Source organism: Lithobates pipiens, unplaced genomic scaffold (genome assembly GCF_037356315.1).
Source record: "Lithobates pipiens isolate NorthernLeopardFrog02 unplaced genomic scaffold, aLitPip1_a1.2 Scaffold_28, whole genome shotgun sequence".
NCBI lineage: Eukaryota > Metazoa > Chordata > Amphibia > Anura > Ranidae > Lithobates > Lithobates pipiens.
In genome coordinates, this window is record NW_027507789.1 from 69100306 (window position 1) to 69222201 (window position 121896).

A 121896-nucleotide genomic window follows, 5' to 3' on the forward strand; every position below is an offset into this window, starting at 1 on the left:
GGCCGTCAGAAGGATCACCCAGTGGGCAGTAAAAGTGATATACCTTCCCTGCCCGTGTTTGCTAGACCACGTGTCTGTGGTCAGATGTATCTTGGCACCGACACTGTGTGCCAGAGATACATTCACTTGCCGCTGAACATGGCCATATAGCTCTGGGATGCCCTTCTGTGAGAAATACTTCCTTCCTGGGACCTTCCATTGTGGTGTTCCAATGGCCACAAATTTGCGAAAGGCCTCCGAGTCCACCAGTTTATATGGCAGTAGTTGGCGAGCTATAAGTTCTGACAAGCCAGCCGTCAACCATTGGGCGTCATCATTTTTTACGCTTGAACGTTAGGCCCACGGAAGCCTGCCTTTTTGCAGAAAAACGTGAGCTTGGCGTGATGGAAGGTGGAGTGGAGGACAATTGTGAGGAGAGAGGAGAAGGAGAAGTAGAAGACGAGGCTGGACGGTGAGAGCCTGGAGTGTGGCTTTGTGTGTTCCGTTGCTCCCACTGGGCTCGGTGATGGCTGCTCATGTGCCTTCTTAAGGCGGTCGTCCCTAGGTGAGTGTTGGGCATACCGTGACTAATGCGTTGACTGCAAAGATTGCAGATGGCAACGCTATTGTCAGCAGCGGACACGTTAAAAAAAGCCCACACTGCGGAGCCATGTGCCGGTGTCCTGGGAGCGCCAGATGTGACCGTACATGGTCGATGACTCGCTCCTGATACATTTGCAGTCTGCTTTGTCCCTCCTGCGCAATGTAAGTTATTCCTGCTTCTCCTCCCTATCTGCTGGTCCATATCTCCCTCCGAACTCCCCTCCTCTTCCTCTCTTGTGAGCACCCACGTGACATCACTAGACATGTCATCATCGACGTCACCTTCCCCACCGCTATAAGTAGAGATCTCGAAGTTAGCAGCAACACCGGGGACCAACCTCCTCCTTGGGCTGATCTGGGTACTGGCGTCAGACTGCTGAGTAGCAGTTGTTGCTACTTCCTCTTCCTGATCCAATACCAAGAGTGGCTGCGCATCAGAAATGTCTTGATATGGATCGGAAAATAATTCCTGTGACTCAAGCGGAAGGTATGTGGAGGTGGTGGTGTTGTTGGTGGTAGTGTCTTTGGGGGTGCACATAGCAGAGAGTGAAGAAGAGGGTGCAGATCGAGAGGATGAGGAGGGTGCAGAAGAGTAAGGCTGAGTGAGCCACTCAACCAAGTCTGGTGCGTCCTTTAAATGAATTGAACGCACCTTCTGCAACTTCCCACTTTGGATCAAGCCTGTTGCTCCTGCCCTACCCCTGCGGAAGGGCCTGCCTCTTCCTCTGCCTGTCATTTTTTAAATGACCCTGTGACAAAACTCTCAGTCCCTATACTGATGAAGGACTGCTGCAGTATAGGGCAGCGGTCAGCAGTAGTGCACCTCAACCCTATGTATTGTGGACCTATACCAGTCCTTACGGAATAGCAGACTGTACCTCACTCAACTCTATGTACTGTAGCACCCTAGACCAAGTTACCAGTCCTTATAAGGACCTTTGTGGAACAAGTAGGTTGTGTGTGACTGATTAGCAGGCTGTACGTCAGTCCCTATACTGATGAAGGACTGCTGCAGTATAGGGCAGCGGTCAGCAGTAGTGCACCTCAACCCTATGTATTGTGGACCTATACCAGTCCTTATAGAATAGCAGACTGTACCTCACTCAACCCTATGTACTCTAGCACCCTAGACCAAGTTACCAGTCCTTATAAGGACCTTTGTGGAACAAGTAGGTTGTGACTGATTAGCAGACTGCAGCAGAAGGGCAGCAGTCAAGTATAATATTCTTTCTATATTTGGAGGAAAGAATATTATACGTGTACAAGCCTATTACCATACCAGTCCTGAAAAGAACCTTTGTGGACCTAATATAGTAACAGCTACTGATTAAACTGACCCTCACTGCCTCACACACAGCTTCCTGCCTGTCCCTATATAAACTGACAAAACAGAGGCTGCTGGAACAATAACTTGAATAGTACTTTTGTGGACCTGATAGTAACAGCTAATGATTAAACTGACTGTCCCTGCAGCACACACCGTCCTGTCCCTTTCTCTAAACTGACAAAAGACACTCAGGCTGCTGCAACAATCAGTAGCACAGCAGTGCCTCAAACCTATATCCTGAACTACACCTAACACCTATACCAGTCCTGAAAAGAACTTTTGTGTACCAAATAGCTAGCGATTTGGGTCACTGCAATCTCTCCCTGCTCCACACAGCAACCTCCCCCTATAGTGACAGAAGAAAGAACTTAAAATGGCCGCCGGATCAGGTCTATTTATAAGTTAGGGGGAATGTCCAAGTGTCCATGTGCTGTAATGTCTCAATTGGCTGTCCTGTACCCAGGGCTGGACTGGGACAGAAATGTGGCCCTGGACTTCATCCAGACCGGCCCACTTACAGTTTGAGTGTCCCATCAGCACTCCCTTACATCAGAGTGTCCCATCACCAGCCCCCTTACATCAGAGTGTCCCATCACCAGCCCCCTTACATCAGAGTGTCCCATCAGCACCTCCTTACATCAGAGTGTCCCATCACCAGCCCCCTTACATCAGAGTGTCCCATCAGCACCCTCTTACATCAGAGTGTCCCATCACCACCTCCTTACATCAGAGTGTCCCATCAGCACCTCCTTACATCAGAGTGTCCCATAACCAGCCCCCTTACATCAGAGTGTCCAATCACAAGTCCCCTTACATCAGTGTCCCATCAGCACCTCCTTACATCAGAGTGTCCCATCATTAGCCCCCTTACATCAGAGTGTCCCATCATTAGCCCCCTTACATCAGAGTGTCCCATCATTAGCCCCCTTACATCAGAGTGTCCCATCACCAGTCCCCTTACATCAGAGTGTCCCATCACCAGTCCCCTTACATCAGAGTGTCCCATCACCAGTCCCCTTACATCAGAGTGTCCCATCACCAGCCCCCTTACATCAGAGTGTCCCATCACCAGCCCCCTTACATCAGAGTGTCCCATCAGCACCTCCTTACATCAGAGTGTCCCATCACCAGCCCCCTTACATCAGAGTGTCCCATCAGCACCCCCTTACATCAGAGTGTCCCATCACCACCTCCTTACATCAGAGTGTCCCATCAGCACCTCCTTACATCAGAGTGTCCCATAACCAGCCCCCTTACATCAGAGTGTCCAATCACAAGTCCCCTTACATCAGTGTCCCATCAGCACCTCCTTACATCAGAGTGTCCCATCATTAGCCCCCTTACATCAGAGTGTCCCATCATTAGCCCCCTTACATCAGAGTGTCCCATCATTAGCCCCCTTACATCAGAGTGTCCCATCACCAGTCCCCTTACATCAGAGTGTCCCATCACCAGTCCCCTTACATCAGAGTGTCCCATCACCAGTCCCCTTACATCAGAGTGTCCCATCACCAGCCCCCTTACATCAGAGTGTCCCATCACCAGCCCCCTTACATCAGAGTGTCCCATCAGCACCCCCTTACATCAGAGTGTCCCATCAGCACCCCCTTACATCAGAGTGTCCCATCAGCACCCCCTTACATCAGAGTGTCCCATCACCAGCCCCCTTACATCAGAGTGGCCCACTGAGCCATCGGCCCACAGGGAAACTCCCGGTAGTCCCGATGGCCAGTACATGCCTGCCTGTACCCCATGATGGATGTGTCATCATAGGTCAAAGTTCTTTTACACAGTAAACACGGAAGCCCGCCCGGCGAACGGCGGCAATAGTCCGGCGATCGGGCGGACCACGAACAGCCGAAATTCGCCACGAAACAACCTCCGGGCGAACCGTTTGGCCATCACTACAGAGGAGTGGTGTCGCCCCTGTATGAGACTTGATTGTCAGTGAACCCACATCTCTAGTACAATAGAAAAAGAATCCCTGAAAAAGAGTGTATATCCTCTGATGGGATTTTAAATAGTTTACTGGCAATAGGTAATAGTAGAAAGACTCTAATCTCTTCTACTCTTGTACTATTACCTATTGCCAGTAACCCTATTTAATTTCCAATAAGAGGATATACACTCTTTTTTAGTGATTCTTTTTGTATTATAAATACTGCCTGGAAACTGGAAATTGTCCATAGCAACCAAAAAGTGTGCCTTTATGTCAAAAGTGGTTTTAGACCAGCTAGAAAACGGCAATAGTAAATTAGAACACTTGCAAAATTGAGTGATAGTTAATTATGTGGAAATTAATTTTATTACTATCATATTATTATTTTTTAGAATTATTTATATTTATTATATTATAAGTTTGTGTTTCAAACTTCATCATACCTGGGATGTCTACTAGACTCTTGTTTGGACAGATTTAAGTGTGTTATTCCTAACACAAATCGCCAAATTTCTATGCAAAATAATTGTACTGCTTTGAGACGCAAAGATCTGACATAATCATACCGCCAGGGAGGCTACGGCTGGGTTCACACTATTGCAATTTGGATGCGGTAGCTGCAAAAATGTCAGTCCAGCGCATTCGTGCGGGAGCCTCAGCACAGAGCTCTGAAGGAATGGCACCAATGTTCAGTTTCTTCAAAGTACATGCGCTGGTGATGTCACTGGCTGCTGCTCACTGGAATATCTCCTAAACAGTGCACATTTATTATATATTCCTATTACCTACATGTAAGCTTTATTATAAACTTACCTATAGGTAAAAATGTCATAAAAGACTTTACTATCACTTTAATTCAGAGTGGATAATCCATCTCCATCTAGTGGTCAAGTTTTATAATGACACATCAATCTATACAATTCGTATTCGTCTTGAAAGGCAGCACCCTTTACAAAATCCATGATCACCTCCTAATCAATATCATCAACTAAAAATCAAACAAATAAAAAGAGACCGCAGGTGAAACGTGTTCCCCTCCCATGCAGGAAATGTGCACAGAACGCCCCTTTCCTGTGTGAACAGACCCTCAATGTCACCCCAAACCCGGGTAGCAGTCTTGTGACAAAATATGCTTGGCTCTCCGCTGAAAAAAAAGTACAGGAGCTACTTTGGCGCTGGCTGCCCTATGTTGTCACACAACAAATGCACCAAAACAAAACAATGTGTCGGCCAGGTGTGAAGGCGGCCTGATTGTTAATGGCAATTAAATATATGGCACATTGAACAATCTTTTCAGTCTTTTAATTGTATAGATCATTATTTTTCAAACTTTTATCAGTCAAGGCACCCTTTAAAAAATATGGACAGTCTGGGGGCTCCCCATTTCAAAAGGTAAAAACTATTCTAATAGTTTTGCATAACACAGCAGCATCCACACATGTAGGACCCCCAACATTAGGGGGGATTTATTCTTCCAAAGCAAATCATCTTTTATAAACTGGTATTGACTAGGATTCCAAGGTTTCTCTTTTCCCTCAAATTTTCTCCATCACTCAGCTAAAGTGCCCTCAAGAAGGTTGTAATGGTGCACAATGGAAACCTGTGGCTGAAAGGCAGCTTTATCCACATGCTGGCTTGTATACAATTTTGGGGCAATTTTCAGGCATTTTGCCAAGGCACCTCTGAAGAAACCTCACGGTGCCCCAGGGTGCCTGGACATCCTGGCTGATAAAAGCTGCTATAGATAATATGGTTATATATATAACATTGTTTTAAGTCCCTCTTATGCTGGGTTGTCTCTGCCCAGACAATCCAGTGTTGTCTTGCTGCGATCCGCTACTCAGTTGTCACATCCTGGGTCCCATGCTGCCATCCTGGTCATTGAGAGTTGGCTGCCTCTTCTGGGTTCAGGCACAAGCCCCGCCCCCACCCCTCCAGATGATGCACGCCACGTCTGCCTATCAGATGCTGCAGATCCCTTCTCCTGTAGCCTCCTAGGATACATGATGTGGTATCCCAGGAGAGTGGTATGAAAAAAGTTAACTGAAGAATAGCATTTTACTATACAGAGGGGGGTGGGGGCTGTGAGTGCACGTAGGGTGGGTCATTTTAGGATTGTAGGCTCCACTTTAAAGTGTATCCCCAGCCAACTTTCACAAGGTGGCCTTCCTTATTGCCATCATGTCTGCGAGGTGAGTGCTAGCAATATTGTCTTGTATAAAACTTGTATGGACAAGGTTGTCTTGAGACCTGGAGCCTCCTTTCATCGTAAAGTGGATGTAAACCTGATTCATGAACTTTTTTCATGTGCTCTGATTAAACCAAGAGTCCTTTGGTGAAATCGATTGGTCAGAAGTGACGATCTAGTGATCCTCTCTCCCATTCGCTAACATACTTTTGACCAATAGATTCCAAGCCTGCCCACCACGACAAGGTAGACTCTTCTAGGGCAGGACCTACACTAAACTACACTAAGCTACCCTACTGGATGCTAGTCATCGATTTTCTAATGTTGGATGTATGTTTGTAGTAGGCCTCGTCCTATAATCTGTGTGTGCGATCTGCTCTCTCCTAATCAGTCGTTTTCTTTCCTTCAACCTCTCCAAATCTTACAGTGTATGGCTATCTAAATGTGCTTCTAAAGCCCTAAGTTTTATCACCTTAATGCACTCTATGTACTAAGGAGAAGGACCTTCTCTGCTGAAGCCGCCCACCCAACCCCCCTTTTCCTTACCTGAGCCCATCCGATCCAGCTTCCACCTCTGTCTCTCTCCTCATTGGACAGACTGATAGCAGTGGGAGCGATTGGCTACAGCTGCTGTCAATCAAATCCGATGACATGGGGGTGCGCGGTGGCCAGAGTCCCGCTTTCTGTGTCAATAGATGCAGCAGCGAGTCTCGGGAGTGAGCACGCACAGGTGCCCCCAGGGAAAGCGGCTTTCCGTGGGGGCACCTGATGAAGAGGAGGGTCCTGGAGTGCCAGTGGGGGGGTACCCAGAGGGGCTGCTCTGTGCAAAACCATTGCATAGAGCAGGTAAGTATAGGCATGTTTAGTATTTTTTTAATTTTTTTTATAAAAATACCCAGTCTAAAAAGAAAATATCTGTTATTACTATACTTATACATTCATACAATTTTTTTTTTTGTTTTTTTTGTTTTTTTTCTCAAAACATCAATTACTATAAAACTGCTAGAAGTATGCTGTATAGAGGAAAGATGTTAAATATTTATACATTTACATGTATACATTTTCTATACATTTTTTTCAAACCCTTAACTATTAGGCCCCCTTCACACGGGACGAATCGGATGGATGGGCTCCGCTAGCTCAGTGGGGGATCGCTCCGTTGATCCTCGCTGAGCCGGCAGATGACAGGTCTGTCTCCGCTCCCTGTGCAGGGATGGACCTATCAGAGCCCCGCTGTTCTCTATGGGCAGATCGGATGAAAATGGACTGCATGACCGTTCTCATCTGATCCCATCTGATCCGCTGGACGGATGGCAAACGTATCGCCATCTGTCTGTTTTGAGCAGATCTTGTCGGATCGGATGGCAGGTGGGTGTCAGCGGACACATCCTCACTGACATCCGCCTGCCCATATGAGTCAATGAGTGGCCGGCTCAGATCTGACTGAAAATGGATCCAAGCGGGTCAGTCGTGTAAAAGGGGCCTTACAGTTGTCACCAAACTGCAGCCCTGGGGCCAAATGTGGCCCTTTGCTTGCTTTTATCCTGCCCTTGAAGCATTATTCCTCCCACCAACTCCAATGATGGGGCACTATTCCTCCCACTGACACCAATGATGGGGCAATATTCCCACCACTGACTCCAATAATGGGCCACTATTCCCCCCCACTGACACCAATGATGGGGCACTATTCCCCACTGACTCCAATGATGGATCACTTCCTCCCACTGACTCCAATGATTGGGCACTATTCCTCCCACTGACTCCAGTGATGGGGCACTATTCCTCCCACTGACTCCAGTGATGGGGCACTATTCCCTCCACTGACTCCAATCATGGGGCACTATTCCTCCCACTGACACCAATGATGGGACACTATTCCTCCCACTGACTCCAATGATGGGGCACTATTCCCCCACTGACTCCAATGATGGGGCACTATTCCCCACTGACTCCAGTAATGGGGCACTATTCCCCTCACTGACTCCAATAATGGGGCACTATTCCCCTCACTGACTCCAATAATGGGGCACTATTTCCCCCACTGACTCCAATAATGGGGCACTATTACTCCCACTGACTCCAATAATGGGGCACTATTCCCCCACTGACTCCAATAATTGGGCACTATTTCCCCCACTGACTCCAATGATGGGGCACTATTCCTGCCACTGACTCCAATAATGGGGCACTATTCCCCCCACTGACTCCAATGATGGGGCACTATTCCCCCCACTGACTCCAATAATGGAGCACTATTCCCCCACTGACTCCAATGATGGGGCACTATTCCCCCCACTGACTCCAATAATGGGGAACTATTCCTCCCACTGACTCCAATAATGGGGCACTATTCCCCCCACTGACTCCAATAATGGGGCACTATTCCCCCACTGACTCCAATGATAGGGCACTATTCCCCCACTGACTCCAATGACGGGGCAGTATTCTCCCACTGACTCCAATGACAGGGCACTATTCCTCCCACTGACTCCAATAATGGGGCCCTATTCCCCCCACTGACTTCAATAATGGGGCACTATTCCCCCCACTGACCCCAATAATGGGGCACTATTCCCCCCACTGACTCCAATGACGGGGCCCTATTCCCCCACTGACTCCAATAATTGGACATTATTTCCCCCACTGAATCCAATAATGGGGCACTATTCCTCCCACTGACTCCAATAATGGGGCACTATTCCCCTCCTGACTCCAATAATTGGGCACTATTTCCCCCACTGACTCCAATGATGGGGCACTATTCCTGCCACTGCCTCCAATAATGGGGTACCACTCCCCCCACTGACTCCAATAATGGGGCACTATTCCTCCCACTGACTCCAATAATGGGGCAGTATTTCCCCCACTGACTCCAATGATGGGGCACTATTCCTCCCCACTGACTCCAATAATTGGACACTATTTCCCCACTGACTCCAATAATGGGGCACTATTCCCCCCACTGACTCCAATAATTAGGCACTATTCCTCCCACAGACTCCAATAATGGGGCACTATTCCTCCCGCAGTAAACTGGTCCTTTCCTTAGAAGGTTTGGAGACCCCTGAACTAGTACTACACCACTTCATGTAATGTATATAAAAAGAAAATGTGTCACACAATGGGGATTAGAAACAGATATGGAACACCATTAGGATCAACACGAATGTCAAACCTGTAGTTGAGCATTTCTTCAAAGGTGATTGGGGCATCAGCGGGCAGTCTGCGGGGCAGTCGGGGAACAGCAGCCCGGCACAGAGGACAGGTCCTGCTCTGCTGCGCCCATCGCTGGATGCATTCCAGGTGGAATTGGTGACTGCAGGGCAGAGTCGTAATGTCTTCTCCATTTTGAAAATCTATTAAACAAATGGAACATGTCAGCTGGTCCTCACCACCCGGCTGGATGGGTGGCGGTGGTGATGGGGGTTGTTGAGGAGCTCTGCCACGGTCTCTAGGAGAACGGCTCCTATGGTCCTCCTGTCTCCTCCGACGGGCTCTAGACCTCGTCCGATGGGCGATGGGTGACTCTCCGCCGTCCTGACGAGAACGCCTCTGCCGGGATCCGGGACGAGAAGGACGACGCATCCCGATGGTATAGGGTGCCTTTTATACCTGAAAAAGGCTAAAAAATTATAATATTAATAATAATATTATAATTAGCAATAAGATGGTAGAAATAGCGATAACTATCAATTAAAATCGATAAAATCGCAGTCAGTCACAAGGAAAAGCAGTAAAACGCTGTGAGATCGCAGAGCAACAGCTCAGAGCAACCGCACTCAGCAACTCGTAATGAGAAGTGACCTGAGACAGGCTCAGCCTCATCCCCCTCTAGTAAGCGCCTGTCATTCATCTTATGGTGACCTCACAGCATCGTATTTGTTGCCCATATGTCATCATACAACACTGTACACATCTACATCTTATATCATTACATTCATTTCACATTTCATTACATTCTAATGGGTTTTTTAAGGGTTTAATTCTTTAAAATTGTCACTAGGTGGCAGTCTCCGTTTTCCCATAGCTAATTTGCATACCACTATGTCCCTGTCCAATCAGCTGAAGGCTGTGCAGTGAGGAGAGTGGGAGTTGGGCGCCATCTTGGCTAATGGTTGTGTATGAGAAATTGATATGAGTTTATATTTGCTGGGAAAGCTGAAGAAATCACCCAATCCGGGAATTTTGGTGAGTGAGGAGAGCAGAGCTTTACAGGTGAGGAGTACAGAGGGGAGGAGAGCCGGGGGTAGGTAGGAGAAGGCGGTGGGGGGGAGGTAAGTAGGTGGGGGGTAGGTCTGACAGAATGTACTGTGTGCGCTCTGTGGTGTGAGGTGAGCTCTGAGGTGTAATGGGGAGTATATAGCCGGCTGTAGAGGTGATAATATCCGGGGGAGGGGGGGCAGACATAGCTGCCCCTCATCTGCCCCCCCCAGTCTGTGCCTCCTAATCCCCCTCATCATTGCTGGATAAGAGGGGGTGTGGGGGAGGGGAGGGCGGACTTGAGGCCCCTATAATGTGTAAGCTGACCCCCCTCCCCCCTCTGATGATATAAAACAAATGTAATATATTGCAGAGTAGCAGCCCTCAGATCTGCATTATATTTCCTGGTCACCATGGTGATCATTCAGTAACACTTCCTGTCCTCCATCCCATATACATAGAGGGGGCTGCTATGACTAGAAATAGGAGGGGGAGGGGACTCCCTAATACAGGGATGGTCACATGACACTTCCATGACCACTAATGATGGGGGGGGGGGGGGTAAAGTGTTTGTAAACCTCAGACATGAAATATGAAGAATGCATATCCCTCTATAGCTGGGGTTGGCAACCCGTCGATCGCCACACAGTGACTGGTTGATCGACACCTCAGCTTGCCAAGCCGACTATCAGATGTGGGACTGTTTATTGGCAGCGGAAACGCCGGCCGCACAGAGAACAGCCGGCGCATCAGCCGATGCGGCTTCTATAGTGCGGCAGTGTCAGGCGGAGTGATATTACCGCCCCCTCTGTATTCCTGCCTTAGCAGAGAAGCGGAGTGCAATATACCAAACAAGTAGTGTGTGCCCGAGGTGCCCGGGGAGCTGTGGGCAGACCTACCACCCCCTGGGGAGTTTCCAGACAGACGGAGCTGCTTCGGCAGTCTGTGACTGTTCTGTCCCTGGATGCCCCCTCCTCACCCAATGGATGCTCGGGGGAATCGCACCCTTCACCCCAATTCTTCACTGCTCTCAGTTGTAGTCGGATCCAATGACCAATGGTAAAGGGCCAGTTCACACCACATGCAGTCCGGTGCATTTTTTTCTGCCTAAAAAACGCATGGATAGTAGGTTATATGCTTTTCAATGACATCGTTCACACCAGTGCTTGCATTTCCAGTGCGTTCCAGAAAAAAATAGAACATGCTGCATTTTTCCTTCATTGGACTGTGCTGCAATGCTGTAAAACGCATCAAAAATGCACTGGAACACACAGGTCCTTACGGCCAGTTCACACCATAGAAACACAGTCCGGATGCGTTCCAGATGCTTTTCTGCATGCACGTTTTTGGTGCATTTTTAATGCAGTCCAGTGCATTTCCCTCCCATTTTTTCTTAACCCTAAATAAGGACATGTGTGTTCCAGTGCGTTTTTGATGCTTTTTACAGCATTCCAATACAGATCAGTGCAGGAAAAATGCAGCGTGTTCTACTTTTTTTTTTCTGGAACTGGAAAGCCCTGAAACTGACCGCACTGGTGTGAACTATGCCATAGGAAACCATATAACCTACTTTCCTTTTTTGATGTAGGAAAAATCGCACAGGACTGCATGTGGTGTGAACTGGCCCTAAATAAGAACATATGTGTTTCAGTGCGTTTTTGGTCCATTTTACAGTGTTCCAGTTCCAGAAAAAACTTTTCCTGCACTTGACTATATTGGAACACTGTAAAACATGCCAAAAACGCACTGGAATGCAACTAAATGCACCAAAAACGCACTGAAACACACATTTAAGGTTAAGAAAAAATAGGTAGAAAAAATGACCTGGATTGCATCAAAAACACGCATGCCGAAAAGGATCTGGAACGCATCCGGACTGCGTTTCTATGATATGAACTGGCCCTAAATACGGATTTGTGTGTTTTAGTGCATTTAGGTGCATTCCAGTGTTTTTTTGTTTCTTTTTACAGTGTTCCAGTGCAGGAAAAATGCAGCGTGTTCTTCTTAACCCCTTCCCGCCGAGCGTACACAGATGTGCGTACTCGGCTTCCGGGGGTTATACCGGGATGATGCCCGCACCTGCAGGCATCATTCCGGTACCGTTTTGCAGAGCGGGCGATCGGCTATCCAACCATAACAAACGATGCGGCTAAAAGCCGCTCGGCTGTTATGCCGGAGGATTGGGACGTCCCCCCCCTCCCGCCGCTCTTACCGGTGCTCCCGTTCAATCAGGAGCACCGATCTCACATCCGCCGCTTCCAGCAGCTGGGGAGGGACTGGAATGAAGCAGTAAGCGGCTTCATTCCAGTCTCCTAATTGTAAACACGGAAGCGACATCATGACGTCACTTCCCGTTTACTCGGCTGCCAATGGCGCCGGTTTTAAAAAAAATATACAGTATTCAGAATCTTCGTTTTCGGCGATCTGAATACATTGACGTGTAAAGGAGCGATGGGGGGTCTTTTAGACCCTCCATCCCTCCATAAAGAGTACCTGTCACCACCTATTACTGTCACAAGGGATGTTTACATTCCTTGTGACAGCAATAAAAGTGATCAAAATTTTAATTTTTTTTAAAAAACAATTTATTAATTTTAAAATAAATAAAAAAATAAACATTTTTTTAAAGCGCCCTCCGTCCCCGCGATACGCATAGGTAAGTCGTGCCCACATATGTAAACGGTGTTCAAATCACACATGTGAGGTATCGCCGCGATCGTCAGAGCGAGAGCAATAATTCTAGCACTAGATCTCCTCTGTAAGTCTAACCTGGTAACCATAAAAAAATGTTTAAATTGTCGCCTATTGAGATTTTTTAGGTACCGTAGTTTGTCGTCATTCCACGAGTGCGTGCGATTATAAAGTGTGACATGTTTGGTGTCTATTTACTCGGCGTAACATTATCTTTCACATTGTGCAAAAAACTGGGCTAATTTTACTGTTTCTTTTTTTTTTTTTAATTCATGAAAGTGTTCCTTTTGCCAAAAAGTTGCGTTTAAAACACTGCTGCGCAAATACCATGTGACATAAAATATTGCAACAATCGCCGTTTTATTCTCTAGAGTCTCTGCTAAAAAATATATATAATGTTTGGGGGTTCCAAGTTATTTTCTAACAAAAAGTATGGATTTTAACTTGTAAACACCAGATGCCAAAAATAGACTTAGTCATGAAAGGGTTAAAAACTATATAACCTACTTTACATGCGTTTTTGATTCCAGAAAAAAAATGCACTGGACTGCATGTGGCCCTAAATAAGGACATGTAACATAAAACGCACGGATGTGAACTATAGCCATACTGTAGTGTGTTTCTGCAAAACTAAAAACGCACTAAAAAATGCACAGGTGTGAACCAGGCCTTACTCGTGGATTGAGATTCAGGCAGCTGGGTGGATCCCAACAATATGGTCGGGATCCTTCCAGATCCTATAGCTGCTCTGCCATGTCAGCTGACAACGGGCAATAGTGCTTGTCTCCCTTCCCAGGTACTGAGCGGCTGTACAATACAGGAGTCACTCATAGCTGGTTGTTCACACCACATGCAGTCCAGTGCATTTTTTTCTGCATCAAAAACGCATGGAAAGTAGTTTATATGGTTTTCTATGGCATATTTCACACCAGTGCGGTCAGTTCCGGGGCTTTCCAGTTCCAGAAAAAAAAATGTAAGTATTGCATTTTTCCTGTACTGGAACGCGGTAAAATGCATGAAAAATGCACTGTAGTGCATCAAAAACGCACCGGATCCCATTACACTGAAAAAAAGAAAAAAAAAGCATCTGGAATGTATCCAAAAATGCATTAAAGACACACATGCAGAAACACATCCGGAACAGATCTGGAATGTGTTTTTGTGGTGTGAACGGCCCTAATTGTCCTATCTGAGAACTGAAGCCGTATGAGCAGAATTATTATTGCATGTTTCTTCTGACATGTGCTGCACAATGCTCTATTCTCTCTAATTGTCTTCATTTGCACAGTAGGGTAATAGAATCGCATTATCACGGGTCGATTGTATAAAAGCTCAGATTCAGTTTTTCTGGTGGATTTTATTCTACTATAAATGGATTCTCTTATTAACAATAGAGAGAATAACAATAGACTCTCAAATGTTTAATATTAATAATAATTTTGAATAAAAAAATGCAATGATTGTATTACTGCTTGTGTTGTAGCCAAATGATTTCATACTTGGATGGGAAGGGGACTCTTAGGCCTCGTACACACGGGTGAATGTCGGGCTCGTTCGGCCCGTGTGTACTGCAGCCAATCCGACAAGCCGTTCTTTTAGCCAGCTTCTCTGGAAGGGTTATGACTGAAAGAGGTCTGCTGAGCGACTCCCATTCAGTGCTGACCGGAGTGTTCTGGTGGGTGGGCTGTTCCCCTGGCACAACAGAATCACACAGCAGGAGAGATCGCCGTACTAACATTGCATTGATAGTACAGCGGCTCCCCCTGAATTGTCAGTTTTCTTTTTTTCTTTGTTTAGCCCGCCGCGTAGAACAAAAAAAACGATTATTGTGTACGAGGCTTAGAAGTAGAGCTGGGCGATTAAAAAAAAAAAAACTCGATTCACGATTCAAATCAAGTTTGTTTTTTTTGTTTTTTTTTGATGGACAGTCCTGAGGAGCTGTGGGCAGGAGTTTTTAGGCGAGGCCGAGGCTCCGGCCTAGTCCTTGGCTTCCGGCCTTGTGGACTAGGCCGAAGCCATGGCCTCGCCTAAAAACTCCTGTCCGGAGCACCTCAGGACTGGCGGGTTGGTGAAAAAAAAATCTAAAACAATCAATTTGTTTTAAATTTTGAATCAATTTGACCTCTCAACTCGATTCAAGATTTAAATAGATTTTTTTCCCCAGTCCTACTTAGAAGTGACACTAAACTCTGATTTTAACACCATCTTTTCAAATATGTATTCTTAACTCAAAAAATATCCTCTGTGGCTCTCAGCCCCCTCCAAATTCTTTTCTTTTATTTTTTGCTCACACATGATTGCAACTAATATAATATGCACTGCTTGTTTAAAAGAAATGGGTGTGAGGGGGAAAGGAGAGGTTGAGGAGCTTAAGGAGGATGACGATGGTAAGGAGGCAGAGAAACACACAATGAGAAATAATTTCATGAAAAATTTCCCAGGACCATTAACTACTTAATGGCCCACCACACATTTACTGCCGCAGGGCGGCCCGGCTGCACAAAAACAACATACCTGTACTTTGTTTGCACTTCCTGGTCTGGGGCACGTGCGTGCAACCCGCTCCCACTGTGATTGGACACAGCAGGACTTAATCAGCGGGTCCGCGATCGTTCAGAGGAACAACAGAACGGTGGTTTGTAAACCAGGCAGTCCGTCGTTTTGTCACAGAAGAAGAGAGAGATGTGTGATTCCTACTAATCAGGAACACCGATCTCTCTCTATATCTAGTGTCAGCCCACACAGTAAGATATCACAACTAGGGAACACATTTAACCCTTTGATTGCCCCTTATGTTAACCCCTTCCCTGCCAGTGTCATTTATACAGTGACAATGCATTTTTTTAGCACTGATCACTGTATTGGTGTCGCTGGTTCCCAAAAAGTGTCACTTAGGCTGCTTTCACAGTGCAGCGGGAGCGGCGTCGGCGGTAAAGTGCCGCTATTTTTAGCAGCGCTTTACCGTCGTTTTAGCGGCGGTGTGCGGGCGCTAGCGGGGTGGTTTTAACCCCCGCTAGCGGCCGAAAAGGGGTTAAACCCGCCCGCAAAGCGCTGCTGCCGGCGGTATTGCCGCGGTGTCCCATTGATTTCAATGGGTAGGAGCGGTGTATTCACCGCTGCAAAGATGCGGCTAGCAGGACTTTTTTAACCGTCCTGCCAGCGCATCGCTCCAGTGTGAAAGCCCTCCGGCTTTCACACTGGAGTTAAAGGGGCCGGTTTTTTCAGGCATTACACAGGCGCTATTTTTAGCACTGAATACCGCCCCAGTGTGAAAGCAGCCTTAGTGTCAGATTTGTCCAGCGCAATGTCGTAATCCTGCTAAAAATCGCTGATCGCCGCCATTACTAGTAAAAAAGAAAAAAGTCCCTAAATCTATCCCCTAGTTTGTAGACGTGATAACTTTTGCGCAAACCATCAATATATACTAATTGGGATTGTTTTACCAAAAATATGTAACAGGATACATATTGGCCAAAATTGATGAATGTTGTTTTTTTGATTAGATATGTTTATAGCAGAAAGTAAAAAATATTTTTTTTTTCAAAATTGTTGGTCTTTTTTTGTTTCTAGAGAAAAAAATAAAAACCGCAGAGGTGATCAAATACCACCAAAAGAAAGCTCTATGTGTGGGGGAAAAAAGGGGCATACATTTTGTTTAGGTACAATGTCGCACAAGCGCACAATTGTTAGTTAAAATAACGCAGTGCCGTATCGCAAAAAGTGGGCTGGTCATTAAGGGGGTAAATCCTTCCGGGACTGAAGTGATTAAATGGGGGATATGTATGGATTCAATTTGTTGAATAAGGAGTATATTGTTGTGACTTTAAGCCCCCTTTCACACAGGCTGTGCGATCAGGTCGGCCTGTCTGTTATTCAGGTGGATCTGATCAGACCATCCATTCACCTCTATGGAATGGTGGATGTTAGTGGACACATGTCTGCTGACATCCTCCGATATCCAATCTGATCCTGTCCACCAAATCCAGGACCACCATCCATCTGGCGGAGAGGTGATCCGTTTTCATCCAATCTCCCCATAGAGGAGAGTGGGACTCTGAGGGGTCCGTCTCTGCACAGTGAGGTTGGTGGGTTTTGCCATTGTTTATGTCACATGGTTTTTGTACAGCGTTTTTTCAAACGCAGCTTTTTTTTTGGGGGGGGGGGGGTTAGAGACTACACCTTTTTACATTTTATTGTGAAAAAACACAATACATAACCCAATTTTTTTTTAAATATAAAAGATGATGTCACGCTGATTGGATAGATACCAAACATGTCACGTTTTAAAATTGCACACGCCCGCACAACGGCGACAAACAACATAAATTTTACTATTCATAGGCAATGCTTTAAAAGCCTTTACAGGTTACCACTTTAGATGTACAGAGGAGGTCTAGTGCTAGAATTCCTGCCCATGATCTGACGTTCGCAGCGATTCCTCACGTGTGGGATGATTGTTTTGTTTGTGTTCAGGACCAACGTACGCTTTTTTTTCTAATTATTTATACTATTTTATTTTGACACCGTCGCTTTAATTAAATTATTTTTTTAAATCACTTATGTTGCCGTCACAATGAATGTAAACATCCTTTATGACACCAATAGGCATGTGTCAGGTATTATTATGGGGGGATCTGGGGTCCTTCTTTGCACTTAAAAGCATTCCAAATGTCAACAACAGTGGTTTTAAATGCTTGTATTATTTTTATGTTTTATTTTTATTAGTAATAGCTGTGCTCTGCGATTTTTATTTATTTTTATTTTTTATGGGACTGCGACATTGCGGTGGGCAGATTGGACACTTTTGACACATTTATGGGACCGTTGGCATTTATACAGCGATCAATGTTATAAAAAAACACTGATTACTGTGTTCTTTGTGTGGGTTTCTAACTGTATGGGGGATGGGAATTACTAGAGGAGGAGACATATGGCTGTTCCGCCTTAGTAGGAACAGACGATCTGTCTCTCTTCTGACAAAATGGGGATTTGTGTGTTTACACACACAAATCCTTGTTCTGGCACTCGTACCTGTGATCGTGCGTGGGTGGCAGCGATTGTGCCCACCGGCCACGTGCATCGGGTCCCCAGTGGTGCAGCATGCGGCCTCTTAAAGGAGCCGACGTACGGGTACGGGATTTTGCGGTAACGAACCACTTTTCCGACATATATGTGCGTGAGTCAGTCGGCAAGTGGTTAAGACTCCAGTAAAGTGGAAGTAATGTCATGCCATCACTTCCATGTTACTAGATACGAGACCCGATCAAAGACGATTCCAGCTTTGTCCGGGTTGCCGGCAGACGTGGCGGCTGGTCGCTTGGGCCTCCTGGTGGGACGGGCGAGCTGCGGAAGGCGGGGGAGGGGGGAACGTTCTCTCCGCTGCTTAGCCGCATCGGTTGTTATTACAAGGAAGGGACGGTTGGCTCTAAAAAACGGTACCGGGGTGATGTCTGCAGTTGCATATCACCCCAATATAACCACTTGAAGCCAAATGATGTACAGGTACGGGATTTGGTGGAAAGTGATTGTAAACCCTTACAAACCACTTTTACCTACAGATAAGCCTAGATTAAGGCTTACCTGTAGGTGCAAGAAATATCTCCTAAACCGTGTGGAAAAGACAGTCACGCTGTCTACGGCGCACGCACTGTAGACAACGGCACGCAGGTATACTGAGTGTGCCATTTCTAGCGGCAATTGTGCCTTTAGTGGTGGCTCCCGCGATTCAACACACAATCAGCGCCGAAACCCTTTCTAGTGATTAGCGCCTGTCTTCTCTCTTTTTTTCCCCTAAAATTGCCAGTCAGACCTCTTCCCCTGCAGGATGGAATGTTGGAGGAGTTCAGTACACCATTCGAGTACAAAACATCCCCAGAAATTGAGTTTACTGTGTGTGACTTTACAGGGGAAATTGTCCTTAGCTTAGTGAATGTGGTGAAAATCTGTGCAAAGAAGATTGAAAAATCAGTATTTATACTTTCACATGATTGGATTATGGAGGTCAACAGAGCTTCACCACATTCAGTAAGCTAAGGAGTGACACAGTGATCAGACTATTTACCTTTAGTAAATCGACCCATAGTGTTTGCAAAAGTAAAAGGTCGTTTTTTTTTTTTTTTGTATGGAGTAGGAAAGGGTTAAGCCCCCGTTCACACACCGAATCCAACTTTGAAATAGATTTCAAAGCTGCAGGTCATCGCAACTTCAAGTGCAAAACTGAAATCGCAAAAAATAGTGCAGGAACTTCTATTTCAAATCGGCGAGGCACCTCAAAGTCGAAGACGCACCCATTTGATCAGTTCCATTGTCAACAAGGTGCGACTTGTCATGCGATTTTGGATCTGTCAAATTCGTATGACAAGTGACAACGATGTGAATGGGTACTTAACCCATATCTGGTATTTTTTCTAAAAGTTTGCTACTAAGAAAATGTTCCCTTCATATTTTGTCTGGGAGAGGCAACAGGAAATCTCACCAAAGTGAATTGATCTCCCATCACACCCCTTACATTGCTTTGTACGGCCCCTACATGCTTGTATGCATGCCTGATAACATTGGGGATGCTCCTAATGAGACGACAGATGGTGTCTTGGGGTGTCCTGGGGTATTTCCTTCCAGATCTGGAGCAGGGCATCACTGAGCTCCTGAACAGACTGAGGTGCAACCTGGCGGTGTTGGATGAATCGAAACATAATGTCCCAGAGGTGTTCTATTGGATTTAGGTAAGGCGATTGTGGGGGCCATTCAATGGTATCAATGCCTTCATCCTCCAGGAACTGGCTGCATACTCTTGTCACATGAGGCCGGGCATTGTCATACACCAGTAGGAACCCAGAACCCACTGCACCAGCGTAGGGTCTGATAATGATTTCTGATTTCATCCTGATACCAAATGGCAGTCAGGGTGCTTGCCTGATTCTTACCCTCTGCCACCCCTGCCTGTGTCTAACCCCTCTGCCACCCCTGCCTGTGTCTTAACACCTCTGCCACCCCTGCCTGTGTTTTAACCCCTCTGCCACCCCTGCCTGTGTCTTAACCCCTCTGCCACCTCTGCCTGTGTCTATCCCCTCTGCCACCTCTGCCTGTGTCTATCCCCTCTGCCACCTCTGCCTGTGTCTATCCCCTCTGCCACCTCTGCCTGTGTCTATCCCCTCTGCCACCCCTGCCTGTGTCTATCCCCTCTGCCACCCTTGCCTGTGTCTAAACCACCCCCCCCCCCACACCTGCCTGTGTCTAAACACCCCCCCCACACCTGCCTGTGTCTAACCTCCCCCCTGCCTGTGTCTAAACACCCCTGCCTGTGTCTAAACCCCCCGCCACCCCGCCTGTGTCTAAACCCCCCCGCCTGTGTCTAAACCCCCCCCCGCTACCCCTGCCTGTGTCTAAACCCCCCCCCCCGCTGCCCCTGCCTGTGTCTAAACCCCCCCCCGCTGCCCCTGCCTGTGCCTAAACCCCCCCGCCTCCCCTGCCTGTGTCTAAACCCCCCAACCACCATTGCATTTGATTGAACTCCCCCAGCACTGTTGCATGTAAATCTTACTTCCTGATAAATTACATTTTAATTTTCATTGCCATGATATAAAATAATGGTTGTGGGGGCTTTTGGTGGGTGTGATTTTTTTTTGGGGGGGGGGGTAGGTGGGCTGGGCAGCATTTCATTCCTGGACCCAGGCAGCACAATGTCTTGGGCCAGCCCATATATGTTTTCTTTTTTTTTAAGCTGTGTACTTACCTGAATTTGCCTTAGGCTGAGTTCACACTGGCATTAAGAGCAGGTGTTTGAGAGGCATTTTAAAAAGCCCCCCAAATGCCTAGGCACAAGATACAATAGATATATAGTGCTGTTCACACTAAGCGTTAGCATCCTGTTGCTTCAAAATTGAAGCCTCATGTCGAGTCAGGAGGTGTTTGAAGCCTTTTCAACGCCCCCCATTCAAGTCTATGGTAAATGCTCTGGTAGGCGGTTGCAGGGCATTAAGATTTGTTCATTTACTGTAATGGAATAGGCATTTGTGGAGCAGTTTTAACGTTCATCAAATGCTTCAAAACTGCCCATAGGGTGTTTGGGGAGCATTTTTAACTCCTCATTAATGCTTGTAAAATGCCTGTCAAATGCCCAGACTAAAGCTCATTGATGCCGGTCTGACGCCCACACTAATGCCATACAAACTCTATAGGAGTGTTTGTTGAGCATTAGATATTTATATCAGCATCTTGCAGTCCTTATACAGCAGGTCGTCCTTCACATTTTTGTTACCACTGTGACAATCATATTATTTTGTATTTATACATGCACTGTATACTTCCTTCATAATTGTTTTGCAAGAAGTTAATGTCCATATTTTATGTCTTTAGACAGTTCTACTTCATCAGTTTGTCTTCCTGAAGAAACAGACTCTGCCCTGCAAAACGTGTCGAGAACATATTCAAGACGCTATGAGTGAAATCTTTAAAAATGTATGACGGCATTTATATAACATTGTCACGTACCTAGTGGTTGAGCCTGGAATGCAGGGATCGGCCCCTCGTATCCCCCTGGCTAATGAACCCCTGGAGATGAGGACAGGTATTCAAAAGTTCAGGGGGCACAAGTGCCTGGCAGATGGAGACTGGTCCAGATGAACAGCTGGGCACCGACAGCGAGTAGGTAGAGCTGGTAGGACTGATCTGTAGCGGGCAGGCACCAGTGGATGGACTGCTGGGCAGGTGGTCGTCAGGAGGCTCCAGGAACCCAATGGGTAAGCAGAAACAGGAGTATCAGGTACAGGCCGGGTCAGCAGGAATCGGTCAGCAAGGTACAAGGGATGAGGCAGAGACGTGGTCAGACAAGCAGAGGTCGTAGGCAGGCAGCAATGGATCGGAGTCAAGGAACAGGCCGGATATCAGGAAACCAGGGTAACGGGTACAGATTCAGATAACAAGATCACGGACACGCTGTAGACTGGACAGCACGGGTGGAAGGGAGCCAGTGACTAAAGAAGGCCTTAGGGCGCCAAACAGACGCACGACGGGTCAGCGCGTCCTCGCAAGGGAACGTGCTCCCGTTCGTGACCCACGTGCGCGTTCGTTCGTGTTGACGCGAGTGCGTTCGTTGGCTTTAGTGCGCGTCAAGGGGAAACGACGGGCTCTCCACGACGGGACTCTACGGGTAAGTCTCTTGCATACGACCGGGGTGCCCGAGCGGTCGTGACAAACATGTTGTATAATTGTCCTCACCTTGATTTAAAGTGTACAGTTTTGTATTATGTGTTTAACTTGGTGCCTTATTTAGGATGTTTCTACTGAACATAGACAATAAAAGTTGTTTTTTACTTGGAGATTTTTTCTTGGTGTGGTACCATTAAAGTCCTATTGAACTTTGTGTCTTAGGGAATGCTCTCTTTATGCATGTGTAATATATTATGTATGCACTTCCTGCCCTGGAGTTGTTGGCTTCAAAACCCTGGAAATTGAGAGAGAGAGAGAGAAAGTCTCAGCCAAATGTCCCATCCATGCTACAAGCCAGAAGAGCATACTCGCCAACTGTCCTGGGAAATTCTCAGGATTTAGACCTTTGTCCCGGTCTTACAGTTTCCTGGGAAATGTCCCGGTCTAAATCTTTTTTCCCACTAGAGGCTGCGGCGGTGTCCTGTCAGATAGTGTCCGCATTCGCAGTACACATGACAAGCAGATTCTGAAAAGATCCGAAGATGAACGGCGCCTGCGTCGTGAGTCCAGGTTCTAGCCCCACCATCCAAGTGGACATAGTTAGAATAAAAAAGAGCCGAGCAAAGCGAGGCCGTGCCCGAAGCGTGGCGAGCGACACAAGCCCGCAAGGGTCCCTCTAACTATGTGCAGCCCTATGTCCACTTGGATGGTGGGGCTTACACCTGGACTCATGGCGCAGGAGCCGTTCATCCTTGGAAATTTTCCGAATCTCCTTGTGCTCCATACTGTGCAAGCGCTGCGCCTGCGCAGTACACAGCGGAGACTGTTCCATAGGTGGACATTTTTGGACAGAACACCGGCACTAATAAAATGTCTCTGCCGGCTGCCATTTTACTGAAGACCAGCTATCGTGAGGAAGAAAGAAGAGGCGGAACCCAGGCTCTGCCTTTTGGTTCTTCCCTTCAGCTGGTCATCTGTAATTGGGCGGAGGCCAAATCACCTGCGGCCCACACCTGAGGGGACACTTAATGTAAGGAGGGACTCCACTGGCTGGGGACACCTGATGTATAGGGGGACTCCGCTGGCTGGGGACAACTGATGTATAGGGACACTCCGCTGGCTGGGGACACCTGATGCAAAGGGGCACTCCGCTGGCTGGGGACAACTGATGTATAGGGACACTCCGCTGGCTGGGGACAACTGATGTATAGGGGCACTCCGCTGGCTGGGGACAACTGATGTATAGGGGCACTCCGCTGGCTGGGGAAATCCTATTTTTCTATCCTTCTGCAGAGCGGATCGGATGAACGCGGACAGACGGCCCATGTTCATCCGATCTCCCATAGAGGAGAGCGGAGATCTGACAGGGCACTCCCTGCACACTGTGCAGGGACCGCCCTGTCATCCGCCGGCTCAGCGGGGATAAACGGAGCGATCTCCGCTGAGCAAGCGGATGTTCACGGGGCGGATCATTACGGATCCGTCCCGTGTGAAAGGGGCCTTACAGGGTAGCCCACTATGAAGACATATAAGACATACAGGACAGCACAGTGGTTCATGGCTCTACCTTCATGGAGTTTGTATGTTCTCCCTATGCTTGTGTGAGCTTCAAGATCATATGGTAGGTTAACTGGCACAAGTATGTATACTTGTATATTCACTATATTACCAAAAGTATTGGGACACCTGCCTTTACACTCCCATGAACTTTAATGGCATCCCAGTCTTAGTCCGTAGGGTTCAATATTGAGCTGGCCCACCCTTTGTAGCTTCCACTCTTCTGGGAAGGCTGCCCACAAGGTTTAGGGGTGTCTATGGGAATCTTTGACCAGTCTTCCAGAAGCGCATTTGTGATGTCAGGCACTGATGTTGGATGGGAAGGCCTGCTCTAATTCACCCCAAAGGTGTTCTATCGGTTGAGGTCAGGACTCTGTGCAGGCCAGTCAAGTTCCTCCACCCCAAACTCACTCATCCATATCTTTATGGACCTTGCTTTGTACACTGGTGCGCAGTCATGTTGGAGCAGGAAGGGGTCATCCCCAAACTGTTCCCACAAAGTTGGGAGCATGAAATTGTACAAAATGTCTTGGTATGCTGACGCATTAAGAGTTCCCTTCACTGGAACTAAGGGACCAGGCCCAACCCCTGAAAAACAACCCTACACCCTAATATCCACTCCACCAAATGATTTGGACCAGTGCATAAAGCAAGGTCCATAAAGATACAGGTGAGTGAGTTTGGGGTGGAGGAACTTGACTGGCCTGCACAGAGTCCTTTCCTCAACCCGATAGAACTCCTTGGGGATGACTTAGAGCAAAGACTGCGAGCCAGGCCTTCTCGTCCACATCAGTGCCTGTGCTCACAAATGTGCTTCTGGAAGAGAGGTTCAACATTCCCATAGACACACTCCTAAACCTTGTGGACAGCCCACAGAAGAGTTGAAGCTGTTATAGCTGCAAAGGTGGGCCAACTCAATATTGAACCTTACAGACTAAGACAGTGATGCCATTGAAGTTCATTTGCATGTAAAGGCAGGCGTCCCAATACTTTTTGTAATATAGTGTACATCTGAGATATGAATCTTAGATTGTAAGCTCCTGAGGACAGGGGCTGATGTGAATGTACAAAAATATCCTAAGTGCTGCATTAATTGTTGGTGCATAAATACATACTTTTAGTAAATAAAAAACCCGGGTCAGGAATAAACTTTGCAAGTCTCTTCTACCAAAAACTTTCTACGCCCCGCGTACTTTTCATTATTATTACAGGGCTTTAGTTCCACTTTAATTTAAAATGTATATTCAGCAGGTTTTGTACCAGAAACAAAGTTTTGTGTCATCAAAATTAAACTGAAATAATTTTAAAATAACTAACATTTTTTAAATAAAATATAATTAAAATAAAAGGCAATAATGTACAAGGAACTCTCTACAAAACGGAAAGGGATTCTGGGCAATGCCAAAAAAAGCCTCTTGTCACATTCGGAGCCTCCAGTTTCCTCTCCTAGAAAGTCATAAAAAGATGACATTTTATTTGAATGGATGGGAAATCTGTTGGTAAAATATGACATTTAATGGAATTTGGGCTAAACTAAGAATTATGGTCTTACAAAGGTTCTCTGGAAAGAGACGACCTGTAAAGCAATGAGGGGCGGGTCCCACCGGTGCGATGTCCGAGATCGGTTGTGATTCGCACTGCAGTGCAAATCACATGCGATCTCTGTATGATGCGATTACAGCAACACAGATAGTATGGCTGAATTTGCATCGCATTTGGACCAAACTCGCACAGGACCGCCAATGCGATCCGATTCCTGTCCGAATTTGATTTGGGGGTATCATTAACTTTTAACTGACACTCCCAGCAGTTCACATAGGGCAGTGTGAACTGCCGCCGGGAGACATGCGATGTGGGAACCCGCAGTGGATTCGCAGGGTTCCCGTATCGCAGTAGAGTGAAACGAGCCGAAGTGCCGGTCCAGACTAGTGCGATGCGAGAACCCTGCGAATCAACTGCGGGTTCCCGCATCGCACTCGACACGCACGGCAGTTCACACTGCAATATGCGAACTGCTGGGGGGTGTCATTATATGTTAACGACACCCCCATTTCAGCTCGCATATCGCACTGCGAACTGACAGTTCGGACATGAATCGGATCGCATATGTGTGAACACATATGCGATCCGATTCTGGTCCGAACAGAAAAAAAGGTCCTGTGCGTGTTTGCACCGAAAGCAGTACGATATCAGCCACTATCTGTATGGCTGACATCGCACCCGCACAGACATCGCATGTAACATGAACAGCAGTGCGCTGCGAATTGCATGCAATGTCTGGCATTGCGGTAGTGTGAACCAGCACTTAACCACTTGCCGACCGCCGCACGACGATATACGTCGTCAGAATGGCACGGGCAGGCATATGGGCGTATATATAAGTCCCTGCCTTCCCGCGGGTGGGGGGCCCGATCGGGCCCCCCCCGGTGCCTGCGGCGGTCGGTATTCGTTCGGGAGCGATCCGGGATGAGGGGGCGGCCATTCATTCATGGCCACCACCTCGCGATCGCTCCCGACGAATGGAAATCCTTCGTGACATCACTTCCTCTCCTGTAATGTAAACACAGGCAGAGGAAGTGATGTAATCTCTCCTCGTGTCGGTATTTTTCGTTCCGGCACCGAGGAGAGAGGATCGGTGAGTTGCACCAACACGACACTTCACAGTAGAACATGCCAGGCACACTCACACCCCCCCTTTACCCTCCGATCACCCCCCCCCAATTACCCCTGCCCCCCCAGTCACAGTGACACCAATGCATTTTTTTTATTTTTTTTGCATTGGTGTCATTTGTGACTGTAATAACTGTTAGGGCAGTTAGGGTTAGCCCCCTTTAGTTCTAATGTACCCCCCTAACCCCCCCAATAAAGGTTTAACCCCGTGATCACCCCCCGTCGCCAGTGTCACTAAGGCTGGGTTCACATTGCAGCGGTTTATGAGAACGGATGTGATTCGCACCGCACTGCAGTGCAAATCACATCCGATCTCTGCGATTCGAGTTCAGCCATTCGCCGCACCCGCCGCAAATTCGCACGGGGCCCTTTTTTTGGTCCGCAGCAGAATCGGATCGCATGGGTGTTCACACCATGCGATCCGAGTTTGCAGATCGCACTGCGATATGCGAACTGATCTGGGGGTGTCATTAACATTTCACTGACACTCCCAGCAGTTCGCATAGGGCAGTGTGAACTGCCGCCGGGAGGCATGCGATGCGGGAACCCGCCGCGGATTTGTGGCGTTCCCGCATCGCTCCAGTGTGAACCCAGCCTAATAAGCGATCGTTTTTCTGATCGCTGTATTAGTGTCACAGGTGACGCTAGTTAGGCAGGTAGGTATTTAGGTTCGCCGCAGCTTTTTATAGCGCCAGGGACCCCCATATACTACCGCATAAAGCCCCCTGATTGCCCCCTAGTTAACCCTTTCACCAGTGATCACCATATAACTGTTACAGGTGACGCTGGTTGGTTAGTTATTTTTTATAGTTTCAGGGCACCCGCCATTTATTACCTAATAAAGGTTTAACCCCCTGATCACCCGGCGGGTGTCATTTGTGACTGTAATAACTGTTAGGGCAGTTAGGGTTAGCCCCCTTTAGTTCTAAGGTACCCCCCTAACCCCCCCAATAAAGGTTTAACCCCGTGATCACCCCCCGTCGCCAGTGTCACTAAGGCTGGGTTCACATTGCAGTGGTTTATGAGAACGGATGTGATTCGCACCGCAGTGCAGTGCAAATCACATCCGATCTCTGTGCGATTCGAGTTCAGCCATACAGATAGTATGGCTGAATTCGCGTTGCACCCGCCGCACTCGCCGCAAACTCGCACGGGACCCTTTTTTTGGTCCGCAGCAGAATCAGATCGCATGGGTGTTCACACCATGCGATCCAAGTTTGCAGATCGCACTGCGATATGCGAACTGATCTGGGGGTGTCATTAACATTTCACTGACACTCCCAGCAGTTCGCATAGGGCAGTGTGAACTGCCGCCGGGAGGCATGCGATGCGGGAACCCGCCGCGGATTCGTGGCGTTCCCGCATCGCTCCAGTGTGAACCCAGCCTAATAAGCGATCGTTTTTCTGATCGCTGTATTAGTGTCACAGGTGACACTAGTTAGGCAGGTAGGTATTTAGGTTCGCCGCAGCTTTTTATAGCGCCAGGGACCCCCATATACTACCGCATAAAGCCCCCTGATTGCCCCCTAGTTAACCCTTTCACCAGTGATCACCATATAACTGTTACAGGTGACGCTGGTTGGTTAGTTATTTTTTTATAGTTTCAGGGCACTTTATTACCTAGTCTCACTAGTGTACCCGTAAATTTAGGGGTGTCTACTTTCCAAAATGGGGTCATTTGGGGGGGTTTGTGCCATCTTGGCATTTTATGGCCTTCAAAACTGTAACGCCCTTAGAAAGCCTGAAGGCGGTGCTTGGTTTTCGGGGCCCCGTACGTGGCTAGGCTCCCAAAAAGTCCCACATATGTGGTATCCCCGTACTCAGGAGAAGCAGCAGAATTTATTTTGGGGTGTCATTTCACATATGCCCATAGCATGTGTGAGCAATATATCATTTAGTGACAACTTTGTGTAAAAAAAAAAAAAAAAAAAAGTTTGTAATTTTCCCGCAACTTGTGGCAAAATATAAAATATTCCATGGACTCAACATGCCTCTCAGCAAATAGCTTGGGGTGTCTACTTTCTAAAATGGGGTCATTTGTGGGGGTTTTGTGCCATCTTGGCATTTTATGGCCTTCAAAACTGTAATAGGTAGTGAGAAGTGAAATCAAAAATTTACGCCCTTAGAAAGCCTGATGGCGGTGCTTGGTTTTCGGGGCCCCGTACGCGGCTAGGCTCCCAAAAAGTCCCACATATGTGGTATCCCCGTACTCAGGAGAAGCAGCAGAATTTATTTTGGGGTGTCATTTCACATATGCCCATAGCATGTGTGAGCAATATATCATTTAGTGACAACTTTGTGTAAAAAAAAAAAAAAGTTTGTAATTTTCCCGCAACTTGTGGCAAAATATAAAATATTCCATGGACTCAACATGCCTCTCAGCAAATAGCTTGGGGTGTCTACTTTCTAAAATGGGGTCATTTGTCGGGGTTTTGTGCCATCTTGGCATTTTATGGCCTTCAAAACTGTAATAGGTAGTGAGAAGTGAAATCAAAAATTTACGCCCTTAGAAAGCCTGAAGGCGGTGCTTGGATTTTGGGGCCCCGTACGCGGCTAGGCTCCCAAAAAGTCCCACATATGTGGTATCCCCGTACTCAGGAGAAGCAGCAGAATTAAAAAAAAATATATATATATTTTTTGTCATTATTCAATCGCTTGAGGCAAAAAAATAAAATATTCAATGGGCTCAACATGCCACTTATCAATTTCCTTAGGGGGTCTACTTTCCAAAATGGGGTCATTTGGGGGGGTTTTGTACTGCCCTGCCATTTTAGCACCTCAAGAAATGAGATAGGCAGTCGTAAACTAAAAGCTGCGTAAATTCCAGAAAACGTACCTTAGTTTGTAGATGTGACAACTTTTGCGCAAACCAATAAATATACAGTTACTTTTTTTTACCAAAGACATGTGGCTGAATACATTTTGGCCTAAATGTATGACTAAAATTGAGTTTATTGGATTTTTCTAATAGCAAAAAGTAGAAAATATCATTTTTTTTCTAAATTTGCGGTCTTTTTACGTTTATATCGCAAAAAATAAAAATCGCAGAGTCAGTCAAATACCTTTAAAAGAAAGCTCTATTTGTGGGAAGAAAAGGACGCAAATTTCGTTTGGGTACAACATTGCATGACCGCGCAATTACCAGTTAAAGCAGCGCAGTGCCAAAGTGTAAAAAGACCTCTGGTCATTTACCAGCAAAATGGTCCGGTCTGAAAGTGGTTAAAGCGGAGGTCCACCCTAAAATGGACCTTTCGCTCATCGGAATCCTCCCCCCCTCCGGCGCCACAATTGGCACCTTTCAGGGGGGAGGGGTGTGCAGTTACCTGCATAATCCAGGTAACTGCACCCACTTCCGGGATAGCTCTCTGCGGAAAGGGGCATAGATTACGCCCCTTTCCGCAAGTGCCCGCCCCCTTCCGCAAGTGCCCCGCTGCCTGCTGGGAAACACACAGATCCCAGAGGCAGCGGGGACCATCCTTATTGCGCAGCGGAACTCGCGCATGCGCAGTAGGGAACCGGGAAATGAAGCCGAAAGGCTCCATTTCCTGATTCCCATACCCAAGATGGCGGCGGCAGCACCCGAGTGACGATCTAAAGATCCGCTTCGGGTGCCGACATCGCGGGCGCACTGGACAGGTAAGTGTCACTATTTTAAAAGTCAGCAGCTGCAGTATTTGTAGCTGCTGGCTTTTAAAAAAAAAAAAAACGCGGAGTCCCGGCGGACTCCCGCTTTAAACATTATTTTGTAATCTTGAGATCCTTTAACTTGCAATACTAACAGAGTAAAACTTATACAGCCCTGCCCTCTGCTGGTAGAATTGCAGACTGCAGTTCTGCTATGCAGTAGTGTAACTAAAGGCAACATTTATTTAGTAATTGATGGAGTGGAGAGCGATTAGAACATCTGTCAGGTTTTTACTGCTTCCTTTCCCCCTATTAGGGAGATTCACCTGTTGTATTTGTCATGTTTACAGTTATCACTGAAAATTTATTAAAATCTAAAATGTTGGGTTGTCATCAGAATAGTAATAGAGGGGAAATGTTTAAAGAGGAAGTAAACCCTGATGGGTTTACTTCCTCTTTGATTCCCTGCAAAGGTAAAGCATAATGGACTACTATGCATCGCATAGTAGTCCATTATGTGTCACTTACCTGACACAGGAGCCAGCGAAGTCACCGCTGTCCCCTGTAGTCCGGAGCCTCCATCTTCTTGGTGGGTCTCGCTGCTCCGGCGCTGTCATTCGTCGGAGCCGTGATGACGTCACTCTCACGCATGCGCACGGGAGCCGCCACTCGTGGCATATCGCCGTTAACTGCAGCACACTCAGTGTGCCTGCGCGCCGCTGTCTACGGCGCATGCTCTGTAGACAGCGGTGCCTGTCTTTCGGCAAATATCTCCTAAACCGTGTAGATTTAGGAGATATTTCTTGGACCTACAGGTAAGCCTTAACCACTACAGCCCCGGACCAATAAACACCTTAAGGACCAGTGGTCTTTTTACAATTTCGCACTGCGCTGCTTTAACTGGTAATTGCGCGGTCATGCAATATTGCACCCAAACGAAATTTGGGTCCTTTTCTTCCCACAAATAGAGCTTTCTTTTGATGGTATTTGATTGCCTCTGCGATTTTTATTTTTTGCGATATAAATGGAAAAAGAGCGAAAATTTTGAAAAAAAAAGATATTTTCTTCTTTTTGTTATAAGAAAAATCGAATAAACTAAATTTTAGTCATACATTGAGGGCAACATTTATTCAGCCACATGTCTTTAGTAAAAAAAATGTCAATAAGCGTATATTTTTTGGTTTGCGCAAAAGTTATAGCGTCTACAAACTAGAGTACATTTTCTGGAATTTACACAGCTTTTAATTTATGACTACCTATCTCATTTCTTGAGGTGCTAAAATGGCAGGGCAGTACAACCCCCCCAAATGACCCCATTTTGGAAAGTAGACACCCCAAGGAAATTGCTGATGGGTATGTTGAGCCCATTGAATATTTATTTATTTTGTCCTAAGGGATTGAATAATGACAAAAAAAATTAAAAATTTTACAAAAAGTTGTCACTAAATGATATATTGCTCACACATGCCATGGTAATATGTGGAATTGCACCCGAAAATATATTCCGCTACTTCTCCTGAGTATGGGGATACCACATGTGTGGGACTTTTTGGGAGTCTAGTCGCGCACGGCACCCCGAAAACCAATCACCACCTTCAGGATTTCTAAGGGTGCAAATTTTTGATTTCACTCCTCACTACCTATCACAGTTTCGAAGGCCATAAAATGCCAAAATAGCACAAAACCCCCCAAAATGACCCCATTTTGGAAAGTAGACACCCCAAGCTATTTACTGAGAGGCATGTTGAGTCCATGGAATATTTTATATTTTGCCACAAGTTGCGGGAATATTACAAACTTTTTTTTTTTGCACAAAGTTGTCACTAAATTATATATTGCTCACACATGCTATGGGCATATGTGAAATGACACCCCAAAATACATTGTGCTACTTCTCCTGAGTACAGGGATACCACATGTGTGGGACTTTTTGGGAGCCTAGCCGCGTACGGGACCCCGAAATCCAAGCACCGCCTTCAGGATTTCTAAGGGCATACATTTTTTATTTTACTCCTCACTACCTATCACTACCTATCACAGTTTTGAAGGCCATAAAATGCCAAGATGGCACAAACCCCCCCAAATGACCCCATTTTGGAAAGTAGACACCCCAAGCTATTTGCTGAGGGCCATGTTGAGACCATTGAATATTTTTTTTTTGTCCCAAGGGATTGAATAATGACAAAAAAAAAAAAAAAATTTTTTTACAAAAAGTTGTCACTAAATTATATATTGCTCACACATGCCATGGTTATATGTGGAATTGCACCCCAAAATATATTCCGCTACTTCTCCCGAGTATGGGGATACCACATGTGTGGGACTTTTTGGGAGTCTAGTCGCGCACGGCACACTGAAAACCAATCACCACCTTCAGGATTTCTAAGGGTGCAAATTTTTGATTTCACTCCTCACTACCTATCACAGTTTCGAAGGCCATAGAATGCCAAAATAGCACAAAACCCCCCAAAATGACCCCATTTTGGAAAGTAGACACCCCAAGCTATTTACTAAGAGGCATGTTGAGTCCATGGAATATTTTATATTTTGCCACAAGTTGCGGGAATATTACAAACTTTTTTTTTTTTTGCACAAAGTTGTCACTAAATGATATATTGCTCACACATGCTATGGGCATAAGTCAAATTACACCCCAAAATAAATTCTGCTGCTTCTCCCGAGTACGAGGATACCACATGTGGGGGACTTTTTGGGAGCCTAGCCACGTACGGGACCCCGAAAACCAAGCACTGCCTTCCGGATTTAAATATAAAATGCTACCAAAAAAACTGTTAGCGATCGCAGGGATCAGGCCTGACTCTGCGATCACTGCAGTTATGTGTTTAGTGTTTTGTAAGTGACAGTGATCGATCGATACTGCACTTGGGTGGGCTGGGCAGAGGGGCAAAACGCAGGTGCTAGCAGGTATCTGGGCTGATCCCGCTAACAATGCGTTTTTTTGGAACCCTGAACTGCTGGGGACGCTAGTATAGATCTGATCAGATCAGATATTGATCTGTTCAGATTCTATACCACTACAGGAGGTTTATGCTTTGCGTGTGGGTTTTGCCGGACTGGCACTAACCTAGCGCTGCCTGGGGCGATGCAGACCCTGACCCTAAAACCTAATTGATATCACCCACCGGGTGACCAGGGGGTTAAACCTTTATTGGGTAATAAATGGTGGGTGCCCCGATGCTATAAAAAGCAAACTAACCAGAGTCACCCGTAACACTTATACGGTGATCAGTGGTGAAAGGGTTAACTAGGGGCAATCAGGCGGTTCACATTTTTATTAGGTAGTATATGGGGGTCCCTGGCGCTATATAAAAACCTGACGGGGAACCTAAATAACTAACTGGCTAACCAGCGTCACCAGTGACACTTATACTGTGATCGCTGGTGAAAGGGTTAACTAGGGGCAATCAGGGGGTTAAAACCATTATTGGGTAGTATATGGGGGTACCTAACGCTATAAAAACCTGGCGGTGAACCTAAAAAAATAACTAGCTACCTAACGACACTAGTGACACTAATGCAGCGATCAGAAAAATGATCGCTTAGTGACACTGGCAAAAGGGGGTGAAAGGGTTAACTAGGGGCAATCAGGGGGTTAAAACCATTATTGGGTAGTATATCGGGGTACCTAGCGCTATAAAAACCTGGCGGTGAACCTAAAAAAAAACTAGCTACCTAGCAACACTAGCGACACTAATGAAGCGATCAGAAAAACGATCGCTTTAGTGACACTGGCAAAAGGGGGTGAAAGGGTTAACTAGGGGCAATCAGGGGGTTAAAACCATTATTGGGTAGTATATTGGGGTACCTAGCGCTATAAAAACCTGGCGGTGAACCTAAAACAATAACTAGCTACCTAGCGACACTTGCGACACTAATGCAGCGATCAGAAAAATGATCGCTTAGTGACACTGGCAAAAGGGGGTGAAAGGGTTAACTATAGGGGCAATCAGGGGGTTAAATCTTTATTGGGGGGTGATAGGGGTCTACCCTGGACCTAACACTAACTGCCCTGACAGTTTTAACTGTTACAACTGACACTGAATGCAGTGATCAGTAAATAAATGATCAATGCAATCAGTGACACTGTGACTGGGGGGGGGGGCGATCGGGGGGGGGGGGGGGTTTGTGTACCTATGTGTACCTATGTGTCAGTGTAGTGTTTTGGTGCACTTACTTTTAGTCTTCTCCTCGTAGTCCGGTCAAAAAGACCGCCCCGAGGAGAATGACATCACTTCCTCCTTCCTGTGTAAACAATACACAGTGGGAGGAAGCTTGTCATTGGCCAGGAGCGATCCAGAGGGGGTGGCCAGAAACCAACGGCCATCCCCTCATCACGGATCGCTCCTGGAGCAAACCGGACCGCCGTATCCAGCGGGAGGGGGTCCGATCGGACCCCCCACCCGCTGGAAGGCAGGCACGTACATCTACGTGCTTGTGCCTGCCTGTGCCATTGTGATGACGTACAATGGCAATACGGCGGTCCTTAAGTGGTTAATCTAGGTTTACCTGTAGGTCAAAGTGGTTTGTAAGGGTTTACAACCACTTTAAATGGAAACACTAGTTCTGACAACAACCAGGGATTGTATTTCTTTATATGCATTTTTACCAGTACAAGCCGCATGGGGAAGGATCAACCTCTTTTTCCATTAGGGGTCTGTCCCAGGGTATTTTTTCTTTGACAACCAGGGATTTCCTCTCACTTCCTGTTTTGGCTATTGGACAAGAAGTTAAGTGATATCTTCCCAGTGGGACACAGATTGCAAAACAATACCCAACGGGTTATAACCCTCCTTTACTCTATACAAAATGAAAAAAATGTTTTGCCTTTAGTTCTACATTAGGCTGGGTTCACACCATAGCGATGCAGGAACGCCGCGAATCCACAGCGTTTTCCCGCATCGCATGCCTCCCGCCGGCAGTTCACACTGCCCTATGCGGACTGCTGGGAGTGTCAATGAAATGTTAATGACACCCCCAGATCCGTCCGCATATCGCAGTGCGATCTGCACACTCGCACAGGAATCGGATCGCATGGTGTGAACACCCATGCGATACGATTCCGCTGCGGACCAAAAAAAGGGTCCCGTGCGAGTTTGCGGCGGGAGCGATGCGAATTCAGCCATACTATCTGTATGGCTGAACTCGCATCGCTACGGAGATCGGATGTGATTTGCACTGCAGTGCGGTGCGAATCACATCCGGATCTCTCACCCGCAGCGGTGTGAACCGGACCTTAAGCAGTCAGTGTAAATAAAGATCTAAAAATAATATATAGCACAAGCCACCGGCCACCATCATTTTCAGAATAAAATAAAAATATATTTTTGGCTCCAGGTCTACCAAGGGTGCTTTATTAAAGAGTACCCTATTATATTAAAGGTCCAATCTGCTCAAAACTGCTATTTTACTTTTGGGCAGAGTTTTTTTTTTGTTTTATTTTTAATCTTTCACTGGCTCCTTATGCTTCTCGGGGATTAAAGATACACAATCTGACTCCATTGCAGCCCTGCTGTAACTTTTGTTTATATTGTAAGATAAATAAAAAATCCAATAAGGAAAGGAACACCTACATATAGTGCATCCGTAAAGTATTCACATCGCTTCACTTTTCCCACATATTGTTATGTTATAGCCTTATTCCAAAATGAATTAAATTCAATACTTTCCTCAAAATTCTACAAACAATACCCCATAATGACAACGTGAAAAAAGTTTGTTCTAAATCTTTGCAAATTTTGTAAAAATAAAAAACGAAAAAAGAAATGCCATGTACATAAGTATTCATAGCCTTTGCTCAATACTTTGTTGAAGCACCTTTGGCACCAATTACAGCCTCAAGTATTTTTGAGTATGATGCTACAAGCTTGGCACACCTATTTTTGTGCAGTTTTTCCCATTCTTCTTTGCAAGACCTCTGAAGCTCCATCAGGTTGGCTGATGAGGCTGCCACCACCATGCTTCACTGTAGGGATGGTATTGGCCAGATGATGAGCGGTGCCTGGTTTTCTCTGGCATGACACTTGCCATTCAGGTCAAAGAGTTGAATCTTTGTTTTATCAGACCAGAGAGTTTTGTTTCTCATGGTCTGAGAGTCCTTCAGGTGCCTTTTGGCAAACTCCAGGTGGGCTGTCATGTGCCTTTTACTGAGGAGTGGCTTCTATCTGGCCACTCTACCATACAGGCCTGATTGGTGGAGTGCAGAGATGGGTGTTCTTCTGGAAGGTTCTCCTCTCTCCACAGAGGAATGCTTGGGCTCTGTCAGAGTGACCATCGGGTTCTTGGTCACCTCCCTGACTAAGGCCCTTCTTCCCCGACCTCTCAGTTTTGCCCGCTTTAGGAAGCATCCTGGTGGTTCCAAACTTCTTCCATTTACGGATGATGAAGGCCACTGTGCTCGTTGGGACCTTTAATGCTGCACACATTTTTCTGTACCCTTCCCCAGATCTGTGCCTCAATACAATCCTGTCTCGGAGGTCTACAGACAATTTCTTGCAGTTCATGGCTTGGTTTGTGCTCTGACATGCACTTTTACCTGTGGGACCTTCTATAGACAGGTGTGTGCCTTTCCAAATCATGTCCAATGAACTGAATTTACCACAGGTGGACTTCAATCACTTTGTAGAAACATCTCAAGGATGATCAGTGGAAACAGGATGCACCTGAACTCAATTTTGAGTGTCATGACAAAGCTATGAATCCATGGGATTTTTTTGTTTTTTATTTTTAATACATTTATAAACAAACTTCTTTCACATTCTCATTACGGGTTATTGTTTGTAGAATTTTGAGGGAAATACATAACAAAATGTGGAAAAAGCGAAGTGCTGTGAATACTTTCCAGATGTACTGTAAATCCTAAGCAGTGGTGAAACTTTCAGGGTCGCAGCAGTCACGCAGCAGGCCCTGCCGTTCTGCCACTGTGGGGGGCCCCAAGACCCGGCATCTCCCCTGCACCTCTGGCTGTCTGTTTTTAGTATGCAGTGGGGGGAGGTGAGAGGCGGCGATCAGAAGTTGTATGGTGCCCGCGGGATCTCCCTGGGGCTTGTAGTTCTCTCTTCGAATGTATACAGTGTTAGAGGGGAGGGGCCTCACTCTTCAGCGTGTCGATCTGCTTCTACACTCTTGCCGATACATGCCCAGGTCAGACGCCCCTCCCCTCTCTACTGTATACAATCGGAGAGAGAACTACAAGCTCCAGGGAGATCCCACCACCCGTGGACGCAATAGAGCTGCCGATCGCCACCTCCCCCCAGGTGGGAGGTACAGAGATGTGCTGGGGGTTGGAGGTGCACAAACAGTGGAGACCAGCTAGGGACAAGGGAACCTCTGCAAGGTGGAGGGGGGGTTGCGGCTGTCTGGGGACCCTGATGTAAGAGGGGGCCCTCTGGGTTCTCTGAAGGGAGCCCTCTGGGGACCCTGAAGTAAGGGGGCCCTCTGGGGAACCTGATGTAAGGAGGGGCTCTCTGGGGACCCTGATGTAAGGAGGAGCTCTCTGGGGACCCCGATCTAAGGGGGAGCTCTCTGGGAACCCCAATGTAAGGGGGGCTCTCTAGGGACCCTGATGTGATGAGGGGGGCTTTCTGGGGATCGTTATGTAAGGGGGGCTCTCTGTGGACCCTGATGTAAGGAAGGGGCTCTCTGGGGACCCGATATAAGGGGGAGACTCTCTGGGGACCCCGATGTAAGGGGGATGCTCTCTTGGGATTGTGAAGTAAGAGGGGGCTCTCTGGGGACCTTAATGTAAGGGGTAGGCTCTCTGGGGTCCCTGAAGTAAGGGGGCCCTCTGGGGACCCTGATGTAAGAGGGCCCTCTGGGGACCCCAATGTAAGGATGTCTGGGGGCCCTGATGTAAGGAAGGGCTCTCTGGGGACCCTGATGTAAGGAAGGGCTCTCTAGGGACCCTGAAGTAAGGGGTCTCTCTAGGGACCCTGATGTAAGGATGTCTGGGGGCCCTGATGTAAGGAAGGGCTCTCTAGGGACCCTTAAGTAAGGGGGGCCCTCTGGGCACCCCGATGTAAGGATGTCTGGGGGCCCTGATGTAAGGAAGGGCTCTCTAGGGACCCTGAAGTAAGGGGGGCTCTCTGGGGACCCTGATGTGAGGAAGGGATTGTCTGGGGACCCCAAAGTAAGGGGGAGGCTCTCTGGGTACCCTGAAGTAAGGGGGCCCCTCAGGGGACCCTGATGTAAGGAAGGGGCTTTTTGGGGACACTAAAGTAAAGGGGAGGCTCTCTGGGGACCTTGAAGTAAGGGGGGCCCTCTGGGAACCCTGATGTAAGGAGGGGCCCTCAGGGGACCCTTATGTAAGGAGGGGCTCTCTGGGGACCTTGATGTAAGCTCGGCTCTCTGGGGACCCTGATGTAAGGGGGGGCTCTCTGGGGACCCTGATGTAATGGGTATTTCCCCTTTTTCTTTATGGACTTTACAGTGCTTTGAAAAAGTATCCTTACCCCCTGAAATTTTTCACATTCGTCATGTTACAACCAAAAACATAAATGTATTTTAAAAATAAACAAATTATGTGCTATATCACTCACTCATGTGAAAAAATTGATATAATTGCCGTGGGCAATGCGTGAGTGAATGTTGGTGCAACTTCAACTGTCTCCCCCTGAGGAAGACACGTGATCGCCCTGTGTCGTCACGGAGAGGGGAGGGTCCAGGACAGTGGAGGAGACAGTCACTTGCTCTCTGAGCTAGCTGCTGATTCGCACAAGTCTGCAAACCAATTGGAGAGGATTTTAACATTGTATTTTTTCTATAGCCTGGTGCGCTGCAAGCACCTATAAAGTGTGAGTACCCTGATGTGTACCTACAATAAATTTCTATATTTAAACGATAATGTACTATCTGGCCTCTTTTGTATTTTAAATTGAGGATACCATCTTTGGATTACACCTGGGGAAGCCTGTAAATCCTGCTACTTAGAGCCCAGAGGTGGTTCAGCTGCTGTTGTGGACCAAATTTAATTGTGCGGTCACACAATTGGAGGTGAGCGCAGTCACATGGGGGGAGCACGTGTGTGAAGTCACAGTTAATATTATTTGGATCATCATCACAGAGTCACTTTACGGGACATTATATTATATATATATTTTTTCACTGGGAACTTGTTGAAAATAAGTTTTGAATAATATATATATATATATTTATTTTTTTCACTGTGGACTTGCTGAAATTAAGAATTTTTGATATCTTATTTTGACGTTTACTTTTCACTTTTACTGGGCACTGTTTGCTTCTAATATACATACATACACACATATATACATACATATATATATACATACACACACACATATATATATATATATATATATACACACACATTTTTTTATTTTTTTATTTTCTTCACTGTGGACTTGCTGAAATTAAGTTTTGAATATTTTTTTTTTCTCACTGTGGACTTACTGAAATGAAGAATGATATTTGGATGTTAACTTCAATTTCCTTTATTTCTTTCACTGTGTACTTGCTGGATGAGTATTTCCTTTATATATTTTTGCACCATTTACTGTATATTCTCCTGTTTTGTGCCTTCCTGGGGGGTCCCTGTGGGGGGTGGCAGCGGGATCGCCGGGCACAGAAAGCAGCCCAAGGTTTCATGCCTGTGCCGGTGTTTGAGGCCACTCATGATCCTTTGGATCTTTCCATCTCACTTGGCCTCCATCTTGCTACTCCAGTGGGAAGTTTGAGCCTGCTAGGTAGCGTTTCTGTGTCAGTGGGTTGGGGGAGGTCAGTCAGGAAGGGAACACCTGCTTCTTCCTCCCACAACCCTACATAGCTGCCGCCTATCAGGCTGTGGATTGGTGGGGGAGGGATGTTTAAGTGCACTGCATTGGAGATTAGTTTGTTTTCAGTGTTGCCAACCTTTGATTGAAATTTAATGACACAGCACTAAAAATTTACTGGCACAGCCAAGTTTTTACTGACATTTCCAAAAGTTACAAAATCACAGTTTTAAGTGCAAATGAGAGTATTTAGGCTACAAACAAGTACAAATTGCAATTATCAATATGATTTAAAGTAGATAAGGCAAAAAAACATATTTTTTATTTTATTTTTGATATAGTAAGTAAGTAGCTCAGGGACAGGACTCAGGAGGGCACGAAATTAGAATGGGCGCACACGCACATAAAATTCACTCTCACAGTGACACTGACAGCAGTGACCTCAGTGGGAGGAATAGTGCCCCATCATTGGTGTCAGTGGGAGGAATAGTGCCCCATCATTGGTGTCAGTGGGAGGAATAGTGCCCCATCATTGATGTCAGTGGGAGGAATAATACCCCATCATTGGTGTCAGTGGGAGGAATAGTGGCTCATTATTGGAGTCAGTGGAAGGAATAGTGCCCCATCATTGTAGTCAGTGGGGGAATACTGCCCCATCATTGGTGTCAGTGGGAGGAATAGTGCCCCATCATCGTAGTCAGTGGGGGAATAGTGCCCCATCATTGGAGTCAGTGGGAGGAATACTGCCCCATCATTGGTGTCAGTGGGAGGAATAGTACCCCATCATTGATGTCAGTGGGAGGAATAGTGCCCCATCATTGATGTCAGTGGGAGGAATAGTGCCCCATCATTGGTGTCACTGGGAGGAATAGTGCCCCTTTGTTGGTGTCAGTGGGAGTGCCTCAATGTTGTGTGTATCACTGGCAGGAGTTGTAGGCCATTGTTGGAGTCAATGGATGAAATAGTGCCCCAAGGGCCAGATAAAGGTAAGCAAATGGCCACATCTGGCCCTGTTGACATAGTTTAGAGACCACTGCTTTAGAGCTTATCAGTTTTTCCATTTCTTTTGTTACAAGTACAGGGAATAGCCGTTGATCTGTCAGAAGTGCTGTTGTATGTGTGAGTGTTATCAGCTACACTCATTATATTTTTCCTAAACTACTCAACCACTCCTCTCTCTGATCTCGACAGCATACAGGTTAATTCTTCTGTAGTCCAAGACAGGAAAGAGGAGGGCTCTATGAAATAACACAGGAAGACCACAGAGGACTCAGGACAGCTCTGAAATTCTGAAAAGATTTTTTTGCGCTTATCAAACAGATATAACAAAAGGCTTTTAATAGTATATTGAACAGACCAAAAGGGAGCTAATACTTATAGAATTGTGGTCTAGACTACCATGGAACACCAGAAAGATAGGCACCTCATCCCCTGTACATATTTGATCTATAAAAATGAAAAGAAAAAAGGGGGAATTTTGCGGTGCTGTAATACAGAATGAAATACATGAAAGGTACTATATTAATATATATTTTCCCCTTTTTTATTCTAGCCTTGACTTACCTTCGTCTATGCCCTCCTTCTATTGAGTGGCCATCTGTGGGCAGAGGGTTACACATATTTTCCACACTTAGTGGCTGGTTTTTAGTGCATCTGAGGGTTCAGTTAGTGGAGGGTAAGCGCTTCTTCTTGAATCTTCACATGGAAAGCTTCTCACACATTTTATAATTTCTTGTTTATGTCTTCCAAATCTTACATTGAATATTACTAATTTCTGTTTTTCTCAAACACTTGTTAGTTTGCACATCCCCTGATGAAGCCAATGCGAAACTTGTTGTGATAAAGTGCAGCAAGTACCACATGTCTTGTCTTCAGGACCCCTCCATTTGTTTATGTATATCTTCTTGTGATTGTACTATGTGCAATTTTTTAATTGTATCTTAATAAATGAATACATTTTATATAGTACCTTTCATGTATTTCATTCTGTATTACGGCACTGCAAAAATCCCCCTCTTTTCTTTTCATTTTTATAAACGGAGCTAATACTTGTTGGGGCTTACATGCATTGTAACAGCTTGTAGGCAATACACAAGGACACGTTCTAGTACAATGTATCACAGGATGCATTTGTCATACACAGCTGTGTGATCTTATACGACTGAAGTGTCTTAGCGATGTGCAGTGATGCATTGCCTTTCGGTGGGTTTGTATGAGCCCTTTACATAATATTGTATGTTTGTTCAGAGCTTTGTATGAATACTGCATCACTGAGCATTGTTCTGTGCTGGGGAGAGGGGGTCGGTGCCAGCAAAATAGTGCTGAGTGGTTCACAGTGTGACCTGGTGGTGTGAATCAGCTGCAACCACTCTCATTGTGACACTGTGACCTCAGCCCATGGGTTCTTCTCAGCTGTCCCTATCACTGTACCATCTCATAGGCATGGAGTTTGAGTAGCACACATCGGTCACCATGCAGGAATCTGCTAATTCCCTGGCGATGGACGGGTACTGCAGCAACGTGCCAGCCTTCCTCTCCAAGCTGTGGACACTTGTAGAAGATCCCGAAACCAACCACCTTATATGCTGGAGCGTGGTAAGTGTTTCATTGGTGAGGCCCAGCTAAAGAGGTTCAGAACTGTAGGGATTAGGGATGCTATAGGGATTTTGTAAGTCTTTTCTATATACAGTACATAGAGGTTAATATCATACCCAGAGATGAAAAGAGAGCGGAGCTAATATTTTAATTTCCTATTTGACCTTCATAAATACACCTGCAGCCAAGAACGATAGCTGGTTGGTTAATCAAGAAAATACATTGATTATGAACTAATATTTAATTTTATGATATATATTTTGTCTTGTAATTCTACCTGAACCTGGCTCTTTTTGTGTATTTTACATTTGCCTTTTGTTACCTACATTTAAATTATTTTCATTAGAAATTATCTTAGAAAAATGTTTATTAAAAAAAAGATTAAAGCATATTTAATCATGAAGGATGAGAAAATGTTGTAAGTTTGTAGTAATATCCTGTGGGTTAATTAGCATATAATTGTGAACCCTTTTTCTGTATTAATACATTATGAGCCATCTAGTCTTAATAATAAAAATCATATTTCACAAATACACATATTACAATCTTTATTGAAAACATGGTGTAAACATCAAAGGTTATTGATGCAAAGACTGTGAACCCATGTATTTAATACATAGTGGATCTACATTACTGGAAATAATCTTAATATTACCCAATCCTGTATTCAAAACAATTCCAGTGTGTGTAAATCCTTGGCGTGTCTAATCATGCCACAGCATTTCATTGGCACTGAGGTCGGTACTGTAGTCTTGAGCATGCTTTCTAATTGAGACACTCCGTTGTTGATACACTTCTGTGTTTTGTAATATTATCAGGCTGCATGACCCTTCTGTTTGGCTTTTCCGAGCCAAATGTCCTGGCATTCTGTTGTAAAATGTCTTCAAACAATTGGAACTCAATAGCGATTGCAAGACGTAACATACTGACTTTACCATGCTTCACAGTTGAGATATGGTTATAGTGGTGGTATTAAATGCATTGCTGCTTCTTGGCATAACACTTGGCATAACATATTGTTCTGCTTTTTTTTAAACTGTTCACTGATCATGCCTAGTAGACATCGGACGAAAAATACTGCTTTTGTAGCGATCGTTCCGATAATCGAATCATTAGTACACAGCTTTTGAGAGCTGATCACAGTTCAAGCACAAAACTTTTTCTCGTACGATTTCAGAACGACTGATTTTTTTTTTAATTAGTATAATATTTGTACAAAAAAAAAAAAAAACATGACCAAGACCACGCATGCTTGGAAATGAAAGACTACATTACAATACAATACATGACATCACTTCCGAAGTTGTATTCTGTTGTACGAGAATTTTCATAACTTTAGTAACCTATTGGTTTTCGATATGAGACTAGCATGCAAACAAAAAAGACAATCATTCATATTCTCATCGTGTGTACCGGGCTTAATGCTGCAAGATGCCAAAGTGGTCATTATCAGGGCAGTTTTTTTTTTGGGAGAGAGAACTAGTTTCTCTCTTTTGATAAACTAGCATAAATATAATTGTTGTTCAGTTGTTTCTTTTGATATACCCATAAATATGAGGTTATCAGGAGCAAGATATGTGGGCAGGCTCTTCATTGCAACCATAGGGTTCACTTTCACTTGTATGAGGGTTGTATGGCATGTGCTTGCATTGTTGATTGTAGGACACCATTTGTAGAGTAGTGATCCATTCTGACTGATTCCAAACTATCTGCTAGTCTGTGAATTGATGGAGGGTCCAAGTCCTTAGAATTTTTTTGTAACGTTTTACAGCCTTGGGAGCGCCAACAACATTTCTAATGGGATTGCTGCACTGAAATCTCTTTTGATCAAGCCATATTGCACTTAAATATTGATGTTTTTGCTATGGCAGGGCAGATCCTGAGTGGAATACTAGACTCATTAATCGAAAAAGGAATCGTTCAATTTTTATTTTATACAGCTGTTTTTATTTGTCATTATGACTTATGAACTATTCATGTAGAAAAAATACAATATATATATATATATATATATATATATATATATATATATATATATATATATATATATATATATATATATATATATATATATATATATATATATATATATATATATATATATTAGTTGAAGCATAAGGTTTAATTAACAAACTGTATCACATCATACCTTATTTCACTGGTCCATCCACTCTCAGTATCATTCCTTGCAAAATAAAAAAAATAGGTAATGATGCAAGCAGTGAAGCATGAGTTCTTCAATGTCCTTGACAGGTACATGGGGGGTTAATTTCCACAAGCTCCAAAACATTCAGTGCAGCGCCTCAGGAGATTGAAGAGATCTTTAGAGTAACAAACCAAACAGACAGCAGAGGGCGCAGTCTAAGCATAGTAAACATATGTTTATTGAATAAAAAGACATTTGGCAACTCACAAGCATCAGAAGAATAAGTGCCTGTCAACAATATCTCAATCTGGTGGTCTGCTGCTGGAACCACAGTATCACAGATGCAGAGAATCCAGTCCACAATGTGCAGCTAGCAGCACCGACCCAGGGACAACCAGGAAGCAGGGAAGCTTCTCTGACAGGCGTGGGAACCAAATCTGTGACATCAGACGCCAGGAGGTGTGAATAGAGTGCTACGCATTTCGAGGTGATCCTGCCTCTTTCTCGAACACTTTAGTGCACTGCTGGAGTGTTGACAGCTTACCATATCTGTGAAAGTATCTCCAAGTCCTCTCTGCAGCAACCTGAATTCCATGTAATATACTTCTGGTGTCCATAGATACTTCATAAATATAGAGTACTTTATGGCCTCATAATCATCATTCTTTCCAGTTGACCAGAGTTTTGCCTCTCAGCCCTGATGCCAGATACCAGGCCTACCATGTAGGCAAGTCCCAGACCCTATATCATTTGCAAATATATTAAAAAGTAGGGGTCCCTGCTGGTAACAGGTGTAAGGGGCATTCCTCCCAATAATCCACATTGTAATGGAATATTTTATAATTTCCCCACTGACCACCAATATAAGGGGCATTCTTCCTGCTTTCCATCACGGTAAGAGGCATGTTTCCCACTGACCCCAATGTAAAGGTGCATTCTTCCCACTGACCACCAATGTAACAGATCATTTTTCCCACTGACCATTTAGGCAGTGGGAAAATGCCTTGCTTTTGGTGGTATGTGTCAGAAAAAAAGCCTGGAATTTTTAATCACTAGGAGCAGTGGGCAGTTTGTGAAAAATGACTAATGCTGTTGGTCGGTGAGAGGAAATATAATAAGACCCTCTTAAGATTCAGATCTCAGTTCAGCTCCCCCTTAAACTCTATTTCAGGCTTCAGATCAGCCCTTCAAACTTATTATACTTCTCTTCTTATCTTAGATTAGCCACCTTTAAACGCCCCTTCGGGTCTCAGATAAGTTCTCTTCTGATCTCAGATCATCTTGGCTTAAAGCTTCCTTCAGACCCCTGCCCTGATCAGCACCCCCTTTAAACGTCTCTTCAGACCTCCCCACCTTTACCTTTACTTCAGACTCCCAGATCAGACCTTCTTTAGAACCCAGATCATCATCCTACCCTCCTCTGTCCATCCTCCACAACTCAGACCTTAGAGCAGCACAGAGGCTCAGAGCACTCTGAGTGTGTATGTTCCTAGCCTTTCCTAGCAACTCTGTGCCATATGCATGCTCCTGTACAAGACCCTGTACCTGTCGGTGGTCAGCAGTGCTGGCTGGGATGAGCATTCCAGCACTCGGCTCCAGGACATAAACTGGGTCTGGGGGACCCTCAGATTTCGTTCTCACCCCGGGACAATCTTGCAGAAAATGGGAAAGTTGGGAGGTATGACTACACTAAAAGCCACATATATGGGGTGCACCTTGTAAGGATTAAGGTATATGTTGAAACAAAATGGTTGACCTTATGTCTTACTAAATACATGTATTTTTCTATCCTTCTCTTTAAAATAAGGACTAGTCATCTATTGTCACGTACTCATCAAGAAGAGGCCGCATCAGCCCTAAAAAGCAGTCTACGCCCAGAAGATTGTCTTATCAGCTGATAACACCCGGAGAATTGTCTTTCCTTTGCAAAAATGTTGTTTTTTTACATTTGCTGATGTTTGCCCTTTTCTGTCTATAAAAGATGTAATAAAGAAGCCTCAGAGCCAGAGTCAGTCAGAGACAGTCAGAGTTAACGACGGACTTCTGAGCAGAAATACTGAATACCTCTGTGTCTCTTTGCTTGGATAAGAACTCTAACTAACAATTGGGAAACGGTAACATAACCTGACAAATAGGTGACTTGTTGAGGTCACACCTAACATTTCTGGCGCCGCGAACACGGACTCGCTGAAGAAACTACAAGAGGCGAACGAACATAAGGACGGAACGAAATGGTCGGGCACATCAAGAACCACAGACAAATCCTGCGCAGGTAAGAAAAGCTTTATTTTCTTATAAACTCTGTGCTTCTTAGATTTGTGCCCACCTGATCTGTCTGAATTGTTCTTCAGGTAAACACCAACCTCTGTAGTAAGCGGGTCTTGAACTTAATATTTTGGCTTATGTTACCGTTGTTTCTTGTCTGTCTACTTGTCATCTGTCTGTTGTGACTGAGATAAGCCCTGTTTGTATGGTGTGAATTGAAACATATATCATCCCAATGGGTAACGGAATGCGCCCTTAACTCGTAAGAGTACTTTGGGGGTCCGACACTTAAGTTTGATATACGCTTTTTGATTCATGAGCCTAAAAACGGGTTGAAAGTATAAGTCCTGACTGCCTCGATAAAGCAGGAATAAGAAACGAATGCTGAGAGATTCCATGGTAATGGGAAGGGAATAAAGGTCTCCACAAAGTCCCGGAGACCTAGTCATATGTGTTTGGCCACCAAAAGGGAATGCTTGTATATGTTGTAGCCGTCAGTCTGGTCATAATATTTGTCAGTTGGCTAGCATATAAGGTAATTCGATTTCAGAAATCTCATCCAGGAGAGGTTTTTAGTATTTTGGCACCCTAGGAGGAGAAGGCAACGAGACACTTAGTAAGTGATCCAAACGCCACCTAGGCAGGACTGTCAAAATGGGCCAGACACATGGTAAACCCCAGGAGGAACCTCAGAAATGTTATGCTGTTAAAGACATAATTACAATGTTGTATGGGAAGGATAAGGCACAGGGCACGAATAGGATTCTCAAGAAATTGGGGATGGATGGAGAAAATGGATTAAGTGTAGAAGGTTGGGAAGAAATAAAGAAAGACAGACAGGGAGAGATATTGCAGAACAGATGGGTATCACAAATACAATGTTTAATTAAGGTTTCCAACAGGGCTAAAGAGGAGGGATGGGAGTATTGTCAGGAAAAGGGTGGATGGGATATGAAGGTCCGACACAAAAGTCTTCCTTCTGCTCCCGGCGATAGGGTAAATACGGGAGGTACTCCACCTCCTTATAACACCACCACACCAGGTAATGAAAGACCAAAACTTTATCCTTCCTTAAGAGGAAGAGGATGGGTATGCCGAGTATGCGGTATCCAGAACCCAGACTGGGCACAGGAATGTGTGCATTGCGGCGCTCAAAGACCAGAGCCCGTAGCTCCAGTCCATAGTCGGACTAGGGTAATACAAGTAAATAATCCAAATGCGGGTCAAGCAGGACAGCCACCTACAGTGACCCGACAAGTCGTTCTGAGGACATGGACACCTTGGTCGGCTGACACTCTTATGGCATTAATACAGAATGCTCCTGATCCCGTAGCAAAACCTGTCGCATTCTGTAGATTCGTGACACAATTACTAGACACACATGAAGCAACTTGGCAAGATGGGGAAGATATATGTAGACATAAAATGACACTAACGATGTTTAATCAATTTATGAATGAAATTGCTCCACATAGACCGAATGGGGATCCTACCACAGATCCACCAGGAATACACCCTCGTCATATAGACTCTAGACCCCTGTTTATTGCTCAGTTACGAGAATTTTGCCAAGGGAAACAGCAGGAAAGGGGTTCGACAGCGCCCATAAAACAGGCCCCAGGTCAGACTGTTACAGAATTTTACCTCAACATGGAAAGCATGATGGCTGACGAAGGTCTAGATTTAGCCTTACCCGTCACCATTAGGGCTTTCAATCGACAGTTTATGGAAGGACTAGTACCCCAAATAGGTGACAAACTGAAGGCATGTACTCCCGAATGGAGAGCCATACGGGACAGAGGAACATTGTTGCAGAAAGCACAAGGCATAGAGGCTGATTTAGCAGAAACTAAACCCAGAAGGACACCGGGAGTTAACACTGTTGCCCGGGTCAATGAAGGAGGGAATTCCTCCCGTAAACCTCTTACCTGTTATTACTGCAACAAGGTGGGACATATAAAAAGAGACTGTAGGAAAAGGATAAAAGACGAACAGGAAGGAAACACGGACAGAGACACGAGGGACTACAGACAGAGGCGTACCAATGATAGGGACGATCCAACCGCATGACTTGCCCCAGTCCTAGCTGAATCAGAGAACAAAATGCTCCACATGTTGATGAAGGTGGAAGGTAAACATATTCCTTGTTTGGTTGACACAGGAGCGTCACGTAGTCTGTTGTCTGATTCAGTAGTCCCTCCACACATGACGTCCCGTGACACCATACCCATAAGTGGTTATGACGGACTCCTGTCCGATGCCCCACTGACTAAACCTTAAAAAGTAAAAATAGGGGGAATGGCTACCGCCTGACACTTGTGTATTGTTGCAATATGTAGATGACCTATTGTTATGTTGTCCGGATAACGATACTTGTTTAAAAGCCACTCTCTCATTGTTACAATTCCTGGCTGAAAAAGGGTGCAAGGTGAATAGAACTAAGTTACAGGTATGCCAGAAAAAGGTTGTCTTTTTGGGCCACTGTATATCCCAGGGTACTCGACACCTCACTGAAGACCGAGTCCAGGCCATAAGACAAATGAATATCCCACGCAACTTTAAGCAACTTCGTATGTTTCTGGGAATGGTATCATATTGTAGACAATGGATACCACATGCCAGTTCTCTGATGCAGCCATTATATGATTGCTTGAAAATAGTACCCTATGTACTCACAGAAGCAGGTCATGAATCTTTTAGCACCTTAAAAAGGTTACTAATTTCGGCACCTGCGATCGGGATCCCTGATTATACCAAAACATTTCATTTGTACATTGCTGAAATCACGGGACACGCAACAGGGGTGTTGACACAACAACACATCAAACAAAGGCCGGTAGCATACTTCTCGGCGGCTCTCGATCCTGTCTCTAGAGGATCACCGTCCTGTGTACGAGCAGTTGCAGCAGTGTCAATTATCATTGACAAATCCTCAGAAATTGTCTTAGACAATCCTGTAGTGGTACATACCACACATGACATACACGCCATCTTGTCACAGGTCCAGCCAAAAACACATATCAATGGCAAGGCAGCTGCGTCTACAATGCACCTTGCTCCTACCCCCCAATGTTACCTTTCAGCGATGCACTTCTTTTAACTTAGCACAGCTTTTACCATTACAGACAGATTTGACAGGGGGGAGTAATGATGATAATGGTGTAGATACAGCACAAGATACTCAGGATTCTGACACACTTTCATTTCAGGACATAACATCTGATGAACACGATTGTTTCCAACTTATGGAACAAGAAACCACGGGGTTCCCACATGTCACAGACATACCCATTGCAAATGCAGAACACACACTGTACATAGATGGTAGTAGATTTGCCGATGACAAAGGTAAATATCACACAGGTTATGCTGTGGTAACGGACACACAGGTAATTGAGGCAAAGTCACTACCAGCACACATGTCGGCACAAGAAGCGGAACTAACCGCTCTAGAGAAAGCCCTAGAACACTTGGAGGGACAAGAAGGGAACATTTACACTGATTCCGCATACGCCTACGGTGTGGCACATGATTATGGCCACATATGGAAAGCTAGAGGTTACCTTACAGCAGCAGGCACACCTGTTAAACATGGTGAAGGAATCAAAAGAGTCCTGAACAATCTTCAAAAGGTTATAAGAGTAGCCATCATGAAGATAGCGGCACACACGAGCGCAAAAACAACTGAGGCAAAAGGAAACGCATTTGCAGATTTAACTGCAAAGAAGGCAGCTCTAGGGGAAGTAAGCCCTGAGACCTTAGCCACAGTACAGGTGAGTATGCCCGAAACCACATGGCAGCAGCTAATGGAACTACAGGAACAAGCAGGGGCTATTGAGAAGGACCGTTGGGTTAAGGAGGGAGCTGCACCAGGCCTTGACAATGTATGGAGAGAAGGAGACAAAATATGTCTACCCGCTTCTCTATACCCCGCAATGGCAGCGGCTGTTCACTTACCCACTCATGTCAGCTCCAATTCTATGTATAGGATTGTAAGCCAAGGATGGCTAGCCCCTGGATTCAGTAGTACTGCAAGGAACTACTGTGCTGCATGCCAAATCTGTCTGATTAATAACCCAGGACAGAGAGTGAAAACCCCACGTAAACATCAGGTCCGGGCCCAATATCCCTTTCAGAGACTGCAGATTGACTACATACAAATGCCTAAGAGCGGCCCCTTTGAATTTGTTCTCGTGTGCATCTGCCTATTTTCAGGCTGGTCCGAAAGTTATCCTGTGAAATCAGCTACGGCAAAAGCCACCGCCAAGAAACTGATTACTGAGCTGATACCTAGGTTTGGTCTCCCAGAAACAATAGAATCAGATAGGGGGACACATTTCACGGGAGAAATAATGCAAAATGTGATGGCAATGTTAGGGGTTCAACAAAGTTTTCATACCCCTTACCACCCACAGAGTTCAGGATCAGTAGAAAGAGTAAATGGTACAATCAAGCTGAAAATACAAAAAGCTATGCAGGAGTTGAACAAACCATGGCCTGAGTGCCTACCCTTAGCTTTGTTCTCTATTAGGTACACCCCAACAGGAAAAACCGGGTTATCCCCATATGAAATACTGTTTGGAAGTGCACCTAGATTAGGTTTATATTTTCCTCAAAGTATGCAATTACAATGTGATAGTTTAACTACGTATGTAATACAGTTGCAACAGCGTCTGACTAAAATCCACAAGAGTGTGTATTCTTCTCTTCCAGACCCTAATTCTGTCACAGGTACACACGATCTACAACCAGGAGACTATGTGTATGTAAAGAAACATACCAGAAAGACACTGGAACCAAGGTTTGAAGGTCCTTTCCAGGTGCTATTGATTACAGCAACCTCAGTGAAATTGGAAGGGAAACCTACCTGGATCCACGCTTCTCATTGTAAAAAGGAGCCAGTTGGCAAATGACAACATGTATCTTTTTATTGTTTCAGTAATTCTGGCTAATAGTTTGGTTACCTCACAGAATAAAATACACAAGGATGAAGGATTTTCTAAAAAAATGTTATTACTGAAGTTTAAATATGCTTATGCCCAGAAGTCAGGATATGAGAAATGTTGGATTTGTAGCAAATTACACCCCAGCACAGCAAGTATACCACTGATGGCAGTTCCTATAAACTATACTGATCTTGCTAACAGTAGCATTAACATAATTAGAACAAATACCAGCGAGACAGTAATGTTTAAGTCAAATGGCCTCGCCTTTTCCCCTGATTGGTGTTTCAGCTTAGGGAACACAACGGGAGGAAATGGAGAATGCCAAGACAGCAAGTTTAATTTGTCCATTGTCGTATTAAATGGAAGCTTCTATCCCAGTAATTCCAGCACACACCAGACATTATCTGACTTCCTCACTAACATTGTGGATAATAATGTTAGGTGGTTAGTATCCAACTTATCCCTCTATGGATACACCTCTCGTTATAGAAATGATATCAGTTCAAGATCAGTAGCTCTAGGAAACAATATATACATCTGTTGTGAGGATAAATGTTATACTTGGATACCTAGAAGAGCTCAGGGATGGTGCTACCTCGCAAGTTTAGTACCAGTAATGGGAGTAGTAGGTGATGAACGAGGTGATCACCTATTAGAAGCTAGCATGCATCCTAGATATCCCCTCAGGTATCGTAGTAAAAGAGAAATATTCCTGAAGAAGGACATGGCATGGGCTTGGTTCCCGTCCTGGACAGGATGGGGTATAGACTTAATGAAACAACTAAATAACTATACAGGAATTATTAATGATGTTTTGGAGAAAAACTCTGATGATATTACTAAGTTAAATCTGGAGACCAGAGCCATCAGACAACAATTAGAATTACATGAATTAGCAATTGAAAGTATGAGTGCAGCACTGACAGGACTCTGTGAAACTACTGAGGACTATGAGTGCTGTACTTGGATACATAACACCAGCATTGAGGTACCTGACTATTATGACATCATTGCACAACACCGTATGGAAGTAAAGAATTTACAAGAGAAGGCCCGAAATATTGGTCGCGACTGGGATCCGTTTGGTGGAACTTTTAGTTTCTCAGGGTTATTCTCTTGGGTTAAGAAGGCAGCAATGACGATTATAGTGGTGCTCTTATTCGTATTTTTCTTTTATGCATGCTTTAAACTGCTCATGTGCTTTTGCAAGAAAGCCAAGGTAAATGATGCGGAAAAGATGGAACTTTTGTGAAGATAGGTAGATTTAGTTTCTTGACATCACCCATCTGTCAGAAAAGCCACTCTTCCTGAATTTTAGATGTTGGTACTGTCCAGGGGGATGGGTATATACCCCTCTGACAACTCGCGGTCAGGGAGAGTACTCTGGATATAGGCCGACTAGAACTTGTTCAGGTGGACCCAGGGCAAGAGGGAGGGGTGATGTCAAAGGGGGAAATGTAAGGATTAAGGTATATGTTGAAACAAAATGGTTGACCTTATGTCTTACTAAATACATGTATTTTTCTATCCTTCTCTTTAAAATAAGGACTAGTCATCTATTGTCACGTACTCATCAAGAAGAGGCCGCATCAGCCCTAAAAAGCAGTCTACGCCCAGAAGATTGTCTTATCAGCTGATAACACCCGGAGAATTGTCTTTCCTTTGCAAAAATGTTGTTTTTTTACATTTGCTGATGTTTGCCCTTTTCTGTCTATAAAAGATGTAATAAAGAAGCCTCAGAGCCAGAGTCAGTCAGAGACAGTCAGAGTTAACGACGGACTTCTGAGCAGAAATACTGAATACCTCTGTGTCTCTTTGCTTGGATAAGAACTCTAACTAACAATTGGGAAACGGTAACATAACCTGACAAATAGGTGACTTGTTGAGGTCACACCTAACAACCTACAGTACCACTTACAGGCATACCCCACTTTTAAGTACACAATGGGGTTTATTTACTAAAGCTGGAAAGTGCAAAATCAGGCTGACTTCTGCATAGAAACCAATGAGCTTCCAGGTTTTATTGCCAAAGCCGTAATTGAACAATCTGGGATTAGAAGCTCATTGGTTTTTGTGCAGAAGGGAGCCTGATTTTGCACTTTCCAGCTTTAGTAAATAAACCCCAATGTGTACTTAAAAGTGGGGTATGGCTGTACTACATTTCCACTCACCATCAATGTAAAAGGTCACTACACTAATCACCAATGTAAGGGGTCCTAATCCCACTGACCAAGAATGTTGACAATGGGCAGTACAGCTTGATGACTTAGTGGCTGTTAGCGTTTCTGCCTTTGGCCTTCAGTTTGAATCCTGACCAGGACATTACCTGCAAGGAGTTTGTATGTCATCCCTTGGCTTGTGCAGGTTACCCCCTGGGTACTCAGATTTCCTCCCAAACTCTAAAGACATGCTGGTAGGGTAAATAGCTCAACTGAGTGTGCTCAAGATGGCTACCCCACCTCCTAAGTGATTTGAGTCCCCAAGGAGAAAAGAGCTAAAGAAATGAAAATAAAAAAATAAAGATCGCTATACTGATCACCAATGTAAAGGGGACACAATTTAAAAAAAAATTCTGACGATTATTATTATTCATTTAATTTTTTTGATTATTACTGAAAGTAATGTTTTTGAATAGAGCAGAAGCGAGGTAAAAAATGCCAACTAGCAGTAAAAAAACAGAGCTTCTAATCCTTCTACACTCCAAGACTAATGCCGCGTACACACGATCAGAATTTTGGTCGGAAAAAGTTCTGATGGTTTTCCCGACCGAATTCCGACGGGATTCTGCTCAAGCTGTCTTGCATACACACGGTCACACCAAATTCCGACCGTCAAGAACGTGGTGACGTACATCACATACGACGGGACTAGAAGAAGAAAGTTCGATAGCCAGTAGCCAATAGCTTCCATCTTGTAGTTGAATCTGAGCATGCGTGAGCTTTTGCGCGTCAGAATTGCATACAGACGAACGCATTTTCGGATAGGAACTTTTTCCGACCGAAAAATTGAGAACATGCTCTCAATCTTTTGCTGCCCAAAATTCGGCCAGCAAAAGTCTGATGGAGCATACACACGATCGCATTTTCCGACCAAAAGCTCTCATCGGTCTTTTGCTGGCTGAATTTCCGAAAAAAGGTTTGGCTGGAGTTGGATATAAGTCGAGGAGGTTGTGTGTTATTTCAGTGATGTTTTGAATGGGTTGATTAACAAGCAATACCAGAATAAAAAGTGGGTTCATTATCTCTGAGGGAATTCGGTTTTATTACACAAGCTGCTATCTCAGTGTATTTAAATGGAGCGATGTGAGTCATGTTTTTAAGGTCAAAGTCAAGAAATGCTACTGTAGTTTTATCAGCCATTTTATCGCCCATGTCCTGTGTGCAAAGTTTTCGGTAAAGACATTCGTTTGTCTCTGATTGTCATCAGTCTCGTTATTGCTCGTTGAGTTGTACTGGCTTGTGACCAAGAATGTATCTTGGTCACAAGGTGAACTTAAATCAGTTATGAAATACTTTTATAAGCAAAACAAGGAAATAGTCAAAGAACACAATTCACTTTTTAGCCCCTAGCCAGAATCTTCAGTTATTTAAATTTCATCTTCTTTATAGATAATTCCAAGTGCATTTCTGATTCCGAGTACACATGACCGGACTTTTCGGAAGACTAGGCCCGATGGAATCATTCTGTCGGACAATCCGATCGTGTGTGGGCTAATCCAATCGTTTTTCGTTTAAATAAACTGACGGACCTAGAAATAGAACATGTTTCAAATCTGTCCGACTGACTCAATTCCTACCCGGAAAACCGTTCATCTGTATGCTGGTCCGACGGACCAAATACGAAGCAAGGAAAGCTATTGACTACTGGCTATTGAACTTTCTTAACTTTCTTTTTTAGTCCCGTCTTACGTCATCACGTACAAAACGAACGGGCTTTCGAATGGACTTAGTCCGTTCATGTGTGGCCAAGTCCGTTCATTCAGAAAGTCTGTCGAAAGTCCGTCGGGAAGACCGTCGGACCTAGTCTGCCAGAAAGTCCGGTCGTGTGTATGCGGCATTAAAGTGTACCTCTACTTTAAGTAGAACTAAAGGCCAAAAACATTTTTTCCCCCCATGCTCAGGAGGTCAGCACTACAATATTATGTTGTTTTTTGTTTTGTAAGAACATGTGCTTTCAAGAATAAGTTCACTTTTAAAAAATAAATAAAACATAAACATTTTTTGCAGTTAAAAAATGCATTTGCTTTTTGTTTTGTGTAGGAGCCTGAAAAGCATTGCAGCAGCAATCAGCAGGTCTCCTGCAGGCTGTCAGTGTAAGCTGCCCGTCTGTACATTGTACAGCATTGCACGCAGTTTCACATTGACAGGAAGAGTCAATGAACTACCACAGCGCTTAACAGCACCGTAATAGTTCACTGAGAACTACAAGTGACCAGTCACAAAGCATGTCCGTACTTGTAGTTCATTTATTCCCAGAACTCTGTGAATGGCTGACACGGTCATGTGGGCAGAGCCCTGCACAGCCACGCTCTTTTCAAAAAAATGACAACGTGTATGGGGAACTTCTACCCATACTGCTGTCATAGGGAAGGGGGTAATCAGGGAGTGGCTGAAGTAGTGGGAACATGTTACATGTTCCACCCTAAAAAATGGCTGGAAAAATGTAACATATTCCCAAAGGGAAATTTATCCTTTAACCACTTCAGCCCCAGAAGAATTTACCCCCTTCCTGACCAGAGCACTTTTTGCGATTCGGCACTGCGTCGCTTTAAGCAACAACATGGCTCCCAAACAAAATTGACGTCCTTTTTTTCCCACAAATAGAGCTTTCTTTTGATGGTATTTGATCACCCCTGCGGTTTTTATTTTTTGCGCTATAAACAAAAAAAAAAGCAACAATTTTGAAAAAAATGCATTATTTTTTACATTTTGCTATAATTAAAAAAAAAAATATATATATATATATATATATAAAAATTTTTCCCTCAGTATAGGCCTATATGTATTCTTCTACATTTTTTTGTGTTAAAAAAAAAACAATAAGCGTTTATTGATTGGTTTGTGCAAAAGTTATAGCGTTTACAAAATAGGGGATAATTTTATGGCATTTTTATTAATAATTTTTTACTAGTAATGGCAGCGATCAGCGATTTTTATCATGACTGCGACATTATGGTGGACACATCAGACATTTTTGACACATGTTTGGGACCATTGTCACTTATACAGCAATCCGTGCTATACAAATGCACTGATTCCTGTGTAAATGACACTGGCAGTAAAGAGGTTAACCACTAGGGGGCAGTGTAGGGGTTAAGTGTGTCCTGGGGAGTGATTCTAACTGTGGGGGGGGTGTGGCTATGTGTGACACATCACTGATCTATGTCCCAATCACAGGGAGCAGAGATCAGTGACACTGTCACTAGGCAGAACGGGGAGATGCTTGTTTACATTAGCATCTCCCTGTTCTTCCTCTTTGTGTGACAATCACGGGTATCCCCGCATACATCGAGTCTGCGGGACCCACGACCCAACTCACAGAGCTTGCCGTGGGCACCCGCTGGCCGCCTCTTAAAGGGCAACGTACAGGTACATTCGTTTTCCTGTACGAGCCCTTCTGCCGATATATATCGGCGTGAGGCGGTTGGCAAGCGGATAAGTCATGTAAAAGTGAAGTTATTTATTTTTTTCTTATATAATACTTACCTAGGTGGATGCAGCATCGGTCCCCAGTGCCTCTAAGGCTGAGAACCGAGCAATCTAACACCCCTGATCGCTTGTTTCCCAGTGCTCCGTGAGCAGAGAGCAGGAGACTGTCAGTCACCGGCTCTCTGCTCTGCCCCCTCTCCCCCACTCACTGGAGTGCTGGGCTGTGGAGGGGGATGGGAGAGGCTGGCTCAGGCTCTCAAGGGCTCACTATAAAGCAAAATATATTCATGTGTTTCCTGAAAAATTATTGTCTAAAAGTTTATGAAATTAAATAATGATTATCTAAAAGGTAAAGCAATTAAATGATATAATGACAATCAATCACCCTATACATTTATTAGGTATCACTAATAGCTGAGTGACAATTGATTAGAAAAATGAAAGGCTGAACCAGGCAACGGTCTAGGGTTCTGGGTGGATCCTGACCGTATGGTTGCGATTTTTCCTCAGCTTGGATCAGCTCTGTGCTGTCAGCCAACAGCGGGCTTCAGCATCTAACATAATATGTGGCACATAATTGTGAAGTGGAAGGAAAATGATAAATGTTTTTCAAATTTTACAAATAAATATCTGAAACGTGTGGTGTGCATTTGTATTCAGACCCCCCTCCCCCCCAGTCAATACTTTGTAGAACCACCTTTCGGTGCAATTACAGCTGCAAGTCTTTCTGTGGATGTCTCTACCAGCTTTTCACACCCGGAGTGATATTTTTGCCCATTCTTCTTTGCAAAATAGCTCAAGCTCTGTCAGATTGGATGGAGAGCGTCTGTGAACAGTAATTTTCAAATCTTGTCACAGATTCTCAATTGGATTTTAGCTCTGGACTTTGACTGGGCCATTCTAACACATGAATATGCTTTGATCTAAACTATTCCATTGTAGCTCTGGCTGTATGTTTAGGGTTGTTGTCCTGCTAGAAGGTGAACCTCTGCCCCGGTCTCAAGTGTTTTACAAACTCTTAACAGGTTTTTTTCTAAGATTGCCCTGTATTTGGCTCCATCCATCTTCCCATCAGCTCTGACCAGCTTATCTGTCCCAGCTGAAGAAAAGCGTCCCCATAACATGATGCTGCCACCACCATGTTTCACGGTGCGGATGGTGTGTTCAGAATGATGTGCAGTGTTAGTTTTCCGCCACACATAGCGTTTTGCTTTTAGGCCCAAAAGCTCAATTTTGTTCTCATCTGACCAGAGCACCTTCTTCCACATGTTTGCTGTGTCCCCCACATGGCTTCCCACAAACTGCAAGCAGGACTTCTTATGGCTTTCTTCTTGCCACTCTTCCATAAAGGTCAGATTTGGGGAATACACGACTATTAGTTATCCTGTGGACAGATTCTCCAACCTGAGCTGTGGATCTTTGCAGCTCCTCCAGAGATACCATAGGCCTCTTGGCTGCTTACCCGAATAAGTGCTCTGTGAGATGTTCAAAGCTTGGGATATTTTTTTATACTCTAACCCTGCTTTAAACTTCTCCACAACTTTATCCCTGACCTGTCTGGTGTGTTGCTTGGCCTTCATGATGCTGTTTGTTCTCTAAAGTTCTCTAACAAACCTCAGGGGGCTTCATAGAGCAGCTGTAATTAGGCTGGATCCACACCTATGCATTTTTTGTGCTTTTTGCATTTTGCAGATTTGCACTATAGAACATGTTCCATAGGAAACCATTTAAATGGACTGTAGTGCAAATCTGCAAAATGCAAAAAGCACAAAAAATGCATAGGTGTGAATCCAGCCTTATACTGAGATTAAATTACACACATGTGGACTCTATTTACTATTTAACTGACTTTTGAAGGTAATTTGTTCCTCTAGATTTCAGTAAGGGTTATCCGAGTAAAGGGGGCTGAATACAAATGCATGCCACACATTTCACATATTTATCTGTAAAAAATGTGGAAAACCATTTATCATTATCCTTCCGCTTCACAATTAGGTGCCACTTTGTGTTGGCCTATCACATAAAATCCCAATAAAATACATTTACGTTTTTGGTCGCAACATGACAAAATGTGGAGAATTTCAAGGGGTGTGAATACTTTTTCAAAGCATTGTAGTGCACAAATCTGGATTATGTAACATACAGAGTGCAGGGATTCAATCTATGAACTGCTACTCATCACAGCGCATCAATCTTACTACTGAACATGTGTAAAATGGAAATATCAAAGTACCTGGATTACAGAAATACATTTTATGTTGTTAGGTGTAGTTTACATTCTATCTTACACAGTTTTCATTTGGAGGAGATACCCTTTACATTGGTAGCTTTCCAACAAGAAAGCACATTCTGTTTTGTCTGTTGGCCCTTGTGCACACGGTCGGAAATTCTGACGGAAAATGTCTGATCGGACCATGTTGTCGGATAATCCGACTGTGTGTGGGCTCCATTGGACTGGAGAGCTGGGCTATAAAACTTTCTGACAACACGATCCGATCGGACTTTGTCTGATTGTGTGTAGAGAATTCCGATAGGACAAAGTGCCACGCATGCTCAGATCAAATTCCTAGACCAAAGCTATTGGCTACTAGCATGAACGTAGTCCCGTCCTAACGAAATAACGTCATCATGTTACGTACGATCGGATTTTCCGACAACTTTGTCCGACCGTGTGTATGCAACACAAGCTTCGGACAAAATCCGTCGGACAAAATCCAACGGATTTTGTTGTCAGAATGTCCGACCGTGTGTACAAGGGCTGAGTCATAGAGTACGCACACAGGTGCTTTTGCAAGACTTTTTTTATTTGAAGTTTATGAGCTGGCATAGATAGGTATTTAGCTAGTTGATGTGGGTTGGTCTGTAGTATCTGCCAGTTAGTACAAAATTTACTTTTATAAACCTGATGGCCTGTGTCGATGTGTTATAATAGGAAAAAATTAAAAATAAAGTAGATATGGCGCTGTTCATTTAATAGGTATAAAGCTAACTTGACTGAGAATTGGATAAAGTAGTAGTGATGCAATTCATTGATTCAAAATTGAATTACTATAATCAAATATGCTCACATATAACTACAAAAAATAAAATGACAACTAATGGTGGTATATAAATATAACATTTTTGAAGTGTTCCAAATAAACTTTTACTGCTAGGCAAGAGTGCTACCCACTACACCACTGTGCCACCTGGTGAACATAAAATACCAATGGAAAATATGAATAAAGTTAATTAAATAAAATATAAAAATCCCATTGCATTAAATAATTAGTGTCCAATAAAGTGCTTTGTGCTAGTGAAAAAATATTAAAATAACGCTGATCAAATTTCCTCTTCAAAAGGTGATCACAGCATACGTGACTTATCCGTGCTCCTATTGTGACTGCACTCACCAGAATTTTCTTACCCGCCTGGGGTATAAGGCATTCACAGTATTTGCCACTGTGTAGCACCCTGAGAACTGGCCCACCCAAGATATTTTGGTAATGTTCCACTCATGTACCATGTAAAGGAGAGAAGGATCCCAATAGAGTAATACTATTAAACCTTTTATTTCAGTAAAAAGATGTGGAAATGTACTCACATTTAGATACAAACAATAAAGCATGTATTGCTGACACTATCGCGACAACCGAAAGTGATGCAAGAACGTGTGTTTACTCCGCCCTACACGTTTCGTCACTCTGATGTCATCTGGAGTGTACCTTTTGTGTTTTAATAACTCGACTACCCACAGATGACTGATCCTAGCACAGGTCATTGTATTTGTATGCTGCAGATTTTGTCCAACAGACACTGTCTGCATTAAAATAATACATATAGTAATTATTTTAACTTTCATTGTATGTTAAAGCTAAACTACAGGAAAAATACTGAACACACAGATAAAATACATATAGGAGAGCTGTTATATCTGAAAAAGAAATGTATTTCCATAAATCCAATTCTGAGATCAACACATCTCTGCCACACAGCACAGACCTGCCTGGTAGGGCAGTAGACTTTATCTTTTTTCAGCTGCTCTTTCACTTAATTTACTAGTCTCCTCCTAATCCTGCAGAGTAGAGAAGTAGCAGACTAATGAGCTTATCGCTCGTCATTCTGCTAATTTTTCTATCAGCATCCTCCTTGCATTGAAACACAACTTGCTAGCTCCTTGTAGTTAGGATTGCCACCTGTCGGGGATTCACACGGATAGTCCATGTTTTGAATCATGTGTCTGGGTTTCAGGTGGACTGAAACCCGGACACATTATTCAGACCAGGCTGTGGCTCCCCAAGTAACCAAGATAGTTCCACACAAATCTGTTGCCACTGTTCTGGCCTATAGTGTCCTGCCATCATATACTGTCCGCCCCATACTGCGCATGCGCAGCGCTTGCGCAGTACGGAGCAGAAGAAGCTTCAAAAAATCTCCGAAGATGAACGTCGCCTGCGCCGTGAGTGGAGGTGGTAGCCCCACTATCCAAGGGGACATAGGGCTGGCAAAATTAGAGGGCCCTCGCCACGCTTCAGGATTGGCCTCGTTTCGCGCGGCTCTTTTTATTCTAACTCTATGTCCACTTGGATGGTGGGGCTAGAACCTCCACTTACGGCGCAGGCGACGTTCATCTTCAGAGATTTTCCAAAGCTTCTTCTGCTCCGTACTGTGCAGGCGCTGCGCAAATGCGCAGTATGGGGCGGACAGTATATGCCAGAACAGTGACAACAGATTTGTGTGCGACTATCTTAGTTACTTGGGGAGCCACAGCCTGGTCTGAATAATGTGTCCGGTATTTTCAGAATCTGTGTGTGCTGTGTACTGCGCATGCGCAGTACACAGCGTACACTATCCGATGGGGGACTGTATATGACAGGACACCACCCAGGAGCTGCGGGCGGCTGTTTTTGGGTAGTTTCGGCATCACCGGGGGGCAGGGTGATGATGTCAGCAAGAGCAATTTGACCCCACCCACTGTTTGCTGTGGTGCTCTATCTGCACCACGTTACTGCTCTCCTTGGGGCATTCAAAGGTGTCCCAGGCCGCTAAAGAGTTCGGGTTTGGCTTGAAGAAAAGGTGGCAACCCTACTTGTACTGCTTCTGATACCAACTGCTTGCATATAGAAATACATTTAATGATGTATTAATGATTACATAGCTGTATCAATCACCTCCTGTCAGGCCAATGCATATATTTGGCCGGAGGAGAGCAGTGCCAATTCCCATATGTTCTCCAGCATCGGCTGCTCATCTGCTCTGTCTAGAGCGTGCAGCAGCACAATTGGTGATTGCTGTGCCCAGAATAACAGATCGGGATACAACTGTTACTGACCAATCACAGGGATCGCACTACCAGTAGTAAACAACAGCTGTTATTCATTACGTCATTGTTTACTACTGTAGTCTCTGTGTTTGGTCACAGTGATCACATGGTACAGGGCCAATCACATCAGTTCTTTGCCATGGGATAGCTGTGGCCAATCGTATCTATTACATTAGTACTGAATGGATGCATGAATGCAGACAAACAGTGTCAAAATGCTTGCACACATCGCTTTTTGCTTTTTTTTTTATACTGTCACCAGAGCAGGTGCAATGTCACTATGGTGACATTGTACTGCTGTGGCACTGATCATGGACAATGGCTGGCTGCTCTGAAATCACTGTATGTCAGGGCCACCAGCAGTACAATGTCACCCAAAACAAAAACTACCCCAGTCACAGTGTCCCTAATAACATCACTCGAGTCACAGCGTCCCTGTTCACAGTGGCGTAACTAGAACCTTCAGGGCCCGATGCAAGAAACCATGAAGGGCCCCCCTGACAGGGCCCTTTACTCCGAGTTTGGTGGCGGAACAACAGGGCCCGGTTGCAATTGGGTGGCTGCATGTAAAGGAACCAATTTCTCCATTTGCCGCTGCTTCTCCACCTCTCCCTTCCACAGGCATTCAGCGGCTGCAGGAGGAAAATGGAGAGATGGGTTCCTCTATGTTGGTGTTTCTCAATCTTTTTCCAGTCAGGGCACCCTTTAAGTACATCCCTATGTGAATGGGGCTGCACTGCAACCTCCCTGCAACTGTGTGCATTGCATGCAGTTGCAGCATAGTGATGATGCATTTAAGGGGTTGTAAACCCTTGTGTTTTTTCACCTTAATCCATCCTATGCATTAAGGTGGAAAAACACCTGGCAGTCATCGGAAACCCAGCCCCCCCCCCCCCCCCCCGTTTTACTTACCTGAGCCCTGGAACTTCACCAGGTGGAGATGCTCTCTTCCTTTGCCCGGGGTTATCGGCTCCTGATTGGATAGATTGATAGCAGCTCAGCTATTGGCGCCCACTGCTGTTAATAAAATCCAATGACGCGGGCATCGGGGGCGCCTGCAAGGTAACCCCCTCGGGAGAGCACTTTTCCTAGGGGGTTGTCTGATAAGAGGAGGAGCCACGAGAGCCACGAGGGACCCCAGAATACAAGGTTCGGGGCCACTCTGTACAAAACGAGCTGCACAATGAAGGTAAGTATAACATGTTTGTTATTAAAAAAAAAAAAAAAGGTGGTCAGGAGGCAACATATTGCCCCTTTACCAGCTGTCAAATGCCTCGGAAAAGCGATCTGAGCACAGATCGCTTGTCAAAGGAATTAGCATTTTTTTGCTGGTACTTTGAACAAGCAAGAAAAAAAAACAGTTCTGATTGTACACATATGGGGTAAGGCTGGGGAAAAAAATCGATTTGAATCTTGAATTGAGTTGAGAGGTCAAATCGATTCAAATTTTCAGCAAATAATTTTTTTTAGATATTTCTTTTTTCACCAGGATCGGTGCTGACACCACACCAGTCATGAGGAGCTGCGGGCAGGAGTTTTTAGGTGAGGCCGCGGCTTTGGCCTAGTCCACGAGGCCGGACCTGCGGACTAGTGATGGCCGAACGGTTCGCCCGGCGGTCGTTTCGCGGCGAATTTCCGACATTCGCGGTCCGCACGTTCGAACGCCTTTTTCCGTCGTTCGCCGCGGCGGACTTACGTGTTTAATGTATACAAGAACTTTAACCTTTGGTGACACGTTTATCATGTGATACAGGACAGCCAATTGAGACATGACAGCACATGGACACTTGTACATTCCCCCTAACCTATAAATACACCCGATCCGGTGGCCATTTTACATTCTTTCTTCTGTTACGATAGGGACAGGTTCCTGTGTGGAGTAGGGAGAGATAAACCACTAGCTATTTGGTACACAAAAGTTCTTTTCAGGACTGGTATAGGTGTTAGGTGTTGATAGGTTTGCTGTGCTGCTGATTCTTGCAGCAGCCTGAGTGTCTTTTGTTAGTTTAGAGAAAGGGAAAGGACGGTGTATGCTACAGGGACAGCCAGATTAGTCTTTCATCATCATCATCATCATCATCATCATTAGCTGTTACTATCAAGGTCCACAAAAGAGCTGTTCCAGTAACCACTAATCGTTCTCTTTTTTTGCCAATTTGTATAGGGACAGGAAGGAAGCAGTGTTGTCAGGCAGTGAGGGTAATTTTAAAGACTTGCTGTTATTATTAGTTCCACAAAGGTTCTTTTCAGGACTGGTATCAGTGGTACAGTAATAGGCTTGTACATGTATAATATTCTTTCTTCCAAATATAGAAAGGATATTATACTTGACTGCTGCCCTTCTGCTGCAGTCTGCTAAACATTCACAACTCACTTGTTCCACAAAAGTTCTTATAAGGACTGGTAACTTGGTATAGGGTGCTACGGTACATAGGCTTGAGTGCGGTACAGTCTGCTGTTCTGTAAGGACCGCTATCGGTCCACAATAGATAGGGTTGACGTGCACCACTGCTGACCGCTGCCCTATACTGCAGCAGTCCTTCAGCGGTATAGGGACTGACGTACAGTCTGCTAAACACTAATACACAACCTGCTTGGTCCACAAAAGTTCTTATAAGGACTGGTAACTTGGTATAGGGTGCTACGGTACATAGGCTTGAGTGCGGTACAGTCTGCTGTTCTGTAAGGACCGCTATCGGTCCACAATAGATAGGGTTGACGTGCACCACTGCTGACCGCTCACCTATACTGCAGCAGTCCTTCAGCGGTATAGGGACTGACGTACAGTCTGCTAATCACTAACACACAACCTGCTTGTTCCACAAAAGTTCTTATAAGGACTGGTAACTTGGTATAGGGTGCTACGGTACATAGGCTTGAGTGCGGTACAGTCTGCTGTTCTGTAAGGACCGCTATCGGTCCACAATAGATAGGGTTGACGTGCACCACTGCTGACCGCTGCCCTATACTGCAGCAGTCCTTCAGCGGTATAGGGACTGACGTACAGTCTGCTAATCACTAACACACAACCTGCTTGTTCCACAAAAGTTCTTATAAGGACTGGTAACTTGGTATAGGGTGCTACGGTACATAGGCTTGAGTGCGGTACAGTCTGCTGTTCTGTAAGGACCGCTATCGGTCCACAATAGATAGGGTTGACGTGCACCACTGCTGACCGCTGCCCTATACTGCAGCAGTCCTTCAGCGGTATAGGGACTGACGTACAGTCTGCTAAACACTAATACACAACCTGCTTGGTCCACAAAAGTTCTTATAAGGACTGGTAACTTGGTATAGGGTGCTACGGTACATAGGCTTGAGTGCGGTACAGTCTGCTGTTCTGTAAGGACCGCTATCGGTCCACAATAGATAGGGTTGACGTGCACCACTGCTGACCGCTCACCTATACTGCAGCAGTCCTTCAGCGGTATAGGGACTGACGTACAGTCTGCTAATCACTAACACACAACCTGCTTGTTCCACAAAAGTTCTTATAAGGACTGGTAACTTGGTATAGGGTGCTACGGTACATAGGCTTGAGTGCGGTACAGTCTGCTGTTCTGTAAGGACCGCTATCGGTCCACAATAGATAGGGTTGACGTGCACCACTGCTGACCGCTGCCCTATACTGCAGCAGTCCTTCAGCGGTATAGGGACTGACGTACAGTCTGCTAAACACTAATACACAACCTGCTTGGTCCACAAAAGTTCTTATAAGGACTGGTAACTTGGTATAGGGTGCTACGGTACATAGGCTTGAGTGCGGTACAGTCTGCTGTTCTGTAAGGACCGCTATAGGTCCACAATAGATAGGGTTGACGTGCACCACTGCTGACCGCTCACCTATACTGCAGCAGTCCTTCAGCGGTATAGGGACTGACGTACAGTCTGCTAATCACTAACACACAACCTGCTTGTTCCACAAAAGTTCTTATAAGGACTGGTAACTTGGTATAGGGTGCTACGGTACATAGGCTTGAGTGCGGTACAGTCTGCTGTTCTGTAAGGACCGCTATCGGTCCACAATAGATAGGGTTGACGTGCACCACTGCTGACCGCTGCCCTATACTGCAGCAGTCCTTCAGCGGTATAGGGACTGACGTACAGTCTGCTAATCACTAACACACAACCTGCTTGTTCCACAAAAGTTCTTATAAGGACTGGTAACTTGGTATAGGGTGCTACGGTACATAGGCTTGAGTGCGGTACAGTCTGCTGTTCTGTAAGGACCGCTATCGGTCCACAATAGATAGGGTTGACGTGCACCACTGCTGACCGCTGCCCTATACTGCAGCAGTCCTTCAGCGGTATAGGGACTGACGTACAGTCTGCTAAACACTAATACACAACCTGCTTGGTCCACAAAAGTTCTTATAAGGACTGGTAACTTGGTATAGGGTGCTACGGTACATAGGCTTGAGTGCGGTACAGTCTGCTGTTCTGTAAGGACCGCTATAGGTCCACAATAGATAGGGTTGACGTGCACCACTGCTGACCGCTCACCTATACTGCAGCAGTCCTTCAGCGGTATAGGGACTGACGTACAGTCTGCTAATCACTAACACACAACCTGCTTGTTCCACAAAAGTTCTTATAAGGACTGGTAACTTGGTATAGGGTGCTACGGTACATAGGCTTGAGTGCGGTACAGTCTGCTGTTCTGTAAGGACCGCTATCGGTCCACAATAGATAGGGTTGACGTGCACCACTGCTGACCGCTGCCCTATACTGCAGCAGTCCTTCAGCGGTATAGGGACTGACGTACAGTCTGCTAAACACTAATACACAACCTGCTTGGTCCACAAAAGTTCTTATAAGGACTGGTAACTTGGTATAGGGTGCTACGGTACATAGGCTTGAGTGCGGTACAGTCTGCTGTTCTGTAAGGACCGCTATAGGTCCACAATAGATAGGGTTGACGTGCACCACTGCTGACCGCTCACCTATACTGCAGCAGTCCTTCAGCGGTATAGGGACTGACGTACAGTCTGCTAATCACTAACACACAACCTGCTTGTTCCACAAAAGTTCTTATAAGGACTGGTAACTTGGTATAGGGTGCTACGGTACATAGGCTTGAGTGCGGTACAGTCTGCTGTTCTGTAAGGACCGCTATCGGTCCACAATAGATAGGGTTGACGTGCACCACTGCTGACCGCTGCCCTATACTGCAGCAGTCCTTCAGCGGTATAGGGACTGACGTACAGTCTGCTAATCACTAACACACAACCTGCTTGTTCCACAAAAGTTCTTATAAGGACTGGTAACTTGGTATAGGGTGCTACGGTACATAGGCTTGAGTGCGGTACAGTCTGCTGTTCTGTAAGGACCGCTATCGGTCCACAATAGATAGGGTTGACGTGCACCACTGCTGACCGCTGCCCTATACTGCAGCAGTCCTTCAGCGGTATAGGGACTGACGTACAGTCTGCTAAACACTAATACACAACCTGCTTGGTCCACAAAAGTTCTTATAAGGACTGGTAACTTGGTATAGGGTGCTACGGTACATAGGCTTGAGTGCGGTACAGTCTGCTGTTCTGTAAGGACCGCTATAGGTCCACAATAGATAGGGTTGACGTGCACCACTGCTGACCGCTCACCTATACTGCAGCAGTCCTTCAGCGGTATAGGGACTGACGTACAGTCTGCTAATCACTAACACACAACCTGCTTGTTCCACAAAAGTTCTTATAAGGACTGGTAACTTGGTATAGGGTGCTACGGTACATAGGCTTGAGTGCGGTACAGTCTGCTGTTCTGTAAGGACCGCTATCGGTCCACAATAGATAGGGTTGACGTGCACCACTGCTGACCGCTGCCCTATACTGCAGCAGTCCTTCAGCGGTATAGGGACTGACGTACAGTCTGCTAATCACTAACACACAACCTGCTTGTTCCACAAAAGTTCTTATAAGGACTGGTAACTTGGTATAGGGTGCTACGGTACATAGGCTTGAGTGCGGTACAGTCTGCTGTTCTGTAAGGACCGCTATCGGTCCACAATAGATAGGGTTGACGTGCACCACTGCTGACCGCTGCCCTATACTGCAGCAGTCCTTCAGCGGTATAGGGACTGACGTACAGTCTGCTAAACACTAATACACAACCTGCTTGGTCCACAAAAGTTCTTATAAGGACTGGTAACTTGGTATAGGGTGCTACGGTACATAGGCTTGAGTGCGGTACAGTCTGCTGTTCTGTAAGGACCGCTATAGGTCCACAATAGATAGGGTTGACGTGCACCACTGCTGACCGCTCACCTATACTGCAGCAGTCCTTCAGCGGTATAGGGACTGACGTACAGTCTGCTAATCACTAACACACAACCTGCTTGTTCCACAAAAGTTCTTATAAGGACTGGTAACTTGGTATAGGGTGCTACGGTACATAGGCTTGAGTGCGGTACAGTCTGCTGTTCTGTAAGGACCGCTATCGGTCCACAATAGATAGGGTTGACGTGCACCACTGCTGACCGCTGCCCTATACTGCAGCAGTCCTTCATCGGTATAGGGACTAAGAGTTTTGTCACAGGGTCATTTAAAAAATGACAGGCAGAGGAAGAGGCAGGCCCTTCCGCAGGGGTGGTAGGGGTAGGGCAGGAGCAACAGGCTTGAGCCAAAGTGGGAAGTTGCAGAAGGTGCGTTCAATTACTTTAAAGGATGCACCAGACTTGGTTGAGTGGCTCGCTCAGCCTTACTCTTCTGCACCCTCCTCATCCTCTCGATCTGCACCCTCTTCTTCACTCTCTGCTATGTGCACCCCCAAAGACACTACCACCAACAACACGACCACCACCACCACCACCACATACCTTCCGCTTGAGTCACTGGAATTATTTTCCGATCCATATCAAGAGGACATTTCTGATGCGCAGCCACTCTTGGTATTGGATCAGGAAGAGGAGGTAGCAACAAGCGCTACTCAGCAGTCTGACGCCAGTACCCAGATCAGCCCAAGGAGGAGGTTGGTCCCCGGTGTTGCTGCCTACTCCGAGATCTCTACTTATAGCGGTGGGGAAGGTGACGTTGATGATGACGTGTCTAGTGATGTCACGTGGGTGCCCACAAGAGAGGAAGAGGAGGGGAGTTCAGAGGGAGATATGGACCAGCAGATAGGGAGGAGAAGCAGCAATGACTTACATTGCACAGCAGGGACAAAGCAGACTGCAAATGTATCAGGAGCGAGTCATCGACCATGTACGGTCACATCTGGCTCTCCCAGGACACCGGCACATGGCTCCGCAGTGTGGGCTTTTTTTAACGTGTCCGCTGCTGACAATAGCGTTGCCATCTGCAATCTTTGCAGTCAACGCGTTAGTCGCGGTAAGCCCAATACTCACCTAGGGACGACCGCCTTAAGAAGGCACATGAGCAGCCATCACCGAGCCCAGTGGGAGCAACGGAACACACAAAGCCACACTGCAGGCTCTCACCGTCCAGCCTCGTCTTCTACTTCTCCTTCTCCTCTCTCCTCACAATTGTCCTCCACTCCACCTTCCATCACGCCAAGCTCACATTTTTCTGCAAAAAGGCAGGCTTCCGTGGGCCTAATGTTTGAGCGTAAAAAAATGATGACGCCGGATAACCCTCTTGCCCAACGGTTGGCGGCTGGCTTGTCAGAACTCATAGCCCGCCAACTACTGCCATATAAACTGGTGGACTCGGAGGCCTTTCGCAAATTTGTGGCCATTGGAACACCACAATGGAAGGTCCCAGGAAGGAAGTATTTCTCAGAGAAGGGCATCCCAGAGCTATATGGCCATGTTCAGCGGCAAGTGAATGTATCTCTGGCACACAGTGTCGGTGCCAAGATACATCTGACCACAGACACGTGGTCTAGCAAACACGGGCAGGGAAGGTATATCAGTTTTACTGCCCACTGGGTGAACCTTCTGACGGCCGTCAAGCATGTAACCCGTGGCACCCGTGTAGATTTGGTTTTACCGCCACGGATTGCATGCAGGCCTGACTCTTCTTCTCCTCCTCCTACTCCATCCTCCTCCCTCTCCTCCTCAGCTGCCTCCTCCTTTTCCGCTGCTAGCGTCTCTTCCACTGCACCGCCCAAGCTCCCCAGAACCTATTCCACATGCCAGGTGAGACGTTGCCATGCCGTGCTGCGTCTGTTGTGCCTGGAAGCAAAGAGCCACACTGGCCCGGCACTCCTTTCAGCTTTGCGTTCACAGGCAGATGAGTGGCTAACACCGCTCAATTTGACAGTTGGTAAAGTGGTGTGTGACAACGGTGCCAATCTGCTTAGCGCATTGAAACAGGGCAAAATCACGCACGTGCCGTGCATGGCACACGTCTTAAACTTGGTCGTGCAGCGATTCCTTGTCAAATACCCTGGGGTCCAGGACATCTTGCGGCAGGCAAGGAAAATCTCGGCCCATTTCAGAAGATCTTACACGGCCATGGCTCGCCTTGCTGACATTCAGCGGCGACACCATCTGCCGGTCAGACGTCTTATTTGCGATTGCCCGACGCGATGGAACTCAACCTTCTATATGCTTGATAGGCTGCTCCAGCAGAAACGTGCAGTTAACGTCTACCTGTATGAACTCTGCGAAAGAAACGGTTCTGGGGAGCTGGGTTTTTTTTCACCGCGCCAGTGGCTGCTCATGCGCGACACATGCAGACTTCTGCGGCCATTTGAGGAGATCACCAAACTGGTCAGTCGCAGCCATGGCGCCATCAGTGACATGGTACCTTATGCCTTCTTTCTGGAGCGTGCATTGCGTCGTGTCATTGATCAGGCTGTGGAGGAGCAGGAGCGGGAAGATGAGGAAGTCGCAATGCTGGATGAATTCCCAGGGGGGGCTACTCTATCTGAGACAAGTCAACAACAGGAGTCTGATGAGGAGTCAGAGGAGGATGGTGCCGGGGCGGATGAGCAGGAGCAAGAAGAGCATGCTTTAAACCTTTCTGGGATCCCTGTTGTGCGAGGATGGGGAGAGGAGAATGAAGAGGACGACATTATCCTGGATGATGAGCAGGAGCCAGGCCACCACACCGCTTCCACTTTAGTGCAAATGGGGGCCTTCATGCTCCAGTGTTTTAATAGGGACCCCCGTATAAAAAGCATGAGGGTCAAGGACCAGTACTGGGTGGCAACGTACTTAGACCCCCGGTACAAACACAAAATGGCGGAAATGTTACCGCCGTCGCAGAGGGCTGTCAGAATGCAGCACTTCCAGGCCTTGCTTCGAGAAATGCTGCATTCTGCTTTTGCGTGCGCTGGCAGAGGAGCAATTCCCACTCCCAGAGAAGGATTTGCGGGTACCAATCCAACAGCGCCTGCAAGAAGAGGCCGGTTTGAAGATGTGTTGGTGACTTCGGATATGAGGTCATTCTTTCAGCCGACCCATCGACAGGTGTCATCCGGATCCAGCATCAGGGAACGCCTAGACCGTCAGGTGTCCGACTACATTGGGTTAACGGCCGATGTGGACGCTCTGAGGAGTGATGAACCCCTAGACTACTGGGTGGGCAGGCTTGACCTCTGGCCAGAGCTTGCCCAATTTGCAATCGAACTGTTGGCTTGCCCCTCATCCAGTGTCCTGTCCGAAAGGACGTTCAGCGCAGCAGGGGGGATTGTGACCGATAAGCGTACTCGCCTAGCTCACCACAGTGTTAACTACCTCACATTTCTAAAAATGAATGAGGCATGGATCTCGGAGGAATTCAACACATGTGACCAGTAGACCATGTATATGTCTATAAACTATTTTTTTAATCAAGCACACAGACCTTCTTAATTCATTTGGCTCACTTCCTTGACCCAAAAAAGCACACCGTACTATATGCCCCTACCCTCCTCTTTGAAGAGGTTGAGCGGTGTCATATTTCTACTGGGGCTGCTTATGATATCCCTGTGCTGTGCTGACTTCCTCCTGGGGGTTCTTATTATGAAGGGATCACACTATCCCTGTGCTGTGCTGACTTCCTCCTGGGGGTTCTTATTATGAGGGGATCACACCATCCCTGTGCTGTGCTGACTTCCTCCTGGGGCTGCTTACGGTGCTGCTGTCAGTGCTGTATGTCACGGTGCTGCTGTCAGCGCTGTATGTCACGGTGCTGCTGTCAGCGCTGTATGTCACGGTGCTGCTGTCAGCGCTGTATGTCACGGTGCTGCTGTCAGCGCTGTATGTCACGGTGCTGCTGTCAGCGCTGTATGTCACGGTGCTGCTGTCAGCGCTGTATGTCACGGTGCTGCTGTCAGCGCTGTATGTCACGGTGCTGCTGTCAGCGCTGTATGTCACGGTGCTGCTGTCAGCGCTGTATGTCACGGTGCTGCTGTCAGCGCTGTATGTCACGGTGCTGCTGTCAGCGCTCTGTATTACGGTGCTGCTGTCAGATGCCTCTATCACGGTGCATGTGTCATTCCGGTATGTCACGCTGCTGGTGATCATCTCCTGCACCCTCTTCTTTGCCTACCCTGGTCCCTGACCTTCCCTCTCCTCCATTGCCTTCATTAGCTCCATAGTCCTGAATTGTTAGAACAATTTCCCAAATAAAATAAAAATGCTTGTAGTTATCGATCCCAAATTCACCTCATACATGTATTATGTCATTGTCCAGATGGTGGGACTACGTTTTACCCCCTAATAATTACCACGTGGCCGCAAATTCGACATGAAGGTTTGCAAAGTTCGCCTCCCATTGAAGTCAATGGGGCCCGCGGCGAACGTTCGGTTTCGCGAACGTTTGGGTCCGTTCGCATTTCGCGTTCGCGAAACGTCCCGTCGGAAGTTCGTCCATCACTACTGCGGACTAGGATGAAGCCACGGCCTCACCTAAAAACTCCTGCCCGCAGCTCCTCAGGACTGGCGCAGTGTCCATTAAAAAAAACTGGATTCGATTTGTGAATAGAGTTTTTTTTTTATGACAAATTTTTATTTTTTTTGAAAATCGCCCAGCTCTAATATGGGAAGGGGGGGCAGGATTAACCACTTTCAGACCGGACCAATTTGCTGGTCAAAGACCAGACCACTTTTTGCGATTCGGCACTGCGTCGCTTTAACTGACAATTGCGCGGACGTACGACGTGGCTCCCAAACAAAATTGACGTCCTTTTTTCCCACAAATAGAGCTTTCTTTTGGTGGTATTTGATCACCCCTGCGGTTTTTATTTTTTGCGCTATAAACAAAAATAGAGCGACAATTTTGAAAAAAACGCATTATTTTTTACTTTTTGTTATAATAAATATCCCCCAAAAATATATAAAAAAACATTTTTTTCCCTCAATTTAGGCCGATACGTATTCTTCTACATATTTTTGGTAAAAAAAATCGCAATAAGCGATTATTGATTGGTTTGCGCAAAAGTTATAGCGTTTACAAAATAGGGATAGTTTTATAGCATTTTTATTAATAATTTTTTATTTTATTTTTTTTACTAGTAATGGCGGCGATCTGCGATTTTTATTGTGACTGCGACATTGTCGGGGACCCATCGGACATTTTTGACACATTTTTGGGACCATTGTCATTTATACAGTAATCACTGCTATATAAATGCAGTGATTCCTGTGTAAATGACACTGGCAGTGAAAGGGTTAACCAGTGGGTGGCAGTGTAGGGGTTAAGTGTTCCTAGGGGTGTGTTACTAACTGTGGGGGGGTTGGGCTTTCATTTAGTGTACACTGATCTCTGCTCCAATCACATGGAGCAGAGATCAGTGTCACTAGTTGCTAGGCAGAATGGAAAATTTTTGTTTACACAGCATTTCCTCCATTCGGCCGCTCCGTGAGACGATCGCGGACTCACGGAGGTCCCGACCAGCGTGGGAGTGCGGCGCGCTCCCGATGGCAGGGCGGCATCGAATATTGGACGTACCTGTACGCCAATATGCCTGCCCGTGCCATTCTGTCGACGTATATCGTCGTGCGCTGGTCGGGAAGTGGTTAAACGCAGATACATAAAATGTGCATACATACATCTAAACAGTGGCGGTTGGTGCTCAAAATTTTTGGGGGGCACAACATTTTTTATAAACCAAATCATCAAATGCAGCCACTGTGCCGTCAAATGCTGCCACTGTACCCTCAAATGCAGCCACTGTGCCATCGATCGCAGCCACTGTGCCCGAACGCTGCTACTGTGCCCAACAAACGCTGTCATTGTGCCATCAAACTCTGCCACCGTGCCATCAAACGCTGCCACCGTGCCATCAAACACTGCCACTGTGCCCATTTTATGCTGCCACTGTGCCCTCAAATTCTGCCACTGTGCCAAACACTGCCACCGTGCCATCAATTGCAGCCACTGTGCCAAACGCTGCCACTGTGCCCATTTAACGCTGCCACTGTGCCCTCAAATGCTACAACTGTGCCATCAATTGCAGCCACTGTGCCATCAAAAGCTGTCACTGTGTCATCAAACACTGCCACTGTGCCATCAATTGCAGACACTGTGCCCATTTAACGCTGCCATTGTGCCCATTTAACGCTGCCACTGTGCCCTCAAATGCTGCCACTGTGCCATCAAACGCTGCCACTGTGCCATCAATTGCAGCCACTGTGTCCATTTAACGCTGCCATTGTGCCCATTTAACGCTGCCACTGTGCCCTCAAATACTGCCACTGTGCCATCAATTTCAGCCACTGTGTCAAATGCTGCCACTGTGCCCATTTAACGCTGCCACTGTGCCCTCAAATGCTACAACTGTGCCATCAATTGCAGCCACTGTGCCATTAAACGCTGCCAGTGTGCCATCAAATGCTGCTAGTGTGCCCTTGAATGCCCCCAGTGTGCCCCCCCGCCTGGTCGCCATCTACACACATGCACATACACACACACATGCACACACACACATGCACACACATACACACACTCATGCGCACACATACACACACAAATGCACACACACATAAAGTCTTTTCAAAAACGGCAGTGCTTTATCTTACCTCTTCCTGCCGGGTACTGCACTGTAGGGGTAGACAAAGAGCACACACTGCTTTCACTTTAGTCATAAGCAGTGTGATGACTCCGAGCTCCCCGCACAGTGCCGATTACACTTCGGCTGAAGATCGGGGAGCTCGGTCTCAGCCGCCCGCTCCTTCAGATATACAGGGGGGCCCTCAAGGCCCCCCTGCAGAATGGGGCCCGGTCGCCTTGGCGATCTCAGCGACCCCTATAATTCCGCCACTGCCTGTTCACCACCACACCAGTCCCAGTGTCCCTGATCACTGCTACTCTGCTCATAGTGTCCCCATAAAGACTCATTCACATGTGTGATCCCTGTTTGAATCGCTCTTTAGGGAGCATTTTTCAGGCGGTGATGAGGCATCGTATTGCTTCCCTTCCTCCCTCTTTAGCCCATTGAACCCTGCACAAGCACCCCATTCACTTGAATGGGTCACAATTGGTGGGCGTCTAGGGGGATATATTATTTCTCCCACAGTTGCAAAGCTAATGATTGCAGCCTAGGCATATGTACACCCCCGGCCGCTGCCTCTGCAGTTAAAGAGGATAGTGGTTGAGGGGCAGGAAAACTGAGGTTCAACTGCAAGGTTTTACCACCCCTGTGAATGAGCCCTAAAAGTGAAGCCAGCAACAGCGTCTCCGATCACCACCACACATACAAAAAGTGAGCCACCAGTTGCAGTGTCACCAGATCAGTGTATGTCAGCTACAGTGTTCATTATCACTGCCACACAAGTTGCAGTCTCACCAGACCAGTGTTATCCAGTAACAGTGTCCTTGATTGTCGTCCCACCAATCCCAGTATTACCAGACCGGTGCAAGTCAGTGTTCTTGATCACTGTGTTCATCAGTGTTCTTGATCACTGTTACACAAGTCTCATGCCCTGTAGAAACAACCGGTTTTCCCGTTGGCATAAACACTGAAGGAATTCCGCTGAAACTGTCTTGCGTACACACGATCACACCAAATTCCGATCGTCAAGAACGTGGTGACGTATAAAACATGCAATGGGACTAGAAAACAGAAGTTCAATAGCCAGTAGCCAATAGCTTTTATCTCGTACTTGCTCCAGAGCATGCAATGTTTTTGGTCAAGCATACAGACGGGCGGTTTTCCTGATAGGAATTGGTTCCGTCGGAAATATTTAGAACATGTTCTATTTCTAGATCCGTCAGAATAAAAAAAAAAATGTCAGATGAGGCATACACATGATCGGAATATACAATGAAAAGCTTCTGTCTGACTTTTTCTGTTGGACATTCCGCTCGTGTGCATGCGGCATCAGTGTCACCAGATCAGTGCATCAAGAATCAGTTTCCTGATTTCCACCATACCAGATCAGTGAAGCTAACATGTTTTCTTGATCATCGCCACTGTCACACCAGTTACAGTGTCACCAGTGTCACCAGTCACCAGTGTCACTAAATTTGCTGCCACAGTAGTGGCAAGTGTCACCAAACCAGTGTAAGCAAGCAATAGTGTCCCTAATCACTGCCACATGGGTGCAGTATTGCCTCTGCCTGCTGCCTGTACTGACTTTGACCTGTTTATTGACCACATTTTTGCATGCTGCCTGGACTAATTCTTTGCCTGTTTGCTGACCATGTCTCTGCCTAACGACTGAACTGACCCATCTGTATGTGAGACTGATGACATTCTTGCCAGAAAGTAGTCTCAGCCATCTTCAGCAGACAACTGCACTCTTGGAATCACAGAAACACTTTTGTTCTTACTTTTTTTATAGCCTCCTGTACTTCCTGGCCAGTGAACATGGCATTCCTGAGGGAAGCCACATACCAGTAGGCTAAGCTTGATTGGCTTTTAGGAACTGTGACTACTTTAGATGATGCTACACTAAGCTACATTCCTTGACCTCAAAGAAACTACCATTAAAGTACATTGGTTTTAATATAGTTGATTTTTGTGGCACGCAAGATACGTTGTCTAGTACATAGTCATTCCAAACAGTGAAAAAGTGTCACACGTGTGGTATACCCATACTTGGGGGGAGTAGCAGAATGTGTTTTGGGTTGTAATTGTAAGTATGCCTAAGCTGTAGGTGAATAATATCCTATTAAACTGACAACTTTTTGTAAAAACAAAACAAAAAACTTTCATTTTCTTTCATTTTTCCTTTCCAAAAACTTGTGGCAAAAAAATTAAGTCTTCAAAAGACTTAGTATGCCTTTTAAAAAATACATTAGGGTGTATAATTTCAAAACGATGGTAATTTTGTGAGTGTTCTCACTGCCCTGGTGCTCCAGTGCCTCCAAAAATGTGATAGGTAGTCAGGAAATAGTAATTTGTGTCCTTAGAGCCCCTGAAGGTGCTCCTTGGATTTTGGGACTCTATGTAGATAGGCTGTGCAAAATTCTCACACATGTGCTATTACTATTAATAAAAAGAATAGCAGAAGGTGTTTTGGGGAGTAATTCTAAGTATGCCTATGTTGTGTGCTAGAAAAACTAAAAAAAAAATGTCTATTATAAAAATTTGCAAATAAAAACCCTATTTTCATAAATTTAGGCCAAAATGTAGTCTGCTACATTTCCTTGGTAATAATAAGGCCACTTTCACACTGGGGCCGCCGAAGTATTAGCGCTAAAGAAGGGGTTAAAAGCACCGTCTTGTGGTGCTTCTGAAGCTCTTTTCAGGTGCTCCTAAACTGCCCCAAAAATGCTGCTTACAGAACTTTCTCTAACGTCCTGCAAGCGCACCACCTGTGAAAGTGTGAAAGCACTTGGGCTTTCATATTTGGACGGCATGTGAAGCAGTTTTCAGGCGCTTTACAGGCGCTCAAATCAGTGTATATGATGCACTGACTGACTATCTCATTTCTGGAAGACCTACAATGCCAGGACCCCCACCATTTTGGAAAGTAGACAATCTAAGGCAGTTAGTAAGAGGTTTGGTTCTTTGAAGTTGTAATTTTATACAAATATATATATATATATAAAACAAATAAATCCCGGGCAGCCAAGACCCTCCTGCAACATCGCTGGATCTAGATGGGGCTCAAGTATTAGGGGGGCTGAGGAAGGCTGCTGCACACAGAGGTTTTTTATGCATAGAATGCATTAGGATAAAAAAACTCTGCCTTTACACTTTAATTGAATAAGCTGAAGTTACAATCTGATTGGCACAGCTGCAACAGATTTTGCATTCTCCAGCTTTAGTAAATCAACCCTATAGCTTACAATTATGATGCTGTGATTGACCCACAGTTATTACCCATGGCCCATGTGATCACTGGTGACCAGTCACAGATCACACACAGTAGTAAACAATGATGCCATGAATGGATTCCATTACTATTGATCTCTAGGCTGCTCACAGTGACCCAATAATGAGTAACGCAATCTGCTGTGTCTGGAGTGAATCATGCTGCACACCCCAGGGGATGCGAACTGTGCGCATCACCACCACAACATGCGGGTATGTAGCAGTGCCTTGGGAAGCTGCCCACCAGCAGTAAATGTACTGTTGGCGGTAGGCAAATAGTTAAGAACGTTTGTTTGATTTTCTGGTCACTAGTGTGGTCAAATTGCCCTTTGTGAGCCAGAGAGATAAGCGATGAGAGGAATCAGCTGTGCGCCTGGAGCGGAGCTTATATCAGTACAGATCAACAGATTTTTTACAGAACACAGGCACAGGGACATTTACATTATTAAGGTACAGAGGGAATAAGAAGATTTGATAGAAGTGGGTTAACAACCACTCTAAGTTTGCCTAGGGGCTCCTCCTGTCTTCAAGAAACTAGTAGAGCTTTCTGGAACATTGGTGGGAGCTAGGCAAATAGGCAGCATGAGTATGTACGTAGCAGTCTCGGCCAATTACAGGAGAGGTGCTCCTGAGCATGCTGGGATTGGCCTATATATTCAGAGAACACTTTAGCTCTGGGTAGAGTGCACCAGTCAGGGGTGAGGCAGGCTTGCCTCCCCTTGTACCTGCTGCTATGCTGCCCCAGGTGGGCAACCGGAGGGCCTGAAGCTAAAATGGAGGGGTCCTAGTACACCTGTGAGTACAGACCAAAGATCTAGGGGGTGTTTCTTTTTGGATACCCCTTTGCGTTAGTACATTTAGCCAAGGCTCCAACTAAAGAGATCACTGGCTAGTGACCTAAAGAGCTTTGTCAACCTATCATTTACTACAACAGACTTTGCTCATATTCTTTATTCCTTCACTGCTACACAGGAGAAGTCTGCCATCTGCTCCCAGCAAGGGCCTTCACCTACTCAATTCCAGATCAGCTAGAGTCCTTAAGTTGTAAATAGTTTTGTTCTGGACATAACAATTCTTCTGCAAAGTATCCAAGTACTATCCAATACTGTCTGTGTATAAAACAATAAGTGATATCACTTTATATGGTGCTCTGAGTATAAATGATCTCTTCCGTGCTGCTAATCCTCCACCGTGCATCGCCACCACAGCCGAGAACTCACTAGATGACCATGACCCCTCTGTGAAGAGTATGATCTTAATGCATTTTTTTCCCCAACAGGTTAATATATCCAGGGCAGCAGTTTTTCGACTCCAAAATAACTGTTTTCTTAATATATATATATATATATATATATATATATATATATATATATATATATATATAAATATAAAATAGAGAACTCTAGTGTAAACCCCTTTATTACTTTAATCTATCTCACAAGCTCCTTATGGCGTCACTCTGATGAAACGTGTAGGGCAGGGCTTGGAGCGTCATCGCGTCACTTTCAGTTTCTGCAGGGCATCCTGGCCACATTGTATATTGCATGCATTTTATCTTCCCTCTTTCATATAAGTGAGTTTTTGTCTTTTATAAGAATAAATGTAAAAACTGAATTACGCTACGAGATGCGTTTTCTGTTCACCCATCCATATGAGCACATCCACTGACTATATACTGTGAAGAGGAGGATGAGATATCAGATACCATCCAAAGGGATTTGGAGCATCTACAGTATGTTTGGTTCCTTTGACCCCTGTTGGGGCTTAACCATCTGGTGGTGAGCACAGACCTGGAGGGGGGAGCACGAGTGATTTCACCTATTCACCAGCCGCTTGTACATGCATGAATGCTTAAGCACCATCCATTTTGGATTGGAAGAGTTTATATGGACTAATGATTTTTACATTTCTTTATAGACCTTTAAATTGTTTTGTTGCACATACGTTTTTGTTTACTGGGCATGAGAGTACTTTCATATTGAACATTTACCAGTATTAATTGTATTTATTAAATGTGTTACAACTGGGAAAATGTAGTTTGAACAACAACACACACTTTTCATTCAGTGCAGCATTTAAAGGGACAGCAGGCATAAATTTGTTCACTCAATTTAGCTATTTATTTATTTAGCTACTAAAAGGGTAACATGGTATAAATAAGTGACACAAATCAGTTAGAACACATAGTTTTATTAGCACTAAAGTTAAAGGCACCATGCACATGAATTTATTTATTTAACCACTTGGGATCCGCGCTATTGCAAAATGACGGCAATAGCGCGGACCCACATTTTCGGGACTACGTCTATTGACGTAGTCCCGGTTACGAGCGGCCTGCGCGCCCCCTGAGGGGCGCGCGCGGCGCGCTCTGTGATCGGCGAGTCCGTGAGACTCGCCTGATCACCGATCCGTGTAAGGGGTCGATCCCGACCCCTTATCACGTGATCAGCTGTCAGCCAATGACAGCTGATCATGTGATAAAACGGAGCCGGTAATCGGCTAGTATTCCTCCTCGCGCTGACAGCGCGAGGAGAAAAAAAAAAAGCCGATCGCCGGCGGCCGTGTTCGGGACATCAGTCCCGATCACGGCCAGCAATTTAAAAGGACACCTGCCCCCTGCCAGTGCCCACCTGCCACCCGCAGTGCCATCCTGAAATAAAGTAAGTGCCCCCCTGTCAGTGCCACCCAGCAGTGCCCATAGTGCCCACAGTGCCACCCAGCAGTGCCCACAGTGCCACCCAGCAGTGCCCACAGTGCCACCCACAGTGCCACCCAGCAGTGCCACCCACAGTGCCACCCAAAATCTGCCTCAGGTGCTGCACCCCAGTGCCGCCCATCAGTGCCCAGCAGTGCCGCCCATCAGTGCCCAGCAGTGCCGCCCATCAGTGCCCAGCAGTGCCACCTATCAGAGCCACCTATCAGTGCCACCTATCAGTGCCCATCAGTCCCATCTATCTTTGGTACCTATCAGTGCCCATCCGTGCCACCCATCCGTGCCACTTATCCGTGCCACCCATCCGTGCCATCTTATCTGTGCCCATCTTTGCTCATCAGTGCCGCCTTATCTGTGCCCATCGGTGCCGCCTTATCTGTGCCTATTAGTGCCGCCTTAACTATGCCTATCAGTGCCCACCAGTGCAGCCTATCAGTGCCCACCAATGCAGCCCATCAGTGCCCACCAATGCAGCCCATCAGTGCCCACCAATGCAGCCTATCAGTGCCGCCTAATCAGCGCACTTCAATGAAGGAGAAAAATGACCCGTTTGCAAAATTTTATAACAAACTATTAAAACATGATTTTTTTTTTTTTTTTTTTTGCATCTTTTTTTGTTTGTTTAGCAAAAAATAAAACTCCGAGCTGTAACTAAATACCACCAAAAGAAAGCTCTATTTGTGGGAAAAAAATGATAAAAATTTCATTTGGGTACAGTGTTGTATGACCGCGCAATTGTCACTCAAAGTGCATCAGCGCTGAAAGCTGAAAATTGGTCTGGGACTGAGGGGGGTTTAAGTGCCCAGTAAGCAAGTGGTTAATAAAATAGACACTAGTATTGGGCAGCACCACACATACCTCTCTTTTAGACTTACCTTTATAGACTCCACCTACAGGTGGGGAAGTTGAGGTAAGGCAGCAGCCAGATTTCAGATTATAGACCCTTAGCGTGGAATTAATACTTATTCATCAATAAATATGTTCACAGTTTGCTGTGCAATGCCCTTGCCCCTGGGTTCAAATGTTCTATTGTATTGCCGGCCTACCTCCTTTCTAGTAGGGAATACTACTCTTTTATTCTTTTCAGTTTCAGATTATTTTGTTCCCGGCACCATTAAATATATTCCAAATTCTCTCTTGCAGAATGGCACCAGTTTTCATATTTTTGACCAAGGCAGGTTTGCAAAGGAAGTTCTACCCAAGTACTTCAAGCACAATAACATGGCAAGTTTTGTGAGGCAGCTGAATATGTGTAAGTACAGAACAGAACGGAAATATTTTATGTTTTGCATGCAGTGTCTACATTCTGCGAGGAAAGGACTATTCAACGGAGGAAAGGTTGTAGAGTATGTGCACCAAAGGAAAGACTAAAAGTGTAAATGTCTAGGTGCCATGCATATTCCAGTCAATGTTTAAGGGTAGGCCCTTACATAAATTCATGTCCCCTGTAGGGCAATGCTAGTGTATGCACTATGACAATAAATCTATGGAGCCTCATGGTAGTCAATAAGTATGAATCCTAAAAATGAACTGGCAGAATGAGAGTCCCCACCTATTGGTGAATAGTGATTGAACGAACTTCCGACGGGACGTTTCGCGAACGCGGACCACGAACGCGGCCGATAGTTCGCGAACCGGAACGTTCACGGCGGGCCCCATTGACTTCAATGGGAGGCGAACTTTGCAAACCTACATGTCAAATTTGCAGCCACAAAATAATTAATAGCTGTGCAAACATAGTCCCACCACATGGCCAATGACATAACACATGTATGAGGTGAATCTGGGATCGACAACTACAAGCATTCTTTTTTTTATATGGGAAATTGTTGTGACAATTCAGGACTGTGGAGCGCATGAAGGCAATGGAGGAGAGGGAAGGTCAGGTTAGGCAAAGAAGAGGGTGCAGGAGATGATCACCAGCAGCGTGACATACAGCAATGAAACCTGCACCGTGATAGAGTCATCTGACAGCAGCACCGTGATAGAGAGCACTGACATCAGCAGCGTGACATACAGCAATGACACCAGCACCGTGATATACAGCACTGACAGCAGCACCGTGATAGAGAGCACTGACATCAGCAGCGTGACATAAAGCTCTAACACCAGCACCGTGATAGAGCGTACTGACATCAGCACCGTGATATACAGCACTGACACCTGCACCGTAAGCAGCCCCAGGAGGAAGTCAGCATAGCACAGGGATGGTGGGAGCCCCTCATAATGAGCATAGCACAGGGATGGTGGGAGCCCCTCATAATGAGCATAGCACAGGGATGGTGGGAGCCCTCATAATATGCACAGCAGAGGTACAGCCCCAGGAGGAAGTCAGCAAAGCACAGGGATGGTGGGAGCCCCTCATAATAAGCAGCCCCAGGAGGATGTCAGCATAGCACAGGGATGGTGGGAGCCCCTCATAATAAGCAGCCCCAGGAGGATGTCAGCATAGCACAGGGATGGTGGGAGCCCCTCATAATAAGCATAGCACAGGAATGGTGGGAGCCCCTCATAATATGCACAGCAGAGGTACAGCCCCAGGAGGAAGTCAGCACAGCACAGGGATAGTGGGAACCTCTCATAATAAGCAGCCCCAGTAGAAATATGACACCGCTCAACCTCTTCAAAGAGGAGGGTACAGGCATATAGTACGGTGTGCTTTTTTTGGACAAGGAAGTGAGCCAAATGAAGAAAAAAGGTCTGTGTGCTAGATTAAAAAAATTGTTTATCGACATATACATGGTCTACTGGTCACATGTGTTGAATTCCTCCGAGATCCATGCCTCATTCATTTTTAGAAATGTGAGGTAGTTAACACTGTCGTGAGCTAGGCGAGTACGCTTATCGGTCACGATCCCCCCTGCTGCGCTGAACGTCCTTTCGGACAGGACACTGGACGAAGGGCAAGCCAACAGTTTGATTGCAAATTGGGCAAGCTCTGGCCAGAGGTCAAGCCTGCCCACCCAGTAGTCCAGGGGTTCATCACTCCTCAGTGTCCACATCGGCCGTTAACCCAATGTAGTCGGACACCTGACGGTCTAGGCGTTCCCTGATGCTGGATCCGGATGACACCTGTCGATTGGGTCGGCTGAAAGAATGACCTCATATCCGAAGTCACCAACACATCTTCAAACCGGCCTCTTCTTGCAGGTGCTGTTGGATTGGTACCCGCAACTCCTTCTCTGGGAGTGGGAATTGCTCCTCTGCCAGCGCACGCAAAAGCAGAATGCAGCATTTCTCGAAGCAAGGCCTGGAAATGCTCCACTCTGCCAGCCCTCTGTGACGGCGGTAACATTTCCGCCATTATGTGTTTGTACGGGGGGTCTAAGTACGTTGCCACCCAGTACTGGTCCTTGACCCTTATGCTTTTTATACGGGGGTCCCTATTAAAACACTGGAGCATGAAGGCCCCCATTTGCACTAAACTGGAAGCGGTGTGGTGGCGTGGCTCCTGCTCATCATCCAGGATAATGTCATCCTCTTCATTCTCCTCTCCCCATCCACGCACAACAACAGGAATCCCAGAAAGGTTTAAAGCATGCTCTTCTTGCTCCTCCTCATCCACCCCGGGAACCATCCTCCTCTGACTCCTCTTCAGACTCCTGTTGTTCACTTGTCTTCGATAGAGTAGCCCCCCCTGGGAATTCATCCAGCATTGCGACTTCCTCATCTTTCCGCTCCTGCTCCTCCACAGCTTGATCAATGACACGACGCAATGCACGCTCCATAAAGAAGGCATAAGGTACCATGTCACTGATGGCGCCATGGCTGCGACTGACCAGTTTGGTGATCTCCTCAAATGGGCGCAGAAGTCTGCATGCGTTGCGCTATAGCAGCCACTGGCGCAGTGAAAAAAACCCCAGCTCCCCAGAACCTGTTCTGCCACAAAGTTCATACAGGTAGACGTTAACTGCACGTTTCTGCTGGAGCAGCCTAACAAGCATATAGAAGGTTGAGTTCCATCTCAGTTCCGTGTAAGATCTTCTGAAATGGGCCGAGATTTTCCTTGCCTGCCGCAAGATGTCCTGGACCCCAGGGTATTTGACGAGGAATCACTGAACAACCAAGTTTAAGACGTGTGCCATGCATGACACGTATGTGATTTTGCCCTGTTTCAATGTGCTAAGCAGATTGGCACCGTTGTCACACACCACTTTACCAACTGTCAAATTGAGCGGTGTTAGCCACTGATCTGCCTGTGAACGCAAAGCTGAAAGCAGTGCCGGGCCAGTGTGGCTCTTGGCTTCCAGGCACAACAGGCATGGCAACGTCTCACCTGGCATGTCGAATAGGTTCTGGGGAGCTTGGGCGGCACAGCGGAAGAGCCGCTAGCAGCAGAAAAGGAGGAGTCAGCCGAGGAGGAGAGGGAGGAAGATGGAGTAGGAGGAGGAGGAGGAGAAGAAGGGCCAGGCCTGCGTGCAATCCGTGGCGGTAAAACCAAATCTACACAGGTGCCACTGGTTACATGCTTGACGGCCGTCAGGTTTACCCAGTGGGCAGTAAAAGTGATATACCTTCCCTGCCCGTGTTTGCTAGACCACGTGTCTGTGGTCAGATGTATCTTGGCACCGACACTGTGTGCCAGAGATACATTCACTTGCCGCTGAACATGGCCATATAGCTCTGGGATGCCCTTCTGTGAGAAATACTTCTTTCCTGGGACCTTCCATTGTGGTGTTCCAATGGCCACAAATTTGCAAAAGGCCTCCGAGTCCACCAGTTTATATGGCAGTAGTTGGCGGGCTATGAGTTCTGACAAGCCAGCTGTCAACCGTTGGGCAAGAGGGTTATCCGGCTTCATCATTTTTTTACGCTCGAACATTAGGCCCACGGAAGCCTGCCTTTTTGCAGAAAAACCTGAGCTTGGCGTGATGGAAGGTGGAGTGGAGGACAATTGTGAAGAGAGAGGAGAAGGAGAACTAGAAGACGAGGCTGGACGGTGAGAGCCTGGAGTGTGGCTTTGTGTGTTCTGTTGCTCCCACTGGGCTCGGTGATGGCTGCTCATGTGCCTTCTTAAGGCGGTCATCCCTAGGTGAGTGTTGGGCTTACCGCGACTAATGCGTTGACTGCAAAGATTGCAGATGGCAACGCTATTGTCAGCAGCGGACACGTTAAAAAAAGCCCACACTGCGGAGCCATGTGCCGGTTTCCTGGGAGCACCAGATGTGACCGTACATGGTCGATGACTCACTCCTGATACCTTTGCCTACCCTGACCTTCCCTCGCCTCCATTATCTCAAGATTCCTGAATTTTCAGAATTTCACATATAAAAAAAGAATGCTTGTAGTTGTCGATCCCAGATTCACCTCATACATGTGTTATGTCACGGTGCTGGTGTCAGATCACTCTATCACAGTGCAGGTGTCAGTGCTCTATATCACAGTGCTGGTGCTGGTGATCATCTCCTGCACCCTCTTCTTTGCCTACCCTGACCTTCCATCGCCTCCATTATCTCAAGATTCCTGAATTTTCAAAATTTCACATATAAAAAAAGAATGCTTGTAGTTGTCGATCCCAAATTCACCTCATACATGTGTTATGTCACGGTGCTGGTGTCAGATCACTCTATCACGGTGCAGGTGTCAGTGCTCTATATCACGGTGCTGGTGATCATCTTCTGCACCCTCTTGTTTGCCTACCCTGACCTTCCCTCGCCTCCATTGTCTCAAGATTCCTGAATTTTCTGAATTTCACATATAAAAAAGAATGCTTGTAGTTGTCGATCCCAGATTCACCTCATAAATGTGTTATGTCATGGTGCTGGTGTCAGATCACTCTATCATGGTGCAGATGTCAGTGCTCTATATCACAGTGCTGGTGCTGGTGATCATCTCCTGCACCCTCTTCTTTGCCTACCCTGACCTTCCCTCGCATCCATTATCTCAAGATTCTTGAATTTTCATAATTTCACATATAAAAAAAAGAATACTTGTAGTTGTCGATCCCAGATTCACCTCATACATGTGTTATGTCACGGTGCTGGTGTCAGATCACTCTATCACAGTGCAGGTGTCAGTGCTCTATATCACGGTGCTGGTGATCATCTCCTGCACCCTCTTCTTTGCCTACCCTGACCTTCCCTCGCCTCCATTGTCTCAAGATTCCTGAATTTTCAGAACTTCACATATAAAAAAAGAATGCTTGTAGTTGTCGATCCCAGATTCACCTCATACATGTGTTATGTCATTGGCCATGTGGTGGGACTATGTGTGCACAGCTAGTAATTATTTTGTGGCTGCAAATATGACCTGTAGGTTTGCAAAGTTCACCATCCCTGTGATATGCTGACTTCCTCCTGGGGCTGCTTATTATGAGGGGCTCCCACCATCCCTGTGCTATGCTGACTTCCTCCTGAGGCTGCTTACGGTGCAGGTGTCAGTGCTGTATATCACGGTGCTGGTGTCAGTGCTTTATATCACGGTGCTGGTGTCAGTGCTTTATGTCACGCTGCTGATGTCAGTGCTCTCTATCACGGTGCTGGTGTCAGATCACTCTATCACGGTGCAGGTGTCATTGCTGTATGTCACGCTGCTAATGTCAGTGCTCTCTAGAGGTCGACCGAAAAAAAGGGCTAACTTGCGCTTGAAAGACCTCTGCGCAAATACCGCGTCACATTAAATATTGCAACAACCGCTATTTTATTCCCTAGGGTCTCTGCTAAAAATATATATATAATTTTTGGGGCTTCTGAGTGATTTTCTAGCAGAAAATACTGGATTTTTACTAGTAAGCAACAAGTGTCAGAAAAGATTTAGTCTTTAAATGGGTAAACTGAGAACTTCTACACACAGAGTTCAGCCCATTGAAGAAGAAACATTGTATCACGTTGATCTTTTCTTGGCAGCCTGCCCAGAGAGGAGGAAAGTGCTTCACTGATGTCTTCAGGCAACTTACATTGACTTCTATCACAAAAGTCTTTTACAAGTCATAATAAGCATAATGACCGAGTCGTCGTCCGAAATCCGGAATTCGTAAACAAAAGTTCGTATTCCGTACAGAATTCGGACGCACGGCAATTCGTATTTCGGATCCTCCCGAACGTACGCATTTTTGGAAATTCGTAAGAATTTGAGATTCGTACGAAACTAATCGCACATGTCTAATATATATATATATATATATATATATATATATATATATATATATATATATATATATAGTGGCTTGCGAAAGTATTCGCCCTCCTTGAACTTTTCAACCTTTTGCCACATTTCAGGCTTCAAACATAAAGATATTAAATTTTAATTTTTTGTGAAGAATCACCAACAAGTGGGACACAATTGTGAAGTGGAACGAAATCTATTGGATATTTTAAACTTTTTTAGCAAATAAAAAACTGAAAAGTGGTGCGTGCAAAATTATTCGGCCCCCTTACTTTCAGTGCAGCAAACTCACTCCAGAAGTTCAGCGAGGATCTCTGAATGATCCAATGTTGTCCTAAATGACTGATGGTGATAAATATAATCCACCTGTGTGTAATCAAGTCTCTGTATAAATGCACCTGCTCTGTGATAGTTTCAGGGTTCTGTTGAATGCGCAGAGAGCATCATGAAGACCAAGGAACACACCAGGCAGGTCCGTAATACTGTTGTGGAGAAGTTTAAAGCCGGATTTGGATACAAAAAGATTTCCCAAGCTTTAAACATCCCAAGGAGCACTGTGCAAGCGATCATTTTGAAATGGAAGGGGTATCAGACCACTGCAAATCTACCAAGACCTGGCTGTCCCTCTAAACTTTCAGCTCAGACAAGGAGAAGACTGATCAGAGATGCAGCCAAGAGGCCCATGATCACTCTGGATGAACTGTAGAGAACTACAGCTGAGGTGGGAGAGTCTGTCCATAGGACAACAATCAGTCGTACACTGCACAAATCTGGCCTTTATGGAAGAGTGGCAAGAAGAAAGTCATTTCTCAAAGATATCCATAAAAAGTCTTGTCTAAAGTTTGCCACAAGCCACCTGGGAGGCACACCAAACACGTGGAAGAAGGTGCTCTGGTCAGATGAAACCAAAATCGAACTTTTTGTCCACAATGCAAAACGATATGTTTGGCGTAAAAGCAACACAGCTCATCACCCTCAACACACCATCCCCACTGTCAAACATGGTGGTGGCAGCATCATGGTTTGGGCCTTCTTTTCTTCAGCAGGGACAGGGAAGATGGTTAAAATTGAGGGGAAGATGGATGCAGCCAAATACAGGACCATTCTGGATGAAAACCTGTTGGAGTCTGCAAAAGACCTGAAACTGGGATGGAGATTTGTCTTCCAACAAGACAATAATCCCAAACATACAGCAAAATCTACAAAGGAATGGTTCACAAATAAACGTATCCAGGTGTTAGAATGGCCAAGTCAAAGTCCAGACCTGAATCCAATCGAGAATCTGTGGAAAGAGCTGAAAACTGCTGTTCACAAACGCTCTCCATCCAACCTCACTGAGCTCGAGCTGTTTTGCAAGGAAGAATGGGCAAGAATTTCAGTCTCTCGATGTGCAAATCTGATAGAGACATACCCCAAGCGACTTGCAGCTGTAATCGCAGCAAAAGGTGGCTCTACAAAGTATTAACGCAAGGGGGCCGAATAATTTTGCACGCCCCACTTTTCATTTTTTTATTAGTTAAAAAAGTTTAAAAAATCCAATAGATTTTGTTCCACTTCACAATTGTGTCCCACTTGTTGGTGATTCTTCACAAAAAAATTTAATTTGATATCTTTGTTTGAAGCCTGAAATGTGGCAAAAGGTTGAAAAGTTCAAGGGGGCCGAATACTTTCGCAAGGCACTGTATGTTGCGCTGTGTCTTTAAGATTCTTTAAAGGATAAATCCACCTTTGGGAACGTGTTACATGTTCCATCCGTTTTTAAAGTGAAACATGTAACATGTTCCTACTGCTGCAGCCATTCACCGTTCCCTCCTCTCCCTCTGGCAGCAGCATGGGGAGAAGTTCCCTATACTAGCTGTCACTTTTTGAAAACAGTGCGGCCGCACGGGGCTCTGCTCACACGGCTGCATTATTCATTCACAGCACAGGACTCTGTGTGTGTGAATGATCTACAAGCATCGCCATCCTTTGCGGCTGTTGGTTTGCAGTTCTCAATGATCTACCACTGCGCTGTTCAGTGCTATGGTAGTTCATTGAGTCTTCTTGTCAGTGTGAAACTGCCTGGCTGTACGATGTACAGGGCAAACAGCTTACACTGACAGTCTGCAGGAGACCTGCATGGTATCAGCAATCTGCTGATCGCTGGTGCCATGTTTTCCAGGCTCCAAAAGGCAAAAAAAAATTGCATTTATTTATTTGAAGTGAACTTCTTATTAACCTCCCTGGCAGTTTCCCTGAGTGTGGCTCGGGGTTAAATTTCCGCACCATTAGCGGTAACCCCGAGCCACAATCGGGATTGCATTGCAGGATCCTGGTGCAGTGTACTTACCTTGTCCCCAGGATCCTGCAATATCCCCCCCGCTGTGTCTGTGTCTTCCACCCAATGCCTCTGTGTGCCGGGCTCCATTCCCTGCGAGCGGCGCATGGGGGTAGATTCAAGCGGCAAATTCAAAAATGTGAAAAATCATAATACATACAGTACACTGTAATCTTAATGATTACATCACTGTATGAAATGATTTCACATCCCTTTTGTCCCTAGTGCTTTGTCCAGTGCCCTCCATGCAGTTTTATATTATAAATACAGAGGAGTAGTGATGGACAAACTTCCAACGGGACGTTTCGCGAACGCGGACCGCGAACGTGGCCGATAGTTCGCGAATCAGAACATTCGCGGCGGGCCCCATCGACTTCAATGGGAGGCGAACTTTGCAAACATACAGGTCAAATTTGCAGCCACAAAATAATTAATAGCTGTGCAAACATAGTCCCACCACATGGCCAATGACATAACACATGTATGAGGTGAATCTGGGATCGACAACTACAAGCATTCTTTTTTTATATGGGAAATTGTTGTGACAATTCAGGACTGTGGAGCGCATGAAGGCAATGGAGGAGAGGGAAGGTCAGGGTAGGCAAGAAGAGGGTGCAGGAGATGATCACCAGCAGCGTGACATACAGCACTGACACCTGCACCGTAATAGAGTGATCTGACAACAGCACCGTGATAGAGAGCACTAACACCAGCACCGTGATATACAGCACTGACAGCAGCACCGTGATAGAGAGCACTGACATCAGCAGCGTAACATAAAGCACTAACACCAGCACCTTGATATACAGCACTGACAGCAGCACCGTGATAGAGAGCACTGACATCAGCAGTGTGACATAAAGCTCTAACACCAGCACCGTGATAGAGAGTACTGACATCAGCACCGTGATATACAGCACTGACACCTGCGCCGTAAGCAGCCCCAGGAGGAAGTCAGCATAGCACAGGGATGGTGGGAGCCCCTCATAATGAGCATAGCACAGGGATGGTGGGAGACCCTCATAATGAGCATAGCACAGGGATGGTGGGAGCCCCTCATAATGAGCATAGCACAGGGATGGTGGGAGCCCCTCATAATATGCACAGCAGAGGTACAGCCCCAGGAGGAAATCAGCACAGCACAGGGATGGTGGGAGCCCCTCATAATAAGCAGCCCCAGGAGGATGTCAGCATAGCACAGGGATGGTGGGAGCCCCTCATAATAAGCAGCCCCAGGAGGAAGTCAGCACAGCACAGGGATGGTGGGAGCCCCTCATAATAAGCATAGCACAGGGATGGTGGGAGCCCCTCATAATAAGCAGCCCCAGGAGGATGTCAGCATAGCACAGGGATGGTGGGAGCCCCTCATAATAAGCAGCCCCAGGAGGAAGTCAACACAGCACAGGGATGGTGGGAGCCCCTCATAATAAGCATAGCAAAGGGATGGTGGGAGCCCCTCATAATATGCACAGCAGAGGTACAGCCCAGGAGGAAGTCAGCACAGCACAGGGATGGTGGGAGCCCCTCATAATAAGCAGCCCCAGGAGGAAGTCAGCACAGCACAGGGATGGTGGGAGCCCCTCATAATAAGCAGCCCCAGTAGAAATATGACGCCGCTCAACCTCTTCAAAGAGGAGGGTACGGGCATATAGTACGGTGTGCTTTTTTTGGACAAGGAATTGAGCCAAATGAAGAAAGAAGGTCTGTGTGCTCGATTAAAAAAATTGTTTATAGACATATACATGGTCTACTGGTCACATGTGTTGAATTCCTCCGAGATCCATGCCTCATTCATTTTTAGAAATGTGAGGTAGTTAACGCTGTCGTGACCTAGGCGAGTACGCTTATCGGTCACGATCCCCCCTGCTGCGCTGAACGTCCTTTCGGACAGGACACTGGATGAGGGGCAAGCCAACAGTTCGATTGCAAATTGGGCAAGGTCTGGCCAGAGGTCAAGCCTGCTCACCCAGTAGTCCAGGGGTTCATCACTCCTCAGAGCGTCCACATCGGCCGTTAACCTGATGTAGTCGGACACCTGACGGTCTAGGCGTTCCCTGATGCTGGATCCGGATGACACCTGTCGATTGGGTCGGCTGAAAGAATGACCTCATATCCGAAGTCACCAACACATCTTCAAACCGGCCTCTTCTTGCAGGCGCTGTTGGATTGGTACCCGCAACTCCTTCTCTGGGAGAGGTAATTGCTCCTCTGCCAGCGCACGCAAAAGCAGAATGCAGCATTTCTCAAAGCAAGGCCTGGAAGTGCTCCATTCTGCCAGCCCTCTGTGACAGCGGTAACATTTCCACCATTTTGTGTTTGTACCGGGGGTCTAAGTACGTTGCCACCCAGTACTGGTCCTTGACCCTCATGTTTTTTATACGGGGGTCCCTATTAAAACACTGGAGCATGAAGGCCCCCATTTGCACTAAACTGGAAGCGGTGTGGTGGCGTGGCTCCTGCTCATCATCCAGGATAATGTCGTCCTCTTCATTCTCCTCTCCCCATCCACGCACAACAGGGATCCCAGAAAGGTTTAAAGCATGCTCTTCTTGCTCCTCCTCATCCGCCCCGGGAACCATCCTCCTCTGACTCCTCTTCAGACTCCTGTTGTTCACTTGTCTCAGATAGAGTAGCCCCCTCTGGGAATTCATCCAGCATTGCGACTTCCTCATCTTCCCGCTCCTGCTCCTCCACAGCTTGATCAATGACACGACACAATGCACGATCCATAAAGAAGGCATAAGGTACCATGTCACTGATGGCGCCATGGCTGCGATTGACCAGTTTGGTGATCTCCTCAAATGGGCGCAGAAGTCTGCATGCGTCGTGCTATAGCAGCCACTGGCGAGGTGAAAAAAAACCCAGCTCCCCAGAACCTGTTCATACATGTAGACGTTAACTGCACGTTTCTGCTGGAGCAGCCTATCAAGCATATAGAAGGTTGAGTTCCATCGCGTCGGGCAATCGCAAATAAGACGTCTGACAGGCAGATTGTGTCGCCGCTGAATGTCAGCAAGGCGAGCCATGGCCGTGTAAGATCTTCTGAAATGGGCCGAGATTTTCCTTGCCTGCCGCAAGATGTCCTGGACCCCAGGGTATTTGACAATGAATCGCTGCACGACCAAGTTTAAGATTTTGCCCTGTTTCAATGCGCTAAGCAGATTGGCACCGTTGTCACACACCACTTTACCAACTGTCAAATTGAGCCGTGTTAGCCACTGATCTGCCTGTGAACGCAAAGCTGAAAGGAGTGCCGGGCCTGATGTGGCTCTTGGCTTCCAGGCACAACAGACGCAGCACGGCATGGCAACGTCTCACCTGGCATGTCGAATAGGTTCTGGGGAGCTTGGGCGGCGCAGCGGAAGAGACGCTAGCAGCAGAAAAGGAGGAGTCAGCCGAGGAGGAGAGGGAGGAGGATGGAGTAGGAGGAGGAGGAGAAGAAGAGCCAGGCCTGCATGCAATCCGTGGCGGTAAAACCAAATCTACACAGGTGCCACGGGTTACATACTTGACGGCCGTCAGAAGGATCACCCAGTGGGCAGTAAAAGTGATATACCTTCCCTGCCCGTGTTTGCTAGACCACTTGTCTGTGGTCAGATGTATCTTGGCACCGACACTGTGTGCCAGAGATACATTCACTTGCCGCTGAACATGGCCATATAGCTCTGGGATGCCCTTCTGTGAGAAATACTTCCTTCCTGGGACCTTCCATTGTGGTGTTCCAATGGCCACAAATTTGCGAAAGGCCTCCGAGTCCACCAGTTTATATGGCAGTAGTTGGCGAGCTATAAGTTCTGACAAGCCAGCTGTCAACCATTGGGCGTCATCATTTTTTTACGCTTGAACGTTAGGCCCACGGAAGCCTGCCTTTTTGCAGAAAAACGTGAGCTTGGCGTGATGGAATTGTGAGGAGAGAGGAGAAGGAGAAGTAGAAGACGAGGCTGGACGGTGAGAGCCTGGAGTGTGGCTTTGTGTGTTCCGTTGCTCCCACTGGGCTCGGTGATGGCTGCTCATGTGCCTTCTTAAGGCGGTCGTCCCTAGGTGAGTGTTGGGCATACCGTGACTAATGCGTTGACTGCAAAGATTGCAGATGGCAACGCTATTGTCAGCAGCGGACACGTTAAAAAAAGCCCACACTGCGGAGCCATGTGCCGGTGTCCTGGGAGCGCCAGATGTGACCGTACATGGTCGATGACTCGCTCCTGATACATTTGCAGTCTGCTTTGTCCCTCCTGCGCAATGTAAGTTATTCCTGCTTCTCCTCCCTATCTGCTGGTCCATATCTCCCTCCGAACTCCCCTCCTCTTCCTCTCTTGTGAGCACCCACGTGACATCACTAGACATGTCATCATCGACGTCACCTTCCCCACCGCTATAAGTAGAGATCTCGAAGTAGGCAGCAACACCGGGGACCAACCTCCTCCTTGGGCTGATCTGGGTACTGGCGTCAGACTGCTGAGTAGCAGTTGTTGCTACTTCCTCTTCCTGATCCAATACCAAGAGTGGCTGCGCATCAGAAATGTCTTGATATGGATCGGAAAATAATTCCTGTGACTCAACCGGAAGGTATGTGGAGGTGGTGGTGTTGGTGGTAGTGTCTTTGGGGGTGCACATAGCAGAGAGTGAAGAAGAGGGTGCAGATCGAGAGGATGAGGAGGGTGCAGAAGAGTAAGGCTGAGTGAGCCACTCAACCAAGTCTGGTGCGTCCTTTAAATGAATTGAACGCACCTTCTGCAACTTCCCACTTTGGATCAAGCCTGTTGCTCCTGCCCTACCCCTGCGGAAGGGCCTGCCTCTTCCTCTGCCTGTCATTTTTTAAATGACCCTGTGACAAAACTCTCAGTCCCTATACTGATGAAGGACTGCTGCAGTATAGGGCAGCGGTCAGCAGTAGTGCACCTCAACCCTATGTATTGTGGACCTATACCAGTCCTTACGGAATAGCAGACTGTACCTCACTCAACTCTATGTACTGTAGCACCCTAGACCAAGTTACCAGTCCTTATAAGGACCTTTGTGGAACAAGTAGGTTGTGTGTGACTGATTAGCAGGCTGTACGTCAGTCCCTATACTGATGAAGGACTGCTGCAGTATAGGGCAGCGGTCAGCAGTAGTGCACCTCAACCCTATGTATTGTGGACCTATACCAGTCCTTATAGAATAGCAGACTGTACCTCACTCAACCCTATGTACTCTAGCACCCTAGACCAAGTTACCAGTCCTTATAAGGACCTTTGTGGAACAAGTAGGTTGTGACTGATTAGCAGACTGCAGCAGAAGGGCAGCAGTCAAGTATAATATTCTTTCTATATTTGGAGGAAAGAATATTATACGTGTACAAGCCTATTACCATACCAGTCCTGAAAAGAACCTTTGTGGACCTAATATAGTAACAGCTACTGATTAAACTGACCCTCACTGCCTCACACACAGCTTCCTGCCTGTCCCTATATAAACTGACAAAACAGAGGCTGCTGGAACAATAACTTGAATAGTACTTTTGTGGACCTGATAGTAACAGCTAATGATTAAACTGACTGTCCCTGCAGCATACACCGTCCTGTCCCTTTCTCTAAACTGACAAAAGACACTCAGGCTGCTGCAACAATCAGTAGCACAGCAGTGCCTCAAACCTATATCCTGAACTACACCTAACACCTATACCAGTCCTGAAAAGAACTTTTGTGTACCAAATAGCTAGCGATTTGGGTCACTGCAATCTCTCCCTGCTCCACACAGCAACCTCTCCCTATAGTGACAGAAGAAAGAACGTAAAATGGCCGCCGGATCAGGTCTATTTATAAGTTAGGGGGAATGTCCAAGTGTCCATGTGCTGTAATGTCTCAATTGGCTGTCCTGTACCCAGGGCTGGACTGGGACAGAAATGTGGCCCTGGACTTCATCCAGACCGGCCCACTTACAGTTTGAGTGTCCCATCAGCACTCCCTTACATCAGAGTGTCCCATCACCAGCCCCCTTACATCAGAGTGTCCCATCACCAGCCCCCTTACATCAGAGTGTCCCATCAGCACCTCCTTACATCAGAGTGTCCCATCACCAGCCCCCTTACATCAGAGTGTCCCATCAGCACCCTCTTACATCAGAGTGTCCCATCACCACCTCCTTACATCAGAGTGTCCCATCAGCACCTCCTTACATCAGAGTGTCCCATAACCAGCCCCCTTACATCAGAGTGTCCAATCACAAGTCCCCTTACATCAGTGTCCCATCAGCACCTCCTTACATCAGAGTGTCCCATCATTAGCCCCCTTACATCAGAGTGTCCCATCATTAGCCCCCTTACATCAGAGTGTCCCATCATTAGCCCCCTTACATCAGAGTGTCCCATCACCAGTCCCCTTACATCAGAGTGTCCCATCACCAGTCCCCTTACATCAGAGTGTCCCATCACCAGTCCCCTTACATCAGAGTGTCCCATCACCAGTCCCCTTACATCAGAGTGTCCCATCACCAGCCCCCTTACATCAGAGTGTCCCATCACCAGCCCCCTTACATCAGAGTGTCCCATCAGCACCCCCTTACATCAGAGTGTCCCATCAGCACCCCCTTACATCAGAGTGTCCCATCAGCACCCCCTTACATCAGAGTGTCCCATCACCAGCCCCCTTACATCAGAGTGGCCCACTGAGCCATCGGCCCACAGGGAAACTCCCGGTAGTCCCGATGGCCAGTACATGCCTGCCTGTACCCCATGATGGATGTGTCATCATAGGTCAAAGTTCTTTTACACAGTAAACACGGAAGCCCGCCCGGCGAACGGCGGGAATAGTCCGGCGATCGGGCGGACCACGAACAGCCGAAATTCGCCACGAAACAACCTCCGGGCGAACCGTTTGGCCATCACTACAGAGGAGTGGTGTCGCCCCTGTATGAGACTTGATTGTCAGTGAACCCACATCTCTAGTACAATAGAAAAAGAATCCCTGAAAAAGAGTGTATATCCTCTGATGGGATTTTAAATAGTTTACTGGCAATAGGTAATAGTAGAAAGACTCTAATCTCTTCTACTCTTGTACTATTACCTATTGCCAGTAACCCTATTTAATTTCCCATCAGAGGATATACACTCTTTTTTAGTGATTCTTTTTGTATTATAAATACTGCCTGGAAACTGGAAATTGTCCATAGCAACCAAAAAGTGTGCCTTTATGTCAAAAGTGGTTTTAGACCAGCTAGAAAACGGCAATAGTAAATTAGAACACTTGCAAAATTGAGTGATAGTTAATTATGTGGAAATTAATTTTATTACTATCATATTATTATTTTTTAGAATTATTTATATTTATTATATTATAAGTTTGTGTTTCAAACTTCATCATACCTGGGATGTCTACTAGACTCTTGTTTGGACAGATTTAAGTGTGTTATTCCTAACACAAATCGCCAAATTTCTATGCAAAATAATTGTACTGCTTTGAGACGCAAAGATCTGACATAATCATACCGCCAGGGAGGCTACGGCTGGGTTCACACTATTGCAATTTGGATGCGGTAGCTGCAAAAATGTCAGTCCAGCGCATTCGTGCAGGAGCCTCAGCACAGAGCTCTGAAGGAATGGCACCAATGTTCAGTTTCTTCAAAGTACATGCGCTGGTGACATCACTGGCTGCTGCTCACTGGAATATCTCCTAAACAGTGCACATTTATTATATATTCCTATTACCTACATGTAAGCTTTATTATAAACTTACCTATAGGTAAAAATGTCATAAAAGACTTTACTATCACTTTAATTCAGAGTGGATAATCCATCTCCATCTAGTGGTCAAGTTTTATAATGACACATCAATCTATACAATTCGTATTCGTCTTGAAAGGCAGCACCCTTTACAAAATCCATGATCACCTCCTAATCAATATCATCAACTAAAAATCAAACAAATAAAAAGAGACCGCAGGTGAAACGTGTTCCCCTCCCATGCAGGAAATGTGCACAGAACGCCCCTTTCCTGTGTGAACAGACCCTCAATGTCACCCCAAACCCGGGTAGCAGTCTTGTGACAAAATATGCTTGGCTCTCCGCTGAATAAAAAGTACAGGAGCTACTTTGGCGCTGGCTGCCCTATGTTGTCACACAACAAATGCACCAAAACAAAACAATGTGTCGGCCAGGTGTGAAGGCGGCCTGATTGTTAATGGCAATTAAATATATGGCACATTGAACAATCTTTTCAGTCTTTTAATTGTATAGATCATTATTTTTCAAACTTTTATCAGTCAAGGCACCCTTTAAAAAATATGGACAGTCGGGGGGCTCCCCATTTCAAAAGGTAAAAACTATTCTAATAGTTTTGCATAACACAGCAGCATCCACACATGTAGGACCCCCAACATTAGGGGGGATTTATTCTTCCAAAGCAAATCATCTTTTATAAACTGGTATTGACTAGGATTCCAAGGTTTCTCTTTTCCCTCAAATTTTCTCCATCACTCAGCTAAAGTGCCCTCAAGAAGGTTGTAATGGTGCACAATGGAAACCTGTGGCTGAAAGGCAGCTTTATCCACATGCTGGCTTGTATACAATTTTGGGGCAATTTTCAGGCATTTTGCCAAGGCACCTCTGAAGAAACCTCACAGTGCCCCAGGGTGCCTGGACATCCTGGCTGATAAAAGCTGCTATAGATAATATGGTTATATATATATAACATTGTTTTAAGTCCCTCTTATGCTGGGTTGTCTCTGCCCAGACAATCCAGTGTTGTCTTGCTGCGATCCGCTACTCAGTTGTCACATCCTGGGTCCCATGCTGCCATCCTGGTCATTGAGAGTTGGCTGCCTCTTCTGGGTTCAGGCACAAGCCCCGCCCCCACCCCTCCAGATGATGCACGCCACGTCTGCCTATCAGATGCTGTGGATCCCTTCTCCTGTAGCCTCCTAGGATACATGATGTGGTATCCCAGGAGAGTGGTATGAAAAAAGTTAACTGAAGAATAGCATTTTACTATACAGAGGGGGGTGGGGGCTGTGAGTGCATGTAGGGTGGGTCATTTTAGGATTGTAGGCTCCACTTTAAAGTGTATCCCCAGACAACTTTCACAAGGTGGCCTTCCTTATTGCCATCATGTCTGCGAGGTGAGTGCTAGCAATATTGTCTTGTATAAAACTTGTATGGACAAGGTTGTCTTGAGGCCTGGAGCCTCCTTTCATCGTAAAGTGGATGTAAACCTGATTCATGAACTTTTTTCATGTGCTCTGATTAAACCAAGAGTCCTTTGGTGAAATCGATTGGTCAGAAGTGACGATCTAGTAATCCTCTCTCCCATTCGCTAACATACTTTTGACCAATAGATTCCAAGCCTGCCCACCACGACAAGGTAGACTCTTCTAGGGCAGGACCTACACTAAACTACACTAAGCTACCCTACTGGATGCTAGTCATCGATTTTCTAATGTTGGATGTATGTTTGTAGTAGGCCTCATCCTATAATCTGTGTGTGCGATCTGCTCTCTCCTAATCAGTCGTTTTCTTTCCTTCAACCTCTCCAAATCTTACAGTGTATGGCTATCTAAATGTGCTTCTAAAGCCCTAAGTTTTATCACCTTAATGCACTCTATGTACTAAGGAGAAGGACCTTCTCTGCTGAAGCCGCCCACCCAACCCCCCTTTTCCTTACCTGAGCCCATCCGATCCAGCTTCCACCGCTGTCTCTCTCCTCATTGGACAGACTGATAGCAGTGGGAGCGATTGGCTACAGCTGCTGTCAATCATATCCGATGACATGGGGGTGTGCGGTGGCCAGAGTCCCGCTTTCTGTGTCAATAGATGCAGCAGCGAGTCTCGGGAGTGAGCACGCACAGGTGCCCCCAGGGAAAGCGGCTTTCCCTGTGGGCACCTGATGAAGAGGAGGGTCCTGGAGTGCCAGTGGGGGGTACCCAGAGGGGCTGCTCTGTGCAAAACCATTGCATAGAGCAGGTAAGTATAGGCATGTTTAGTATTTTTTATTTTTTTTTATAAAAATACCCAGTCTAAAAAGAAAATATCTGTTATTACTATACTTATACATTCATACAATTTTTTGTTTGTTTTTTTTGTTTTTTTTCTCAAAACATCAATTACTATAAAACTGCTAGAAGTATGCTGTATAGAGGAAAGATGTTAAATATTTATACATTTACATGTATACATTTTCTATACATTTTTTTCAAACCCTTAACTATTAGGCCCCCTTCACACGGGACGATTCGGATGGATGGGCTCCGCTAGCTCAGTGGGGGATCGCTCCGTTGATCCTCGCTGAGCCGGCAGATGACAGGTCTGTCTCCGCTCCCTGTGCAGGGATGGACCTATCAGAGCCCCGCTGTTCTCTATGGGCAGATCGGATGAAAATGGACTACGTGACCGTTCTCATCCGATCCCATCTGATCCGCTGGACGGATGGCAAACGTATCGCCATCTGTCTGTTTTGAGCAGATCTTGTCGGATCGGATGGCAGGTGGGTGTCAGCGGACACATCTTCACTGACATCCGCCTGCCCATATGAGTCAATGAGTGGCCGGCTCAGATCTGACTGAAAATGGATCCAAGCGGGTCAGTCGTGTAAAAGGGGCCTTACAGTTGTCACCAAACTGCAGCCCTGGGGCCAGATGTGGCCCTTTGCTTGCTTTTATCCTGCCCTTGAAGCATTATTCCTCCCACCAACTCCAATGATGGGGCGCTATTCCTCCCACTGACACCAATGATGGGGCAATATTCCCACCACTGACTCCAATAATGGGCCACTATTCCCCCCCACTGACACCAATGATGGGGCACTATTCCCCACTGACTCCAATGATGGATCACTTCCTCCCACTGACTCCAATGATTGGGCACTATTCCTCCCACTGACTCCAGTGATGGGGCACTATTCCTCCCACTGACTCCAGTGATGGGGCACTATTCCCCCCACTGACTCCAATCATGGGGCACTATTCCTCCCACTGACACCAATGATGGGACACTATTCCTCCCACTGACTCCAATGATGGGGCACTATTCCCCCACTGACTCCAATGATGGGGCACTATTCCCCACTGACTCCAGTAATGGGGCACTATTCCCCTCACTGACTCCAATAATGGGGCACTATTCCCCTCACTGACTCCAATAATGGGGCACTATTTCCCCCACTGACTCCAATAATGGGGCACTATTACTCCCACTGACTCCAATAATGGGGCACTATTCCCCCACTGACTCCAATAATTGGGCACTATTTCCCCCACTGACTCCAATGATGGGGCACTATTCCTGCCACTGACTCCAATAATGGGGCACTATTCCCCCCACTGACTCCAATGATGGGGCACTATTCCCCCCACTGACTCCAATAATGGAGCACTATTCCCCCACTGACTCAAATGATGGGGCACTATTCCCCCCACTGACTCCAATAATGGGGCACTATTCCTCCCACTGACTCCAATAATGGGGCACTATTCCCCCCACTGACTCCAATAATGGGGCACTATTCCCCCACTGACTCCAATGATAGGGCACTATTCCCCCACTGACTCCAATGACGGGGCAGTATTCTCCCACTGACTCCAATGACAGGGCACTATTCCTCCAAATGAGTCCAATAATGGGGCCCTATTCCCCCCACTGATTCCAATAATGGGGCACTATTCCCCCCACTGACCCCAATAATGGGGCACTATTCCCCCCACTGACTCCAATGACGGGGTCCTATTCCCTCACTGACTCCAATAATTGGACATTATTTCCCCCACTGAATCCAATAATGGGGCACTATTCCTCCCACTGACTCCAATAATGGGGCACTATTCCCCTCCTGACTCCAATAATTGGGCACTATTTCCCCCACTGACTCCAATGATGGGGCACTATTCCTGCCACTGCCTCCAATAATGGGGTACCACTCCCCCCACTGACTCCAATAATGGGGCACTATTCCTCCCACTGACTCCAATAATGGGGCAGTATTTCCCCCACTGACTCCAATGATGGGGCACTATTCCTCCCCACTGACTCCAATAATTGGACACTATTTCCCCACTGACTCCAATAATGGGGCACTATTCCCCCCACTGACTCCAATAATTAGGCACTATTCCTCCCACAGACTCCAATAATGGGGCACTATTCCTCCCACTGACTCCAATAATGGGGCACTATTCCTCCCGCAGTAAACTGGTCCTTTCCTTAGAAGGTTTGGAGACCCCTGAACTAGTACTACACCACTTCATGTAATGTATATAAAAAGAAAATGTGTCACACAATGGGGATTAGAAACAGATATGGAACACCATTAGGATCAACACGAATGTCAAACCTGTAGTTGAGCATTTCTTCAAAGGTGATTGGGGCATCAGCGGGCAGTCTGCGGGGCAGTCGGGGAACAGCAGCCCGGCACAGAGGACAGGTCCTGCTCTGCTGCGCCCATCGCTGGATGCATTCCAGGTGGAATTGGTGACTGCAGGGCAGAGTCGTAATGTCTTCTCCATTTTGAAAATCTATTAAACAAATGGAACATGTCAGCTGGTCCTCACCACCCGGCTGGATGGGTGGCGGTGGTGATGGGGGTTGTTGAGGAGCTCTGCCACGGTCTCTAGGAGAACGGCTCCTATGGTCCTCCTGTCTCCTCCGACGGGCTCTAGACCTCGTCCGATGGGCGATGGGTGACTCTCCGCCGTCCTGACGAGAACGCCTCTGCCGGGATCCGGGACGAGAAGGACGACGCATCCCGATGGTATAGGGTGCCTTTTATACCTGAAAAAGGCTAAAAAATTATAATATTAATAATAATATTATAATTAGCAATAAGATGGTAGAAATAGCGATAACTATCAATTAAAATCGATAAAATCGCAGTCAGTCACAAGGAAAAGCAGTAAAACGCTGTGAGATCGCAGAGCAACAGCTCAGAGCAACCGCACTCAGCAACTCGTAATGAGAAGTGACCTGAGACAGGCTCAGCCTCATCCCCCTCTAGTAAGCGCCTGTCATTCATCTTATGGTGACCTCACAGCATCGTATTTGTTGCCCATATGTCATCATACAACACTGTACACATCTACATCTTATATCATTACATTCATTTCACATTTCATTACATTCTAATGGGTTTTTTAAGGGTTTAATTCTTTAAAATTGTCACTAGGTGGCAGTCTCTGTTTTCCCATAGCTAATTTGCATACCACTATGTCCCTGTCCAATCAGCTGAAGGCTGTGCAGTGAGGAGAGTGGGAGTTGGGCGCCATCTTGGCTAATGGTTGCGTATGAGAAATTGATATGAGTTTATATTTGCTGGGAAAGCTGAAGAAATCACCCAATCCGGGAATTTTGGTGAGTGAGGAGAGCAGAGCTTTACAGGTGAGGAGTACAGAGGGGAGGAGAGCCGGGGGTAGGTAGGAGAAGGCGGTGGGGGGGAGGTAAGTAGGTGGGGGGTAGGTCTGACAGAATGTACTGTGTGCGCTCTGTGGTGTGAGGTGAGCTCTGAGGTGTAATGGGGAGTATATAGCCGGCTGTAGAGGTGATAATATCCGGGGGAGGGGGGGCAGACATAGCTGGAGCCCCCCATCACCCCTCATCTGCCCCCCCCCCCCCAGTCTGTGCCTCCTAATCCCCCTCATCATTGCTGGATAAGAGGGGGTGTGGGGGAGGGGAGGGCGGACTTGAGGCCCCTATAATGTGTAAGCTGACCCCCCTCCCCCCTCTGATGATATAAAACAAATGTAATATATTGCAGAGTAGCAGCCCTCAGATCTGCATTATATTTCCTGGTCACCATGGTGATCATTCAGTAACACTTCCTGTCCTCCATCCCATATACATAGAGGGGGCTGCTATGACTAGAAATAGGAGGGGGAGGGGACTTTCACTGCCCCAGACCCCTAATACAGGGATGGTCACATGACACTTCCATGACCACTAATGATGGGGGGGGGGTAAAAGTGTTTGTAAACCTCAGACATGAAATATGAAGAATGCATATCCCTCTATAGCTGGGGTTGGCAACCCGTCGATCGCCACACAGTGACTGGTTGATCGACACCTCGGCTTGCCGAGCCGACTATCAGATGTGGGACTGTTTATTGGCAGCGGAAACGCCGGCCGCACAGAGAACAGCCGGCGCATCAGCCGATGCGGCTTCTATAGTGCGGCAGTGTCAGGCGGAGTGATATTACCGCCCCCTCTGTATTCCTGCCTTAGCAGAGAAGCGGAGTGCAATATACCAAACAAGTAGTGTGTGCCCGAGGTGCCCGGGGAGCTGTGGGCAGACCTACCACCCCCTGGGGAGTTTCCAGACAGATGGAGCTGCTTCGGCAGTCTGTGTCTGTTCTGTCCCTGGATGCCCCCTCCTCACCCAATGGATGCTCGGGGGCATCGCACCCTTCACCCCAATTCTTCACTCCTCTCAGTTGTAGTCGGATCCAATGACCAATGGTAAAGGGCCAGTTCACACCACATGCAGTCCGGTGCATTTTTTTCTGCCTAAAAAACGCATGGATAGTAGGTTATATGCTTTTCAATGACATCGTTCACACCAGTGCTTGCATTTCCAGTGCGTTCCAGAAAAAAAATAGAACATGCTGCATTTTTCCTTCATTGGACTGTGCTGCAATGCTGTAAAACGCATCAAAAATGCACTGGAACACACAGGTCCTTACGGCCAGTTCACACCATAGAAACGCAGTCCGGATGCGTTCCAGATGCTTTTCTGCATGCACGTTTTTGGTGCATTTTTAATGCAGTCCAGTGCATTTCCCTCCCATTTTTTCTTAACCCTAAATAAGGACATGTGTGTTCCAGTGCGTTTTTGATGCTTTTTACAGCATTCCAATACAGATCAGTGCAGGAAAAATGCAGCGTGTTCTACTTTTTTTTTTCTGGAACTGGAAAGCCCTGAAACTGACCGCACTGGTGTGAACTATGCCATAGGAAACCATATAACCTACTTTCCATGCGTTTTTGATGTAGGAAAAATCGCACAGGACTGCATGTGGTGTGAACTGGCCCTAAATAAGAACATATGTGTTTCAGTGCGTTTTTGGTCCATTTTACAGTGTTCCAGTTCCAGAAAAAACTTTTCCTGCACTTGACTATATTGGAACACTGTAAAACATGCCAAAAACGCACTGGAATGCAGCTAAATGCACCAAAAACGCACTGAAACACACATTTAAGGTTAAGAAAAAAGAGGTAGAAAAAATGACCTGGATTGCATCAAAAACACGCATGCCGAAAAGGATCTGGAACGCATCCGGACTGCGTTTCTATGATATGAACTGGCCCTAAATACGGATATGTGTGTTTTAGTGCATTTAGGTGCATTCCAGTGTTTTTTTGTTTCTTTTTACAGTGTTCCAGTGCAGGAAAAATGCAGCGTGTTCTTCTTAACCCCTTCCCGCCGAGCGTACACAGATGTGCGTACTCGGCTTCCGGGGGTTATACCGGGATGATGCCCGCACCTGCAGGCATCATTCCGGTACCGTTTTGCAGAGCGGGCGATCGGCTATCCAACCATAACAAACGATGCGGCTAAAAGCCGCTCGGCTGTTATGCCGGAGGATTGGGACGTCCCCCCCCTCCCGCCGCTCTTACCGGTGCTCCCATTCAATCAGGAGCACCGATCTCACATCCGCCGCTTCCAGCAGCTGGGGAGGGACTGGAATGAAGCAGTAAGCGGCTTCATTCCAGTCTCCTAATTGTAAACACGGAAGCGACATCATGACGTCACTTCCCGTTTACTCGGCTGCCAATGGCGCCGGTTTTAAAAAAAAATATACAGTATTCAGAATCTTCGTTTTCGGCGATCTGAATACATTGACGTGTAAAGGAGGGATGGGGGGTCTTTTAGACCCTCCATCCCTCCATAAAGAGTACCTGTCACCACCTATTACTGTCACAAGGGATGTTTACATTCCTTGTGACAGCAATAAAAGTGATCAAAATTTTTATTTTTTTTAAAAAACAATTTATTAATTTTAAAATAAATAAAAAAATAAACATTTTTTTAAAGCGCCCTCCGTCCCCGCGATACGCATACGTAAGTCGTGCCCACATATGTAAACGGTGTTCAAATCACACATGTGAGGTATCGCCGCGATCGTCAGAGCGAGAGCAATAATTCTAGCACTAGATCTCCTCTGTAAGTCTAACCTGATAACCGTAAAAAAATGTTTAAATTGTCGCCTATTGAGATTTTTTAGGTACCGTAGTTTGTCGTCATTCCACGAGTGCGTGCGATTATAAAGTATGACATGTTTGGTGTCTATTTACTCGGCGTAACATTATCTTTCACATTGTGCAAAAAACTGGGCTAATTTTACTGTTTCGTTTTTTTTTTTAAATTCATGAAAGTGTCCCTTTTGCCAAAAAGTTGCGTTTAAAACACTGCTGCGCAAATACCATGTGACATAAAATATTGCAACAATCGCCGTTTTATTCTCTAGAGTCTCTGCTAAAAAATATATATAATGTTTGGGGGTTCCAAGTTATTTTCTAACAAAAAGTATGGATTTTAACTTGTAAACACCAGATGCCAAAAATAGACTTAGTCATGAAAGGGTTAAAAACTATATAACCTACTTTACATGCGTTTTTGATTCCAGAAAAAAAATGCACTGGACTGCATGTGGCCCTAAATAAGGACATGTAACATAAAACGCACGGATGTGAACTATAGCCATACTGTAGTGTGTTTCTGCAAAACTAAAAACGCACAAAAAAATGCACAGGTGTGAACCAGGCCTTACTCGTGGATTGAGATTCAGGCAGCTGGGTGGATCCCAACAATATGGTCGGGATCCTTCCAGATCCTATAGCTGCTCTGCCATGTCAGCTGACAACGGGCAATAGTGCTTGTCTCCCTTCCCAGGTACTGAGCGGCTGTACAATACAGGAGTCACTCATAGCTGGTTGTTCACACCACATGCAGTCCAGTGCATTTTTTTCTGCATCAAAAACGCATGGAAAGTAGTTTATATGGTTTTCTATGGCATATTTCACACCAGTGCGGTCAGTTCCGGGGCTTTCCAGTTCCAGAAAAAAAATGTAAGTATTGCATTTTTCCTGTACTGGAACGCGGTAAAATGCATGAAAAATGCACTGTAGTGCATCAAAAACGCACCGGATCCCATTACACTGAAAAAAAGAAAAAAAAAGCATCTGGAATGTATCCAAAAATGCATTAAAGACACACATGCAGAAACACATCCGGAACAGATCTGGAATGTGTTTTTGTGGTGTGAACGGCCCTAATTGTCCTATCTGAGAACTGAAGCCGTATGGGCAGAATTATTATTGCATGTTTCTTCTGACATGTGCTGCACAATGCTCTATTCTCTCTAATTGTCTTCATTTGCACAGTAGGGTAATAGAATCGCATTATCACGGGTCGATTGTATAAAAGCTCAGATTCAGTTTTTCTGGTGGATTTTATTCTACTATAAATGGATTCTCTTATTAACAATAGAGAGAATAACAATAGACTCTCAAATGTTTAATATTAATAATAATTTTGAATAAAAAAATGCAATGATTGTATTACTGCTTGTGTTGTAGCCAAATGATTTCATACTTGGATGGGAAGGGGACTCTTAGGCCTCGTACACACGGGTGAATGTCGGGCTCGTTCGGCCCATGTGTACTGCAGCCAATCCGACAAGCCGTTCTTTTAGCCAGCTTCTCTGGAAGGGTTATGACTGAAAGAGGTCTGCTGAGCGACTCCCATTCAGTGCTGACCGGAGTGTTCTGGTGGGTGGGCTGTTCCCCTGGCACAACAGAATCACACAGCAGGAGAGATCGCCGTACTAACATTGCATTGATAGTACAGCGGCTCCCCCTGAATTGTCAGTTTTCTTTTTTTCTTTGTTTAGCCCGCCGCGTAGAACAAAAAAAACGATTATTGTGTACGAGGCTTAGAAGTAGAGCTGGGCGATTTAAAAAAAAAAACTCGATTCACGATTCAAATCAAGTTTGTTTTTTTTTTTTTGTTTTTTGATGGACAGTCCTGAGGAGCTGTGGGCAGGAGTTTTTAGGCGAGGCCGAGGCTCCGGCCTAGTCCTTGGCTTCCGGCCTTGTGGACTAGGCCGAAGCCATGGCCTCGCCTAAAAACTCCTGTCCGGAGCACCTCAGGACCGGCGGGTTGGTGAAAAAAAAATCTAAAACAATCAATTTGTTTTAAATTTTGAATCGATTTGACCTCTCAACTCGATTCAAGATTTAAATAGATTTTTTCCCCAGTCCTACTTAGAAGTGGCACTAAACTCTGATTTTAAAACCATCTTTTCAAATATGTATTCTTAAAGAGGAGCTGCACAAAAAAAAAAAATATTAAAAGCCAGCAGCTACTAATATTGCAGCTGCTGACTTTTAATAATATCACACTTACCTGTCCCAGGTTCCAGCGATGTCGGCGGCAGATGACGAGCGATCGCTCGTCTCGCTGCAGCCAGCGCCGCCATCCTCTGTCAGGGAATCGGGAAGTGAAGCAAGAGGGCTTCACTGCCCGGTTCCCTACTGCGCATGCGCGAGTCGCGCTGCGCTGGTTCCCCGCTGTGTCTCTGGGAACTGTGTGTTTCCCAGAACACAACGGGGGGGGGCGGAGCCATGCGGCGGTGGGCGGAGCCATGCGGCGGTCTGGCCGGAAGTGGGTGCAGTTACCTGGATTATCCAGGTAACTGCACCCCCCTCCCCCCCGAAAGGTGCCGATTGTGGCACCGGAGGGGGGGAGGGATAATACTAGCGGAACTTCCCCTTTAGGGTGAAGAACCGCTTTAACTCAAAAAATATCCTCTGTGGCTCTCAGCCCCCTCCAAATTATTTTCTTTTATTTTTTGCTCACACAAGATTGCAACTAATATAATATGCACTGCTTGTTTAAAAGAAATGGGTGTGAGGGGGAAAGGAGAGGTTGAGGAGCTCGAGGAGGATGACGATGGTAAGGAGGCAGAGAAACACACAATGAGAAATAATTTCATGAAAAATTTCCCAAGACCATTAACTACTTAATGGCCCACCACACATTTAGTGCCGCAGGGCGGCCCGGCTGCACAAAAACAACATACCTGTACTTTGTTTGCACTTCCTGGTCTGGGGCACGTGCGTGCAACCCGCTCCCACTGTGATTGGACACAGCAGGACCTAATCAGCGGGTCCGCGATCGTTCAGAGGAACAACAGAACGGTGGTTTGTAAACCAGGCAGTCTGTCGTTTTGTCACAGAAGAAGAGAGAGATGTGTGATTCCTACTAATCAGGAACACCGATCTCTCTATATCTAGTGTCAGCCCACACAGTAAGAAAGCACAACTAGGGAACACATTTAACCCTTTGATTGCCCCTTATGTTAACCCCTTCCCTGCCAGTGTCATTTATACAGTGACAATGCATTTTTTTAGCACTGATCACTGTATTGGTGTCGCTGGTTCCCAAAAAGTGTCACTTAGGCTGCTTTCACACTGCAGCGGGAGCGGCGTCGGCGGTAAAGTGCCGCTATTTTTAGCGGCGCTTTACTGTCGTTTTAGCGGCGGTGTGCGGGCGCTAGCGGGGTGGTTTTAACCCCCGCTAGCGGCCGAAAAGGGGTTAAACCCGCCCCCAAAGTGCCGCTGCAGCGGCGCTTTGCCGGCGGTATTGCCGCGGTGTCCCATTGATTTCAATGGGTAGGAGCGGTGAATACACCGCTCCTTCACCGCTGCAAAGATGCGGCTAGCAGGACTTTTTTCACCGTCCTGCCAGCGCATCGCTCCAGTGTGAAAGCCCTCCGGCTTTCACACTGGAGTTAAAGGGGCCGGTTTTTTTCAGGCATTACACAGGCGCTATTTTTAGCACTGAATACCGCCCCAGTGTGAAAGCAGCCTTAGTGTCAGATTTGTCCAGCGCAATGTCGTAATCCTGCTAAAAATCGCTGATCGCCGCCATTACTAGTAAAAAAGAAAAAAGTCCCTAAATCTATCCCCTAGTTTGTAGACGTGATAACTTTTGCGCAAACCATCAATATATACTAATTGGGATTGTTTTACCAAAAATATGTAACAGGATACATATTGGCCTAAATTGATGAATGTTGTTTTTTTGATTAGATATGTTTATAGCAGAAAGTAAAAAATATTTTATTTACATTTTTTATTTTTTTTTCAAAATTGTTGGTCTTTTTTTGTTTCTAGAGAAAAAAATTAAAACCGCAGAGGTGATAAAATACCACCAAAAGAAAGCTCTATGTGTGGGGGAAAAAAGGGACATACATTTTGTTTAGGTACAATGTCGCACAACCGCACAATTGTTAGTTAAAATAACGCAGTGCCGTATCGCAAAAAGTGGGCTGGTCATTAAGGGGGTAAATCCTTCCGGGACTGAAGTGATTAAATGGGGGATATGTATGGATTCAATTTGTTGAATAAGGAGGATATTGTTGTGACTTTAAGCCCCCTTTCACACAGGCTGTGCGATCAGGTCGGCCTGTCTGTTATTCAGGTGGATCTGATCAGACCATCCATTCACCTCTATGGAATGGTGGATGTTAGTGGACACATGTCTGCTGACATCCTCCGATATCCAATCTGATCCTGTCCACCAAATCCAGGACCACCATCCATCTGGCGGAGAGGTGGTCCGTTTTCATCCAATCTCCCCATAGAGGAGAGTGGGACTCTGAGGGGTCCGTCTCTGCACAGTGAGGTTGGTGGGTTTTGCCATTGTTTATGTCACATGGTTTTTGTGCAGCATTTTTTCAAACGCAGTTTTTTTGGGGGGGGGGGGGGGGGGGGTGGGGGGGTTAGAGACTACACCTTTTTACATTTTATTGTGAAAAAAACACAATACATAACCCAATTTTTTTTAAATATAAAAGATGATGTCACGCTGATTGGATAGATACCAAACATGTCACGTTTTAAAATTGCACACGCCCGCACAACGGCGACAAACAACATAAATTTTACTATTCATAGGCAATGCTTTAAAAGCCTTTACAGGTTACCACTTTAGATGTACAGAGGAGGTCTAGTGCTAGAATTCCTGCCCATGATCTGACGTTCGCAGCGATTCCCCATGTGTGGGATGATTGTTTTGTGTGTGTTCAGGACCAACGTACGCTTTAATGAAATTATTTTTTTAAATCACTTATGTTGCCGTCACAATGAATGTAAACATCCTTTATGACACCAATAGGCATGTGTCAGGTATTATTATGGGGGGATCTGGGGTCCTCCTTTGCACTTAAAAGCATTCCAAATGTCAACAACAGTGGTTTTAAATGCTTGTATTATTTTTATGTTTTATTTTTATTAGTAATAGCTGTGCTCTGCGATTTTTATTTATTTTTATTTTTTATGGGACTGCGACATTGCGGTGGGCAGATTGGACACTTTTGACACATTTATGGGACCATTGGCATTTATACAGCGATCAATGTTATAAAAAAACACTGATTACTGTGTTCTTTGTGTGGGTTTCTAACTGTATGGGGGATGGGAATTACTAGAGGAGGAGACATATGGCTGTTCCGCCTTAGTAGGAACAGACGATCTGTCTCTCTTCTGACAAAATGGGGATTTGTGTGTTTACACACACAAATCCTTGTTCTGGCACTCGTACCTGTGATCATGCGTGGGTGGCAGCGATTGTGCCCACCGGCCACGTGCATCGGGTCCCCAGTGGTGCAGCATGTGGCCTCTTAAAGGAGCCGACGTACGGGTACGGGATTTTGCGGTAACGAACCACTTTTCCGACATATATGTGCGTGAGTCAGTCGGCAAGTGGTTAAGACTCCAGTAAAGTGGAAGTAATGTCATGCCATCACTTCCAGGTTACTAGATATGAGACCCGATCAAAGACGATTCCAGCTTTGTCCGGGTTGCCGGCAGACGTGGCGGCTGGTCGCTTGGGCCTCCTGGTGGGACGGGCGAGCTGCGGAAGGCGGGGGAGGGGGGAACGTTCTCTCCGCTGCTTAGCCGCATCGGTTGTTATTACAAGGAAGGGACGGTTGGCTCTAAAAAACGCTACCGGGGTGATGTCTGCAGTTGCATATCACCCCAATATAACCACTTGAAGCCAAATGATGTACAGGTACGGGATTTGGTGGAAAGTGGTTGTAAACCCTTACAAACCACTTTTACCTACAGATAAGCCTAGATTAAGGCTTACCTGTAGGTGCAAGAAATATCTCCTAAACCGTGTGGAAAAGACAGTCACGCTGTCTACGGCGCACGCACTGTAGACAACGGCACGCAGGTATACTGAGTGTGCCATTTCTAGCGGCAATTGTGCCTTTAGTGGTGGCTCCCGCGATTCAACACACAATCAGCGCCGAAACCCTTTCTAGTGATTAGCGCCTGTCTTCTCTCTTTTTTTCCCCTAAAATTGCCAGTCAGACCTCTTCCCCTGCAGGATGGAATGTTGGAGGAGTTCAGTACACCATTCGAGTACAAAACATCCCCAGAAATTGAGTTTACTGTGTGTGACTTTACAGGGGAAATTGTCCTTAGCTTAGTGAATGTGGTGAAAATCTGTGCAAAGAAGATCGAAAAATCAGTATTTATACTTTCACATGATTGGATTATGGAGGTCAACAGAGCTTCACCACATTCAGTAAGCTAAGGAGTGACACAGTGATCAGACTATTTACCTTTAGTAAATCGACCCATAGTGTTTGCAAAAGTAAAAGGTCGTTTTTTTTTTTTTTTTTATGGAGTAGGAAAGGGTTAAGCCCCCGTTCACACACCGAATCCAACTTTGAAATAGATTTCAAAGCTGCAGGTCATCGCAACTTCAAGTGCAAAACTGAAATCGCAAAAAATAGTGCAGGAACTTCTATTTCAAATCGGCGAGGCACCTCAAAGTCGAAGACGCACCCATTTGATCAGTTCCATTGTCAACAAGGTGCGACTTGTCATGCGATTTTGGATCTGTCAAATTCGTATGACAAGTGACAACGATGTGAATGGGTACTTAACCCATATCTGGTATTTTTTCTAAAAGTTTGCTACTAAGAAAATGTTCCCTTCATATTTTGTCTGGGAGAGGCAACAGGAAATCTCACCAAAGTGAATTGATCTCCAATCACACCCCTTACATTGCGTTGTATGGCCCCCACATGCTTGTATGCATGCCTGATAACATTGGGGATGCTCCTAATGAGATGACAGATGGTGTCTTGGGGTGTCCTGGGGTATTTCCTCCCAGATCTGGAGCAGGGCATCACTGAGCTCCTGAACAGACTGAGGTGCAACCTGGCGGTGTTGGATGGATCGAAACATAATGTCCCAGAGGTGTTCTATTGGATTTAGGTCAGGCGATTGTGGGGGCCATTCAATGGTATCAATGCCTTCATCCTCCAGGAACTGGCTGCATACTCTTGTCACATGAGGCCGGGCATTGTCATACACCAGTAGGAACCCAGAACCCACTGCACCAGCGTAGGGTCTGATAATGATTTCTGATTTCATCCTGATACCAAATGGCAGTCAGGGTGCTTGCCTGATTCTTACCCTCTGCCACCCCTGCCTGTGTCTAACCCCTCTGCCACCCCTGCCTGTGTCTTAACCCCTCTGCCACCCCTGCCTGTGTCTTAACCCCTCTGCCACCCCTGCCTGTGTCTTAACCCCTCTGCCACCCCTGCCTGTGTCTTAACCCCTCTGCCACCCCTGCCTGTGTCTTAACCCCTCTGCCACCCCTGCCTGTGTCTTAACCCCTCTGCCACCCCTGCCTGTGTCTTAACCCCTCTGCCACCCCTGCCTGTGTCTATCCCCTCTGCCACCTTTGCCTGTGTCTATCCCCTCTGCCACCCCTGCCTGTGTCTATCCCCTCTGCCACCCTTGCCTGTGTCTAAACCACCCCCCCCCCACACCTGCCTGTGTCTAAACACCCCCCCCCCACACCTGCCTGTGTCTAACCTCCCCCCTGCCTGTGTCTAAACACCCCTGCCTGTGTCTAAACCCCCCGCCACCCCTGCCTGTGTCTAAACCCCCCGCCTGTGTCTAAACCCCCCCCCCCCCGCTGCCCCTGCCTGTGTCTAAACCCCCCCCGCTGCCCCTGCCTGTGTCTAAACCCCCCCCCCCCCCGCTGCCCCTGCCTGTGTCTAAACCCCCCCCGCTGCCCCTGCCTGTGCCTAAACCCCCCCGCCTCCCCTGCCTGTGTCTAAACCCCCAACCACCATTGCATTTGATTGAACTCCCCCACCACTGTTGCATGTAAATCTTACTTCCTGATAAATTACATTTTAATTTTCATTGCCATGATATAAAATAATGGTTGTGGGGGCTTTTGGTGGGCGTGATTTTTTTTGGGGGGGGGTAGGTGGGCTGGGCAGCATTTCATTCCTGGACCCAGGCAGCACAATGTCTTGGGCCAGCCCATATATGTTTTCTTTTTTTTTAAGCTGTGTACTTACCTGAATTTGCCTTAGGCTGAGTTCACACTGGCATTAAGAGCAGGTGTTTGAGAGGCGTTTTAAAAAGCCCCCCAAATGCCTAGGCACAAGATACAATAGATATATAGTGCTGTTCACACTAAGCGTTAGCATCCTGTTGCTTCAAAATTGAAGCCTCATGTCGAGTCAGGAGGTGTTTGAAGCCTTTTCAACGCCCCCCATTCAAGTCTATGGTAAATGCTCTGGTAGGCGGTTGCAGGGCATTAAGATTTGTTCATTTACTGTAATGGAATAGGCATTTGTGGAGCAGTTTTAACGTTCATCAAATGCTTCAAAACTGCCCATAGGGTGTTTGGGGAGCATTTTTAACTCCTCATTAATGCTTGTAAAATGCCTGTCAAATGCCCAGACTAAAGCTCATTGATGCCGGTCTGACGCCCACACTAATGCCATACAAACTCTATAGGAGCGTTTGTTGAGCATTAGATATTTATATCAGCATCTTGCAGTCCTTATACAGCAGGTCGTCCTTCACATTTTTGTTACCACTGTGACAATCATATTATTTTGTATTTATACATGCACTGTATACTTCCTTCATAATTGTTTTGCAAGAAGTTAATGTCCATATTTTATGTCTTTAGACAGTTCTACTTCATCAGTTTGTCTTCCTGAAGAAACAGACTCTGCCCTGCGAAACGTGTCGAGAACATATTCAAGACGCTATGAGTGGAATCTTTAAAAATGTATGACGGCATTTATATAACATGTTTTATAATTGTCCTCACCTTGATTTAAAGTGTACAGTTTTGTATTATGTGTTTAACTTGGTGCCTTATTTAGGATGTTTTTACTGAACATAGACAATAAAAGTTGTTTTTTACTTGGAGATTTTTTCTTGGTGTGGTACCATTAAAGTCCTATTGAACTTTGTGTCTTAGGGAATGCTCTCTTTATGCATGTGTAATATATTATGTATGCACTTCCTGCCCTGGAGTTGTTGGCTTCGAAACCCTGGAAATTGAGAGAGAGAGAGAAAGTCTCAGCCAAATGTCCCATCCATGCTACAAGCCAGAAGAGCATACTCGCCAACTGTCCTGGGAAATTCTCAGGATTTAGACCTTTGTCCCGGTCTTACAGTTTCCTGGGAAATGTCCCGGTCTAAATCTTTTTTCCCACTAGAGGCTGCGCCGGTGTCCTGTCAGATAGTGTCCGCATTCGCAGTACACATGACAAGCAGATTCTGAAAAGATCCGAAGATGAACGGCGCCTGCGTCGTGAGTCCAGGTTCTAGCCCCACCATCCAAGTGGACATAGTTAGAATAAAAAAGAGCCGAGCAAAGCGAGGCGGTGCCCGAAGCGTGGCGAGCGACACAAGCCCGCAAGGGTCCCTCTAACTATGTGCAGCCCTATGTCCACTTGGATGGTGGGGCTTACACCTGGACTCATGGCGCAGGAGCCGTTCATCTTTGGAAATTTTCCGAATCTCCTTGTGCTCCATACTGTGCAAGCGCTGCGCCTGCGCAGTACACAGCGGAGACTGTTCCATAGGTGGACATTTTTGGACAGAACACCGGCACTAATAAAATGTCTCTGCCGGGTGCCATTTTACTGAAGACCAGCTATCGTGAGGAAGAAAGAAGAGGCGGAACCCAGGCTCTGCCTTTTGGTTCTTCCCTTCAGCTGGTCATCTGTAATTGGGCGGAGGCCAAATCACCTGCGGCCCACACCTGAGGGGACACTTAATGTAAGGAGGGACTCCACTGGCTGGGGACACCTGATGTATAGGGGGACTCCACTGGCTGGGGACAACTGATGTATAGGGACACTCCGCTGGCTGGGGACACCTGATGCAAAGGGGCACTCCGCTGGCTGGGGACAACTGATGTATAGGGGCACTCCGCTGGCTGGGGACAACTGATGTATAGGAACACTCCGCTGGCTGGGGACAACTGATGTATAGGGGCACTCCGCTGGCTGGGGACAACTGATGTATAGGGGCACTCCGCTGGCTGGGGACAACTGATGTATAGGGGCACTCCGCTGGCTGGGGACAACTGATGTATAGGGGGACTCCGCTGACTGGGGACACCTAATGTATAGGGGTACTCCGCTGGCTTGGGACAACTGATGTATAGGGGGACTCCGCCGGCTCGGGACAACTGATGTATAGGGGGACTCCGCTGGCTCGGGACAACTGGTGTATAGGGGGACTCCGCTGGCTCGGGACAACTGGTGTATAGGGGGACTCCGCTGGCTCGGGACAACTGATGTATAGGGGGACTCCGCTGGCTCGGGACAACTGGTGTATAGGGGGACTCCCCTGGCTCGGGACAACTGTTATATAGGGGGACTCCGCTGGTTCGGGACAACTGGTGTATAGGGGGACTCCGCTGGCTGGGGGCACCTGATGTATAGGGGGACTCCGCTGGCTGGGGGCACCTGATGTATAGGGGGACTCCGCTGGCTGGAGACACCTGATGTAATGAGGGAATCAAAGTTACACAAAAAAGAAAGCAAAGAACATATAAAACACACACCACAAAACGTGCTGGAAAAGCACATCAACCATAACCTGCATAGATGTGAATCTAGCCTTAGCGAAGGTTCTGGTTTTTCCCCACAGGTGTATTGCAATATCCTATTTGGGGAGGGTCATTTCTCATAACCCCCCTGAAAAGAGGGCTTCACAATTCATGTACTGACAAGAAGCCTATTGATAGGAGGAGAAAGAAGAGAGACAGAGATGAGCTCAGCCAAATCGGCCAACATTGGAGCCATGTATGACCAGCTTTAGTTAGCTCTCATAACAGACTATATAATGTTTATTTGTTTTTGAGTCATGTCTAAAAAGAAGTATAAAAAACATGGGTCTTCCACATGCCACTTAGGCCCCTTTCACACATGCGGACAATTTTGGATGAAATACGGACATACATGCATCCCTATGACCCAATATCATCCGTCTCCGCTATGGTCCGATTCTGCAGACGGAGGAAAATCCTATTTTTCTATCCTTCTGCAGAGCGGATCGGATGAACGCGGACAGACGGCCCATGTTCATCCGATCTCCCATAGAGGAGAGCGGAGATCTGACAGGGCACTCCCTGCACACTGTGCAGGGACCGCCCTGTCATCCGCCGGCTCAGCGGGGATAAACGGAGCGATCTCCGCTGAGCAAGCGGATGTTCACGGGGCGGATCATTACGGATCCGTCCCGTGTGAAAGGGGCCTTACAGGGTAGCCCACTATGAAGACATATAAGATATACAGGACAGCACAGTGGTTCATGGCTCTACCTTCATGGAGTTTGTATGTTCTCCCTATGCTTGTGTGAGCTTCAAGATCATATGGTAGCTTAACTGGCACAAGTATGTATACTTGTATATTCACTATATTACCAAAAGTATTGGGACACCTGCCTTTACACACCCATGAACTTTAATGGCATCCCAGTCTTAGTCCGTAGGGTTCAATATTGAGCTGGCCCACCCTTTGTAGCTTCCACTCTTCTGGGAAGGCTGCCCACAAGGTTTAGGGGTGTCTATGGGAATCTTTGACCAGTCTTCCAGAAGCGCATTTGTGATGTCAGGCACTGATGTTGGATGGGAAGGCCTGCTCTAATTCACCCCAAAGGTGTTCTATCGGTTGAGGTCAGGACTCTGTGCAGGCCAGTCAAGTTCCTCCACCCCAAACTCACTCATCCGTATCTTTATGGACCTTGCTTTGTACACTGGTGCGCAGTCATGTTGGAGCAGGAAGGGGTCATCCCCAAACTGTTCCCACAAAGTTGGGAGCATGAAATTGTACAAAATGTCTTGGTATGCTGACGCATTAAGAGTTCCCTTCACTGGAACTAAGGGACCAGGCCCAACCCCTGAAAAACAACCCTACACCCTAATATCCACTCCACCAAATGATTTGGACCAGTGCATAAAGCAAGGTCCATAAAGATACAGGTGAGTGAGTTTGGGGTGGAGGAACTTGACTGGCCTGCACAGAGTCCTTTCCTCAACCCGATAGAACTCCTTGGGGATGACTTAGAGCAAAGACTGCAAGCCAGGCCTTCTCGTCCACATCAGTGCCTGTGCTCACAAATGTGCTTCTGGAAGAGAGGTTCAACATTCCCATAGACACACTCCTAAACCTTGTGGACAGCCCACAGAAGAGTTGAAGCTGTTATAGCTGCAAAGGTGGGCCAACTCAATATTGAACCTTACAGACTAAGACAGAGATGCCATTAAAGTTCATTTGCATGTAAAGGCAGGCGTCCCAATACTTTTTGTAATATAGTGTACATCTGAGATATGAATCTTAGATTGTAAGCTCCTGAGGACAGGGGCTGATGTGAATGTACAAAAATATCCTAAGTGCTGCATTAATTGTTGGTGCATAAATACATACTTTTAGTAAATAAAAAACCCGGGTCAGGAATAAACTTTGCAAGTCTCTTCTACCAAAAACTTTCTACGCCCCGCGTACTTTTCATTATTATTACAGGGCTTTAGTTCCACTTTAATTTAAAATGTATATTCAGCAGGTTTTGTACCAGAAACAAAGTTTTGTGTCATCAAAATTAAACTGAAATAATTTTAAAATAACTAACATTTTTTAAATAAAATATAATTAAAATAAAAGGCAATAATGTACAAGGAACTCTCTACAAAACGGAAAGGGATTCTGGGCAATGCCAAAAAAAGCCTCTTGTCACATTCGGAGCCTCCAGTTTCCTCTCCTAGAAAGTCATAAAAAGATGACATTTTATTTGAATGGATGGGAAATCTGTTGGTAAAATATGACATTTAATGGAATTTGGGCTAAACTAAGAATTATGGTCTTACAAAGGTTCTCTGGAAAGAGACGACCTGTAAAGCAATGAGGGGCGGGTCCCACCGGTGCGATGTCCGAGATCAGTTGTGATTCGCACTGCAGTGCAAATCACATGCGATCTCTGTACGATGCGATTACAGCAACAGAGATAGTATGGCTGAATTTGCATCGCATTTGGACCAAACTCGCACAGGACCGCCAATGCGATCCGATTCCTGTCCGAAATTGATTTGGGGGTATCATTAACTTTTAACTGACACTCCCAGCAGTTCACATAGGGCAGTGTGAACTGCCGCCGGGAGACATGCGATGTGGGAACCCGCAGTGGATTCGCAGGGTTCCCGTATCACAGTAGAGTGAAATGAGCCTAAGTGCCGGTCCAGACTAGTGCGATGCGAGAACCCTGCGAATCAACTGCGGGTTCCCGCATCGCACTCGACACGCACGGCAGTTCACACTGCCATATGCGAACTGCTGGGGGGTGTCATTATATGTTAACGACACCCCCATTTCAGCTCGCATATTGCACTGCAAACTGACAGTTCGGACATGAATCGGATCGCATATGTGTGAACACATATGCGATCCGATTCTGGTCCGAACAGAAAAAAGGGTCCTGTGCGTGTTTGCACCGAAAGCAGTACGATATCAGCCATACTATCTGTATGGCTGACATCGCACCCGCACAGACATCGCATGTAACATGAACAGCAGTGCGCTGCGAATTACATGCAATGTCTGGCATTGCGGTAGTGTGAACCAGCACTTAAACATTATTTTGTAATCTTGAGATCCTTTAAAGAGGAAGTAAACCCTGATGGGTTTACTTCCTCTTTGATTCCCTGCAAAGGTAAAGCATAATGGACTACTATGCATCGCATAGTAGTTCATTATGTGTCACTTACCTGACACAGGAGCCAGCGAAGTCACCGCTGTCCCCTGTAGTCCGGAGCCTCCATCTTCTTGGTGGGTCTCGCTGCTCCGGCGCTGTCATTCGTCGGAGCCGTGATGACGTCACTCTCACGTATGCGCACGGGAGCCGCCACTCGTGGCATATCGCCGTTAACTGCGGCGTGCTCAGTGTGCCTGCGCGCCGCTGTCTACGGCGCATGCTCTGTAGACAGCGGTGCCTGTCTTTCGGCAAATATCTCCTAAACCGTGTAGATTTAGGAGATATTTCTTGGACCTACAGGTAAGCCTTAACCACTACAGCCCCGGACCAATAAACACCTTAAGGACCAGAGGTCTTTTTACAATTTCGCACTGCGCTGCTTTAACTGGTAATTGCGCGGTCATGCAATATTGCACCCAAACGAAATTTGCGTCCTTTTCTTCCCACAAATAGAGCTTTCTTTTGATGGTATTTGATTGCCTCTGCGATTTTTATTTTTTGCGATATAAAATTTTGAAAAAAAAAGATATTTTCTTCTTTTTGTTATAAGAAAAATCGAATAAACTAAATTTTAGTCATACATTGAGGGCAAAATTTATTCAGCCACATGTCTTTAGTAAAAAAAATGTCAATAAGCGTATATTTTTTGGTTTGCGCAAAAGTTATAGCGTCTACAAACTAGAGTACATTTTCTGGAATTTACACAACTTTTAATTTATGACTGCCTATCTAATTTCTTGAGGTGCTAAAATGGCAGGGCAGTACAAACCCCCCCAAATGACCCCATTTTGGAAAGTAGACACCCCAAGGAAATTGCTGATGGGTATGTTGAGCCCATTGAATATTTATTTTTTTTGTCCTAAGGGATTGAATAATGACAAAAAAAATTTTTTTTTTACAAAAAGTTGTCACTAAATGATATATTGCTCACATATGCCATGGTTATATGTGGAATTGCACCCCAAAATATATTCCGCTA

General features: G+C 46.1%; 1 protein-coding gene across 3 annotated transcripts; it reads left to right on the top strand.

Moving 5' to 3' along the window:
- The first annotated feature begins 41907 nt into the window (after window positions 1-41907).
- LOC143935475 (heat shock factor protein 4-like) lies at window positions 41908-116084 on the top strand. 3 transcript variants are annotated; one of them, XM_077459380.1, is made up of 3 exons: window positions 41924-42272; window positions 82585-82693; window positions 115844-116084. In XM_077459380.1, exons 1-3 carry the CDS (start codon window positions 42150-42152, stop codon window positions 115945-115947), a joined length of 336 nt encoding a protein of 111 aa, XP_077315506.1. In that variant the 5' UTR covers window positions 41924-42149; the 3' UTR covers window positions 115948-116084. The 3 variants fall into 3 exon arrangements, with proteins under 3 accessions (XP_077315505.1, XP_077315506.1, XP_077315507.1); XM_077459381.1 differs by having other exon boundaries at window positions 41958-42272; window positions 115840-116084; XM_077459379.1 differs by lacking the exons at window positions 82585-82693; window positions 115844-116084 and adding an exon at window positions 46226-53522 and having other exon boundaries at window positions 41908-42272.
- The last annotated feature ends 5812 nt before the right edge of the window (window positions 116085-121896 follow it).

Coding starts and splice junctions, on each gene's coding strand:
- LOC143935475 (XM_077459379.1), top strand. CDS start 49,659: ATGACATACACGCCATCTTGTCACAGGTCCAGCCAAAAACACATATCA.